At 37.6% G+C, this 105,380-nt stretch overlaps 17 protein-coding genes across 24 annotated transcripts; 9 read left to right on the top strand and 8 right to left on the bottom strand.

The window, feature by feature from the left end:
• Positions 1-10,195: 10,195 nt before the first annotated feature.
• LOC124414622 (protein CTLA-2-alpha-like) lies at positions 10,196-21,007 on the bottom strand. The gene is made up of 3 exons (XM_046895622.1): positions 20,723-21,007; positions 10,683-10,835; positions 10,196-10,553 (listed from the first exon to the last, which is right to left on the bottom strand). The coding sequence occupies exons 1-3, from the start codon at positions 20,819-20,821 to the stop codon at positions 10,524-10,526; spliced, it is 282 nt and encodes a 93-aa protein (XP_046751578.1). The 5' UTR covers positions 20,822-21,007; the 3' UTR covers positions 10,196-10,523.
• On the bottom strand, positions 12,290-15,335 carry LOC124414621 (probable cytochrome P450 6a14). 2 transcript variants are annotated; one of them, XM_046895620.1, is made up of 6 exons: positions 15,098-15,332; positions 14,635-15,004; positions 14,204-14,541; positions 13,837-14,070; positions 13,013-13,264; positions 12,290-12,546 (listed from the first exon to the last, which is right to left on the bottom strand). In XM_046895620.1, exons 1-6 carry the CDS (start codon positions 15,279-15,281, stop codon positions 12,386-12,388), a joined length of 1,539 nt encoding a protein of 512 aa, XP_046751576.1. In that variant the 5' UTR covers positions 15,282-15,332; the 3' UTR covers positions 12,290-12,385. The 2 variants fall into 2 exon arrangements, with proteins under 2 accessions (XP_046751576.1, XP_046751577.1); XM_046895621.1 differs by having other exon boundaries at positions 12,451-12,572; positions 12,956-13,264; positions 15,098-15,335.
• A 3,147-nt stretch (positions 21,008-24,154) lies between the features above and the next one.
• LOC124414790 (ribonuclease H) lies at positions 24,155-26,292 on the top strand. The gene is made up of 7 exons (XM_046895865.1): positions 24,155-24,342; positions 24,477-24,635; positions 24,721-24,938; positions 25,125-25,399; positions 25,482-25,618; positions 25,738-26,008; positions 26,108-26,292. Exons 1-7 carry the CDS (start codon positions 24,242-24,244, stop codon positions 26,195-26,197), a joined length of 1,251 nt encoding a protein of 416 aa, XP_046751821.1. The 5' UTR covers positions 24,155-24,241; the 3' UTR covers positions 26,198-26,292.
• A 627-nt stretch (positions 26,293-26,919) lies between these two features.
• Positions 26,920-28,876, top strand: LOC124414471. The gene is made up of 3 exons (XM_046895418.1): positions 26,920-26,928; positions 27,076-27,273; positions 28,014-28,876. The coding sequence occupies exons 1-3, from the start codon at positions 26,920-26,922 to the stop codon at positions 28,509-28,511; spliced, it is 705 nt and encodes a 234-aa protein (XP_046751374.1). The 3' UTR covers positions 28,512-28,876.
• A 1,832-nt stretch (positions 28,877-30,708) lies between these two features.
• Positions 30,709-35,412, bottom strand: LOC124414697 (cell division cycle protein 27 homolog). Of its 3 annotated transcripts, none has more exons than XM_046895719.1 (13): positions 35,244-35,407; positions 34,856-34,931; positions 34,421-34,517; positions 33,820-34,197; positions 33,421-33,730; positions 33,110-33,298; positions 32,747-32,990; positions 32,464-32,644; positions 32,126-32,351; positions 31,843-31,970; positions 31,342-31,663; positions 31,095-31,239; positions 30,709-31,007 (listed from the first exon to the last, which is right to left on the bottom strand). In XM_046895719.1, the coding sequence occupies exons 1-13, from the start codon at positions 35,265-35,267 to the stop codon at positions 30,889-30,891; spliced, it is 2,439 nt and encodes an 812-aa protein (XP_046751675.1). In that variant the 5' UTR covers positions 35,268-35,407; the 3' UTR covers positions 30,709-30,888. The 3 variants fall into 3 exon arrangements, with proteins under 3 accessions (XP_046751675.1, XP_046751674.1, XP_046751676.1); XM_046895718.1 differs by having other exon boundaries at positions 34,421-34,568; XM_046895720.1 differs by lacking the exon at positions 34,421-34,517 and having other exon boundaries at positions 35,244-35,412.
• A 4,005-nt stretch (positions 35,413-39,417) lies between these two features.
• LOC124415007 (uncharacterized protein C20orf85 homolog) lies at positions 39,418-40,504 on the top strand. Its single transcript, XM_046896232.1, has 3 exons — positions 39,418-39,654; positions 39,946-40,030; positions 40,155-40,504. The coding sequence occupies exons 1-3, from the start codon at positions 39,500-39,502 to the stop codon at positions 40,434-40,436; spliced, it is 522 nt and encodes a 173-aa protein (XP_046752188.1). The 5' UTR covers positions 39,418-39,499; the 3' UTR covers positions 40,437-40,504.
• A 503-nt stretch (positions 40,505-41,007) lies between these two features.
• On the top strand, positions 41,008-42,543 carry LOC124415004 (leukocyte receptor cluster member 1 homolog). Its single transcript, XM_046896229.1, has 3 exons — positions 41,008-41,167; positions 41,351-41,450; positions 41,621-42,543. Exons 1-3 carry the CDS (start codon positions 41,145-41,147, stop codon positions 42,434-42,436), a joined length of 939 nt encoding a protein of 312 aa, XP_046752185.1. The 5' UTR covers positions 41,008-41,144; the 3' UTR covers positions 42,437-42,543.
• Positions 42,544-42,812: 269 nt separating this feature from the next.
• On the bottom strand, positions 42,813-45,644 carry LOC124415003 (U3 small nucleolar RNA-associated protein 4 homolog). Its single transcript, XM_046896228.1, has 4 exons — positions 45,442-45,644; positions 43,553-45,098; positions 43,166-43,468; positions 42,813-43,001 (listed from the first exon to the last, which is right to left on the bottom strand). The coding sequence occupies exons 1-4, from the start codon at positions 45,543-45,545 to the stop codon at positions 42,885-42,887; spliced, it is 2,070 nt and encodes a 689-aa protein (XP_046752184.1). The 5' UTR covers positions 45,546-45,644; the 3' UTR covers positions 42,813-42,884.
• A 292-nt stretch (positions 45,645-45,936) lies between these two features.
• On the top strand, positions 45,937-46,780 carry LOC124415008 (chromosome transmission fidelity protein 8 homolog). Its single transcript, XM_046896233.1, has 2 exons — positions 45,937-46,069; positions 46,264-46,780. Exons 1-2 carry the CDS (start codon positions 46,050-46,052, stop codon positions 46,613-46,615), a joined length of 372 nt encoding a protein of 123 aa, XP_046752189.1. The 5' UTR covers positions 45,937-46,049; the 3' UTR covers positions 46,616-46,780.
• On the bottom strand, positions 46,728-47,401 carry LOC124415009 (small nuclear ribonucleoprotein F). Its single transcript, XM_046896234.1, has 2 exons — positions 47,282-47,401; positions 46,728-47,132 (listed from the first exon to the last, which is right to left on the bottom strand). Exon 2 carries the CDS (start codon positions 47,093-47,095, stop codon positions 46,829-46,831), a length of 267 nt encoding a protein of 88 aa, XP_046752190.1. The 5' UTR covers positions 47,096-47,132; positions 47,282-47,401; the 3' UTR covers positions 46,728-46,828.
• Positions 47,402-47,851: 450 nt separating this feature from the next.
• LOC124415002 (supervillin-like) lies at positions 47,852-65,619 on the top strand. Of its 4 annotated transcripts, none has more exons than XM_046896224.1 (20): positions 47,852-47,948; positions 48,965-49,013; positions 55,571-56,455; positions 56,646-57,198; positions 57,263-57,530; positions 57,605-57,881; positions 58,004-58,093; positions 58,212-58,383; positions 60,202-60,359; positions 60,438-60,682; positions 60,809-61,010; positions 61,106-61,257; positions 61,346-61,807; positions 61,939-62,089; positions 62,686-63,110; positions 63,263-63,386; positions 63,488-63,682; positions 63,781-64,055; positions 64,141-64,296; positions 64,740-65,619. In XM_046896224.1, exons 3-20 carry the CDS (start codon positions 55,729-55,731, stop codon positions 64,824-64,826), a joined length of 4,719 nt encoding a protein of 1,572 aa, XP_046752180.1. In that variant the 5' UTR covers positions 47,852-47,948; positions 48,965-49,013; positions 55,571-55,728; the 3' UTR covers positions 64,827-65,619. The 4 variants fall into 4 exon arrangements, with proteins under 4 accessions (XP_046752180.1, XP_046752183.1, XP_046752181.1 ...); XM_046896225.1 differs by having other exon boundaries at positions 47,938-48,054; XM_046896227.1 differs by lacking the exon at positions 55,571-56,455 and having other exon boundaries at positions 57,099-57,198; positions 58,013-58,093.
• Positions 65,620-66,249: 630 nt separating this feature from the next.
• On the bottom strand, positions 66,250-69,261 carry LOC124415005 (type 1 phosphatidylinositol 4,5-bisphosphate 4-phosphatase). Of its 2 annotated transcripts, XM_046896230.1 has the most exons (6): positions 69,079-69,260; positions 68,746-68,930; positions 68,081-68,290; positions 67,797-67,937; positions 67,158-67,212; positions 66,370-66,757 (listed from the first exon to the last, which is right to left on the bottom strand). In XM_046896230.1, exons 1-6 carry the CDS (start codon positions 69,161-69,163, stop codon positions 66,672-66,674), a joined length of 762 nt encoding a protein of 253 aa, XP_046752186.1. In that variant the 5' UTR covers positions 69,164-69,260; the 3' UTR covers positions 66,370-66,671. The 2 variants fall into 2 exon arrangements, with proteins under 2 accessions (XP_046752187.1, XP_046752186.1); XM_046896231.1 differs by lacking the exon at positions 67,158-67,212 and having other exon boundaries at positions 66,250-66,757; positions 69,079-69,261.
• Positions 69,262-69,766: 505 nt separating this feature from the next.
• Positions 69,767-72,479, top strand: LOC124414728 (eukaryotic translation initiation factor 3 subunit E). The gene is made up of 9 exons (XM_046895766.1): positions 69,767-69,977; positions 70,079-70,195; positions 70,325-70,486; positions 70,798-70,920; positions 71,029-71,261; positions 71,436-71,553; positions 71,619-71,830; positions 71,920-72,183; positions 72,282-72,479. Exons 1-8 carry the CDS (start codon positions 69,888-69,890, stop codon positions 72,176-72,178), a joined length of 1,314 nt encoding a protein of 437 aa, XP_046751722.1. The 5' UTR covers positions 69,767-69,887; the 3' UTR covers positions 72,179-72,183; positions 72,282-72,479.
• Positions 72,480-72,944: 465 nt separating this feature from the next.
• Positions 72,945-78,098, bottom strand: LOC124414715 (probable RNA helicase armi). The gene is made up of 7 exons (XM_046895742.1): positions 77,988-78,098; positions 77,561-77,822; positions 76,088-76,925; positions 75,136-76,009; positions 73,823-75,030; positions 73,517-73,759; positions 72,945-73,432 (listed from the first exon to the last, which is right to left on the bottom strand). The coding sequence occupies exons 3-7, from the start codon at positions 76,910-76,912 to the stop codon at positions 73,091-73,093; spliced, it is 3,492 nt and encodes a 1,163-aa protein (XP_046751698.1). The 5' UTR covers positions 76,913-76,925; positions 77,561-77,822; positions 77,988-78,098; the 3' UTR covers positions 72,945-73,090.
• A 1,580-nt stretch (positions 78,099-79,678) lies between these two features.
• LOC124414788 (15-hydroxyprostaglandin dehydrogenase [NAD(+)]-like) lies at positions 79,679-81,659 on the top strand. The gene is made up of 6 exons (XM_046895861.1): positions 79,679-79,776; positions 79,969-80,095; positions 80,253-80,359; positions 80,508-80,681; positions 80,948-81,105; positions 81,476-81,659. Exons 1-6 carry the CDS (start codon positions 79,684-79,686, stop codon positions 81,609-81,611), a joined length of 795 nt encoding a protein of 264 aa, XP_046751817.1. The 5' UTR covers positions 79,679-79,683; the 3' UTR covers positions 81,612-81,659.
• Positions 81,660-82,887: 1,228 nt separating this feature from the next.
• Positions 82,888-83,714, bottom strand: LOC124414472 (15-hydroxyprostaglandin dehydrogenase [NAD(+)]-like). The gene is given in 3 exon segments (XM_046895419.1): positions 82,888-83,033; positions 83,348-83,474; positions 83,622-83,714. Coding segments are annotated over 3 exon segments (366 nt in total).
• An 830-nt stretch (positions 83,715-84,544) lies between these two features.
• LOC124414473 lies at positions 84,545-88,878 on the top strand. The gene is made up of 13 exons (XM_046895420.1): positions 84,545-84,690; positions 84,922-85,048; positions 85,364-85,470; positions 85,586-85,759; positions 85,844-85,998; positions 86,175-86,319; positions 86,750-86,877; positions 87,105-87,252; positions 87,635-87,761; positions 87,838-87,944; positions 88,047-88,220; positions 88,391-88,545; positions 88,688-88,878. The coding sequence occupies exons 1-13, from the start codon at positions 84,598-84,600 to the stop codon at positions 88,827-88,829; spliced, it is 1,782 nt and encodes a 593-aa protein (XP_046751376.1). The 5' UTR covers positions 84,545-84,597; the 3' UTR covers positions 88,830-88,878.
• The last annotated feature ends 16,502 nt before the right edge of the window (positions 88,879-105,380 follow it).

Consider the following 105,380-nt stretch of genomic DNA (forward strand, 5'->3'; position numbering starts at 1 on the left):
TAACTATAGAATATTACACGAATTCTTATTTAATACATGACACCGATGCCTAATGTATAAATCGTAGTTTATTTTACGACTATTATATACGATGCAGTAACAATTTATCGCCGCTAACCCCCAAAACCTTCTACAAGACGCGGCGACGTCGATTTGTAATTGAAAATCTACTCGCAAGTTATTTATTAGTAATTTCTATTGACAAACACGTCACGTTGTTATATCATATATATGTATATATACATATTACACGCAAGATACATAACCGAAATTGTTTCAATTATTATTACATAGATCAAACCAAAAATGATTAAACGATATCAAATACAAATACTCTGCAAAATATTTTTACTATGAATTTGACTTTTTTTTTCATTTTAAACAAAATTCAAAATCAAAAGAAACGTTTTTTCATTCTTAACAAGAATTGAAATAGAAAAAAAAAAAAAAAAAAAAAAAAAAAACGATTTACATAATTTTGCATACTATAATATATTATCGTTTATCAACAATTATTATTATTATTATTTTTACTCAATTATCAACATCTTCGTATCGTTGAATTACTAACTAAATCGTAATACGTGATAAAATATGATTTTACAACAGTGATCGAGCCGATGACGATAATTCCTTTTCAAATCAACAAGTCTAATAACCTTCGTGTAAAAGTCAATAATTTAATTAATTATACTCAAGTTTATACGCGTTCACTTACAATAAATCACGATGTTGTTACGTATATCTATAAAACTTTACCGTCATTTAAAATCCAGATCACATAAATCACACACCACAGATATACAGGATTCACTTTATCTGCATTATCCTCGGTCTCGTTAAATTTTTCAAAAAAATGTTCTCAAAAATACCCCATGAAACGGTCAAGTATTAAAAATATTCAAAATTCGTTGTGTATCACGAAAAAAAAAAAAAAAAAAAAATCATACAACCTGTTTACATTATACATCTCGAGATAAAAATAATTATTTTTTTTAAAGAGTTTTCAAATACGTACTAATATACCTACTCGCAAATGTATCGGACTGTTCACGAAGTGGCACAAGGTTGGGAAACAAAAAAATAAAAATTACCGCAATTATTGACGGTAATTAAGAGGAAAAATAGCAAGGACTAGTCGTTGATTTAAAAACCGTTTCAAAGCACGTTATCGAATCCTAAACCTCGAGGACACTTTTCTTTCTTTTCTTTTTTTTTCTCTCTCCTCTTCCCTTCTAAAACGTATCTATATCAAGCCTCGTATCCTCTAAACAGAAAAATATTCCATCCCTTATCGTGAGTTTGTAAAAAAAAATTTAAAAAAAAAAAAAAAACAACTCGCTGAAGAAAAAAAAAAAAAAAAAAAACACCAAGACGAAATTATTTTCCTCAAATTTTTCTCCACGACTCAGGTGAAAATCTCGAAATCAAAGTTATCTATACATATATATATATATATATATATATATTATCGCGTGGTTATTAAATCCGTGAAAGAGTAAAATTTTTTATAGTTCTGTAAATATATATATATATATATATATATATATATATATCTATAATACAGTTGAAATGCAACACGCTTATATATAATGCATTATACAGTGTTTTTTACTGGGTAGTTACAGTAAATTATGTCCCGACAACCAACAGCTGAACACTGCAGAGCCCACGTTCAACTGGAGTGCGAGACCGGCGTCGCTCCAACTTTATACAGAACGCCCTGTATGTATGTATATATGTATATATGTATGTATGTATGCATACGTCTATGCCTACGATAGAACCAGGGTTAATACTGATACAATATGCATACACACGTACACACACACACACACACACACAGATATATATATATATACATATATGTATCTACGTATGCATTTACACGTGCATACCTTGCACCTATCGATAGTTATGCAGGCGTTACACGCACACGTTCAAGGATCAGCTGTTTACATGCATGTAACACACCTTGAATTTACCAACGCGAATGATTTGAAGAGGCAGCCTCATCATCTCGCCACTCCCTCCCCCCCCCCCCCCCTGCCCCTCAGCAAACCAATTTCAAATATTATCATGTTTTTTTTTTTTTTTTTTTTTTTGTTAATCAACATTCGTTGGTATGTTTGTCAATTTTTAGTTTTCATTATTTTTCAATATATACATATATGAATATAATATATATATATATACGTTTGTCCAAAGAGTATTGCGAAAAAAAAATGAACATCAATGGCAATTAGAAAGAGAAATCTCGAAGGATTTCCGTACACAGTTGAACTATCCGGCGAATTTCACTGAAACTTGTGAGGTACCGTTGAGATAGGAATGTTTTTTTTTTTTCGTCGTTCGTGTTTAATTGTTGCATTCAAGTTATAGAAAGAACCTGGGTGTAGAATTTAATTATTCGAAACGATAACCAATATCGATATTCAGGAATTGAATGAAAATTCATACGACATACTGTTTATTTTTTTTTTTTTGCTAATAAATATAAATATATCGTATAATAAAGGATAATGGGAATTAATTTTTCGGATATAAAAAATAAGCATATTGCTTTGTATCAACGATTAGACTCCCCCCCCCCCTTCGCCCAACCAAAAAAAAAAAAAAAAAAAAAAAAAAACAACAATAATCGATAAAATAAAATAAAAATCCTGGCATCTGAGAGAATGAAAAATAATCAAAAGTTAGAAGTCAACAATTTGAATTGATAAAATTTTATTACAGGTATATACATATATATGTATGTATGTGTGTATGTATATATATATATAGATATTTATGTATATAGATATACTACGCTGCAGATGATGAGTATGATTTGAATATCGATAAATATGTATGCAGTGATTTATATTATAAGCCGCTGCTGAATGAACCGTATAAAAATGTAACTATCTATTTGAAATAACTCAGTGACTTAGTCATACGGATTCGAAATAGTTCGCTTCATTGCGAATATCGTGCTGAAATAAAAAGATAGAAAGCATATTATATTCGGCATTTTATTTTTCATTCCTTGATTGAAAATTAAGAAAGTAAAAGGAGAAAACAAACAAATATTTACTTTATCCACTTAATCACAGATGATTAAAGTTTTATCCTCGTAAGTTTTTTAACGTAAAGTTTCGCATAAGGTTTAATCATCTCCGATTACGCGGAAAAAGGAAATTTTTTTTTTTTTTTGCCTCTAGGGGACACGTCAGCGATCAAACTCTAAACGATTTCGATTTGCTTGAAACTTGAACTTATAATAAAGCTTCATAAAACAAGTGGTTTTCACTCGGTTTCAATCAGTTACGTTCCACATGTGTCCAGTTATTATTTAAAGTAACGTCAAAAAGTTGTGTTTTTCGAAAAGTTTTTATTTATATATATTAGGTTGGCACAAAAGAACCGACATTTTTTTTTTTTTTGAGTCTCGTGTGACAAAATGTTAGTTTTTGATGTTTTAAGAGGCCACTCCAAAGGACAGCTAAAAAAACAAATTTTAAGCGGTCGCTCCGAATTTTTAAAAATGTCAAAAATCGTCAAAAAATTAAATTAAAAAAATTATATTTTCAATATTTTGTTTGATTTTTAATTCATGTCGTGGTGTATTGTTATCGATTCTTTCTTACTAAATTGAAGAAAAAAAATGTATGATATTTTAAAATGATTATTAAAATGTCGCTCGAAAGGATCTAAAGAAATGCACCAAAAAATTGAAAAAAAATTATGAGCGAACTTTCAAAGTTCCAATTTTGAACTTAAACTTTCGGAAACTTATTTTTTTTTTGTCCATAAAATTATACCGTAACAAGAAGAAAATTTAAAAAAAAAATCGATTTTTGACGATTTCTGACGTTTCAAAAAATGTGGAGTGACCTCTTAAAAATTTTTTTTCAACTGTCCTTTGGAGTGGGCTCTTAAAACATCAAAAACTTACATTTTGTCACACGATACTCGAAAAAAAAATTTATTCGGTATTTTTGCGCCACCCTAATATATATATATATATATATATATACGGTGACACGAACGAACTGCAAGTTGAGTCTTAATAGCCGGTGATAGGTCTGGGTTTTTTTTACTAAAGAACGCAGGCGATGAGGTGAACGAACGTATAGGTACAACACGTATATACATAGAGTATGCATCTATACATATAATACGAATACATACGGTTTAGTTTTATATCGAAATTCTTGTGCCATTACAGACTGAAAGTGGTTGAAATTAATTAATTTATTTCACCCACGCCGCCCCCACGACATCGTATCTTAAGATTATAAAGGGAAAAGTAAAATTATTTGTGTGGCGCCGGACTAATCGCCCGTGCGTCTTGCGAATTTGCACATTACGGAGCACCGTTAGTGTGCAAATATTATTCAACACAACTCGTATACCTCTATTATAAAGAATAATTTAGCATAATGATGTGTACGAAAATACAAAAGTAATCGCTGACTATCTCCGGTCGAATATTCGGCCCCTTAAACCTCTTCAAGTAATTAGTTTTACGATTTCAATTTATCTTTAATCGTCTTTCGTTAAAATTGTTAATATTTTGAATTCTTAACGCGGACGACAAAGAGAAAAAGAGAGAGAGAGAGAGAGAGAGAGAGAGAGAGAGAGAGAGAGAGAGAGAGAGAGAGAGAGAGAGATAGTGAGAGAGAGAAATGAAAGCTAAATAGAGGAAGAGAAGATTTCACATTCTGTTAAAGTTGCCGCGGCGGATTAAGTGGTTAAACCTTTCAGCCAGAATAAAACGAACGAATCAATTAGCTCTTGAAATTGATGCGTGTTTGCGTGTTGTTTTAGTTTTTGTTTTTTTTTTTTTTTTTTTTTTCACCATTCCTATACAAAACGCCACAGAGCTCTATAAGCTGTATCAACATCGATTTTTATTAGATTTTTGCCTGAAGGATTTCGAATTTGAAAATCAAACTTCCAACGAGACAAATTTCATGCATTGGAAAAAATACAGTTTCAAGAGTTGTTTGTTTGTTTGTTTGTTTGTTTGTTTGTTTTTTCTATATAAAAGTTTTGCACGTACTGTTCGGTTTTTTCTTTTTCGTCTTTCTTCAGCTTTCAATAAAACGAATGTTTTATTCAATGTATTTTCATTCCTTGGAGAAGAAGAATTTTCTTTTCCGATGAGTCGGCTTTTGTAGACGTTATAATACACGATTATATTAAAAATCGATGCTCAATTGTCCGTATTTAATATACTCACCCCTTTACTCGAGTTTCTTGATCGATAATTATGATTACGTTGAAATTGCTATAAACAGTGTGGCAATATGATGAACGCGTAGTTAAATTACCAGGTAATAACGAGGTTCACGCTCCTGTTTTTATTGCCAGCCTATACATGCATGTATAAGCCTTCCATATAGCGATGTGATGAACTTTCTTTTTTTTTCTTTTTTAAATAATTTTTTTTTTCTCTTGTATTATCATCGTTTAAACTTATCCACTTTTATTCAAAGTACGTACAAATAATTACGGGATTCAACATTGCGATGCAGAATATAAATTATTAAGAAAGGAAATGAAGAGATTTTAAGAAAAAAAAGTAATAACAAAAAAAGACTTTGATATTGTAATTTCATCACTTTTTTTTAAACTAATCTTTTAATGATAAGAAAATCAATTTTTCTTTCACCAAATCTAGTTGAAGTTGTAGCTTCGCGAAAACTTGGAAATTTTCATCAATTTTTTTTTTTTACTTCTATAGTACATAAATACAACTAAATTTTTATAAAATTAGCGTATCTCCTATAATCTGCGAATTTCATACCATAAGAATTTTTTTCGTAGTTAGATATTTTGCAGAGGCTAAATCACGGTATTTTTCTTTTTTTCTAAATTTGAACACCCTAATTTCCGAACAAACCAAAACAAAAACAAAGAAAAACACATTTCCTCGCACGAAGAATATTTTTCATATTCTACAAATAACACGATGAAAACGAATATACGTATTGGTAACGAAAATATCTCGTTGTGACATCTGGTGGCAAAATAATGCGTTAATCTTATCCGGCCATATTTAGTTTTAAAAGACCTCTTTCGTCGAATTTTTTTCGATATACCGATTCCCTCCGAAATAACAAAAGCTTCACAGCTTGCACTGAGTTTTTCCGTACATTCGTGACTGACCTTAAAAACTTTGCTGACAGGCCAGTTCTCGCCGCCATATTGCCAAGCCAAGCCCCCATTTTCATTCGCAATAAGGCATGCTTATAAGGATGCAGCTTCTTTCTCCAAAAAAAATTTCTCCCTCGCTGGACTTAAAAATCAGATGTGTACCAACGACACCAAAATTCCCTAGATCGGTCGTGATTAATTGTTGTGACGTTGGATCTGCGAGGGGAAAAAAATTGAGCGGGACTTTAAATTACTCACATCACAACTATACACGATGGCATTGAAGAGCAGGTTAGCATTCGGCAGAAAAATAATTCCCTAACAATATAGGGATTTCTTTAATACAGTTGGTACACGTCTCACTGAATGGCTTTAAAACCTCGAAGAAAGAGGCGTGTCGTTAGGAGTTCTAGGCACACCATGTATACTAAGACCACGACGATATAAGGTACTATTAACAGCTGCACAATATTACACAAAGGGCAACACGAGATCCGATCTCCTTGCACTTTGTTCCACTTGTCGTTATAATTCCATGGCCTAAACTCTTAACTAATTTTAAATTTAAATTGCATTATTACCTCGATTGCGCAATATCGTGCAGAAGCGCAGTGCGCAAATATACTTAAATACAATTTAGTACTATTAATGAAATTCGCAGGAGCGAATAGGCTCGCGTATTATACATATATATATATGTATATATATATATACAGGCGTAAACTCTGATCCCAATGCAACTGCGTTATATTATATCCACGGCATAAAGTGAAGTAATTAACTAGTTTTATAAGCTGACTACACGCCATTACCGTATAATTAATTAACGTGTTAAAAAACATATTTGAAACGATGAATTCTTTCTCCGAGTTAAAATTTCATTGGCAAACATACAATGTAATTCAACATTTCAAAATCTTGTGCAAGAAAAAGAATTAGAAATGAATTTTTCTAAACTGAAAAAAAATCACATTTATTGTACTTAGACTAGAATATTCTAATAAAATAATCACAGTTACAAAATTATAGAACTTTAAACTATTCATCGATCTAATAGAGAGAGAGAGAGAGAGAGAAAAATTGTTGGCTATTTGCTATTGCAAAGTTGAAATTGTTTGTTTAAAGAATAAAAAAAAAAAAAGTAGTCATCAAAATTTTCTCCCTGTGAATAATGGTAACAAAAAAAAAATTGAAAATTTCTCTCGATGATGAAACAAAAAATAAAAAGGAAAAAAAAATAAAATTATTCCCAAGTCTTTGATACGTGATGTTTAAATTTTTCGCTATTACGCACCGCGGATAAGTTGCGTTTTGAGGATAATATTAAGAGAATGACGAAGAATGACGAAGAAATTGGCGTGGTGGAAATAAACGTGCATGAAGAAACGCATCAGCAGCGGTAAGGATGCAGGCGATAGATTGAGGCCAAGATATCGTGCATTATAAGTTTCTAGGTGTGCGTAGACACACGTACAGTAGGTACGAGATAGAGAAGCGCCTCATAGGGCGTATATTATACATTTTACGCGATGGTGATTAACTGCGGTTCGTGAACCGTTGGTTAACGATGCAAACAGCCCAGCCCATCCGACCATGCAGAGCGTGTTTCTTCGCGAGTGCACTGCAGCATCTAGTAGCCTCCAATAGATGTAATTACGAAGAAGCGTTTGCAGCCCGCCAGTAGAGTCTTCGGTCTATATATTTTCATCCCGTTCCCCCGGTTTCAGCGCCGGCTTTCAGATATTCTCATAGGAATTCGAACGAGCGAGAAAACGAAGAAGATCTGACTATGGAATGAAAAATAAAAAGCAAAAAATATACACACATAGAACTTTATCGTCAAAAACAAAGGTACTCTCTTATTCTTCATCCGGAGAAGTGATGTTCGATCTTTTAATAGCTTCCTTTAAAGGGTTGCAAGAAAAAATTCGGGACAGCTAGTTTATTACGTTGAGAATAACGTTTTCTGACAAAAATGCTAATAAGCTTGTGTGTAATTTTTTTTTTTTTTTTTTTCTACCGGAAAAGATTTCGCCAAAAGATGTGTTTGATTTTTTAATTAACAAAAGTTGGTCAATTAAGGTATTTTTTACTGGAAGATTCTTGGTGAAAAAATTTGCACAAATTTTTCCAATTACGGAAATACGAAGACACTATAAGGGACAGTAATCTAAATTTGATTTGGAAATAGTCCGCGTGAATTGAGCTTGCGATTGAGTCGAAAATTTCTTGAGAATAAAAATTTATCACGTCACGCGTGAAGAGGGGAAAATAATTAGCGTCTAAAACCGGCTGAAAATCAGGTATGCGTATTAAATGCGTTTTCCTTTCAACGAGGCGTGCTGCGCGCCGATGGACCGTTGAAGCGCAACAAGTTCCTATATATACATAGGTATAAACATACATGTAAACTAATCAAGCTACCCGAGGCGTAGTTATAAATGTTTTCGTGTTAAATAGAATGGCAACCGAGGGCATAAATCACCCCGGAATAGGACAAGGCCTTCTTCTGTGTGTCGTCGCTTACTTACGAACATCATTTATGTTTTCTTTTTCCTTTCCCGATTCTTAAAATTCGTTCATTTCTATTCCTCGTTTTTCCATTGTAGTTCTGGGAGCTGTTTGAAAAAACGCCGAGAGCAAAAAGAAAAATTTCACGATACGTATGTTACAAATTTGTAATGGGAAAAATCTTCAAAAACAAATCTCGCAAACTGTTTAAATACTCGTTCGATTTTTCCCCTTCACAATTAAATTAAAAATATCTCTTTAAACAGACGATTTGTCGGAAATTATTTTATTTTACCGCAGAATGTGACTAAAATAATTTCTTCGAACAACCGCGCATAGTTACAAAATGATCATAAAAGAAAGAGAGTAGAAAAAAGCGTAAAAAGAATGATTCAAGTTAGTTGTTAGGTTATTCTCGAAGTGAATGAAAATTGAAAAACAGATACAGTCTGAATGACTGTATGAAATTTTTTTCAACAAAACAAGCTGCGGTTGATACCGTGATGGAATATTTTATGCATCAACAAAATTCCAGCTCCTCAACATCAACTTACAAGTTTCTCTTGATCTCGAAACTACAGTTTGTTTAATACACCTTACGTATCAACGTTCGGGTACAGAAATAGAGGTTTGGTAGTAAGTATAATAACATTTAAACCTATAATATATACCTACCACCGCCTACATCGGACGTTCCGTGAATGATTTCTTAAACTTCCGCGAAACGTCAGTCGTCACTCCCGGATGCATGCTTAAAATTTTCATTTTTTCCTCTACATCTCGTTAAATTTAGATCTGACTAATTTCTCACCTACATACACTGAACAACGTCATCGCAGACCGTAGAAATTGGCTCTGTGGCAAGGTCCAAATCGTTAATGTATTATTATACCATAATAATTTAATGGTGCTCGTCAACCACTAAAAAGCTCGATGTCAACGTATCGCCTTACCGCAGACAACCGGTTTCACGCGACTAAAATTGCGCCCTACCAAAGGCAACCGATTGCACGTAACTGAACTTGAGCCTTAGAACAGACAACCGTACATACCGTACATGTGACATTGATACGCGCCGTACTGTAGACAACCGAACCTACGTGCAAGTTTGATTGCAGTGACTTGTTAGGCGTTGGCGAATTTTGGTTTCGAAATCGCTGGAAGAATTGAAAAAAAATCGTACAATATACATGAAGGACAATCAATGGTTTTTTTTTTGTTGTTGACAAAAATGAATTTGTAGCTGGACGACAGTTTCAAAAAAATTAATGCAGAAGGTAATAATTAATAAATATTTACTTTTCTTATAAGATTGTATTTTTTGTAAAACGTAATTTTATATCAAACATTTTCGTACGATGAATTATGAATTTCGATTAGTAGCCGATTATTATTCAGATTTTCTACATTACAGTTGAAAGTCACACTGCGAGAGATAATCTTTCAAGAGGCAAGAAAGAAAGAAAAAAAATCATTCAGAATTGTGATTATAAATTTCGCGAAATCCATCGTTGAATACTTAAAACCATTGATGTATTTTATTAAGAATATAATTTTACAAAACGTCGTAAAACGGCTTACAAATGCATAAAAGTATAGAACTTTTTAGACTTATAATATATATATTTTTTCATAAGTATCATATAACATTTGATTGTTGGAATTTCAAGTTTACACAAATTTTGCACCTGTGCGAAATCGGTGAAAAGACGGGATAAAAACCAAGCAGATTTTGTGGTATATTTTGAATAACTTTCTGCGGCATGGTGATGAATATTATAAGTCGAAAAATAAAACGTCAGTGTAAAGGAAAAAAAATTTGATAATTCTGAAATGTGTAAATCTCGAAATCCTCCAAGTTAACATCATCAGTGATGTGTCTTCCTTTCCTCGGGAGTCTGCGAAATGAGATAAAAATATTACTTGATTATCTCTCTCTCTCTCTCTCTCTCTCTCTCTCAACAATTATGTATGTACTTAGACCTGAATAAGAAAATGACAAATTAAAATCACGTAAAAATACCAACCATGTCCGCGAAATGATTGATGCCCATTTTAAAAGTGGTAATTCCCTTCTCGAAATCCGCGTTATGTTTAGCAATTTTTTCCTTACTCTCGAGATAAATTGCCATCCTCTTTTTCTCCTCCTCAACGTTCTCGTACTTCTTGTTGTGTTTTGCCTGCGTAAAATTCTTTACCGTTAATCAGTGTCCGGCTATAGTTTTAACTCTAGTATTTGCAGATAACGGTACTAGTGAAAACGGTAAATTCGACTGAGAGAGAAAAAAGAAAAAAAAAGTCCATCATCTCCGTACATATTTATACACCCGGTGCAGCAATATTTATAATCTCGAAAGATTTTTTCACTATGATACGATGTAAAACACGATATGTCCTAAGATTACTTATGATTCTTGAATTATGCAACGCGTTGGCAGAAATTTGTCTCTTTACCGTTAAAAATCCAAATTCACTTACTATTGGGGTAAAACATTTTTTTTTTTTATTTTTATTTTTTTTGCTAAAAAACTTTTTGCTGTTTTTATTTTAATATAAATGTAAAATTATATTTTTACGGCACGGGCATTGAAAAGTTCACTTTTTGTGGCAGTTTTCGTTCCTGAAAGTGACGCTTTATACGGCAGCGAACAAAGTTGCGGAATAAAGTCTTTATTCCGCAGTTTTGATGCGCAGTTCGAAGTACGCATCCCAAACTGCCGAATAAAGTAGCTTCGTCGAACAGATCGCGACATAACCTCACTCTTCGTTTTGATTTTCAATGCCCATACCGTAAAAAATATTGTATGTGGCATGCCCGTAAACCGTTTTTTGGCTCGGATAATTTCAGTACTCGCTTCCGGCTCGCCTTCAGCTCGTCCTGAAATCTTTATTCTTGCCAAAAAAACAAGTGGTTCACAGGCATGCCACACAAATAGCTATTAAAAACAAACGTCAGAAGTTAGGTTATTTCACCCTCCGGAGAAAATCTCACGAGTACAGAAATTTTTGATGATTATCCCAAGTGATTAAACGTATCAGAGGTGACAAACGCATTCATTCATTCATTCATTCATTTATTCATTGTAACAAAATACGTTGTCAAATGTACGGTCTTATAGACTTGACTAAGACTTAATTTAGATTTTTCTAAAACGCCTAGATTCGCATGAATTGCTTTATAATGAAACAGCCTCTTGGAATTGTACCACCTCCACATCAACTGTATTACATTTTGAAAACCCTGTCAAGCTGTCAAATGATCAAGATAACCGATAAACACCGTCAATATCATTATAAACGATCAAATCCATATAATCAACAAATAATTTAAAGGAATGTTCTGACGACTGGTGTAGGTATCAACTGTTCCTCTAATCACCAGTAACGTCTACACTTGCGATATTCTTTTAGCCATATCAATTAACAACTTGTCCGTAAAAAATGATAATAGATAAGACAATCTCAGGGTATATCTGAGAGTGGAAAATTATTTACCAGGAAAAGATAACTTGGGGATAAATTATTTTAAGGCACAATTTATTAAAATTATCTTTGTTTCGATGCACAATGCAAGAGTATATTTTATAGTAAACAAACAAAAAAGATACATAAGTAAATGATACACGATCTCCGTCGAAGTGACTATATAGCGCCAAACACCTTTGACATTACCTATACACAAGCTATCGTCCAAAATTTCCACTAAACATTATCACAATTATGGAAAAAATTATCGCATTTGTATCCTAAGCGAGACACCGTGTAGGGGGACCTGGAGGAAATTTGCTGTGTCCATGACAATGGGCTTCAAATCCGAGGACGGCGTGAATCGGTATTTGGACAGCAAGCTGACGATGCCAACCTTCGTTTGAAGTAAACCAAACCTCATACCTGTCGCGAAAAGATAGAAAGAATAGCTATTTATGCGGCATGCCCGTAAACCGCCTGTTTTTTTTTTGGCAAGGATAAAGATTTCAGAACGAGCTGAAGACGAGCCGGAAGCGAGCCGGAAGCGAGTACTGAAATTATCTGAGCCAAAAAACGGTTTACGTGCATGTCACATACAATATTTTTTACGGTACGGGCATTGTAAAGCAAAACGAAGAGTGAGGTTATGTCGCGATCTGTTCGACGAAGCTACTTTATTCGCCATTTTGGAATGCGCACTTCGAACTGCGCATCAAAACTGCGGAATAAAGACTTTATTCCGCAACTTTGTTCGCTGCCGTATAAAGCGTGACTTTACGGAACGAAAACTGCCACAAAAAGTGGACATTTCAATGCCCATGCCGTAAAAAGATACGTTTCAACCTAGTTTGAGCGACTCGTAGATACGACGAGAGTAAACTAAACGTACCGATGCAATTCCTGGGACCCTCGCCAAATGGCAAATAAGCGTACGGATGCCTCTTGGCGATATTCTCCTCGTCGAAACGTTCCGGGTCGAATTTTTCCGGTTCCGGAAATATATCGGGGTCCGTATGGAGTCCCAGAACCGGAATCAGTATCCCGGTACCCTTCTCGACGCGGAGTCCAGTTCCCGGAAGCTCAATGTCGTCCTCGCACACTCGGTTGAGCATCGGGATAACCGGGTACTTTCTCAGAGTTTCTATGAATTTCGAAGATCGATTCTCAGTCGCTGGACTAACTCGAGAAAAGTAGCCAAGGTGGACATTTTTATTGACATGTTTTAGTCCATAAAAAAAAAACCTATCAGACGCGTAATATTTTCCGGAATTACAATTCGCCCGTTTGAGGAGTAAAAACCAACCTTAAGGTTTACCTTCGAAAAATTAAGGGTAAAAACGAAATGATTTTACTTCGTTACCGATAGATCTTATTCATGTTCAAGTTAATTATAAGATCGTTATCGAAACGATTTTGGAATTGTTTAAAATTCAGTAAACCGTAATTAAACAAGACGCACTCATATTTTAAAATCTTAGATTGTTAAAATCCATTGTAAAATTAAGAAAGTAGTATTTTTTTTTTCCGCAACGTTTCGTTACGATGATAACGTTGCTACCTTCAACCTCGTAAATCTTAAAATAATCGATTTTCGAAGTAAATTTTCGAGTTGGTTTTTACCCTTTCAACGGGCGGATTAATTAGCATCTCGGTTACTTTTCTTGTAAGGAATTTCAGGCTATCCGAATATTCATTAAGTGATAGACGACGAACCGGAAACTACTTTGTGAAGATAGGGCATCGCCTTGATACTCTCGTAAGTCACACCCCCATATTCTTGTAGGACTTGATTTATCTCTTCGGCCAATCGGTCTTGGATATCCAGATGCAGAGCCATCTCGTATAGGCAAAAGGTAACAGTCGACGACGAGGTATCGAAGCCGCCAATCCAAAAGACGAAAGCTTGCGCGGCTCCTTGAATGAGCGTAATTTTCTGATCGTCAAGCTCTAGGGTGGGATTAAAAAAAGACGTTGAGTAGGGTGAAATGAATTTTCATCGTTCGTCAAAATTCTATAGATCTGAATTCTTTTGGAGAATTTGAAAAAAAAAATGATAAAGAACAGTTCACTTATGAATCACCTTTCGCTGGTACGGTTGACTTATCATTGTCATTTTGAACGTAACCCTTGTTCATCAGCTGTATAACAGAGTCCAAAAAGTCCTTTCGAACAATATTATTGGCAGTCCGATACTCGACTGCTTCTCTGAAGGCGCGAATGAAGAATTTACTGATAGTCTCGTCAATGATAGGAATTTTGAAAAACTGTAACACGGATGGGAGCAAGAATCCCAAAATTCGTTTGACCAGTCGTGGTTCAAATATCTTTCTGCCCATGGTCCGAAATTCGGCGTCCGGATTCTCAAGACTGTTGCAATTGATGCCAAAAGCTACGGAAGCTATAACGTCGGTTGTAAACCTGTGACCGAATGAACCGAAAAAAACTGGTTAATATTCGCCGATACAGTAAAATGCCGCTGATCCAATCTACCCTTAGAATTGATCAACAGACCTTGCCATGAGTTCTTTGACTTCAATAACTTCAGACTTCTTCGCATTTTGCTCAACCGCGTTGGCAAGTAGAACGGAAGTTTCCTTAACAGTGAAGAACATCTGTTTCATCTTGCTTGCAGTGAATGTCGGAGTGAACTTTGTCCTTAAATACTTCCATTTAGCCCCAGGCAGCGCAAAAAGATGTCCTGTCAAAGGATCGATCTTTTCATTGCAATATACACCGCGATCGTGAAAATGCGCGAACTCCTTGGTGAGTACAAAACGTATGAGATCAGGTTTGGCAATGATCAAAGCAGGTGAAGTCAGGTTGTAGACACCAATGACCGGATTCTTTTTATACTCCGCATATACATCGGCGATCATTTGACCTGAAAGGCAAAAGCCAAAGTTGTTCTCAATTTGAAAATTCGACAAAAATCACTCGTCAAATGAGATTGTAGAAAATTCCAAGACCGTCATACCCATCGAACGTTTTCCTTTGGTGACAGGCCCCAAGCTGCCAAAAGGAATGGCCGGTTTGGGATGAGCGACGTTTTTCGAACTCCAGTAATTGAAGGCCACATATTTCACGTATAGATATAAACCGAATACGATACTGATTACTATACAACTAAATTCGAATAAATAGTTGGTAAAAATCGCCATATTTTCGATACTTTTCCAAAGAAATTTATTCACAATAACTAACTGTCCTCAAATGTTTATCCGATGATAACCAATCTCCACGCCCGATAAAAAAAATAAAAAAAAATAAAAAATAAAAATTCACTTCAGAGTAAACTTCAGCTTTAGGCAGCTTAATAATGCCCAAAAAAATCTGCAGCCTAAACTTCTTCAAGAATATACTGTAGGTATAGCATTCGACTGTCCGTTGAGGCACTCAACCGCTATCTGAGTCTTGCCAGCGCTCCAAGACGAACAAACTACGGACTTTTATCTGATGCTACTGTATATGCGTTGTCCATTACCTCCCACTTTTTCTCCTCAAAAGAATACCAAGCATGATTTGTACGTTTGCAATTAAAGCACCGCTATCCCACCACGTTACAACGTATTAAGTAAGTCTATCGCATGGCTATTCTGCACACATAAGGATGACTTAGCGATTTTCGTCAAGGCGACCAGCATGAGTAAGACCAGTGGCCTGCATTTTCACGAAAAAGCCCTACCTCGAAACCAGATCAATCTACGAATCTGAAAGAAATTTCATTGTAGCGGGTATAATTCAACGAAGACAACAATGTCAAAGTGACGTATCTACATCTATAATAGGGTGTCGCAAAAAAAAAAAACCGACTATTTGTTCGTTTTTGAGTATCGTGCAACAAAATGTAAGTTTTCGATGTTTTAAGAGCCCACTCCGAAGGACAGCTAAATAAAAAATTCTCAAGAGGTCACTCCACATTTTTTAAAACGTCAGAAATTGTCAAAAATCGATTTTTTTTTTTTTTTTTAATTTTCTTTCTCGTTACGGTATAATTTTATAGACCAAAAAGAAAAAAAAAATAAGTTTCCGAAAGTTCCAGTTCAAAGTTTGAATTTTGAATGGTCGCTCATGATTGTTTTTCAATTTTTTGGTGGATTTCTTTAGATCTTTTCGAGCGACCTTTTAATATTCATATTAAAATTTCATAAATTTTTTTTCTTTCATTTAGTAAAAAGAAAAAATCGATAAAAATACACCGCGACATGAATTAAAAATCAAACAAAATATTGAAAACATAATTTTTTTAATTTAATTTTTTGACGATTTTTGACATATTACAAAATTTGGAGCGACCTCTTAAAATAATTTTTTTTTAACTGTCCTTTGGAGTCGACTCTTAAAACATCAAAAACTAACATTTTGTCATACGAGACTCGAAAAAAAAAAAAAAATAGTCGGTTTTTTTGCGCTACCCTAACCTACAATCGTCACTGAGTTTTTCCAATTTTCACCGATTCCAGCAACATCTTGAGAGTTAAAGTGTGAATTAATATTGAACCTATCGAAAGTTTCTTTCACTGAAATTTTTACAACATTCGTGCCAAACTACTGAACCATTCTGTACGATCAAATGATTTTTCATCTCAATGCGTAGACGTAATTCCAACATGATCGTCCCATTTATCATCATTCTCATATTACATCAGTTATTCTGAATTTCCAAACGTTGATCTATACGCAGATTCGAGATCAGTGACCCAATTTTTCTGTATAGAAATGAATCCCGCACAGAAACGAAAGATATGGCGTCGATGAATCAGTGACGACAAAAATCACAGCATGCAGGAAAAGAGTCTGCCGTGCTTATTCACAATATCAATGCAATTCACAAATTCCCATTCTCTCACGTCAGTTGCATATCCAATAATTGTCATAATTCGTACAAAAACAAAGTCGCATTTCGTTTTGTACCGCAAACAAGTTAACCAGAAAAATGGAAGGTATTCAATGAACATTATTTTCCATGTACTTAAGTTTTCACCGTGACAAGCTAATTGTTTCGATAAGTTTAGACCTTATCGCATCAGCGTTGTCCGATAGCAGGACCGTATTTACTGCTGATTGTGAGATAATCGACCATCCAACGTAACCATACGACGTATTACTCATTTTGCGCAAACGACAATGGCGTCCGTTTGACTCTCTGAAATCGTTCTTATTATCATTTGCGCTACAGACGAGAAAGGAACAAGTTTCCGTAGAGAAGCTACTGCAGTTTTTTTTTCTTCTTCTTCTTGTTGTCTAACTTCTATCAAGGTAATCAAGTGTCCATTAGACTCAGGGACTATGAATAATACGTAACTCGGAAGTGACTGGTTTCACACGGTGTTATAAAATATCATATAAACTCTTCTCGGCAACGATTTTCTTCAGGCACTATATCACCAAATGGTTTGACCACCACCATAATTGGGTCAAGAACAACATAATCAAAGCGTTGATTGACGATGTGAAGGGAGGGAGTGCAATTGTGTCCTATTTTCACGTTGATTGATTTTTTACTGCTGAGACTTAAGATATAAGTTGTTTTTTCTTATCTTATCGATTCACGAACGGATCCGGGATAAAAGTTTTTTGAAACTTGACGAAATTTGCAAGAAAGTTTCGGTTTTTAAAGTTACCAAAAAAATATTCTAATATAATGTGTATCGTTACACTCAAAGTTTAAATAAATAAATAAGTAATAATAATAATTGTGATGTACAAGTAACTATATCATTATAGTTATCAATATAAAATTTTCTAGATATAGCCATATAAAATCTTTTCGATAATTCCCTAAATTTTTTCAGTTAACGAAAACCTTGGCATCAATTTACTTCGGCTGTGAAATTTCCTGACGTTCAATCAACTGATTTTCACGAAGAAAAATTTCTACGATACCGCTGTTTTTTTTGACTGACTGTATAAAAAAGATTGCAAAAAAAGAGGAATAAATTTTATGAATTTCATGAAAGAAAGAATTAAGTTCGTTTATTATTGTTCAGATTATCAACTGCAAACTCGTATTTTTTTTTTGCCCAATTTTTATAAATCCGCCAATTTATATAAATATATAACAGTTTCGTTCGTTATTACATCTAAATGAATAATTCACCAGAAGTGATTCATTAGCGAATTTATTTTATTTTTATTTTATTTTTTTCTAAATAAGCTTGTAGAATTCATAAAACTTGTAGACATTCGACACAAGTTTTTCGACATTGAGAAACGAGGATACTACACAACAATGTAAGTTCTCCGAAAGTTACGAGACTCGATTAACTTGAACCCCTCGTAGGTGACTTGACTGAAGCATACGACGAAGATTAACAACAAAAAGAAGGAATAACCAAGCTAATTTAAACCGCAAACAGAGATTGTAAATATCATCATGCGGTTCACATTCCAGAGAGAAATTCAATTATTGCTCTATAATCATGTCGACTGAAAGGCTGCATGTGATATGCATTGAACATTGTGCCATGATTCACCGCATATACTGTTAACCATATCACCATAACAATTTGTCATAACAACAAATCTCATTCGATAAAGATTTTTCACGCTCTGTTTGACTGTATATCGCTTATTTACACCTTCCGTACAAACTTTGTACTTTGTATCTGCACCACGCAATCACTACACAACAAAAAGGAAGTAGAAAACAAAGGAACGCTGACGAATGAGTAACTAATAGGTACATGAAATGCATTATCGGTATGATTTTTACGGAAGCTTTTTCTGTTCAAGTTCAATAATTTTTAGAGTTATTTAAGCCAGCCTAAAAGTTGCATATTTTGATCTTTAAGGGGACACGTCAGTGAAACTCTAAACGGTTTCGATTTGCTTGAAACTTGAACTCATAATAAAGCTCTATAAAACAAGTGGTTTTCGCTCGGTTTTAATCAGTTACGTTCCAGATGTGTTCAGTTATTATTTAAAATAACGTCAGAAAGTGTTGTTTTTCGAAAGGCTCCTTGCGTCACAATTCTCATTGTAAAAATCTGAAAAAATTCCACAGCCATTAGAGGAGTGTGTGAAACAAAATTTACCGTAAAAATTGCAATCCGACAAGTTACCACGTAATTGACAATTTTCACAAAAATTCACAAAAATTGTCAATGACCAATTATTAGGACAATTACGTGATAACTTGTCGGATTGCAATTTCCATGGTAACTTTTGTTCTCTACGCTCCTCTAATGGCTGTGGAAGTTTTTCAGATTTTTACCACGAAAATTTTGACTCAAGAAGCTTTTCGAAAAAACACCACTTTTTCACGTTATTTTAAATAATAACTGAACACATGTGAAAACCAGCTGTTTTATAGAAATTTATTACGAGTCCAAATTTCAAGCAAATCGAAATAGTTTAGCGAGTTTCACTGACGTGTCCCCTTAATCGTTTTACATAATTTTCGCGGTTGAACATTTCGACCCGTATTTCAACTCGTACGCTCAACAATTCAAAGTTTTTCATCCATAGGATAATCGGCCAACAACCACCGAATACATGATTATATATCTATGTATAAAATATCAATAAAAATCAAATTAGACCCAAGAGATAAGAATAACGATAAAAGTGTAATTTCCAGGGTATAAGGAGCTGGATATTCCTCAATCCATACGGGTTAAAATATTATCCAGATAACGCCAGGCGTGGTTCGAAGTCTCGAAATTTTACGAATCAAGTTTCGACGTGAATTATAATTAAAGTGATTTTAATGGCAATGCCGATTGCGTGAAAAAAGATACTTTTTAATAATGTCAATGTGTCGTAGAAAAATTAAATTCAAAGATTAGAATAACTGTTTGACATACTTATTAATATCCTTCTTCTTAATTTACACCCATCCAACGGATAATCGTATCGTTATATGTAAAATAATAATAGCCTTGTGCATAATTCGAGATTAACATGAATACAACAGCGATAAATACATTCTCTGAACAGCGATAATTATTTCCAAGCTGAATCCGCCTATATATGAAAAACAAAAGCTCGGACTCGAGAATAATTTATTCCACATCTTATCGACTTCGATGAGATTTCCAAAAAATACTGCACCACAAAGTCAATTTTTTAAAAACAAAATAATTTATTCCACATCTTATCGACTTCGATGAGATTTTCAAAAAATTCCTCTAATCAGTTTCTGTTCATATGTAACGTAGTAATATGTTTACATCAATATCCTAAAAATTTCTCAGACATTCCACCTATCTTTCAATTTTTTGTAATAAAATAAACATAAATAAATACACATTCAACGAGCCTAAATATTTGCTAAAAGTCTTTGTTCCCGTATCGCAGGTGTGATTAAATTAAAAAAAAAAAACACGCGAAAAATATTTTGCTGCACCGAAGCGTTCGTATTACAGACCTTGACGGAAGAATTCAAAGTGAATTTTTTTTACCAGGTAAAATTTTCTTCACCATTACTCTACAGGTAAGTGATCCGGTAACTTCTTTATCGGCGGAAGCAGTTTAACGCGCAATTTCCTAACCTAACCGTATTTAACATTCTTCAGTCAACGTCAATTTAGCTTTCACATAACTCATATTTCTAAGTAATTTTAGATTAGACGTTGATGAATCGCGTCGACTATCTCACCTTAAACGCATTCCATTCGTCGAGATCAAGGCCAGGCATAGATATCGCAGAACTCGCGCCTCCTACTTGAGATTCGGTGACAGACGGTTGTGCACTCATGTTCACGTTTTGGTTCTTCACTCCGGCGGTCTCAAACTCAGCGACAGAAATGAGCTCTCAATGCGCTCTGCGACTCGTTTTATAAAACCGTTAACACAGGGTGCGTAATACGCAGTTTGCACTTTCGTCTGCGCGGTGCACTCGGTGCGCATAGATGGAAAAATATTTTCCTTGTTTCATCAAACAACTTTTATTTTCTTGTCTAGAGTCCAGCGATCCGTTCTATTACGCATTTACATTCAACAATCGCGTATGCGTCATGTATAAGTCATGGGTACAGTTTTCATACGGATCACGTGACTGCTGACCAGTGTCGTGTAACATTTTTGTCCAGAGAATTACCATACTTTTGTCAAACATCACAATCATAAACCATATAGAAACAAGACCGCAAGTGTGACAGAAAAAGTTAGTCCAAATAGTTAGTCACAGTCTTCGAGCCAAACTCACAACCACGCGATATGAAGTCCACGCGCAAAAGTCGCATTGGATTCCCTTGATCAATCTACGTGCAAAAAGCAGGGTGATGATAATTGTATGTAGTCAAATAAAATTCTCTGAATTTTACCGATAAACGAAATTCCCCGACTATTCCGATTTTCCGGTCTTTCGCCACTCTGAAAAACGCATGAACGATTGATCTGTCAAAAATCCTTAGATATCTAAGAATTGTCGCAAATTTCTGTAAAAATCCAATCCGCATCTGCGTCTTTTCGAAACCGACACATTGCGATGCAGATTGTTGTTTACAGATGCGAATCAATTCTGGGAGGGAGGTTGGAGGGCATGCATTATTGTGTGGCGTGACGGTCGGCGGTCCTCTTCGACGCGAAGTCTTCGAGCTCAGCATCTCTCTCCATCTGGCGTACCACGGAACGCGATAGATGGTCCAGAGATGCGTTTTGCCCATTCAGACGATCACAGAGATCAATTGAATGAAATAATGATCGAAAATGACTGCAAAATGATAGCAAAGTTACAAGAAATGGAAAATTGATCCACGTGAAAATTTAAAAGCTTACTGATAAATAGTTTGGAGACTTTTATATTCAGTCTTTCGCGTGTTTCTGGATAGAAATCACTGTGATCATTTGACGCTGTGGATTACAAAAGTTGATAACATCGCGGTGCATTGCGACCTTCCTACCCTCGCCTGTTTACCAACAGAACCACCCAACGGAAAATACAGACTCACACACACATGCATAAGCCACGCGACGGATCCCAAAACGTCCACCTACCTACCCGGTCACCTATATTCGATCTACGCGATACTCCATTTTTTCCAACACACATCATTCTTCATCATTTGCGCCGTGGGCACTGTGACTTACTTTTTCGTTGATTAGCTGTAGGGAGCAAAACGTTTTTGTACCATAGTCTGCCAACTGAATTGCCATGATATTGAAATAAGTAACGATTAAAAATGACAATCGACTTATTTAGACGCGGATTCCAATAAAATTATTGGCGAATGTAGTACAACCGTGTATCGACAACCCCATTATCGTATGCATCATATAAGTGATTCCTGGCGGACTATCGGTACGTCAACCTTTTGTAAGAAGGATTAGAAACATCCTGTATTTTTCTAAGCGAACTAAATATTAGCAGTTGATCAATACTTGCTGGCTGTGAAAAAATTGAAAACGATTCAAGATGTTTAGGCAATTTGATTACGTTACGTTACGCCAGACTTTGGAATTTTATTGATCGACAATCATGTGAATACGATTAATCAATAGATGGAATATATTGAAACCTCAGGTGAATCCACCGCTTAAACGACATTATCGGTAAACTCAAAGTAGATTATTATATCGATCATAGCGAAACACAATTCGCCATCGCGAGTGCCGAGTAAGCGATGGTTACCTGTCGCGATGCTCATTCCGCTTTTAGCAACGTGTAAAATTTCTAACGTTAAGTACGCAATGGTAGAATAAATTGCAAGAAAAAAACTAAATTCGACTGAAAGTCAAGCAGCGTTGCGATCGCGAATGAGCCTATTCATGCAGCTAAAAAATGAAAGATGCGTGTAAAAATTGTCACCGCCACGCCACGTGACAGAGGAGATCCAGGGAAATACCCGTAACCCTAAACACATGCAAACTCACCACGTTGCCGAGCAATGGAGAAGTAACTCGGATGTCTCTGCTTAAATCTGGAAAGAAAGAAAAAAAGAAACTCAAATTAATTCAGCAAACTGGCTTGTAGCTGTTAAATTAATTATTACTATTGACTGCATGTTATGCAAGGACAAAAGTTCGGCTTCTGTACCACCTTGAAGTATCAAACAGTCAATAAAAAAAAGTATCTTTACCTCCTCTAGGGTGCTCCGGACTTTACATGTAGTAGTTCTGGTAGCATCTCAAGCTGAACAGTAGAACACCGCACATTTTACACTGAAAACTTTATGAAGCTATAATTTAAGAATCAGTGCCGTATTAACACTTGATTTCACACTCACTCCGACTTTATATCGTGCAGTCTGATCACTTAAATAGCGAAAACTTGCTAACAATCTAACTACGCATTAATCGAAAACCGGTGAACCGACAATAAAGAGTAACACAGACACAAAGAAAAGAGACACAAGATCACTCGAAGCTAAAGTCACGTGTCACACACCAAGCAATGAAAACCCGGCACACCAAAGTCACCTTCGATATCCGCAGGTTGTTACACTTCAATAACTCACTTTTTTTAGGCCACGCTACCGATCGTGTATTTTATTGACCGATGAGTTTGGTGGGTAAGAATTTTCAACCGTCGGTAAACGTATTAATCTTCCAGCATCGCGAAAACGAATGACGCAGCGCCTCGCACGCAGCGCGTAGTTCTCGGGAACAAGTCTGGACCAATCAGCGCTAGACGAGCTGCGCGCGGTGAATGCGCAGAAGGCGGCTGCTCGAGGCGTCCGGCGGAAAAGTTTGAATTCGCGAACAACCTTCAGCCAAATAGAATATGCGTGGCAATGAATTGAGAGTAAGAGAAAAATTGTGAACCTTGTTTTTTTTTTTTTTTTTTTTCAACATATGAACACATGATTGAAACGAATAGAATAATTTTACCTGCATCGCACCTCTGCGTCGGTACGTTAGTCAAATCGGTTCTGCAGAATGCTACTGTATCAATCTACTCAACCATGAATTAATCGCGACCAGTAAAAAGAAGATTCATCAGTGAAAAGGAGAAACCGGCTTACTCACTTATTGTTAGATATACCGGAAGTATGCCTATAGTGCTGCACTCTGGGTTAAAGTTAAATGAAGACGATTGTTGGACGATTGTAGTTCCTACGTCTATGGATTGCAGCTGATCCTTAGATCGTAGAACGGAGTTCACCCTGTTCACCGGAGAATGAATACTTTTTTTGTTTCCGAGTTGCTGAAATGATACAAGTTCACCGTTTTTCTTATGCCGAACTTGTTCGCCTCGGTCAGCAGATTGATATTCGGGACTATGGAATACTTTTACGCAGTTGCTAAGGGTCGGAATCCCGGCGTGTACAAAACCTGGTGAGGTCCTAATGGTTGTCGTATTTTTATTGAGCCCCAAAGAGAAAAAAAAAAGAACATCAAATAAACAAAAGAAGAACATTGCAATGCTATGCAGAATTCACCCTAATCATATTTATATTGCTTTGTTCAAGGGATGAGTGTAAGGCAGAAGTGAATAAATTTCCACGCCCGGTTTACAAGAAGTTTCCGTCAAAAGCAGAGGCTGAAGATTTTGTCAACAGTCGAGGGCGTCCCTTGCTTAAACCAAAGTCAACACGTGAGGCGAGCGCACTAAACAAATGGCCGAACAAGTAATTGCTATAAATTCTTTGTCTCTTGCTCAGTAAAGTGACAATTTGCTCTTATTCTTGTTTGGTCATTTTGCCACTTTTACAGACTAGAAAACAATCTGCGCTACGATCAGATGGAAAAGCGATTGAAGGACTGGGCCAAGAATACACCGTCTCTCACTCAACTCGATATTCAGACAGAGGCGTCTAGGATCGCCAATGAATTGGGAATTGAAAATTTCAACCAATCGGGAGGCTGGATCAAGTATCATCTCGAGTGTAATCCGGACATTTACAAGTCCTTGCGAATACAGAGCTCTGGCGGTAATTCTGGACTTGCGATAACATTTCAAAAAGCAATTTGGGTCACTGTTTGAATAAAATGCTTGCTGAAAACCAAATTTTGATAATATGAACACTTGGATAATTTTCTTAGCCCCAAAGAATTGAAGAAATTGCATTTTTAGTATAATGAAAATTCCGAGGGTAAAGCTTTGTAAAAATTTGCAGATAAAGAGTCGGACCAGCGGCTGAATTTGGAAAGAAAGTTATCGAGCTTGGAAAGCAGGATATCAGGCTTGTCCACATCAGGGGGCTCTCTTCCCACACGGATAAGAATATTGGAGCACACTTTGCACTCAATGCATCAGGAACTTCACGAAATTAAAAGACACTTGTCGACAGATACTCAAGGCTGTTTTGCACCAACTAATGTTAGAAAACGTAAAAAGCCAAACGACACAGAGAGCGCTCAAGACTCTGACGAGGATTCTAGAAGCAGCGAGGTTACTTGAAAAACACATTAATAACTACAAACTATGTTCCATTTACTTTAAGAAAAAAGCCAATATTGCTTGAACATTTCAGAATTCCGGGACAGAGAAAAAATTTGACATTGACACCGAAGGATACGTCAATGTTTACACAGACGGTGCCTGCAGTGGAAATGGTACAGCAAAAGCAGTTGCAGGAATTGGTGTTTGGTTCGGGGATGAGCATCCCTTGTGAGTTTGCCCACAAATGTAATATCACAAGCTGATAATTGTCCTACTAGAGATATAAATTGCCAGAAAATAGTTCCTCAGATTTTAGCGCTAACTCATGTGTTTTTTCTTCCGTACAGAAACGTGTCGCAACCTGTCGCGGATGGTTGTCGAGCGACGAACAACCTTGCAGAAATACAGGCTGTAACAGTGGCAGCTAAACAAGCAGCTAAAGCTGGAGTAAAAAAGTTGAAGATAAATACCGATTCCCAATTTCTTATATCCTGTATAACGCAGTGGATGCCCAAGTGGAAAAGAAATGGATGGAGGAAGAATAATGGTCAAAATGTTATCAACAAGGAAGAACTTATCGAAATGGAGACTGCACTACAGCCTTTAAAGATTGCATGGGTAAGACTTGATCTCTTTTGTCTATACATATATATGAATTTCCAACATTCAAGTGTTACCAGTCGATTCTCTATAAAAACTCTGATCCATTAATTTCAGAATCATGTAAACGGACACGCAGGCATTCGTGGCAACGAAATGGCAGATGCCTTGGCGAGAGCGGGCGCTGCTTCACAAAGTACGAAGTGAGAATTCTATCAGAGGGAAAAAAACGGTGCAAGGACTTGGGGACAGTGAATTTGCATCATTGATTTGAACTCATTATGGGTACTCATATTATCAATTAAAAAAAGATATCGCATACTTCATGTATATTTTTTTTTTCTTCCTCTATTCCCTACTCATTCTCCGTATCTAGCATTTCGCAACAACAAACATACGAGAACACATGTCATCGATACTCAGCGCATCGGACTTCCTTACCTAATCCTCTGTCTTTCACTTTTATCAGTGCTGCACTCTGGATGTTTTGCATTGAGATTTCATTACTACACTTTAAGGGTATGATTTTCAGCATAAGTTATCAAGCTGTCATACAGCAGTGTACATTTCAAGAGTTTTGCTCAGATCGCCTTAAAATTTTGAGAATATATTCTTGAAATGTTTAAAAATAAGATAAGACAAAAAAAAAACTTCGATTTTTCGAAAGTGTAAACCCTTACCCCCCCCTTAACTCAAGAGAACATCGTCTACAATACTTTGTTCGCAATCACTACTGCGTCTCTTTTTTTTTTTCGATACGAGCCTCCGGATTTAGGAAGCTTAACTCTTTACGAAGAGATTCCTATAGTTATATTTGAAAAAAAAACATTTTTTGCAATGAAAAAATAAACTTGAAGTATAGTTAGTCTCAGGGGTACCCGAGTACCCACTAGAGATCCCCTCCTTCGATCTTTTTTTGTGACAACTACATGCTACTTGTAAACATAAATATAGCGTAATTACTTTTTAATTATGTTTACTCAATAATGTAAATTGATTTGTAATGATTCTGTTCACATCTGAACTCAAAAAGTAATTGAAACTGGAGGTGGGTACCGAGGTATCCCGGGTGCCCATCATCGTAGGAGTCGTTGAATGCACACATATGGGTTAATGCTGTTGTTAATAAATTCACAGTCAACGCAGTATGTCGGAAGGATCCCGTAGGACCACCACCACCCTACGAGTCTGATGATCATAGTGTAATTTGCCAAGCTAACATCGACACAGCCGGCAAAGAGGATGAGCTTGTTGTCAAATGCTCCCGGTGCAATGAAGTTACCGTAAGTTTTGTCGCCATTTACTCTACATTTTGTTAAACTTCAGTTCCTGGATCCTCTAAAGAGCATTTCAACAAAATGAGAAGAAAAAATGACTAATGTTTCAACGCAACTAGGATTACATACTTTTCAAACAAAATTTTTCGATATTAAATTGTGAGTTTGAAAATTGTTCACCTTTGCAGATTGGTCGATCGCAGTTTACTGATTGTAATACTGTAAAACAAGATGTGTGAAAATATGTTTTTAAACTTCTCAATATGGCGGCGCCTCAACTGTCCATCGATTGTTCGAAACAAAACACTTGAGAATTGCAATTTTTTATCGGTCTCGTTCATTGTCAAACACGTTTAAAACCGGAAGTATACAAGCTCGTTCGAAATTTGAAATAAAGCGCGCGAACACAACGGAAACAGTGCTGTCCTCTAGCTGTGAAGAGTTTTCACCAAAGTGCAAAATGCAGTCGGCGAACCAAGAAATATACTGCCGAGTGCTGTGAAGCTTGAATAACAAAAATAATAGAATCAATTGGATTTCGAAAGATTGATTTTACTGTAATGACCTACTAATATTCAGACATCAGGCTGTCCTTGTTAAAGTCATTATCATAGATTCTGAGGGATCGGTAATTAGATATCGGTAAAAAATTTTTATAGGTTAACCGTATTAATAAAGATAAAATACTATATACTTATACATATTCTTACTTAATAACTATTTTTCTATATTCACTTGTATCACAGATACACCTTAAAAATTTCAAACGCTTCGTCTCTACAAGTTATGATAGCAATAAAAAAAGAATTCTTTTTCCCTACATTTCAGAGAAGATGAACATACCAACGTTATGGAGAGCCGTAACACGGACCTGTTACCAAATGGTGGCAAAAGTTCCGATACCACAGTACGCCAGCATCCCGTTGACACGAAGCATGCACTGCATGTTTAATAATGGATCGTTTTCGTTACTGTCTAGAACAGTTCTTGATACGACTCGATCCTCACCCTCGTCTAAGTTACTGAGTGTAAAGGAGTCGCCAATGTTGGTGCCAAGTTGCGGTATGAAGATAAAAAGACTCCTCAAACTTCGTTGCAAACATTGTTACTTCGTATGGAGAGGCGGAACACGTTATGTCATGTGCAAAGCTAAGCCAAGGCATAAACAGGCCCGTCTTATGCCACGCGAAGAAAAATCTTGGATATTATGCCAAGCAACGCAGCATCCTCAACGCGATTGGTAGAAGTTCGTCGAAACGATAGTCATAGATGTCGTCAAAGAATTCTACTTCAAAAGTCAAGATACTAGTTCTGTGCTTGAAAAATTATTGTGCAATCAAGTATAAATGAATTTATGAACAGAAATGTATTTGTTTGATCATAACTCACTGTTGCTTGAGGATTGTGAGTCGTACTCCTTTTTGTTTTCTTTCACATTTTTCCTTTCCATTTTTTCCTATAAAAGGGTCGTCGACGGCTTGTCTCTGCATTTCTGTACATATAGAATAAACGAAGGTTGATTTTATTCAACAGAGTATAGTTTTCTCAAATAACCTTCATCGCCATCCAATACACCATTGCATCGTACAAACTCCTCCGTTATAGTCGATCTGAGTAAAAGAAAAATATTTTCTGCCCACGTTTTTTTTTTTTTTTTTTTTTTTACTTTTATCAATTTACTTGTTCGATAAATAATAAAAAATCCTGATTGTAATTAAAGACTCTACTGTGTATTACTATTTTAAATACAATTGTGAAATAATGAACGTTAAAAACGACAAAGTCAGATTCAAATTTACACAATACTCATGTCAACGCAAGGGCTTATTTACATAATAGACTCGCAACTTATCCAGAAACTGTTTCAAAATATAGAAACAGAAATTGAAGATGGCTCAATTTTCGAATTACTAATCTATTGAAACTACAGTACACGAGCCCCTGATTCGATAGGAGGCTTCAAGACATAAAGTTATGTACAAATTCATGTCGTAGTTAATGGGTATTTTAATATTTATACTAGTAATATATAATTATCTTGCACACGTTACATACTTTTCAAGAAACGTTACGAAATATATGTAAATTTATCTCGTGACATGCATGTTTCTTCGACTCGTTTACAAGTAACGATGCACCGCAACGGTGACTCAGTGTACAGCACTAATCGTGCAAACTTCTCGAATTTAATGATTATTACCATTAAAATCTAATCAATTTTATTTAATATAACAATAATGATGTACTATCGATTCGACTCCAGGGAATACGTATTGTACGACAACTACCGACAGTTTCTGCTGCGTTTAATTACTTTCTATATATATATATAAATATCGTTCATTATTTTTATATTCATCTAATTTTTAAGCGGCTTAGGTATGTAGCTGCCAATCATAATTATTTTTATTATTATTATATTATTCTTCACAGAATAGAGTATTGGAGCTTATTACGCGTATATCAATATATGTATGCATACTGATCGGCCTTTTCATTTTTTGAATTGAATAATATAGACTACATAGAGGTTTACGCTTAGTACACATTATTACATTACTTATAAAATTTTATAAATATAGTAATTATCAGTATTCTAGCGATAGAGATTTGGAACAGCCCGCGGCAACTGGTGGTGGGAAAAGTACACTTTTAGCTTACCCGATAACTAACGAAAATAGTAGAAACAGGTGTTTACCGGTATTATATTGCACTCTCTAATATTTCCTTGACCCTGATTAAATCACTCGGTAATTATTATGTGTTCATACGCATAGAAACAGGTCCAAACACAGAACGTTATATTTACTAGCATGACAAAGCGAGAAGTAAGGAGCAGATTTCGATAGTATTTTTATGTAGGAAAGAAAGTATAGTGACGTAACTTTTTTATCCTTTGATAACACTGCTAACCGAAGGTATCTTCAACTGACAAATAATAATAATTGATAATTTCATAAGACGTTTTACACTGAACTCACACAATATTCTTATAATCCATTCGACAATAATGTACATAGATACATGATCGAAGCCTGATCATATTTTCAATTGTGAAGAGAAGCGTGTACTTCAACCGTGTTTTACTGTGAAAATCAGGATTATATTTTATGTATTTTTTTGGCTGATCGTAGAAACTAACAGAGATTAGAGGTGAAAGCATCTCAGGTATAATAGTTGGATTGTTGTTTTTTGAATTCCGGCAAAAGTGGTTTGTAAGTACAATTTTCTTGAAGCATAATACGGACTTTATCAGCCGCGTTATTACAAACGGGACGAATAACATTATTGGATAGTAGTAAATTGAAAATCCATGTGCTAAAAACTGTCTAAAAATTACTGTACGGAATCATCTTTTATCTTCTACACTCTTAGTTATCCCGATGAGTATAAAAATGAGAATGGTAAATATTGTCAAGGAAAAATAATAAGTCACGTAAGTTATAAACTAATATTTCATTCCATTATTTCAGATTAAATTTTTCCTCGTTTTCTATGTCTTTCTATTCCAAATGGGCACTTGCGCGCTAGCTATTACATTATTAGGTGAGGGCTGTTTATAACAAAGTATACAGGTATTTTGGCCAACAGTAACGGTAGCGGTACACCAGGTCAAAACACTCATAAGCTGTTATCACTGTCGTCGGTCTGAGGGTCAATTGTAACATTCGCTGATTGATCAACTTCCCCGCTGGCCTCTCCCTCTTGTTCCGTCGAACTGTTTTGTGCCTGTCTTTCAGCTGAAAATCGATGAAACGGTCATTTTAAATGACATCCAGCAACTGCAGCGTTTAACCAATGCCGTGAATCACCCTGATTTATCTCACCTAATTGCGTAGTAGGGTCATCGTCACCTTGGCCAGGACTCAGTATGGCCTCTTTTATCTGACTGTTGACACCTTTGGGGTCCAAATCTGTCGCCCAACTAAAGTACATTAGCGCAAGGTGCGTGTTTCCTAATTGTTTATGCACCTGTTGCAAGGGAATAAAATTTTTCGAATGTAGAAAAAAGGGAGTAAGTATCAGCCGTTCCTTTCTAGTAATTCAACACGAGAACTAATGAGTATATTTTACCTTTCCTATTGAATAGTAGACTAGAGATTCTTTGGGTACAATATTCTTCAGTTCTTCAAACTCTTTTAAAGCTTCAGCAGGTCGACCTGTGGAGAAATTTATGCTTGCCCGATGAAATTTACAAAGCGTGTTGTCAGGGTCGTTTTGGATCGCTTCATTCAATGTTTTCAATGCAAGATCAGTCTTTTTCAAAGCATGTTGTACGACCCCTATGTGACACATGATTGCCGAATTTTGTGGATTAATCTGCAACGCCCGTTTAAAATGTAGTTCGGCTAAACTGTATTGCTCCTGTTTAGAAAATATCGTCCCAAGTCCAAACCTGAGAAAAAAAGTTCCCAATCCAATCAAGTGTTTATTAGATAATAATTTGTGCTTCAAAAGAACAAAGGTTTTATATTTACATTGTGAGAATATAAATATACAGGGAAGAGAAAATTCCAGTGGGAGAAATTCCAACTAAACGGTATCCGTATCACTGAGGATTGACAAGGAACTTACCACGCGTTATAATGCCTCGGGTCAAGTCGAATAGCATTTCTAAATGCTGTGATTGCTTTGTCTAATTCTTCTGTCATAACATATTCGTGACCCAGAAGAGTGTACGCGTATGGGAAGTTGGGATCTACCTATAAACGAAAATAAAATACGTGTTAAACTATTGTCTAAACTATTTTACGCAAAGTATTACAAATAAAAAAGAAGGGAATTGAATAGCAAAGAACCGTTCTTCTTTCTCCTTCTGCTCGGAGAAAGCAAAAGACTGGAAGATTGGACGCAATACCTGTATGGCTCTTTGAAAGAACTTAATCGCTGTTTCATGTTCTGTTTGGGCCGAAAATAGATTTCCAGTGGCGCACCAAGCTGTCGGAGAATATCGATCTTCCGACACAAGCTCCTGTGCCAGGGTGGATAATTGAACTTCAGCGTGAAGATGCCATAGTACAGTACTATAAATTTCCATCATCTCGGTTCTCTGCGGCTCCAGTTGTCTAACTTGTGCGAAATAACTACGACAGAAAAGTACCAAAAGCATACATTAGCTTTTTCGAATATTTTTGGAATAAACAGATTCGGTTTTTTTTTCAAATTTCGTTCAAGGTAACAAAAAATTCGTTGTACCTCGCAGCTTTTTTGTAATCTATCATCTCGAAGTGCGCTTTTGCAAGCATGGAGAGGACCCAACCTGTGTTATAATGCTGAGCAGGTAAAACACTGAATAGTTCAATAGCTTGTGAACAATTGAATTGACTCAAATGTTGATACGCTGTGCCCAGGACCCTCAACAGTGTCATAAGTCCCTCTAAAAATAAACGTTTGGACTGATTGATGACGTGATATTTAATTATGAGAGACAATATTTTATACGGCGTTTGCCGAACATATAATCTGATACTTGACTCACCGGCACACTGTTTTTGAACAAGTAAAGCACAGTGCATCATGTTATTTTGGTTTAGTGTATTAGTGGACGATATCACTCTGTCTGAAGTGATCGTCTCACTTTTTTCCTTTTCATTTCTATTTCTCTCATTCAGTTCGTTGAAGTTTGCTTTATTTAAATTAGTCTTTGATAGTCTTGCTTTGGGTTTCCGAGAGGGTGATTTTGGTGGGGCGAATTTATTCCTATTTGGCGATTTATTATTCTCCTAAAAAATATTTGAAAAACGAATTAGTCAAAGTACAAAGTAAAGGTCACAAATTTTCAGACAATTATTTCAGATTCTAAAACCTAATCTAATGCGTTCAATCAATTCATCAGAAATACCTTGACAGAATAACTGTTACTAAAAAGTCTGGAAGATCGCCTGACGTTGGGTCCCTGTAGGGCTTGTGGAGTCGGGACTGGAGCCGTTGGTGTGACTGTAACGATGTTTGCTGTATTACTCGTGTTTCCAGACTGAGAGAACACTGGTTTACCTTGTTGCAAAGGCGTTTCTTTGCGCGACATTAGTTGCTGCAGAATTTAAGAATAATTATCTTGAGATCGATATATCACAAAAAAAGAAATAAACAAAGTATTTGCCAAAAATTATAAAAAATAATCAACTACTTTATGTGGATTCCTGTTTCACTCACTCCAACGTGTGCTTTTAAACTGCTGACTCGCTTGGCCAAGCTTTTCTGATCGTTTGCTTCGGAGAGCGTTGCATGAGGCGGTCCAATTTGTTCCGGTGTATTAGTGTCCAATGGGAGAATTCCGAAGCTGGGTGTCAAAGGGCTCATGGAGTTACTAAACATACTGCGATAACGAGGCATTTTTCCCCTAGGCGATGCCGCAGAACAATTGAATATTTGGGATGGAAACCCTGCTGGACTTTCATCAGCAGTAGCAAACAACTTTACACCAGAATTAATACCATTCCCGATATTATTCTGGGCAGGAGTGCTGCCAAAGAGTACCAAACCTTACGTTAGTCAGCATTTCAGGTGCAGATGTGTAAAAAAATCATTACATCAGACGAAAGTTCAACTCACATGTTATTAGGAATTGGTGTGGCTGGGTTGTTTGCAACCGGAGTAATGAGATCTGGTTCAGTGACATAATTAAGTATTGGAGTAGTGCCGTGGCAAGTGGCAAAACTGTCTAGTTTGTCGAGTTGGAAAGTCTTAGCGGGATCAACTTTTTCACCGACATTGCAAAGTTCCTCAAAAGAGTGCCATAAGAATGGATTCAACTTTAATGCTAATTTATGCGCCTCGCTTCCCTTCGCTGTGCGCATCATTCTATAATAAATCTTGGCTATTATCTGCAACGAGAAGCAAGCCTGGTCCCCAAACTGTGTCACTATCTCGTCTAAATTCTTCAACTGCTTGTAGTATCCACCGAATATTGCCGCTTCTGCTTCCGCATATCTACATGATAGAAAATTTTATCGTTTTACTTTTGAAAAAAAAAACAAAGATAGATTTTTAAAATTTTCCAAGTACAGAGTCACACAACTTTCAGCTGTGGATCGAAAAGTTTGACAATCAAGGTCCCATTATTTCATGGTACAAAGTTTCTGGACAATTCAATACACAATAACTGACAATAATTTGCTACAAACTAAGTACAACCAGGTTTGATATTACTAACTTCTCCAGGTCGTAGCAGCACTTTGCTAAGAGAAATCTGCACTGTGAAGAACTCGGCGCCTTATAAGTGAGCAGAGCGTGAGCCTGTCTAACACGTCCTGAACGGTAATAACACGTTGCTAATAAAAACAATGCATCTTCTGTGTCGACTGAAATGAAAATAAAATTTTCTTGTATTTACCGTCTGACAGACTAACATCGATATTTTATAATGAAGCAACTACTTATAGAAGCTATTCATGTCACTAGAACTATATTGACTGAAAATTTTCATAACAGATATAGTACATTGAATAGATAAAGTAGATTCCTTTTCGTGTAAGATAAAAATTAATTAGCAAGAGGCTATATGATTTTGGCAAAGACTATTTAGGTGACATTGAAAAGTTAACGATTTTGAACAGTGAATATATTTGGATGATTATGTATTACTTACGTTCGGCCCACAGTCTTTCCGCCAAGAATATTGCATCTCGATAAGCATAGTGATTCAAACAGTGCCATATGGCAGCCTAAAAATCGTTATAGATCGTGTAAACAATTGATATTGTCGTACGTTTTGTTGGGTGATAAAGGGAAGGAGTCAGACACAGAAATCTTAAGGCAGACTGACTAATTTCTATGAAGTTATTACTTTGACGATAACGAAGTGTCGCTGGATCATTCTACAGTCGCGATATCCATCGAAGATGACGTTTCATTTTGAAAAAATAAATCTAGCAGGTAATAAAGTCGTGTGTGCGACTGGGATGTCAAAATTACAACCAACGAAATAATCGTTGAGACACGTTAGGCACCGCATATTAATTAAGTGATAATTTTACCTGCACTGGTTCCTGTACAATCATCGTTTACACCTGTACCACGCATATAAATATGAATTTCAATCAATTCGTTTCAGTTTGAAATGTGAAAATTGTGCACTTCCTCGGCAAATTCGTATAAAAATTTTTCAAGACTCCATATTTGCTTTTGCCAGATATCCTGCACTCCTCTGAAGCTGTCTTCATATCGCATTCGCAATGCCTGTCACCTGATTCAATTCTACAAACATTCAAAAACTCACTAGCTCGCGATAAAAACCCCTATCTCGTTGTGTTCGGGGCGCTGACTCTCTCTGTGCCGTTTTTAAGGCCGTTTTCCACTTACTCCTTCATACTGTGGGTGCGTTCCGAAACTAGCTGGCAGCGCAAAAAATTCCCTAGGTCAGATACACAGCTAATCACAAAGTCGGCAGCGCAAAAGAGATAAAAGATTATTGACAGCTCTGGGAGCTTATTTCGGAATGTACCCTGTATATGCTCTAAGGTTGAATTAAACTTTTCGAAAATAAAATATTCTCTATACCAATTGGCTTATTTGATCGCTTGAGAAAGACAAGGATCGCCATTTTTTAATACTATTTACATCTGTATTTAGGTGTATTCTACATCCATGATTCTACTCGCCCAAAAGTGGTCGGAGAATTCAAATTTACGCCTGACGTTGCCTACGGCAATTTAGTAAGCATCTGATCGCGTTACGCGTAGCTTTCGTGCTGTTTTTATACGGCCGTCGGAACGGTCGAGAGTATCTTCCGAACGCCGCGCCGCGTTAGTCACTCGCGAGCAGCCGGAGCGAAATCATGTGCTCTAAGTATTAGTCCGAAATTCAGACCGCGTTGTTTAGGCTGTGTCATGTTGTTCTATCAGTGTATTTCCACCATACTCATCTGTGAATAATACACCAGGAGCAGCGTGTAGCCTGCAAAAAAATCTAGTGACTGAAATAAAGACATCTAGCGAAAGCCGAATGATCGTATTGGTATGTGTTGTGATCGGAATGAAGTTACGCGATTTAACAATCTCTGAGAACAAAGTGAAAACCAAACCAACCACTACATTAAATAAACTAAAAAGGTGATTTTTTAATACAGTATTGTTATTGATCGTAAATTATTTTACCTGCTTGCTGATTTTGTGCCTTCATTCAATACTTGTGCTTATTTCATTCGTTATCCACTATTATTAATTTCTAAACTTCATTTTTTAATACATCAGAAAGCACTAAAATATTAAGCAAAACATTGTTCTCGCACGGACAGTTTGCATTGATATGAAATCTGGTCTAACTATTGTATTGTGTGAGTAATATTCTGCTGTATTCTTATTGCAGTGTAAAAAGTGCGTCGCTTCACCAATAAACCTGAGGTGCTACGAAAATTACTACATGTAAAAGTGTGGATCAGCCCAGAAGAGGTAACAGTACTTATTTTAATTATTGTTTGACAATTCAAGGTGGTACATTTAAAACCGGAATTTCGTTCTCGCGTAACATGCAGTGAATAAATATGAAAGTAGACAACAGTAATAATCAATTTGGAAACTGAAACGCAAGTTTGCTAAATTAATTTGAGTCTTCTTTCTTGTTTTTCACAGATTTGAGCAGAGACGTCCGAGTAATTTCTCCATTGCTCGGCAACATTGGTGAGTTCGCACGTGTTTAGGTTACGGGTATTTCCCTGGTATTCCTCTGTCACGTGGCGTGGCGGTAACAATTGTTACACAATCTTCGATTTCCTAGCTGCATTCATAGGCTCATTCACGATCGCAACGATGTTTGAATTTCAGGCAAATAAATTTTTTTTTTTGCAATTTAATTCACCGCAGCTTACTTAAAGTTTAAAATTTTGCACGTTGCTAAAGTGGAATGAGCATCGCGACAGGTACCCATCACTTACTCGGCATTCGCGAGATCGAATCGTATTTCGCTACGCTATGTAATAATCTACGTTCGAATTTACCAATAACGTCGTTTAAGTAGTGGGTTCACCTGAGGTTTGCACGTATTCAATTATTCAAATTATTGTTTAATAGATGAATTTTGAGGTCTGGCATAACGTAACGTAATCAAATTGCACCTTATATTATATATCATTTTCAATATTTTAACAGCCAACAAGTATTGATCAACTGCAGGCTTAGCTCGCTTAGAAAAATCCTAATTGGTATACAGGATGTTTTTAATCATTTTACAAAAGGTTGATGTACCGATAGTCTGCCAGCATTTACTAAAATAGTACATACAGTATTAGGCTTGGTGGAATCAACCGCGGTACTGTATTCCGAATAGGCAGACTATGATACAAAAACATTTTGCTCCCAACAGGTAACCAACGAAAATGTAAGTCAGTGCCCACGGCGCAAATGATGAAGAATGATGTGTGTTGGAAAAAATGGAGAATCGTTTAGATCGAATATAGGTAATCGGTTAGGCAGGTGGACGTCCTGGGATCCGTCGCGGGGATTATGCATGTGTGTGTGAATCTGTCTGTTCCGTTGGGTGGTTCCGTTGGTAAACAAGTAAGGGTAGGAAGGTCGTGATGTACCGTGATGATACTAACTTTTGTAATCCACAGCATCAAACGATCACAAAAATCTTTCTCCTCAAAGACTCCGTACACGAGTCTCTGGACCATTTGTAACCATTTGCATATCTATGATGTTGATCATCCCACTTCTTGTCACTCTGCAACCATTTTTCAGTCGTTATTCAATTCAATTATTCAGATATTACCGATCATTATTCCATTCAATTGATCTCTGTGATCGTTTGAATGGGCAAAACGCATCTCTGAACCATCTATCGCTTTCCGTGGTACGCTAGATGGGGATAGATGCTGAGCTCGAAGACTTCGCGTCGAAGAGGACCGCCGACCGTCACGCCACACAATAATGCATGCCCTCCAACCTCCCTCCCGGATTCGATTTGTAATCTGAGAACAACAATCCGCATTGCACTGTGTCTGAGTAAAAAAGATTCAGATGTGGATTGGGTTTCTACAGACTTTTTGAGACAAGTTCTAGATATTACAAATTTTTGACAGTTTAATCGGTCGCGCCTTATTGAGAGTTGGACGCACCTTTTTACGTATAAGTTAATAACAGGAATCGGATTCATCTTTTGTGAGTCGATTTTGCAAAAAGTATATAAAAAAAGGTACGCACTCTCGATGTGCTGATCTTTCAGCTCTTCAATAAATTTGATTACGAATACTGAAGTTTTCAAGTTCGACGACGCCTTTTTGCGCGTGGACTTGATACTTTTCAGTTTTGAGAGAGAGCGTAGCATTTGAAATACGCGGTCAACTCAACGCGCAGGGTCAAAAATCTCGGTAGTGTGTAGTGATAGTTGAGAATCTTGGCGTAAGTATTTATGAAATATATCTGATGTATACAGAAATAATCGTTTAACTAATTGTATTATTTTCTGTTTCAGGGTAACGAACCAATTTTTCAACGACTGCACTCAGAACTATAGAAAGTTCAGTCGAAAACTATATTCACAATAATAACTAGATACAGTAAAAGATGTCGATTCAAAAAATTCAGAATGTTTTTTTTCATCAATAGAATTAATTATCAAAGCAACGAATATTGAAGCGAATTCTATTTTGGACTCGACTTATTTTTTGTCAGGGTATTGCGGGACTTGCGTCATTGTACTTACCGTACCTTTATCTGCTTCAGCTAATCAAACCTTTGCCTGTTTCAGCTAATCAAACTTTTTGTCTGTTTCAGCTAATCAAACCTTCGTCTATTTCAGTTAATCAAACCTTCGTCTATTTCAGTTAATCAAACCTTTGTTTCAGCTAATCAAACCTCTTACCTGTTTGAGATAATCTCATTTTTTGGCTTTCAAACATCTTCTTCACCAGCTTCACCCTTTGCAGTCGATATAGTAACATCGTTGAATCGTAAAGTTTGAAAAAGTATTACTTGAAATTGGTTCAATTTCAACTGTCTATTCAGCACAGCATTCCCAGTTTCCCAATTTTTTTCTTGAACTTATTGTATTATAAAAATCCGTTTTTTCAAGTTTAACCGCGCATTCTTTATGTAAACTTGATACTTCGAGGTTCTGAGCACAAGCCATTCAGCGTCGTGTGGCTGACACGCGTCACGCACAGACATTGATCAAACAATTATCAAGTCCGAAAGAACGGCTCCCAGCTACCGTTTGGGTCGACTCATGTTATCTGCAATCAACACGGTGCTCGGATCAAAAGTTGTTACAATAAAACAAGATATTTGCATACCAAATGAGCACGTCTTCCGTGACAAACGATAAAGAACAAAAAATAGAAACTCATTCAAAACAGCCTACTAAAAATGACAAAAAGAACGACGTTCAAATTTTGTACGTTCGCGATACGGGTGATCCGTCTAAAAGACCCATTGTACAAGATGGAATACAGTAAGAAATTCACTCCCAACTTCGCTTTTGAATCTATATTTTAGAAAATTGTTAAAACAATTATCTAACAAATATTTATACCCGCTTCATTTCTAGATTACTTAACTGAATCTACTGTTCATTGCTTTTTCAATTTTTTCAAACAATCATTACATTCACATACATAAAAAGAAAGGCCACTTATATAATAACTTGCATTTTATAATATTGATTGATTTATTAGAATCAAGTAAAAATCACAAAAGAAATGTTTTTCTCACATTATGCACATAATTTTATAACTCTCGACAGAAAGGAAGTGATCCGTCAAGAACGCAAATCACAAATCAGTTGGAATAAGAAATACGACTATTTGAGTGGGGAAAATTTTCAACGGGTGATTATCGAATTATTGTTACTTGCAATGTAATTATGAATAAAATAGTGTGTAAAAACGGTCGTACTGATCAAGACAATACATAATACGTGTATGCTATAAATGTTTTCCTTATACGCCGCAGATACTTGCCGAGGAAGCTGTTAAGGCCGGGCTTCCAGAGGATACATTCGTAAAACGCGAAAAAAATGATGCATCAATAACTAAACGTTTTATGCATAAGTTGGCGGCTTCGCCACCAATTCCAAAGACCAGTACAGGCGTTGTTGGATGGCGATCTTCGCAGCAAGAGTATTGCTTGGAATTTCACGGACCCATGTATATTTCTCCAAAACGAACAATCAGCCCACCACCGGAACCCGATGCCGTTCCAATAACTCATCAACGACGCATATTTCTTGGATGATTACTAAGCGATCACACGATTTTTTTCTACAAATTCCTTAAAATTTTAACATGTACATGTAATTCAACGTCTTTTCTTCACTTCGTGCGAATTCTTAATTCATCTACCTAACTCTGCAAAATTTGTAAATTCTATTTGCAAAATGCTATACAAATATACTTTGATAGATCTTTCGAATTTTCCTGCAAATCTTTCCTATTTTTTCTTAGACGACATTATTTCTTCTTATAAATTTTTTTCACGAATTTCTGTAATTTTATGTCAATTTCTACGTCAACAAAAATTTCTTCAATCCTCTAAGATTCGAACATTCTAATTATTTTCGAGAGTGATCTGAGATGTATTTTTTTTTTTTTCTCTCTTTTTTATGTAGATAGGATAATCATTAAACCCATACGTAAATTCAATGTCGATAATTTAGCTGAATAATTTTTCTCAGTAATGTGATTTAGAAATTGTTGCAGCATTAACTTTCTTTTTTTTAAAATTAATCGATACAAATATCTGTATTCGAATTCCGAACGTAACCGGAAGTCAAAGATTTGAACAAAGAGGCAGACGCAGGCGTTGCGAAACACACTGCTATTTACTTTTGTGAAATGTCAGATTAAATTTTTCCAACCTTTTCAAAAAGAATATCAATACACGCGTTGTCGATTTCGCTCCTGGCAGGCATACAATTGTTATAATTCTTTAAATCTAGTCACTATGAATATCTTACCCAAAAAACGGTGAGTGACAAAATTGATTGAAAAAATTTGTTGTTTTTAGGTTATACGTATGATCGGACACTTCATGAAATAGCTTTCATGTCAAATGATTATTTATGTTAAAAGTCTTCAATCCATCAAAATTAGGTACTTCTTCATAATGTTCGTATTTCCATCATTTTTTATTTTCTTTTCATTCTATAGATGGCACGTTCGCACCAAAGAGAACATTGCAAGGGTACGTCGAGACGAAGCTAAAGCTGCCGAAGAAGAAAAGGCTATAAAAGCCCGGGTCCAAAAAGCCGTAAGAACTCGTTTTGCACTAATATAGTCAATGTTTACGATAAGAAGATTAGGCAAATATTTAACAAATCCTTTGTCTTGCATCTTTTGCATTTCTAAATACCTAAGAACGTGATTTCTTTTTAAGTAAACAATAACTTATCGGCAACTGTTTATATATCATTTTCTCAGGAAACTGAAGCTAGGACTAATTTTCTCAGAGACCAAGCACGGCGGAGGTACGACGGTCGTCAAGTTGCAGATGCAAAGGATGAAGGCACTGGGCAAGCAACAACGTCAGAAGCCCCCTTAGAGCACGTCAATTTTTTCGCTGACATTGAAGGTGGCAAAACTGATTACAGTAAACCAAATGCTGATCATGAAATTGAGAAAAAGGAGGAACAGGAAAAGTACGAAAAACAAATCGGGTATTTGACTTATTTGGGACAAGATACAAATGAAGCTACTGGAAACAAAAGCTGGTACAATGAACTCCCAAAAAGGCTTATCGAAACTGAAAAATACGAGGAGGCAGGGATAAAAAATAAACTCCTAAACGACCCAATAAACGATATCAGGAAATACATGAAGATAATAGGCTCAACACTGCCGTCTACATCGTCACCAAATTTGAAGAAAGAAAAATTAAAAACTACAGAATCTGTGAAAAGAAAACGGGATTCCAGTGACTCGGAGTCTTGTACTAGAGACAATGATCGCAAGAGATACAAAAAACACAAGAGAAAGAAATCAAAAAAACATAAGAGGTTGAAAACTGAAGAGCCTACCCCTACGCCTACTATAGATTTAGAAAAATTGAGAGCAGAGAGATTAAGACGGGAAAATGCTGAAAAATTAAAGACTAAGATGCTGTTAGCTAAATTGAACGGAGACCCAATCGAACCCGCAGTGAAGGAAGTCCCAAAACCTGTTATACAACAGAAATATAATTCGCAATTTAATCCGGAAATAGCTAGGCAAAATGCTGAAAGAACACATAGGCGGTGAAACTGTAGCTAATATTTTCCCATTATATAGGTACATGTTACAAAAATCGCCTGATTTTTGTGTATAATTTCTAAATATTCTACTCTCTCAAGTCGAATATACAATGCAATAAAAATTTATTTGTTATAAACAACAGATACTCTTTCTCTATTTTTGGATCGTATCCAAGATCCTGTAATTTTCTGATACCAATTAAACATCTTCGAATTGATTAATAATATAATAATAAGATGTGAAATTTTGAATTTGTTTTTTACTTGTCATTCGCGTGTTCGTACTTACTCGAAGTTCACGTTCAAATTATATTTTACATTAATAACGTGTAGAACGGATCACTAGGAATTATCAGGATTATATGAGGAATAACGGTAAAGTAAAAGTTGAAAATTTCATTTTACTTTGTCCAATGTATCGTCGCACATGTGGTATCAGTGTCTTAATGAATGCTCTACATGCCAAATCGCTTCTGTTTAAGCGAAGGTGGTAAATTCTCTGTCAATGTGACCGGATTTAGTTCAACCGCTACCATTTCATCATCGACCAACCAACCAAGGTGTACTAAATTCTGAAACAAAGATGTTCAAATCAAAACAGGATATAAATGATTTTTCATTGTAATGCATCAGAAATAATGTCGAATAAACATGATTGTTAAAATAGAGAGGAACATGCAATGATGCATTCACTCTGTCTTGTTTCTAGTTTAATTAGGCATGAGCCTTGACTTACCTTATATTTTTTAACAATTCGAAAAGCTCCTTGAGAAACTGCACTTGTTTCATGATGACTGTTATCCATAGAGTCCCCGTTATCTAATCTAAAAATTTTTGCTCCTGAGTTGGGCAAATTTTTCGCCTTATCCACAACGCAGATCATCGTGTTGTCGTGCATTATTATTAAATTTTCGTTCCTTGGGTCAAATGTTATATGACTGACAGGTATAGCTCGAGAAAGCCATTGTTTTGGTAATCTTTCCTCTAAGTTTGTAGAAAACTGCGTATAGTGTTTGTCTGCAATACTATATTCGACGATCTGAAAAATAAAATAGCGTGAATTAACGCGTTATTTGCATAATCCAACCATTATTTTCAACACCCAAGCATTTTTTTTACTTACCTTGTGATCAGAATACACAATAACTAGATTCAACGTATTTTCTTGAACAGCCATCGCAGTCGGTGGGCATTTGTACCTAGGCAGTGACCACAGCTCAAGTGCACGAATGGCGAGATCTTTTTTGACGTGATAGACAGCAATGTTATTTTGATAATCGGCACAGACTAGGTATTCACCATCCGGTGAGAAACAGATCAAATTAACATTATCGACTAGTTCTTTTCCGACGAATATGGTTCTTTCGTAATTTAAGGAGCCCGTCTGATTCTTCATAAATATTATCTTTATTTCATCATTATCTGTCTTGCTACCATCGACCAATACAAGCCTAGAATTATCAGGGCTGAATAACATTTTGTGCGCTTTGTGCACAGGTAAATTTGACGTTTCGTACCGTGAGAGAACAGGGTCGTTATTCACGACATCAAAGTTGAAAATCCTAATGTAAGAATTCGTTGAGTAAGCTATCATTTTTGAGTCGTTAGTTATGGCATAAGATATTATGCTTTCACTGGCCTTTGTTCTGAGCTGTAGTAAATTCGTCGGCTCTTCTTCGAGCTGATGCATTGTGCCAGGCTGAAAATTCTGCTGCGCCTTTCTGCTGATGGATCCAAGTTTCCACAGTTCTAGGTAGTTGCTGTACCTCAAGAGTATGCACCTTGACATTTCACTTATCAGGACGCAGGGAGACTGTAAAATGGGAGGATACTTTATCATGGTTTTTGGTGGGTACGCGGACTGCACCAAGTGCCCGTCGACGCCGGCTGAATACAGTTTCCCATTTGATTCTACCAGAGCTCTAACGTCGTGTTCATGGAGGCGCCTTTCGATGCCTTTCACCCACCTGCCGCTGGACTTGATAGTGATTTTTGAGTAGGTACAAACGGTCGGATCTACGCCTGCACAGTAAACAGTGTTCATATCACTGCTCATAGCGACCGCGAGGATGTCGGCAGTGTGACTTTGGTGGGACTCTATCAACGTTCCCATGTTCGGATCCCAGAACGAAAGGATTCCTCTGGAATCTCCAGACACAACCACATTGTCATTGGTCACAGCCAGGCACCAGACGATTGTTTCCTTATTTGCCTCTTTCCTAGATGTCGTCATTCTGTGAACGGCGTGACCTGAAACTGCATTCCATATTCTAACTGTATCGATGGATCCAGTGAATATCATTTGCTCCGTAATGTCCCACTTTATGCATAATATTCGACCCTCTTGTTTGTCAAATATTTTATCGTATATCAGGTAATCGTCCGTCACGTTGAACGTGTTTATGTAACCATCTTCTGTCCCAACTGCTATCTGTGTCTTCGATTTATTCACGTCCATACACCATGCTGCTCCACCTGTTACTGCTACCTCGTATTTTGGCGCCAAACTTCCCAGGTCATACTCTATTACCATTCCTACTAGGCCTGTTGAGAACAGCCTCTTTCTCACCCACAATACCGTTTCTACCGAACTCTCCGGGTGTCCAGATATCGTCCTTTCCAAGAACGGTGCCTCTTTCACATTCCATATTTCAATCGAGTTGTCGCTTCTGAAATATGATTTTCTGTGTTTAAAATTTGCGAATGATATTTATCAATTGAGCCTGATTCGTCAGTTTCGTTATCTGTAAATGGCCTTCTCTATCAATAAAATATACACATAGGTTTTTATCAAGGTTCTTATTGATTGCCATTTCAATTTTCTTTGAGATATAATAAATAATAAACAAAATAAAAAAATATTACTTAACCGTATTATCATTCGACTGATTTAACAGATTTTAAAACCGACGGTTTGAAAGAGAGTTTCGAATATATAAATCGTTGAATCCGTGATTTGTTATTCGATCTTTTTGTTCAAGAAATACAAATGTAAATATGCATGGAGCTAACCTGCAAAGAACCAGATGACCATGTTTCGGTTCGTAACACAAACAGATGATGGCTTTGGGCTCGAGATTGTACAGCTTAAAATTGTGTATCTTACAGGTTGACATATTTACATCGGACCGACAGTCAACGGTTATTAAATTAGGAAAAAGTACTCAACAACTTTTGTCGAACATTTCGTAAGCCACCAGCTAGCGTCACCGAGCTACACGTGCTTCGCTGAATTGACGTCCATAAACTCTACACATCTTACATAGAAGCTGCTCCGATCGGATAAGCTGTTATTCAGAAAACAACTGTTTTTAATTACGGAACGAGAATATTTCTTCCTTAGAAATTATGAATAAAAATTAAATTCTCGTGTTGTTTGCTTCAGAGTCAAGTTTTATTTGTTAATTAATAATATCAAACTGCCAGCAATACGTCTGTTTTCGACTATCACAACGCTATCATATTACTTACATACTCTATGGCCAACGAATAGTTTCTTCGATTTATGTGTTTTCCATAGTGTTTTCACACGCTTACTTCTTTCTTTTGGCACTCTTTCGTCTAGTTATTCGACTAGATTTTTATTCGAAATTTGACACAACCGGGAGCAGAGGCGTGCGATGATTATACAGATAAAAAAGTTAGCAGAACATAAGGAAGTACCATTCATTCGCTAGCATATATACCCGGTGACCGTATTCGTTATTACCACATTCGAACTATTAAGAAACACGTGATTTCTGGGAATTCTCAATAATTTAAAATACAATAAACGTGGAAGTGAAGCCAAGTGTTCTCTTTGAAAACACATCACCCTTTTAACTCGTCTTTCAGAGACGGCGCAGATACTAACGAATGGGGCATTATTGAGCTCCAAGGTGACCTGGAGTCACGTACAAATCAGCCTTTGAACGACCAATTCATCGGAGATCTACATTACACAAAAACTGGAACTCCAATATTGATAGTAGGTCATCATATATTGTACGGTAAAGAGGTGTCTCTGGATAAGCCATTTGCAGTGTTGGAAAAATTTCATTACGATGAAAACGGTCAAAAAGTGGAGAAGAGTCTGTCTGACTCGGCAACTCGAACAGAGTACAACGTCAGAGCTATTGTTAAAAAAAAATTAGTGTTTCGGGTCAGACCCAAGCCAATAATTGCTAATGTACCAAAAATGGTATAGTAATCTACGTCACAAGTAAAAGATGTAAAACAAGTGAAAAGCAACAAAAATGGGACACAATTTTCTACAACATTGATAAGTTGACGGCAGATGAAGAAAGTTGCATATGGTATTAATTATAATTAAAAAATGTGTATTTTAATACAGAGGAATTGTACTTTGAAATTGATCTGTTTACAAAAGATAATATTACAACTTAATCCCGTAGTTTAATTAATCCTTCATTTCTCCCTCTTCATCTTCTTCCTCTACCCCTCGAATATACATCACGTTATTACATCTGATCAGAACCTCTCCTAGGCTACCGGTGCAATTACCATCGACGTGTTCCTCTGTGTTGGCGAGCTGTAAATTCATGTAGCCGTCGACTGATACCAAGTAGCCTTTGTACTCGTGACCCCACTTTAGTTTCACCATAACTGGCTTACCAGTTAATCCGTTAAGGAACGGTTTTGGGTTTATAGGCATTGCCGCTGCCATTGTGGTAATTTTATATTAACGCTCTGGTGTGGAGGATCTGTAATCGTATACAAATGATTGAAAATTCGAACAAAAATATTACATTGGTTAGGTTAAGATGGGAACAATTAGGAAAATACGTACGAAAAATATTCAATTGAATAGTCTGAATTAAATGGATGAAACAAACACTGTTGAAAGACTCACGTTTTTATTTTGTATTACGAAATTGGTTTCGATTCACGTTGATCACCGGTGACGCTTTATAACCAACAAAAAACAAACCCTGGACAACCAAACGCAGATGAAACACGCACAGAAGTTTGCAAACCCAGTTACGAAGTCACGTGATCATCTGTCTACCGATATTGCCACTCATGGAAACCAGCCCCAGAATATAATGAAAAATAATTAAAAAAAAAATATATTCAAGTTGGATTGTTCGGAAATTTTATGATTCCTTATTCTGATTCATGATAGTGACGCGTTATATCAACAAAACACAAATGCCGGTCAACCAAACACAGGTGAAAAATGTACCGCAAATTTGGCGACGCTGTAACTCATGGAAATCGACACTTAGGGTACGTTCCGAAATTAGCTCTCAGTGCTGTCAACAATCTTTTATCTCTTTTGTGCCGGCGAGTTTATGGGTCGCTTTGCCTCTGTCCTAGGGAGTTTTTAACGCTGTCAGCTAATTTCGGAATGCACCCTTAGAGTAGGATAAAAAAAAATAACGAAGCTGGATTGTCTGGAAGTTTCCTTTGTCCATGGCATGTTATTGGTTGGCTTGTGGAAAGTGTCGCCTCGCCAGTGTCGCGAATATAACTAAACATAACGTGTATAACGTTGCGAGGTGATTGGGCGAATATTGGTGAGTTGTACCGTATTTATCATACCGAAAGTGACATTTGTGTTTGGTTTATTTTTAATAAATTTTACACTCCGAAATCGGGTTCGATCATAAACTTCGCTCATTGGTTCGTATCACACTTTGTAATTATTCATTCAACTTCCATTGTTACCTTACAAGCTATGTGTATACATACACCCACCGACTTACGCGTATGGTTATGGTTTATCTCTTAATTCAATATCTGGGACGCGAAAATTCCTTACTTGGCTGGCTGCTCCATTTAAGGCGTCTTTCAACATCTCGTACATTTAACATTATACTTGTTTATTCACTCTTTACCTGCCTCGTAACCTTTCTCCATCATCTTGTATTTCGTCTGTCTTTATAATTTCTTTATTTCTTATCATTTACAACGATTCTCAACTGTGCAAAAAAGATTTTTCACTTTGCAGGTATATTCTACCACCATACTAAACAACATTAATCAATTGTAACCTAGCTAGTCGCACTCTACAAGACAAAATATCAGACTCAATTCTTGCACAGGCTGCAGCGACAAATTGTTGGATTTTACGGCCAAATTCTTTTCAATCTCTCACTGTTGGCTTCGTTAACAAATCTATCCAAAAATCTGAGCTATCAGAAATTGGCTCGTTCAGTTAATGTAAACAAAACAATCAAAATTTATAAAAATAAAAGATTGAGAGTATCCACCATTCATCGAGATCTTTCTCCCAATTTGTAGTAAAAATCAAAATCGTGCAGATAGCTTGTCAATTAAGTAGTTTACGAAAAATTTGATCAGTTGAAATCAATTTTGCCTTAAAAATAAGTACTCGAATCGATGTATGAATATTATTATAAATAAATGAAATACAGCAAATTGGTGACATTGATTCTAAGATTAAGAATGAAAATGATACATAATCGTTGCTAGTTGAGCTAGACTGTGAATAAACTCTTTTTCAAAAGCATAGAATCATGTCTCTTTTGTTTAAAACAAGACAGTTTTTCTCATACCAATTTCTTTGCAGAGCGTTGTCTGACCGAAGCTACAACACAGTCGTCATCGTCTCAAGCTAGGTAAGTGGATGAAATTATAAGAAATATTCTACCAAGAAACCAAGATAATCCTAGCGGCGTATCCACAATTTTATCTTGTGAATTACTGCTACTGTTGAAACCAATCGTTAATGTATCAATGCGCTGTATAGGAACGGAAAATTGTCCTAAGTGATTAGAGTTTCAGCAGTTAGTTCGGTCAACGACATTACAATTCTTAAGCTTCTTCCTACCTGTTCAGTTATTTATATTTATTTATTTATTTTACTTTTTTCCGATGTAGTATCATTTCTTTAAAGTTCGATATCAATGCATATCTGTAACTATAGTAATGGATTCACTTTGAACCCTGACCGCCAACGTTGATAATATTTTTCTACAACGGCTGAGCTAAGAATGAGAAAGTATTTACTCATTCCTGAAATAAAATTATCCGACGTATAGAATTGTGCGTCAATCTGTTATCTGATATCTGGTACATAGACTTTGTTCAATTACAATTGTTTGCACTTTAGGCATAGATACAGAAATACAGATTGAGCTTGGGCATGATACTTTAGGCTGATTTGATCAGGCGATTAAACCATGGACTCTTATCGATTTTAAGTAAATATGAAAAACATCCCATGATATTCTGCGATTCCTTTTTCATTGATAATTGTAATTGAGTGTGGCATCTTAATCAGAGCTTAGAGAGACTTTGGGGTTTCTCATTAGCAGAGAGTTGCGATTAATTTGGATGTTATCACTGAAGAGAAATTCGCGAGTCTTCAAAAATCAATTGCGACATGTTTCTTAATTGCAGCAGCAGAAATATCTCATAAAAATAATTTAGTCTTAAGCTCGAGTCTTGTAGACTCCACAAACTATGGTAATAATATACGGGCGGTTACGTTGCTGGTAACAAATACTCAGAATTTTATTTTTATGCGTTTCCTATCACGATCATTCAGCTGTTGAAGTGATTTAATTTGGATATTTGTGTACATTAATGGTACCTAGTCGACGTCGAGCAATTTTATACCATTTTATACCAAAGTCTAAATGTTTCTCAAGGTTTTAATATCTTTCTTCTTGTGATATTGTTATTACAACAATAAGAAATATTGTGTAGCTATTACGTGATGTAAGTTGAGGTATTTATCAAGCTTTTTGTTTGTCTTGAACTACTTATTAATCGAGGGGTTGTATTGTCTGTCTATGTTTCTGCGACATATGTCTCTTAAATGAACTGTTTTATCCTTTATCCCTTTTATCTAACAATTAAGCTGTGTAAAAATTTAAAAATAATCATAACAACGCGCAAAGATGTCTTCATCTTTATTCAATGATTTTCTGGCAACGTACTGAATAGTTTCCATTCACAATAGTAAAAAATTAGTTTATCCAATCAATCACACGGATTTGGTGTAACAAAATCACTCTGTTCGTAGCCCAAGCAATAATAATTAGAACAGAATCAATATCAAAAGATTAATTCGTTCAAGCTGGCTTACTTCACTGCTGCATTAATATAATCCCTCGATCGCTTACTCATCGCAAGCTTAGCAGTCATTTATTCATTTTATCTAACAGCTTCACTTAATACGGGTCACATAGTTTTTTTTTTTAAGAGGATACATTGTGTTATGCACATGTATGCATATTACGGAAAAGTATTTCACAAAAGCATTAAATACTAATTTACTCAATAAACATCTGTTTTAAATACGAAACAATTTCGTAAAGACTGTCAATCCTGGATGATACATGATATTTTCCTAACTTTGAGTTCACAGCCAATATAGATGTTACGCTAACTAATAAATCAGGTTCGCATCATGCGATAGACAAAAATATCGCTTTCTGTTAAGAATTCTTCGATAGTAGCTGTTATCTTCGCTAATTCGCAGAATGAGATGTTGAGTCAACTTATCCTAATTCTAATTGTAAAAAGAAATGAGAATGAAAATATGACGCATTCTTTATTTTCCAACTGTTATATTTTATTGTGCAAGTATATCGTTATCTTCTTCCTGTATATTTTGCTTTTACTATCTTCAGCATTCTTATTGTTTTTCTCAATTAACATAACTTACGGACATTATAAATGATTCAACCTCTTTTCAGTGATACACAACTTACTCTTACTTCTGTAATAAACAATCAGAAATGTATTCTATTTAACGAAGTTCTATTTATTTTTAGTTGACTTTGATTTTTTTTTTTTTTATTATTTTTTTTTTTTCGTTATAGCATTTCGACAAAAGTATTAGTTAAGCTCAGCACATTTGTGTAAAGATGATTTGAAAAACTGAAACAGATCCTTTGATCGGTACGAAATACACATTCAAGTGCATACTTGACTTTTATTGGAATCTATTCGTATTTGCATTTTTTCTGTGGTCACCTTGCGACACATTTAAGAAATTTATCCAACCAGTGATTATAGGGTTTGTGTAAATCATATTATACACAAAATGTCTTACCATACAACAATCTCCTCACACAAATGTCTTTCTCACTATTAAAAATACACGAATTAGTAAATCACAAATGTTGCATCGCCCTAAAGGCTGCACAAGGTGAGTACGTTCACTTCGTCTCAAAATACGTGCGACAAAATTGTTTTTCTGAATGTTTTTAACTTTCTGATGAAGAAAAATGGCAGTCAGTAAATTCAATCATCTTTCCTACTTTTCTACGGTTGAATACGATATTTGAAAAGAGTATAAACTAGGAAACTTGAACGACGCATGATTTACGCATTAGAATATTCCTCGACTCGAAAAGTGGATAAACTGTGGCATAGGAATTCGTGGTTCTATCGTTATGAAAAATAGATATTTGTTTGGGGAGACTGAAAGTGATCATAATGCATGTGAGATACGTAAAACATGCGTTATATGTGAAAAGACCTATAGCAGCGTTAAAAAGAAATTATTTCGATGTTTACAGTAGTGGTGTGCCTGAACGACAAAGAGAAGTTTTATGAGGAATAGAAGCTGAGATTTTGTTTACAAGAGAGATTATGGAGCGCGCAGAGCGATGGAGTTCCACTGCCAGTCCGCCTTCAATCTTAAGACTGCATTCCGTCTTACCGCAGGCATTATCTTCTTGCATACCTTCGGTGTCTACCCATGCTCTGCTCGGGAACTTCGAACGTACAGCAGTTTACGTCCATGTGCCGCAAGTGTCGCTTAACAAATGTTCGATCTTGAAAAAACAGAACGATTATTACTCGGAAGCTAATTCCATGCATCGTCAAGCCCAACCGACAGCGTCAATTTTGAAACACAAAACTTCCGACCACAATCAGACTGATCATAATCAATCTCACACATCCCACCCAGTGCCTGTCACTTTCTCACCGTCGGTCATAGATTTTTCATCCAAGAGGCACGGTATTTTGAAGAAACGAAGCAGCTTAGATGAGAGCCAGATAATACGACGCCGAAGTTGCTCCCCTGATGTATCGATAGCCAAAACAAATTGCTCCGATTTCAAGCCGATATTGAAACATCAAAGAAGGTCGTCTCTCGACGAAATAGTCAGGCGAGCACAGAGTCCAGATCCGCATCCTACTTCTATATTGAAACACAACGTATTAAGAGAAGGCGAACGCGAGTGTAATAATTTTGCTGGCTCCAACGAACCACAAGGAATCTTGAAGAGAAAATCTTGGGGCAATATCAGTGAGATACATGCCGGACCCCATTTTAACGTTGCAAATTTTGTGCCAAAAACGACTGTCGGAGGGTCGGATATGGTTGAGATATCCGAAGTCAGACCTATATTGAAAAAAAAACATAGCCGAGAGGATTCGCTCTCGTGCGAATCCGTTTCACTTGAACCGCGACCGATACTTAAGAAGAAGTCGAGTCTTGAATGTGAAGAATCAGACGAGAGACCAAAGAAAACGATACTCAAATCGCTGCAAAAACAATCACTGGATCGTTCGGGCTGCGATTCCGTCACGGCTGTACTTTCCCCAAAAAAGTTGTCAATGCTGAGAAATTGTCTGACACGATCTTTGTCCAGAGATTCGTGGAACTGTGATAACACGCGACCAATTTTGAAACAATATAATTTATTTAGATGTGACGAGGATTTGATAGCTTGCAAACGGGATGCAAACTGTGTTCATTCAAAGGATCTGTTATTTAGAAAGAGAGCACAGTCTGTCGAACATATTTATACATCGGATGGCGAGAGCGAGCTGCTGAGCATACTCAGCAAACGAAGATCGCTGGAATCAGTTTATTTCAACGACACACGACAGGAGAGATTTGGCTGCAAATTCATATCTAAACGAATCTCCGACTTTCCTCAAAACTTCGTCTCGCCTCAATGTAGAGAGTCCTTGCATGGCGTACCTACAACTATTTTGAAAATACCTGATAGGTATGTAACTTATGCTAACTATACTTATGTATAGTATATTGGAATACCATGGATAGTCAGTCGCTGTTATGTAATTTCATTACAAAAATAATGTCTCTTCGTATCTTAGTTTGGCTGCTAAATTAAGAAAACTTCTCGCTGTGAAAGAATTGTTGAAACATTCGAAACATTAACACCTTTTGAAAATAAATCTGTCGAAATTCCTACTAAAATTAAAATGAGACTAAAAATAGCATTGTAATAATTTTATTCCTCATTACTGTCCGATTCGAAGATGAATTGAAAGTTGGAATTATTTCAGGTCTTGAATGTCGTTAGGTGAGAAAATGCTGGATGCGTCAGGGATAGTCGTTTGCACGTTGTTCGTGGATTAAACAACGAATTACCAAAATGGATGAAATTATGATGCGAAGAAAAGAAATTTTGCCAGGATATAACTGCCTGATCAAACGATCCATTGAAATGCCAGTTAGAAACACGTTCCATTTCCAGAGGGAAATTGTCCGCATTGGATTGGATATTGCTACCTGCATATCCATATTTGTAACGCAGTTTATATGTTTTTTTAAATTATTTATTCTACAATATATTAAGTGACATACCATATTATATCATTACGACATTTATATAATCTGTAATCTTTCATTTCATAAATAAAAAATGATACTACATACATTTACTGTGAAAATTATCTGAGGTTCGAATTTGTCTTCCAAATTTCTCAATTCGCTAGTTTTTAATTACTGTCAAAACGGTTGCGAAATCGCAAATAAATAATTTTATACCTGCTAATTTGAATCAACGTTGATTATAAAAGTCGTAAGAAAAAATTCATTCTAGTGATCGAATAAGAAAACGACTTACCGTCCGCTGAATAATTTTTTCTCTCATGTAAATGTTAATGAACAATATTAATTCCCAATTCCTATTTGCTGTATATTAATTTCATCTGCTTTTTTAGACATCGATGTTATCATTTTGATCCTTTTTTTCTTCAAACTGACAGCCTAATATCTGTAAACCTGTCGACGTTGGCTACTATCTGTGTTCCTACTGTTTTTTCCTTTTTCTATATTGCTTGGTGGCTATTGGACAACGCTTTAATCTTTTGCTGCATAGCTAATTGTTTTCCTTGAATCATATCAACACTTGGGGAAACCTTGGACCGTAACTTTTGCCTAACATATTTAAGTAACAACGCTCCTGTACTAATAATGAGACCAGACAACAACTATAGCTTTCTGAAGCAAGTTTAGTACGTAAACAGAGGCTTATCCTGTGAAAATATATCCTTGAGTGTGACTCGTTCATTCGTATATGTACAGCATACAAAGTGACCAACGGTTTTCACTGATGTAGTACATTCATCACAAATCTTCTGCAGATGTCAGTTGGAATCTACTGTTACTAAATATGTGTTTGTTAAAGTTTTGTTGCATGTAGGTTGCCGACTTTGTGGTCAAAGAGTCGAACCACATTTAATCGCGTTGACAATCAGAGTCGATGGTATTCAGTGTCTCACTTGGAGCTGCTTGCAATTTATTCTCTTGTCAAATTTGCATAATATTAGCGCTGTGTAAGTTGGAATGTGAGGGCTGTATAGCTACACTCCAGCTTCTACCATCCATGTAAAATTCAATAATAGTGAAAGCCAGGCTGAAATTTTTTAGTCATCGTAATGTCGATCGAAGGTAATGACTATAACAATGTGTTTTGTGTTGCATTCTGAAGATGCGTTACACTGACCTGATCTTTCTGACGGCCAGACGAATAACGCAGCACTAGAATACTTTGCGACAACTCTGCAGTGTCATGGGATTTTATTCTACAAACCTTTTCAAACGCTCTCTCAAAGTAGCATGCCCGTCCCTTTTTCTCATTCTGTACACACTGCCGTATGTTCTTTAGATGTTATATAACTATAGTATATGTATAAAAAAACACCAGCCAACTCTCTAAGAAACGGGTGATTCAATTTTCCGATTCTCAAGTTTATTTTGGTATACCTCAGTGTTTTGACTTTTTCGTTCAACGCACGCAGCATAAAATAATGTTCAGTTTTGCTTCTTGATTTCCCGTTATTGGCGTGATTTGATATTGGCTTTAATTGAGTTCTTTGTATACATATGATTTTGTATGTGATAAAATAAGATGTCGACTCAGCTAAATTAAGCTTAGCGAATTTTGTATTTCAGTGTGTTGGCCAGAAAAGTCGTCAAAGCATGCAGTAGAAATTCGACGATCTCGACTTCTTTATTTAAATGAAACCAGGACTCGAGTTTATAGCGCATAGATCTTGACCCCTTGAAAATGTTTAGATAAGTCGAGATACAATTTCATTTCGCTAGTCACAATGTCCGGGAAACGAGAGAATATTAGTAAGACATCGACGAGAGTTCCTAAGGGAAGAAAAAATTCTGGGGATATTTCAGCAAGCTCGACGTTAGGTAGGACACAGTCTTCAACATCAACCGCCAACGTCAGGAAGATCGATAAAGTGTCAGGTCTGAAACATGAGGAAGTGGGACATTCAAGGAAGTCTGACATCAAAGAGCAGGCCTCAATGCTCCGGGCCAATAGCGAGCTTCGAACGTCTTCGCGTCTTAAGGCAGTCGAGGAAAATCCTCGTTCACCTTTGAAAAAAAAGTCCACTCGTTCTACATCTCAAAGAACTTTGCGAACTCTGGATCATTCCAAGATAGCCGATAAACAGGGATCGCCAAAACGAGTCAACGCACAGCCTGTGATCAGCAAGGGATCTCCTGATCAGAAAACCACCAACACGAGTAATGACCGCACCATCTCTGCAGCTAGAATTGAATCTAAAAATGTTCACAGCGATGAATCAGACCCATCAAAATTAACTCTGGCCGAACGAGTCAAGTTATTCAATGAAAAAATTGCGACGGAGAAGGCAATCAACGAAAAAAATATGCTCTACAACAGCGGTAGGTCAGCAAGAAAGAATTGGATTACATCTCGTGCCAGAACTCAACCTGTAACTTCAGAAGAATTGGAAGCTGCCTTACCAAAATCCCTCGCTCATTACAACTATCGTCATTCAATGTTCGAACGACGAGGTAAGTCGTGTCAAAACAAACATGATTCACTGATCCACGATGCATTATTCTGTAGTCTCTTTTCTCATTCCATTAACGGATTTCATAATTCGACGAACCATATCGAATAACCGTTTCACTGGTAGTGACTGATGTGTTTAATAAAAACACTCATTCCTCACATTTTGTTATTGTTATTTATTCTTTGCAGAAGAACCGATTCAGGAAATATCCGGTTTTAATACAGTGACTGATGACGACGAACGGCAACAAATAGAATCCATTGAAAAAAGTGATTCCGCAGTGTTGCAAACAGTATTAAAAGATCGTAAAATTATCGTGTCATCTAAGCATGCCGATAGTGTGACTGGCCCTTTGCAGAAGAGTAATTCTCTCCGGAAGCCAGTCGAAGCACTGACTGATATTGTAGAGTTTGATAGTGATGGCAACAATACTTCAAGCTCTATTGTCAGAACATCGTTGACAGAAGATACTAACAAATCAAAAGAGAGCATCGTGACAATTAGAAACAAATCGACGAGATTGGTAAATCAAATTGAACCAAGCTTTAGGAGGAACAACGAACGATTGAATAAACAAGTGGTTCATAAATATTTGAGGAAAAAAACACAGACAGTGACAACCGACACTTCGCGTATTTCAGAACAGAAGACTAAATCAAAAGTGGATAAAAAATTCAGCGGTGGATTGCGCAAGAGAGACGATTCTCGGTCACGAGATAAGTCATTGTCCGAACGGAAAAAGTGAGTATCCGTTCCGATGTGATATCGTTTCGTGAGGCCAGCTTATGACTATCAATTCTTGCAGGAAAAATGTCATGTCCAACACAATTAACAGGGTTGAACAGCAGCCTTTGACGAAAGACACAACGGAGGACTTAGATTCTAGAATTATACCGACTGACGCAAGCGTCACCATGACAAGATTAGTCCAGGAAGTGCATTCCATGGAAATTCGTAGCATAAGCATAGCGAATCGGTTAGCAGCCCTCGAGCAGAATGGAAGTACAAAATGGAAACATAAATTTCCTTGCGATACCAACCTTTACCCACCTGCCACGCCATGTAATGAAAAAGTGTGTATCGAAAGAATCGAACTGAAATTCTTCTTATAGAAAAAGTGTTAATCAGTGTATCGCGTTTTGCTCAGGATTCGACGGATGGTAACGTTCTACACAGATCGGATTCAGCGGTGAAGCAGGGAAAGTTGGCTGACCGCCTGGAAAAATTAGAAACTGCGTCGGAAAAATGGAGGAGAAGAGTAGCCGCAACAGATGCCGTTCAATATTCCATATATGGAAAGATGAAAGTTGATCACTCAGAGGGTTTTTGTTCCACCGTATCTTCACCTCTCATTCAGGCAATTGAAAACGAATCGAGCAGAGGAAAAAAATTACCTAGAGCGGAACGTTTTAGAGTGGAGAAAGGTAATTACTCAACGTTCAAGTTATCAATGTACTTTCTACTTGTAAAATATCTATCAAGAGTAGTGTAAAATTCTTTCTCCTAGGAATGAAAAATAACTTATTACAACAAATTTTTTGTTGAGAATCTGCAGGAAAAACTACCGAAAACGTCACTAGCACCGAATCTGTTACTACGTTCAAGAGAACTTTGTCTACTCGAAGAATTGTCGACGGTGAGTTTTCATCGCCATTAACTTTGCATTGTGCGTATATGTTTTTCAACGTGTTGTTTGTTTTGTGCTAACAGACTTTTGCACCTTGCCAATTGTCCTGAAATGTTTCTATTTTCAGTTGAAAAAATTGGACCATCTCAGCAACATTCTGATCTTACTGTTTCCGTCCCACAAACCGATGACCTGAATTTTAGCACATTTTTCAGTGGTGTTTCGGCGACACGATGTGACGAGGAATATATCGACTTAAATGAAAGTGACTTCGACGTCATCAAGTCGCATTCTGAACTGTAAGTCTTTATTTTACTCGATATAGTAACTATCATTGTTTTCTTCACAGTAGCTTTAAACTATTATATGCTATCACTACACTTCTTTGTCTGTAAGTAAACCATGTCGCTGGCTTTTTTATACTGTTCTTTAACCAATATTTACAACGAATTACCTTCGAATGTCAAAGCAACATTTGCAATTAATAGTTATTTTCTAAGATATTGAATTTTATGGGACGAAGACTTATTCGCGTTGTTTTATTCTCTCCGTGTTTTTGGCAGGTAAACAGTCTAGAGATGGTGATGGTTCTCAATATTGTAGGTGGATATGAAGTGAGCCAACAGTCGTCAATATATGTAATCAGAACTAGTATTTTTGTCAGTATTCCTGTTGTCTGTTTAGTGTTCGAGTGTTTCAGCAGGTGTGTGTTGTACGATGTAAAGCCTGTGCCTGCGATATGAGTCCGACTAACTATTTCTGGATTAAGGCATAATTTTATGTTCATCAACGTAGCATGTGTAATATTTCTTAGCATTCATATTATGTTTTATCTTGCGTTTGAAAAGCATGGTAAACCATGAATAAACCATTTGAATCCCTACTAAGCATATTTGAATAACAGTAGCTGAAAACAATAATTTAAGAAAACATTTTATGATTATAAGCAAAAATTTGACACGTACTTATCCCTGTAGTGGGTAAAACTATTGGTCGTCAACAATTACATTGTTGTGCTTTACAGCTGTACTACAATGTAAGACATGTTGACTTCTAGTCAGCTGAAAAGTAGGTCTGTAAATGTTACAACCTGATCAAAAACACCAAAGTTTAAGCATTCTGAATATTATAATTGTAAAACTTTTTCTCAAATTGTTGAAATCTTAGCTTGTGATATTCAAATTTGTTCAGAATCGTTGCTAGTACACATTAGGGATTTATAATTCGTGCTTATCATCATTGGAAAAAATATAACATTACCAGAGATTGTTTAAACAGTATTCTCGCTCTGCCCAACTTTCCATTCAGACGGTACAGCCAATTCACTTTAACATGTCGTCTTTATTCAAGATATACATATACCTGAAAAATATCTGCATTACTTGCCTGGTCCAATTGTTCTCAAACGCAAAACTACATTGTCGAGGCCTGGTTTCTCCTGGTAAAGCAAGTTCGCTCCTAACTATGGCTAAACAGTGACTCGCAATGTATTAATTGGCTCTAATTATGGAAGACTAGTGTCAAGACTGTAACAATTGTCTGCTGCAGGTTCTGTGCAACTTGAGCCATTTGCTTCATTTGCCTGTATTTTATGAATTTTTTTCGAATATCTGACTTGTTCCACGATTTATGTCACGCCTGTTCACTGATTCTTATTCACCAATTTTCTGTTTCTATTTATTCCTAAGAAAGAACATTTCTATACGTGTGTTATTATTCATGTGTGTTGTACCAACGCAAAAAAAAAGAACTAAATCCTAATCAAAAATCTGGCGACTACTTGTAAAAGAATGTACCCAAACATAGGTGACGTTTATTGCTTGATAAGATAACTGTTATTTGAAAGTGTATACGTTGTAGAGCTTGAGTCATCCTGCATTCACGAGTAATAACATACTTTTGTTTTGTCATCATAATATACAAGGCTTTTACATACAAAACAGGAATCAAATATTTTCAGTAACAGTTTTCCTACAAGATAGTGTAGCAAAATTTATCCCCGAATCTTTTCTTAACTCCTTAAAATACTGTTAAAATTGGTAATTTAAGTGGTAGGAAGATTACGAAGACTTGGTGCCTGCAATTTTCAATTATTTATTTTACTTATTGTCCTCCAGTTTAGTACAGAGAAGAACAGTTCCGACTAGAGGCCGAAGACTAAAGTCTAAAAACCCGCTGCGAGTACTTGCAGCACGCACCGATCTCAGAACGGAGTACACCGAAGTAAAAACAGGCGTTGCCGAGAGAATTATGAAAGATTTGAGCATTGAAAAGTGTGAGTACGTTTTGTCCGTAGTTTTTTATTCAACTATTGAACGTTGCGTAAATTACATATTAGCTGTTATTCACACAGTGGCAAAATCTTCATCGTTAGCGGTTGAAGCATTGGCTGGCCTCGCCTCAACCGAAGACTTCAATGCTATATTATTAAGAAATGCAGCTGAGTGTGCACAAAACTCTGGATCAACGCTATGCGCTTATAAAAAATTGATGTTGATTCTTGTGAAAGGAAGACGACATGTGCAGGTCAGACTCGTCGAACCTATTGCATCCAGTATCAACAGCGGTGACAACTATATATTAGTTACTCCAACAGAGGTACGTCGAATAAATCTCTCGATACTTGACTAGTGTTTTCCTCCTTTTTTTTTTTCATATGATAAGGTAATTTGGAAGTATCAGAAATATTATAGCCCGTATAACGTGTTGTTTATTTTATTGTAGGTGTACAACTATGTAGGAAAGTATAGCAATGTCATTGAGCGAACTCGGAGTGCAGATATAGCGTTGACCATTCAGCAGAACAAGGAGTTCGGTTGTACAGCGAGTCAAGTGATCACAGTTAGCGAAGAAAAGTCTACTTGTTCAAGAAATGACACGTCCAAGTTTTGGAACCTCCTTGGTATTGATGATCAGGTAATCGATGGTGAGTTGTGAATAATTACAGAACTTTATTCTTTAGAAAATACACCAGAAATACTATAATTCTAGATTAAATTCTTCTAACATCCGATTTTTCAGTAACGAAAGCTGGTCATCCGGACGAAGACGAACTGTATGAAAATGTCGTAATAAAGACAAATATGGTATATGAACTAATCGATAAAGAATTGATTCCATTTACAAGCTTTTGGGGTGTAATACCAAAGATCGAAATGTTGGAGCCTAACAAGGTGAACGATTCTTTTGTACTAATTGACGATCACTTACTCACGGCGTATGAAGATCTCCCTGATATTGATTTTTGTGTTCTGCCTCTAGATTTTTATATTCGATTTTGGTAGCGAGATGTACATTTGGAACGGCAAGTTGGCTACTTTACCAAATCGTAAACTTGCTTTTGACATGGCTAATGAACTGTGGAAAAAGGGTTACGACTATTCCGAGTGTACAGTATGCCCGTTAACTGCGGCCTCTGTAATAGGAGCACGTCAAACATCCGGGTCTGTTGAAAATAAGGCATCTATGCGACCCGATTGGTGTCTCTTACTCAAAGTGACACAGCACATGGAGCCGGTATTATTCAAAGAAAAATTTCTGGATTGGCCTGACTTTAAAAAAGTAATACAGACGAAAAATAACGACAGTAAAGAGTTGGCTGACAGCAGCGTCACTGTCCAGCCATTCAACGTCAGTCTTATAATCGAGCCGAATACAATGCCGGTTGATTTGATGCTGGAAGGAAGTCACCTTGGCCGCGGAAAAGAGTGGTTCGACAAAGAGGTATATTTTAAACTCTTATAATACGTGATTTTCATTGTGTAAAACTGTGAATCTGCTTGAAAAAATTGATAGCCTTGTGTAAAACTATCATTCCGTAGAGAAGATTGATGCGATTTTTTTTTTTAATCCAGCTAAGGAAAATCCACCTCATCACCACGCTGAGCACAACTGTATGGCACATAGACGAGTATTCGCATACTCTGTTGAATAATAATTCTGTGGGACAATTTCATTCTGGAGATAGTTACATTGTGCGCTGGTCGTACAGGATTACCACTACTGGTGAGTAGGTTGCATGGTATTTTGGATAATGAGGAATTAAGAAAGCTGATGTCCGAATTAGAAATGAACCCTGCAACACTCGCAGAGAAAGAAAACTAGTAGAAAACAGGAAAAAATATTCATTTTATGAACAGGTAAAGTTCTTGGATAATTAATCTTCTTTGCCATGATCGAAAGTTTCTTTATTTATCTCTTTAATTTTAATTCTTTATAATGACTTTTTTTAGTCGAAATCTGATTTCTCGTTCGCAATTCACTACTTTTATCATTAAACTGACAAAAAATATGCCAATTTTAATCTGGAACAAAAAAATTTGGGATTTTGGCAACAAGGATGATCTGTCGAAGAGTACTGTCTCCAAATTTAAAGTTGATGGGTTGACCCATTTTTTAAATGGCTTACAATATTATTAGTAACAATGCATTTAATTCTAATAAACGAAATGTGCAAAATAATCTGGATCTACATACTTTTGAATAAAATATATCTCAATGGTATCGAACGATTGGTTGTTGAGATATGAATTCCCAAAATTCACTCACATTTTTAGCAGCCTGCTTGTAAATATCCTCTGATGACATTTAAATATGTTTAGGGAACAAACTGAGTGGCCAGCCGTCCAAGTATTCGGCAATAGGAAGAGATCGTTGTGCTTACTTTATATGGCAAGGACAAACAGCATCTCCGAACGAACAGGGAACTGCAGCACTGCTTACTGTCGAACTGGATCATGAAAAAGGACCTCAAATCCAAGTCATTCAAGGTTTCGAACCATCTGCCTTCCTCAATCTATTTTCTGGAGGAATGATCGTACATGTTGGAAACAGAATGGACAAAGAAAGGGAGGAAAGACACAGATTATACATCTGTCGAGGTACACTTGAGTCTGAAGTATCGCTGATTGAAGTGCCCTGCTCTATGGAAAGCTTAAGAAGTCGGTGTTCCTTCGTTTTAATTGATCGTGATACTGGGAAATTATACGTGTGGCATGGAGGCGCCTCGCTCCCTCACATCAGAGAAGTATGTAGCAAATTTACGTATTTTCATTGATGCGGCTTATATCAAAAGCATCAACTAGCCTGCCATCAAGTAATTTTTTTGGCCAGAAATTCTACACAGTAACTCAAAACCTATATATACCTATATATATATATAAATATATATACTTCCAGAATGCATTACATGCTGCTAACAAGCTCAAAATCAATTGCCCTGAAGAAGCAGGGCTGACTTCGTACAGCAGCATAGCCATAATCGAAGTTATCGAGGGCCACGAACCTGAGGAAGTTCTGAATGGTACTGATCGATTTTCAACTGACCGTGACTTTTGAAATATCCCTGCTGACATTCGGCAAAAAGATGGGTGAGACTAATTCTTTCTTAATTTTGTACCACAGCTCTTGATAAAAGTGAGATGAAAGAATATTTGTCTCTGGAAAACAACGATTTAATGGACCACACACCGAGGCTTTTTCACTTGTCAAGCATATCAGGGGAGTTTAGGCCCACCGAACTGCTCTGTGCCCATCGCGCCGATATCACAACTCCGTATCCATTTCTGCAAGTTGAATTGTACCAAGTAAATCAACCGGGTAAGTTGCGCATCCGTATGTCCAATAAAAGTCGGATAATCACACCTTTTCAATAGTATCGTTTTTGTAATTTTGGTACCACGAATTTATTTTTCCAGCATTATTTTTGCTCGATAATGGGAATGAAATTTGGCTCTGGCAAGGCTGGTGGCCAGACAGCGGAGCCGATGATCAAACCGGGAGCGGAGCTGTACGATGGCAATCTGAGCGAAGGGCTGCGATGAGAACGGCTATCCAGTATTGGCAAACGAATCACCCCGATTCGACTCAACTACCCATTTCGCTGGTCTGGGCTGGCCTGGAACCCTTGGAGTTCAGGAATCTGTTTCCAATGTGGGAAACCCGCCACGACGTAGCAGAGTTGAATATGCAGGTACGATTAAATTTCTAGAATAACCAGCTGTGTCTTATAACTTGGAGGAAAAAAAAAGCAGCCAGGAAACATCGTTTGTTAATAGGATGATCACAAGCCAGGAGAAATACTGAGCATACACAATGAACTGGACAAATTAACACAAAGCACGTATCCACCTGCCGAATTATTGCAAAGGCCACTGCCTCAAGGAGTGGATCCAACCCGTCTGGAATTATATTTATCACCGGAAGATTTTGAGGTAGGACTTTTCAAACAATCGAAACATTATTTCTATTTCGAATTTTGTATCACTCTGAAGAGTATTGAAATCTTGACCTCATTGATGCAGTAGAATAAAGGACATTGGAACTCTTGGTCAAAGAAGTACTATGAGCCCGCAGAACAATATAAATTTATTAAGACCGTCATTTTATTTGTATTGCTCGGTTCATATTCTTTCTTTCTCTACACAAAGAAAAAATCATAAAGCAAAGGCATTACGTTTCAAGCGAGTCATGAAATGTATAGGTATCTGGAAGTGGCTTTAACATCAACAAGCAACTGCAATCGGTTTTTATCAACCGGGAATCCGTAGTGAATGCATTATTTCCGGAAGATCTGAGTTCATAATATCAACAGATATGCACACTGGATTAAAATGTTGCATTGTATATTATGAAAATATGTTGTGCTTGTTTACAGAAATTGTTCAGCATGACGAACGATGTATTCCAAGGACTTCCAGCGTGGAAACAGATTAAGCTTAAAAAAGAAATCGGACTATTTTAACGGTTGTTTTTTTGCTTTTCTTTTGCTTTTGTATGTTGTTATTACATAAATGTATATACAATACACATGACAGGTGAATTTCACGTTATTTGAGTAATTGTAAAATCATATTTCAGTTACTCTTGCTATCATTTCGATTTCCGGATGATGAACATGATTGTTGAGCCAAAATTAAGTCATGAAAGTCTTAACAGTGGTAACGATGATTTTGCGTCAGCATCTAATTGTGTTTAAATTGGTCTGTCGAATACTTTGAACATATTTTATTCTTAATTTCAACTGAGTCTGAAATTCTCCAGTGTTATTTTACGCCAAATACTATTATCTCATAGAGATCATTTTCTCACCAATGATGCGAAACGCATTCATTCAAGAGTTCTTGTCAAGAAATGATGGTGCGAAATCCACCTGAACAAGTGTATGTATATGCATGTTGTGACGAAAACAGGGAAAAGAGATCATTTATGGTTCACTCTTTTTGACGGATTGACGTCACCAGCATTGCAACTCTTCATTTTACTCATAGAAATTGAATTGAAAGTAATTTTACGGTCTTGAATCCGAAGGACAGGGTATAACTTATTACGTTAAAGTTGAATAATATAAAATAATCTTAACCCGAGGACTCTCTTTCAGACTGATATAATCATCAAATAATAAATTTTTCACGGCTTGGATCAATTGATGGATCCTTAAAAACCGAAGTATATGGTGTATATATCACATGTATTATAGAATTCAGTGTAATAGATTGGGAACCGCATATAATAAGATTGAATACGTGAAATTTTTATTCTATTAATAACTATTTAATTATAAATTATTGTATTTGGTTTTTTTTTTTGGTCATTTTTTTTCAAATACCGCTTGTGATCAGTATTTTAAAACACTTTTTTATACACGCTGTTATATATGCATTTGTAGTAATAGTTTTATAGAAATATTTTTCTGAATATATTTTAATTATCGGGTTAATCATCCGAGCGCGTTTCTAATATCCATATGGTACTGCAATATTTCCGAAAGTATGTATGTACATCTGCAATTTCACAACTGCTTTGATCCGGTGAACTGAAATAAGTATGAGCATTCATCAAGTTGTTGTAAAGAGAATTTAATTTTATGCGACGGATTCTAAAGCTGAACTGCCATTCGTAAATACGGAAAATGCTATCGATCCATTTAATATACGAATAAATAACTTCAACTTCTAATTAGTTCTACAATGTTTTGGTAGATATTTAATGAAGAATGCAAAGACTTGATTGTTAAAATTTATACCGAATTTATTTTTATTTAAGAAATAAACATAATAATTAATAATAGATTCGTGATTATATAAAAAAAAAAAAAAAAAATACATGCGTGTATCAGTTGCAAATTACATCATTGTAAAAAGTATATTATGTATATATTTATGTATATGGCGAATTAATAAATCATGGAAAAGTAAACAACGTAACAGATCTTGGTGTGTTCACACAGTTTAATATAGAATTATGTATGTGTGTTTATTTTACAAAATGCTTGTTTACTTTTCGCTATTTCACATGCTCATTTTCTCCAATTGTATTTATTTATTGATTTTATTTCATTTTTCTCCTACACATAAAATTAATTTTATCTTGAAGATAATATTGTTTATGCATAACATGTGTAAGTTGAAATAATTAATCATTTACTTAGATTCAAGAACAATAGATATTTATAGTTTATACTGTATACATTAGGTATATACCGAGAGCATGTCGAAATATTATGATCTATATTTTATCTAAATTGATTACAGACATTAATATTATAAGAATATCGAATCCAAAGACCCTTCTGAGGAATATTTTCGTACTACATAGGGCCTTCTATCAGGCTAATCTTCATTGTACAATAGTAGATGCTTCTTCCAAAACAGAGAAGCGCCACCAGGAATGCACCTAGAATCAACACTCATGTATGAAATACTTTAAATCACAAGTATATACTGTATTTATACACTTGAATGAAAGTTCCATATTTTAAATTGGCCAATATATGGAGAGAAATCTTTAAAGGGATCTAATTAACTATTCTATGAAACTCCTCCAAATACTTGGAATGTGAATACGTGATGTGTGCATAACTGATTGTTTAGAATTTCTAAAAGCTATATTTAGATCCAGAGAAACACGATGGCTACAGAGAATCAGTTGTTCGTACTGATACCCTGCTTTTGGGAGAATTTGTGTGCAATTCCCATTGGCTGATCTACAACAATTTCTTTTACTTTGTTTACCGTGGAAATAATATTTAGATAATCAATGAATAATTTGTATACTGCAATAATTTGATACTCACCAAAATAAGCGACATATATACCACCATTTGTTCTCACAAGTGTATAAGTGCCGAGCTGTAACAAGAGAAGATATAAAATTTAAACAATTTCAAAACACCTGCAGAATACGATAAAATTGCTCAAGTTAAAGCATCTGCCAATTGATAATAGATGAATTATTATGTGTGGAGTAACGAGTCGGTAGAATTATACTTGAATTACATAGTTGTATAAGCCTTGTTATTCAACATTAATTGAACATCGTATTGGTAGTCTTAGTTCTTCATTATATCCTTGGAATTTTTCAATACCTACCTAAATTGTGTGTACGCTGTATGTACATCAGAGATGGAATATTATATAAGTAAATGTAATTCAACTATAAACAGTAATTTCCATAAGTCGTTAAGATTAGATAGAATATACAATAAGTTATGTAAAAAGTAGAAAAGTATGGCGGTTTATCGATGTGATTGTATACTTGGAAAGAATGCGTCACACTTGCAGTACATAAAGAACAGCTTCACTGAGAATGAAAACTTGGTATCAAGTAAAATTCTGTGATGAAAATCACGTAGAATGAACGTTTAAAGTTGATTATTTTACGAAACATTATTTTACCGATATCTACGGATACATGTATGACTTTGTGTACTTACTGTAACAGCAATTCCCACGACTAGAGCCATAACTCCGATTAAAATAAATACAATTCCACGACCTCGTGCAAAGTCCGGTCCTACGGATGATACTTTGCGACAATGCGGGCATCGAGCAAGAGCGTTATTTAGAGTGTTAAACTGTAATACACAACAATTTTTAGTTAGCTGACAATAATTTATGGTAAGCACTGAACACATTCAGACTCAAAAGCCAGATTATATTTAGTTTCAACAAGTTACATTGGATGCATATCTGTCTTATGACGCGTCCAGTTACCTACCAGAAATGTGTCATGGCAATGCCCACATCCAACTCTGCACATTCCAGGCATAGAGAGAACAGGTGGAGTTACCGGTGAAGGCGCTAAATTTATTATGCGCTTACAATTTGGTCTCGGACAAGCAATTCGCTGTGAAGAACTCTTGCAGATAAGCAAGCAGTTGCAAGGACAACGGACATACTTCTTTCCTGGCGGAGCATTTCTTATCGGCTGAAAAGAAAGACATTAATCGTGACTATCATATTAGTCTCATATCCCAAAGTAAAGCATCGAATACTAAGAATACTCAAAATTTTAGATACTTGAAATAAGTTCAAACAAATTGTACATTCGCTAAGTCTATTCCAATTGTTCGTTGGTAAAATCAGACTTATGCGTTATCGTCTAGAGTATGAAATAACTAAGAATACAGGAATGATGTTTTTAATATCATTTGATACTTCTATCTATAGACATGACTGACTGTTTACTTTATGAGGATTTCAAACTCTTAATCCAACAATATCAAATACTTTTCTTCAATATGCAATATTCTTTGTGTCGAGCCACTACTAATTGCCTGTTGAAACAACATCTTTTCTGTACGTCGAAAGGTGCTGGATAGTATTGGCAAGTCGCTTTTAGTAAAAAGAGAAGTAGTAGTAATAAACGGTGGTAAAACTAACTGTAGCTTCGTTACACTGGCAGCATTTAACAACATGCTGATCCCGCTTGCCGGATATGTCTATCATAGCTTGGCAAACTCTGCATGTGACCATAGGGATGCCACCCTGCTGAGTGGACTGGTAGGGCGGCGGTAATTCATCTGGACCGATCGGAGATACTGTATTGACTGTGGATTCAGCAGCAGCTATGAGATACAGAGAATGAAAAGAGGAGTGAGAATAGAAGAGCAGAAATTTCTAGTCCGGTCTTACTGACTTTGTTGGTCTGAGTTGAGAGGTTCAACTTGACTGTAAAATACCGCGATTTCATAGTGTAACACCTCAAATACGAACCTGTTATGTCCGTCGAAACACTGGTGTAGGAAATATTGTCGTTTTTTAACAAGGGCTGGCGTTCGCCCTGCTTTCCATCGCCCATTATGGAACGTTTTTATATTCTATTCTTCGAGAGTCACCAAGCTCGATCCACTGACAGAACTCCGATGACAAATATTACCCCTGCCTGCCTCTTCCCCTATTGACAACTTGCCATGAACGTCAACGCGGCTACTCGGCCGGCAACTGGACAAATTGGTAAAAAACTATCCAGTAATTGTAGTAGAAACAAGCGCAAAGTTACTTGTCCGGTAACAGTAGAAATGAACGCAAAATTATTTGGCCGATAACTGTAGTAATAAGCGCAGAGTTATTTGTACTGTATTATCGCGTTTTTTTTTTTTTTTTTTTTTTCGCGCAATACGATGAAACGTATTTTGAAATGATTCCTTTAGCGTTCTGAAATTAGCTCGCAGCGGTAAAAACTCATTAGGAGAGAGGCGGAGCTACGCACGAACATGGCAGCGCAAAAGAGATAAAAGATTTTTGACACACTATAAACTAATTTCGGACCGCACTCGAAATCTTTCACGTAAGTGAATCCTCATGAACGCTTTATTCAATGTGAACGCTGGCAGCTCGGCCGATGATTTTTAATCGTTTACGTGAGTCGTCTTTCTCATATTGAAATCCGTTAGTTTGTGGCCGTTTCCTTTTCTGAGGCATGCACAAGAGGTGCATAATCCTCAGTATTCCTGGTTTGCTTTTCTGTGGCGTGAAAGTGCCGTTTAATATTCGCTACTGTTATTTTGGCGATCAAAAATAATATGGCGAAGTTCGATCTGACGGCCCGAATAGGGCAATATCTTGACCGGCATCTGGTATTCCCGTTACTGGAATTTCTATCTGCAAAGGAGGTGAGCGATTGTGTGCCAGCTTGATTGACTGTCATCAGGTTGTTGAGCATGGCGGTTTTTAGGTTATCAATGAATAACGCGACGTCGAATCGCCATTACAGATTTACGACGAGAATGAGCTTCTTCAGGCGAAATTGGACATCCTTAGCAAAACCAATATGATCGATTATGCCATCGATATCAGGAAACAGCTTTATCCGAATTTTGAAGTACCGGAGGTAGGCGATTATGTCGACCATTGGTTCAGATTTCGTTAATGATTATTAACAATCGAACCATCGATAAGGAAACATGCTTTCAATCGCTCATGGTTTGGTGACAATTTTTAAGACGCAGTATTTTTACAGGAACTTAACGAACGCCGTAATCGGGTATTGCAAGAGCTTGGTGATCTTGAAGATAACGCATCAGTCATCTTGAAATTGATGAGCGACGATGACACTATGGAAACAATGGAAAAAATGAGGGACTCGAAGTCCCTTAACCACTTTCTCCTCAAAGAATCAGATGTAATTCTATATTTACATATTGTCTTAAGTACAAGGATCTGTTTATCAATTTTTCACGTGTATGCATTTGCAACATACACTTTTTAAGTTGTCAAAAGCATGAAATTTTTTTTTATTGAATGGAAATAATGAATTGATGAAGCATTTATATTCTTACGCAGCTTCGTTTATTCTTATTTTTGATAGCTTAGAAGGAAGAACAATATTGCTGGGGTTATCCTCAATTATTTCTTTTTGGATTTGTTCAAATTTATCACCGTCTTGTGTTCTAACACTACAATGATGCGATAAACATTACTTTACGATTACAGTTCAGAGTGGAGATGATGGAGAGCTTGGTAAAGCTGGCAAAGTATCGTTATGAGTGCGGTACCTACTCTGTTTCAACGTCATACTTGTACTTCTACATGCTTGTGATGCCACCAACTGATAGAGTAAATATTCTTCAAATTTCAGAGAGCCATTTGCACTAATGTTGCATTATAATTTATGGTGTCATGTGACTGTTACTTTTTTAAATGCGACTATTATCTATCCAACAGAATTATTTGGATGTCCTGTGGGGTAAATTGGCGTCAGAAATCTTGGTACAGAATTGGGAAACTGCACTGGAAGACGTGAATAAACTCAGAGAGTACATAGACAGTAACGCAATTGGGAATACTCTTCAGGTGCTTCAACAACGCACCTGGCTCATTCACTGGAGTCTGTTTGTTTTCTTCAATCATGTTAAGGGCAGGGACCTTATCATCGAAATGTTCTTGTACAGACCACAGTGAGTACAAGAACCACCGATATTGTCTAAGAATAGAATTTACATTATTTTGTTTATCGATTCGTTGAAGAAGATTTTTTACACTATTCTGTTTCATCTTGTTGTATGATTTTCCTGTTCATGCGTTGATTTCTGTGGTGAATGGGATATAAAGCAGAGCCTTTTGGGTTACAGCTACTTGAACGCAATCCAGACCATGTGTCCCCATATTCTCCGCTATTTGGCAACAGCGGTAATCATAAACCGATCAAGGCGGTCTACCCTGAAAGATCTAGTGAAAGTTATCCAACAGGTAAATTCAGTTTTTAAATCTTGATTTGTAGTGTTTGATAAATCTGTTGTAACTTTCAAAATTAGGAATCCTACACGTATCGGGATCCAATCACTGAATTTCTGGAGCATCTGTATGTGAACTTTGATTTTGACGGAGCTCGTCAGAAACTGCAAGAATGTCAAACGGTCGTCTTCAATGACTTCTTCTTAATCGCTCTGCTGAATGAGTTCGTCGAAAACGCTAGATTAATGATATTCGAAACATTCTGCAGAATCCACCAATGCATCAGTATCGAGTAAGTATTGGCCTACGTTGTAGGACATTCTGCTTTTGTAATCTTTCGTAGAGATGATTGAATGTTGGTTCATTTCTCTACTCTTTCAGCATGTTGGCTGAAAAACTCAACATGAAGGCTGATGTTGCTGAGTGTTGGATAGTCAATCTAATTCGTAATGCAAGATTGGATGCTAAGATTGACAGTAAGCTGGGGCATGTTGTTATGGGCGGACAGCCAGCTTCTCCGTACCAACAGCTGGTTGAAAAAATCGAGACTCTGAGCGTGCGAAGCGAGGCTCTGGAGAATCTTATTGAGCGGAAATTGAAGGCGAAAAATCAGGATTCAGTTAGCATAGTGTGGAACTAACGAAGGTATGTGTATCTGTTCTTCCAGAGGAATTTGAACGTGGAAAAGTAGGTCTGTGATAGAATATGTAATTTTACAATGCTAAATGCTCTATTCATTTCAGGTTCAACAATGTATAAAGATTTTCACCATTTTAATCATTTCGTAAACAGAATGACGATATTCAGAGGAAAAACGAAGAATTTTGTTACAAATTTCCACCGGATGTGTACCGTTTTTCTACAGTCTTTTAAGATCACCGTGACAACTCAATTTCTCTGTAAACAGTACATACGTGAAATGAATAAACTGATATATCTAAGTCTAACGAAAAGATTCAATTCTCCAATTAGCTCCTCGGTGTTCGTACGATTTATATCAATAGGTAACTGAAAAAAAATATGATAAAACATATTTCGCATAAACTTGGAAACAAATATAATATTTCAAAATTTATTATTTCATGTGTCAAAAATACAAAATATTCTTACGTAAAAAATTATCTCGCGAAAAAAGAAAAAAAGAAAACGTTTTAACGAATGATTTTTGAATTTTACTAAATATAGTGAAGGTATTTTTCTTGTCTGCAGTATGAAATTTATATTCGAATTTTTTTATTCTTACAAATACTTGTTTGGAGAATTTAAAAAATGATGAAAAGTCTCTAATCTTCGTGAAGCGGAACAATCTTAAAACTATTAACCAATCTCTGAATATTTAATCTCTATTTTCAATTATTTGGAAGTAAAGTTCTTTACAAAACAAAAAAAAAATTGGAAAATATAGCGTTCACTTTAAAAAGTTAAAAATTGTATATTTTAATAGCACTATTCTAACTAACATATCTAGACAACTTTTAGGAACATTTTCTTCATCTCGTATATAATAAATCATAGATGTACAGTTACAGTTAAGAAAAAAAATTGATCTGCACTACTCATTGATAATCGTTGACAAACCCAAGTCACAGCCAGTGTAAGAATTCTTTTCAATGCAATACGTAATCACTGTTCTCCAGTAAGGATCTTGTGATAATAAATGTGGGTTTCCCAGAATAATCAGTAGTGCTCGAGCCCTGGTAATAGCGACATTCAAACGGTGTGGAGAAGCGATGAAACCAAGACATCGTTTAACATCTTCTTGGACTAGATCGCTTATCGATCTGACTGCCGATAGAATAATAACATTTCGTTCTTGTCCTTGAAACTCTTCCACACTGCCAACTTTTGGCAATGTTGTATTCATCTCCGAAAGCAAATCCCGAATATGACGAGCCTGAAGAAAGCATAAAATTAAAATGGAACCAAATTTCTTCACGATGTATATTGATTCCGGAATTAAAACGTTTCAGAATCTTACTTGTTTCGTGTAAGGTGCTATAATCCCAATATCGTCAGGATCAAGCCCATGGCTGTAAAGTTTTAGTATATAAAAGTAAGCCTGAGCAGCTTCTTCCGGATTATACCAGCTCGGGCTGTCTTGATCCTGATAATTCTCGCCGAGAACGCCATGGAAAACTATCGCAGGAGGAAATTCGTCGCGTTCAGGCAAATCACTAGCGACTGAGGTGAGCAAGTCGCCCTCTTTTCCTTGCGTTGTAATCTAGAGATTGGATAAATGATCATTAATTATTTTCATTCATTCAAAAGAGCTGAAGATTATTACCTGCGCTTCGAGCTCAGAATCGTAGAACAACGAATTCGGAAGTTCGAGAATTTCTGGCAAGCTGCGATAGTTCATAATGAGTTTAGTAACTAGTCGTGGATCATAGCCCCTCTTGAATCCCTCCAAGTCTCTTTGGTAAGGGAACCGCTGAAGCAACCGAGATAGAAAAGATAACCCGAGTCCAAAATGCGATGCGTATTTACTTTGGACGACAGGTCCAAGCTGCATTGGGTCTCCAGCCAAAACTACGTGCCCGGTATCGGCATGAATGAAATTTAATGGCACTAATATTTCTGGCTCTGTAGCTTGTCCAGCTTCGTCGACAAAGACGTGGGTGAAGTGACCTCGAGGAAAGCCCATGTTGTGCAGTATACCCAACGAGATGCAAGTACCAACTGTGATTCTGTGCCGTCCCAAAACACTTGCACTGCAGCTCGGTCTTATGCCATTGGCATAGTGTTCAGGAGTATTTCGAGTACCCTCTCGAGCCAAGTCACCCACAGCGCAATACGGGATTAGTTTTTGCGGAATTGAACCATCTGTGGTGCAATGAAACCCTATCAATCTGACCAAATCACCCGGTTTCAAAACTCCGCTGTCTAAAAGTCTTTCCGATATCAGATTGGCCGAACTATTCGAAGGTGTTGCAACCAACAGTCTGCTTTCAGGTATGGTTTTGAATATCTGCAATATCGTCTCGCAAAGAGTTATTGTTTTTCCTGTTCCTGGTGGCCCAAATATGACGTAAGGCAACGGGTGGGCTGGACTCTGCAAAATGTTACGCACAGCCTCTTTCTGGTAATAATTCAACGCCCTATTGAACCAGACCAATTTGCGTTTCTTTATTTGCGAAACACACGAATCAGCTTCTCCAGTCTTAGAAGAGGCCTGCACATTTGGCTTCAGGTCTGGAGTAACACCATTTTGTCGCACAAACGTACTGTTTCTGGATTCTTCATCGTCACTTGTTTCCAAAAGTTCCAATTGCGGTGGTTTGGGTACAATTCTTGTTGGAAATAAAAACTCTTTTCCTAAATGATTTATCGACAAGTTGACGGCTGTATGACAACGACTTGACGATGTTTGGGAGCACTTGAATGTTACTTCACATCGTTCGCCGTTATATTTTTCGTGAAAAGATGGATTGAACTTCAATAAAACCTCCGAGTTCTTTACCTCGTGAATGCATCCTTCGTACTTTGTTTCACCTGTGAAAAATAAGGATAAAAGCATCAGTTTCAATGACGAGAGAAGGAACTTCTCCTTTCAGATGTTGATAAAGGTAAAATTTGTGAAAACTGCTCATTACTCACCTTTGCTGGAGTCCCAATTGAAGGAAACTATGGCTCTGTCTCCAACTAACAGCGAGGGTCGTTTTTCTGCTAGCCCTGGCACTGCAAGGGCAAGAAATTCTCCACAAAATCTCAAGACTGTACTGCTAATGTCGTATCGTTGTAAAGCTATGGAATCGGCTATGCTTTCCAAGTACAACAGATTGTGAAATCGATCTTTGTAATTTTGAAATGTCAATTCTTCATATAAGCAAGGCACAGTTTCTTCTATTGCCACAACGCCGCTCCGAAAAGGTATTTTATCATTTTCTAAGCGCAATACCACATCCCATAAACGTTGGGGAGTTTTGAATATCCCCGGCCTCACAGTAATAAACTTTGGTGCTTGACAGGTTCTCACTCCAGCAACACAGGTCGATGGATCGAACTCATTTTGCTTGTAAATTTTGTTTCCCGTGGCACTTTCGCCGCTTTGCACATTATGATTCACAGAGTTTTTCAAACTAACATTGAAGCGGAAGGTACGACGTACTTTCAGGTGTTTGAAAATGAACAGAAACATTTCTTCCGAATATCCGACAAATTTTGCCTGGCATCTGAATATATATGTTAGCGATTCCGAGGGCTGCAATACTGACGCAGTATCTATTTTTGGTTGTAATAAAGTCAATTGCGACATAGATTTTTTTGACAGAAAACATCCTTTGAGCAACGTCTGTGGGTGAGATCCATTATTTTTTATCTCTACCGAAATATCCCTCTTTTCAAGCAATTGCAAATCGAACGTCAAATCGGTCGTGACAACTATCCCATATTTTTCTTCTCCAAAAGTTTCTTGCTTTCCGTTTACAGTTTCTCGTTGAGCCTGTTTATCAAGCAGTTTGCTTTGCGATGCCTAGAAATTAAATAATTGAACTTGCACAACTTTTCAGAAATATGTCAGTGGTCTAGTACACTTAAGAATTCATTTTACCTGTTGCATTAGCGGAACTACCGACAGTGACCTCCACGTGTACATTCCTTGATCACTTTCGATGCTATCCGCGACGACTTTATCGCCTATGCACGGAATATATCCAGGCTCACAGTTCGATTTGTTGAAAACTATGTTACGTTCTATAGTACCAGAACCAGATTTGACGTCATAGGCGGATACGACACCAGTGGCGAGTTGTGACCTTAGAGGAAAGATTTTGTCAACCTGAAGAACTTCTCCGCTAAAATCTACGACGTTATCGTCAACCGCCACTATGGTTTGAAGCTTGACCCAATCTCCGACGATAGGCAAAAATTCAGCAGTGATTTCGTCAAGGCTGAAGGAAATTTGGCCAGGCTCAACGAAAACCATCCTCTGCTGTCTGCGCATGACCTTTCCAACAATAACTCGTTTCAGCATTTGGGATTTTACTGTATCTTCGGTTAAAGTTGCCACTTCATTATCCCACTCGTCATCAATGATTGATAAAATTTTTTTTATCTTCATCTCCTCATTCTTTGTCCTCTGGAACGCCAGGTAATAGACTTTGACTCCGACTCGGATTTCTCCGATAGAAGCATTTACGTTCTGGCATTCATATTTATCGTCTATTATGAAGTATTCGGACCTAATTTCCGTTACGATACCAGTTTTGTGAAAACATCCTTCTATTTCTTCTTCAGTTATCTCTTGATTATCGCAGTTGTTTAGATTCACATTCTGATCGCCCTCCAACTGTTGTATCAGATCAGCTAAATCTGGCTCCGGAGGCTCAGAGAAACCAAGCATTTGCTTAAATACACCGTATAACAAGGATACCATTTTTACTTAATATCTGAAATTCAGATTAATTTGATTTAATTGAAATTTCAAATGAAAAAAGATCATGGATGAGGTTTTTCATAATCAAGATTTTGCAGCTAAATTCGACACAATGTTGAAGTTAGTAACGTTATTGTAACGAGAGATTGGGAAAAAATATACTGTTTTCAATTTTTTAATAACATTGAAATAACTATGATTTCAAAATATGAATATCTTTTGTTTTATTACGGTTTATTAAATTTCGGATAATTCTAAAGTCACGAAATAATGGTTTTTTCCACATGAAAGTTAGTAACGTTCCAATAACGTTTCAATAATGTTACTAACTTCAACATAATAATTCAACTCGGTTTTTAAATAAAATCCTAGTGAAACTAGTAGAGATTAATAATTTATATTGATCAATCGACTTTACACTTGACATATCGGAAATAATTTTGAAAAATTATTTTAGACACCCATTTCGATGGAGAAAAAACTTTATATCTGTATCAACTTTAACTGCTTGATTGAAATTATTTTTGGGTAGTTATATCACTTTCAGACTAAAATGAAGGTTACGAGTTGAAACCTATTGACCTTACGAGATGCGAACAGTAACTTTTGTGAAAATTTCTTTAAAATCTGGTGATACTCAAATGATACCTTTCTGTCGGTCGATGATATCTCCACTCGGTGGCCTTCAGGTAATCCAATTCCTTACGCAACGATTTTACTCGCTTAAGGTGCAAGTCCTTGACAAGATTTTTCTGTTGTTTCTGAACGTCAATGTTGGATTTAATTTGACTGAATATCTTGCTCTGCGTCAGTTCTAAATCTTGGGATTCATTTTGATCTGTCGAGGCTAATCCTCCCGATGACAAGCCAGGAGGGTTCATTATTCTATGTGATTAGATTTCTAGCTCTTCTATGGAAGAATAAAAAATGAATTTCTTAATATCGTGGTAAACTATTCTGTAAACAAGCAAGAACCTAATTAATTAAAATTAATTTTTCGTTTACGATAGATTGAAGAAAATTGGCGGCGAATTGAAAGTATATTCATGTAATTAATGAATTTGTGACGGTATACCTTCTTCAAAGTGGATACCTTCATCGTATATCCCATAAATTTTTGCTTTTTTTGCGCTATTTAATGCCCGGCTGGGTGAAGTTGGATCAGCTAGGTTAGAATTGAAGCGCAGGCGTCGAAGCAATTCAAAGCATGCCGAAGACACGATCAGAAATTTATGAGTGCTGACTCAGCTGACTTAAGATAATATATTATCTTAAGCTGACTGACTACTAGTGACGCGTAATTCTTCGACGATTCTTGAAGAATCGATCTTTGTGGCGTTGGATTAATCGGTTATTATTTGATTTTTCAAGGTTTCGATTATCACCGAATCGGTTCTTTTTTTATACGAATCGATTAATTATGACTTAATGAGTTGTTAAGAACAACTTCCTATAAAAATGTAATGTTAAATCTAGATTGTATTTTGTATCGAGATGAAATATTTTAATAAATAACTACTGTATCTAATAATTCATTAAACAAAGTCATTTGCTATTCCTGTTATCTGATTACGTGGAAAATGTGATAGAAAACTTCAAAATCTGCTTATTTACTGCCAAAAATAGTACACAGAATTGATGTATTATTATTCTTCTTGTTTATTAACAGTGTGCTGCTAACAAGCCCACAGATGGCGCCTCATAATTGTTAAAGACACACTTTGTATTTTGAACAATGCCCAAATCACAAAAGCAAGGATATCGATGAGTACAAAAAGAAAATCAATAGGCGCAACGTCAAAATATTTGGCGTACTCAAGTTATAGGCCTTTGAATACCTGAATCTCGGGGGGAAAAAAAATTTCACAGTATTTTTTAGGCCCTAGAATGAGATCTAGATCTAGAATGAGCGATCGGTACATAACTTGGTGAACTCTGATCAAAGGACAGTGCCCGAATCCTTATGACTTGGTGCCTTGGCGCGTTTCATGATGCATGTAGTAATATTTGAAAAATCTCATCGAGTAGTTATAAAAAAGTGTCAATGGGCACAAAGTCGAAATCCTTGGTGTTTGCAATCGAGTTACATAAATCATGCGTTTTCGTGGATGCGTGGACCAGGAGACCCCTAATTATAGGCAATTCAGAGTACGAGTTCACTCGGTGCAGCTCCGAGTTTCAGCAGTTTTCATCAGCTGTGTGGCTATCACTTAACTTTTCAAATTTCCATTCGCACATTTCTTACCACCCAAGCATTCTGATTGGTTTGCAAAGTTTAGTCAACCAATCAAAATGCTTGGATGGTAGGAAATGTGAAATGTGAAAAGTTACATGATAGCCCCCCAGGGTAGACCTCATGCTGCACATCCACGAAAACGCGCGGTATGAACAAAAAGTATTTGTCAAGTACGGCAAAAAAATATTTGTTACGTTGGCCAGTGTTATTAATCCATCCTCAGCCTCAGAATGGAATATTTCGATGTTATCATAAGTTTTTATCGAATGACGCAACCAGGGTCGAAGAGTATCAGTAGTATGTTCTGATTGAGAATAGCGAATGTTGACCTGATAAAAGTGTTTTGGAATCGGGTCAAGGGTATTACACGTGAACCCAGATTATAGTTTTTTAAGTTTTGCGATTGGAGATATCTGCGAATTGCAATTGAAACTATGGCTGATAATGAGAATATTTTGCGGTGACGGACAGTTCACGAACAGAACTTGCCGTGGTAGCAGAGATCTTTTGGAGTAGAATAATCATTCGGTTGAAAATGGATTTTGCAGACAAGAACGCACTGATCACTGGTGGCGCAGGTGGAATCGGGTTTCAATCTGCTAAAGAACTTTTGCGTAATGGAGTTAAAGTACGTATCGCCATTCTTGTAACAATTTATTGTACCCTGTCTCTCTATCCGTTATTAATTTCAATACATTGTACCTGAAATCTGAAAACCGTCGTGATTATATTATCGTCCCATTTTGTTTAAGTTTTCAATTCAATGACGATTTCGATAAATGTTTTATCTCCTACGATGTGTGTGTTGCCTCACGTATAGCACGTCGCCATTCTGGATCTGGTGTCATCTCCAGGTGAGAAATTGGCAGATAAATTAAACTCAGAATTTGGAAAAGGACGGGCAATCTTCGTTAGCTGTGACGTTACGAAAGCCAATGAACTCGAAGGTGAGCCCATGCAAGTAGTTTATCGGGAATCACGCAGAATTAAAGTGCCTGATGAATAATTTGTAAAGTGTTTCTATTGAAATATCGAGGGAATTTTCTCAACTTGCTTAATATAGACGCTTCGATAATACCTAACATTTTCAAATTTTCATTCCAGCCGCATTCGCGAAGACCGTAAATGAGTTCGGTGGCCTCGATATCGTGCTCAACAACGCTGGTATACTCAACGAATCAAAATGGGAATTAACGATCGAAATAAATCTAGTGAGTATTGAATTCTGTGACGTTTTTCGTAACGTCACTTTTGTAAACCATTCTTGTACCAAACGGACCCATCAGTCGCAGTTTGCAGTAACTTAACTGTTGGCTTATGATCATCGAAGCATGATTGTTCACTTTTTGATTTTCTCAGATCGCAGTAATGCGGGGTACTATGCTGGCTCTGCAATACATGGGAAAGGACAAGGGAGGAAAGGGTGGTGTAATCGTCAACACCTCTTCAACCTACGGCGTCGATCCTGTCGCCTGGTCACCAGCTTACGCCGCGGCCAAAGCCGGTGTTGTAGGCCTGAGTCGATCTTACGGAGTAAGATTCAGCCATAAATAAAACGGAAAATAAGACGACAGGTGAAACTTGCAGATTGATTTTTCCTCTAGAATATCCACGATTTTGAAAAAACTCGTGCTACGAAAAAGCTAAATTTAAAATAGTATATCGTACAGAGAATACTTTAACCATGATGTGATTCCAAGGACGCAATTTCCAAGTTTCAACTTGTCTTTGAGTAAGGATAGTGCTAACCATGTGAAGCTATCTGTCTTAACCCAAACCATCGTTTACTGTCCTTGCAGCTATCATATCACTACGATAAGACGGGCGTCAGGGTCATCACAATGTGTCCGTCATTCACGGAGACCAAGTTGTTGTGTGAAGCTGACGATCACCGTCTGTTGCTGTTCGAGGAAGCGCAGGCTGCTTTGAATGAAATCAATAACGGCCTAATGCAGAAGTTAGTGCGCATAATAGTGATATTAGCAAAAACAATATAAACAAAATGTATGATTCTTGTCATAATGTTACATCAGTGTTTCAAAGGGGTCGACCATAGACTGTGTTACCATTTTTAGCCTTTTTTGCAACCCCCCTCCCCTAAAATGACGTTACCTTTTCGACCAAAAATTTGATTTTCAAATTTGAATTGAATTCAAATAACAAAAACAATACAAAAAGACTAGAAAAATTTATTCTTACCATCTTTCAAAGGTAACATTACTTCGGTGGACCCCCCCCCCCCCCCCCCCCCAAACTGGTAACTTTGTTTATAGATAATGGAGATTTACATGTTGAGCTTCCATAACCCTTCGTATTTTGTTCCCCAGGCCAGAGGACGTTGCAAAGGCGTTCGTTCACGTTATTCAAAACGGAAAGAGTGGCAGTATCTGGCTCGCCGAGGGTGGAGACCCGGTTCGTGAATTTAAACCGACAAGCATCTTCGACAGAGCAGCACTGGTTTAATATTTTCACGTAGAAATGCGTGGAAATCTGTTTTTTCCCTTCATTACCATCACCTGTTCGTGTTTTACTGTTTTACTGATTTTACCACGAACTATCGATAATTGTTAGACTTGTGAAACACGTATCTATATTATTTAGAAAAAAGTGTGTAATCGTTAAATATGATTTCGAGTTGTTTCGTACCTACCTTTATGAATTAATGAATACATGTTTTTTTACTAACGATAAGAGCTATTCGTTTTTTTGGAAGTCGAAGGTTACGATGACGTTGCCTTATATATATCTTCTCGTTTTTATAAAGTCATCATGCGCCGACGGTTTTGGTTCGCTTTCGTCAGCCATCCAAAGATGACCAGAGAGAAATATTAAGCTGGGCACACAATTGAATATATTTGCACGTAAATGCACGCAAATATGCTCAAGTGTGTACCGAGCTTTAGACCTTTTACGCATGAGAAATATGAATAGCTTTTCATCATGCCCAAATAGAGTCTGATTTTTTCCTTTGAAATATTAAATTTCAACAATCATAGCTTTAGTTCTCATATAAGAATATTGAAAATCAAAAAAATTGTGACTTTTTTGTGAAACTTCGTTACAGGAGCTGCAATATTCAAAATTTTTTTTTTAAGTGGACGAAGCTCGTCGGATTTTCACCTCATAACTGTTTGAATATATTTTACATTATATTCATATTATATTTTAGAAAGTAAAGCTGAAACAAGGACATAAATGAAACCACACGGCGCGAAATGTGTGAGAAATATTTCAGAAATGTCGCAACATTTTAGATTCACTACACAATTTCAGGAATATTTCAGGTACGATATAACATTTCCGATGTGATAAATATATTTCTGAAATGTTTCAAGTGAAATATAACATCACCGAAATTTTCGAAATGTTTCGGAAATATGTCAATCTTGAGGTCAAATTTTCGAAAATTTTACAAACTGCAAAGTAATTTATTGAAAACGCCTGAATATCTGCAGATACATGTTAGCAAAAATTTAAGTCAAACGACAACGTGCAAGAGTACAAGATAGATGTACAAGAAAAGGTAACACAGGTTTTCACTGCATGCGTCAAACGAAAATACGAATCAAGACTGCTTCCTCGACGAGGCCACAAGGGTGAATCGATCAGGGATGAAAACCTCCTGGGCCGGTTCTCCGGCTTCCGAAATCCAGACACTGCCACTGTTTCCTCTTGATATTATGTTGATGTGGTTAAAAAAATTGCACTTTCCAATTGAATAGCGCTGTTCAATTGCAAATTACTGTCGGTCACATCCGACGTTAAATGGAATACTTACTAGATTGATGTTAATCGTAAGCTCATATTGGGTTTCATTCGCTATACCAGCGTTGTTGATCACAATATCGAGTCCACCCAGTTCCTCGGTGACTTTGACGAACGCAGCTGGTTCCCAAAATTGAACAGATTTGATATTAATTGAAAACTGGTACCGAATTCGTGGTTCACATTCATTAGTTCGTGTACTTTAACAAGAGCCATCAGCTTCTTGAATTAAAATTTCTATTTTCAAGATGGTCTATCTTTTTGTAGCACTAACTCCTCCCCCCCCCCCATTCGTGACCACGTGCTATAAACCATCACCTGGATCTTACAAAAGTCGTCGTCTCTGACTTACACAATTTCTGAATTACATGTAACCGTCAATTTCATTCTGTTAGTAGGGAAGAGAAATTTTCCAATACACGCAGTTCTATCACCTTTGAATTCGATGTCCTTCGTCACGTCGCAGACGATGAAGATAGCTCGACCATCACCAAATTTGGCGTTCAATTTATTCGCCGATTCTAGACCTCGAGACGTTGCCAAATCCAGAATGGCGACATGCTACACACGAAGAAACGTGAAAAATGAAACAATCGTCACTGACCACCACCTTTCACATCTGCTTGATCCATGCATCGACAGATTTCTAATTCTTTACATCACGTTTGGTCAATTTAATTTTTTATACTCTTGATTTTCACTACTCACCGCAGCTCCATTTCGTAGTAGTTCCGTCGCGTAGGCGAAGCCTATTCCTCTAGCTCATCCTGTGATGAGCGCAATTTTGTCTTCTACCTGCATGACTTCTGACAAAAATTGAGATTCGCTTGGCGTTATATATCTTCAGCAAGGGTGCAAAAAAGTATTATCCAGTAAAAAAAACAGAATAATTACCCCAAGAGTCGAGATATTATGTAAGCAAGTCGTAATGCCGGAATACTTGAGTCTGCTTACAAAATTTATTGCTCTTCACATATCTAAATTTATAATTCAAAGTTACATAAGTAAATTATTGATTACTCATCGCTTGCAACCACTGACGTGTCGTGCTTCCAAATGCGTTTTAATCGGGAAATTTAATTTTGGAGTGGTGAGTGAACGTAATAATTTATTCTTGCAGTTTTATATTGTAAATTTAGGTATGTATGGAATTCAAACTGTAGCGCGTTAGGTAAGTATTATCAATAAAGTAGAGTTGTCAATTATCAACCACATGCGAGCGCCTCTCTGTGTACTTTTAGCCAGCACGCATGATTTCCGAATTCAGTACGTTCTTAGCGTGGTGACATTAAGCTTGTGCAAAGGTAAAATAATAAAACCTTAGTTTATTATTAATTATTCTCTAATTTATAAACACAACTCACTTGTGTAAATATAAACCCAAAATCAAGTATTGGATGCATTTTTTACTGCAAATTAAAAGTGAATTTATTACACTAAGAGTAAAAACTCAGAAACTCGTTCTCACGAATTTACAAGTCACTGGAGCGATGTTTGAATATTGATTACTAAACATTTATACAAGGCATGTGAGGAACAATAAATTTCATAAACAGATTCAAGTATTCCGGCATGACGTCTTATTTGCATACTATTAGCGCCATTCTTGTGTTTTCTGAACATCATATTCATTTACAACAGGATTTGACGTTTTACGGCGAAAACATCCGACTTATCAGAAAATATGCAAGTGAAAAACAAAATTGCGCTAGTCACAGGAGGAGCTAGAGGGATAGGATTTGCCTACGCAACAGAATTGCTGCGAAACGGAGCTGCGGTAAGTGTTGAAAATACAAAAAAGCCCAGCAATCTTCCAATTTCAGTCGCCTGATAATTAATATTGCTCGTTATCGGTCCGCACCAAATCGATAAAAATGTAACAATCAGCTTGTATAAACATATAAATGATATCGATAATTTGTAATCTGTCGATGAATAGATCCAGCAGATATGAAGAGTTGGTTGTGACTGTTGTTTAATGTTTTACGCTTCCTCGATCCACCTACAGCATGTGGCTATCTTGGATTTAGAAACGTCTTCAGGTCTAGAATCGGCGGACAAATTGAACGCCGAATTTGGTGATGGCCGAGCTATCTTCATCGTCTGCGACGTGACAAAGGACAGCGAATTCAAAGGTGATAGAACTGCGTGTATTGGAAAATAACTCTTGCCTACTAACAGAATGAAATTGACGGTTACTTGTAATTCAGAAATTGTGTAAGTCAGAGACGTCGACTTTTGTAAGATCCAGGTGATGCTTTATAGCACGTGGACACGAAGGGGGGGGGGGGGGGGAGTTAGTGCTACAAAAAGATAGACCATCTTGAAAACAGAAATTTTAATTCAAGAAGCTGATGTCTCTTGTCAAAATACACGAACTAATGAATGTGAACCACGAATTCGGTACCAGTTTTCAATTAATATCAAATCTGTGAAATTTTCGGAACAAGCTGCGTTCGACAAGGTCATAAAGGAACTAGGTGGACTGGACATTGTGATCAACAACGCTGGTATAGTGAACGAATGGCGATATGACCTGGCGATTAATATCAATCTAGTATGTATTTCAAACTCTCTGCAGTATTTTGCCACTTAATGTTACATGTGACCGATCGTAATTCGCATACCCGGCTCTACGTGAAAAACGAATGATTCCATCATATTCTGTTCAGACAGCCGTGGTGAGAGGGACCATGCTGGGTCTGCAGTACATGGGAAAGGACAAGGGTGGCAAAGGTGGTGTTATAGTCAACGCTGCTTCTATCTATGGTCTTGAACCATCACCCTGGTCGCCAGTCTACGGGGCAACTAAACACGGTGTTGTTGGCCTGAGTAGATCTTTCGGGGTAAGATTCATCACCGCGATACCACATGAACTCCAACTTCGTCATGCGCTGCAGGTGAAGACTACTTGTTGACGCTTGTTGCAGTTACCATATTATTACGACAAGACGGGTGTTAAAGTGTTGGCGATGTGCCCGTCGTTCACAGACACGAAATTCTTAACGGAATCTGGTTCCTACCTCGGTCCCTTCGTGGACGTGGAAGTGGCTATGCATGACGTGAAGAACCAAGCGATTCAAAAGTAGGCGAAGCTTCACTCTGTCTGAATGAGTATATCAGAACCATTACTGATCATGACTTTAAAACAAGATTTCTATCGGTGTGATGTTGAAGTATATTTTCCGAAGATTTAGATACAGTACTTCTCTTCTCAAATATGAATGCATCTGTTGATTTTCGACATCTTTCGCTTCTCAGACCCGAGGACGTCGCGAAGGCCTTAGTGGACATAATCCCGAGAGCAAACAGTGGCAGTATCTGGATTTCGGAGGATGAACAACCCGTCTGCGAAGTTTTCATCCCTGACCGTTTCGCTTTGATGGCTTCGTCAAGGGAGCAGCATTAATTTATGTATTCACTAAACACCTGTGATTAAAACGTGTGTTTATTCCGACCTTCGCCTGTTCTTGTTTCATTTCCATTCTCGCTGCCATCTGTCCGCAAATACTTATAGTTTCTCAAAAACTCAATTCACAGGTGATTGTAGAAAAAAATTTTAATGGGTACTTTGAAGAATCCAGCTGTAGTGGTTTCGCTTTTTCATTTTTTCGATGTTTCAAAAAATTTTATTCACTTGGCCGTTCAATCGAACACGAGATTTTTATTATCTCCGAGTTTCGTTGAGGCTTCTGCAAGGGCATCGAATGACATTGATTAAACAAACAAAAAAACAAATAAAAATAAAAAAAAAATGCGTTACATAACACTTGATCCATTTGCGCTCCTTGTGAAAAATATAAGTCATCTTGTGATTAGATACACTCGTGTTTTAGCTAGTGCTCTTATTGTTAATAGTAAGGGAATATCAAAGTGGCAAATATCTGATTTGGGTGCTCTTGGCCTGTCAACCTTTATTCTGTATTGTTGAGAGGATACTGAATGTGCCGCCTGATTTTTACAGGTATGTATGGCAGTGTGTTTACTGCGTACGTACTCGTAACATATGTAAAACCCTATTTTCCCCTTCACAGTCTTGCATAATTCGCCAAACGCTCACAGGTCGAAGGGTATCGTAAATTTCGTGTCGATAACGCTGTTTACGTTAGGTCAGGACCTTTGTGGTTGGAGCAACAATTTTGCTGTCATATATAAACGGCTGATGGTTGCAATACTGTGTAGTTTTCGTTAACTCTTTGTGACGGTTAGAAAGAATTCACGAAAGAAGATATACATTCAATTGGAAATGGATTTCACTAACAAAGTTGTACTGCTCACCGGTGGTGCGATCGGAATTGGTTTTGAATACGCTAAAGAACTTCTGCGTAACGGAGTTAAGGTGAGTCTTTATACGGCTTAAGAGTTATTGACGAGTTATCACTGTTAATCTACCGAATATCTACTTCAACCGCTGTGTTTGGTGTCTCAGGTGAATATTTACTTTAGAAAGCATGTGTTTTAAGTATTTGAGGTCAAGGAATCGGATTATGACCATGCAAAATTATATTTTCAATTCTCAAGGCCTCGAAGTTGAAGAATTTTTTATCACATCTCAAAATGGCGTCACAGAACAAACTATCATTTTCTTTCATCGGGATGAATTCTTTTTTCGAAAAACATTGATTGATAATATTTTTGATTTCAAATACGCTAACGTATCAAATTGACGCACGTAAATATAAACAATTCTGTAACTAACAAAACAATCGGACGTACAACAGCATTTGGCCATCTTGGATTTGCCAACATCGTCTGGAGCAGAAACGGCGACTAAATTGAACACCGAATTTCCCAATGCACGGGTGATTTTCATCGTTTGCGATGTTACAAATGACAACGAATTCGAAGGTGAGTGATACCTATCAATAATTCGTGACAATAAACCGCTGTATCCGTTACATCTATCTATAAAATTTTCCCCAAGCCGCGTTCGCCAAGACCGTCAAGGAGTTCGGTGGACTTGACATCGTGATCAACAACGCTGGTATATTGAATGAAAAAAAGTGGAAACTGATGATCGACATCAATGTGGTGAGTGGCTAAAACTTCAATGCTGTACGAAAAGCAATGATCGACAATCGATCAATGCTGCTGATCGAGTATTAATGATTTCTCTCGTTATTCATTGCTCAGACTGCCGTGGTGAAAGGGACGATGTTGGGCTTCCAGTACATGGGTAAGGACAAGGGTGGCAAGGGTGGCATCATCGTAAATACCGCTTCCATATTTGGACTCGATCCAGTCGAATGGTTCCCAATTTATGACGCGACCAAGTTCGCGGTTATTGGCCTGAGTCGATCGTTCGGGGTAAGATTTGCGAAAAACATTTGAAAATATTACGAGTACTTTCACCATCTGGACACGTCTTACACTGACGGCCTGATTTCACTCACCCTCAAACCTTGACCGCGTGAAATTGTCTTTCACTCAAAAGAATCTCAGATTTTTCGTCAATGTAATGACCCTTACCATTCCAGTTGCCCTACCACTACGAGAAAACGGGTGTTGCAGTGCTGGCGATGTGTCCTGGAGTCACGGATACAGCTTTGGCGGCGGGTGCTGGTAACGGTTTGGGGTCTTATGTAGACCCAAAATTGGCCATAGATGGATACAAGAAATTTCCGTTGCACAAGTTAGTAGAGCTCTGTTTTGTCGATTGAGAGTTAAGTGGGATGGATGGTCAGTAATGGGCATTTGATGTGTGATCAGAGTCGTTTTTTCTCGGTGGAAGATCGTGTCGCTGGATAATTTTAAAAAGACTTTTTGTTTCCCAGGCCGGAAGTCGTCGGAAAAGCTCTGGTGGAGATCATCCAGAGAGGGAAGAGCGGCAGTGTATGGATATCGGAGGGTGGAGAACCGGTTACCGAAGTTTTCATTCCCGATCGATTCGAACTGATAGCCTCTTCCAGAAAGTAACGCTCATACTGATACTTGTCGACAAAACTTGATGGGAAGATGCGGCTTGAGTTTTGCTTGAATTCGCACCTGGACAAGTGATCGAAAATATGGTGATTGATGCATACTTCAATTTGAAAGTGCGGTTGAATTTAGTCGTGCAATTTACTCGAATAATCATGCAACACTAGAATACTGTTGGAAATGTTCTTGAATTTACTACATATTTACGACGAAAGAATGCAGCTGTATGAAATATTTCCTGTTTTGGAGTGAATGAAATTTCCAATAAAGTTTGGTAATTTTGCTTGAAGTTACGGAATTGTGTACTGTATGTATTGTGATTGTACATTTATGATACATTTAGTGTACAGTATTTGGAATATACTGAATATGCTGCTCAATTTATGTTATAAATGTTGGAAGAAAATTGATTACAGTCTGTTGAAAATAAAAATCTAGTATAGCAGGAAGAATTAATTATAGATCTGTACTAATTTAACTCTGCGGTTTCGATTATTAGATAGACCAGATGACACTGTGGAATTCGAAAACTTTGCACGTGGACTTTGAATTCTATAGACAGAGTTCGTAATTCCCAAACGTAAGTTCTGTCACAACCCGAAGAATTATTACCTTGACTTGATCGTATGTCATTTGAAAGTTATTTTGGAGCCAAGAATCCGAAGGGGTTAGACTTACTTTTTCTTTGTGTAGAAGATTTTCTGTGTTGGACAAGACTTTTATGGCCCTGATTTGACTGAATAGACGCTCAGAAACTCTGAAAATAGAGAAATAGCGTAAGACCAAGAGCGGAGAGAAGGCGATGAAAATCTGCAGTTTTTCGGCTGTAACTTTGCAGGTGTTGCTCGCAGCGTATCGGGACTGCGATTAATCGATTCCTCCCGCAAAATCACGTCGGAATAGTACCCTCAAGAATTAATTGCAGCACTTTTCAAAGTCGTCGAAATTTTCGCCAAAAATGCAAAGGGGTTAGCCTTGGATTTTTTTTGGCCGAAAAATCTTTTGTCTGGGAATCGATCCGTATGACGCTTTTTAGACTAATTCGACGCCCAGGAACTCAGAAAACACATGAAAAATAGCCTAGGACCAGCAGCGGAGAAATGGCGATGAAAATCTGCAGTTTTTCGGCTGTAACTTTGCAGGTGTTGCTCGCAGCGTATCGGGACTGCGATTAATCGATTCCTCTCGCAAAATCACGTCGGAATAGTACCCTAAAGAATTGATTGCAGCACTTTTCAAAGTCGTCGAAATTTTCGCCAAAAATGCAAAGGGGTTAGCCTTGGATTTTTTTTGGCCGAAAAATCTTTTGTCTGGGAATCGATCCGTATGACGCTTTTTAGACTAATTCGACGCCCAGGAACTCAAAAAACACACGAAAAATAGCCTAGGACCAGCAGCGAAGAGATGACGATGAAAATCTGCAGTTTTTCGGCTGTAACTTTGCAGGTGTTGCTCGCAGCGTATCGGGACTGCGATTAATCGATTCCTCTCGCAAAATCACGTCGGAATAGTACCCTAAAGAATTAATCGCAGCACTTTTCAAAGTCGTCGAAATTTTCGCCAAAAATGCAAAGGGGTTAGCCTTGGATTTTTTTTGGCCGAAAAATCTTTTGTCTGGGAATCGATCCGTATGACGCTTTTTAGACTAATTCGACGCCCAGGAACTCAGAAAATACATGAAAAATAGCCTAGGACCAGCAGCGGAGAAATGACGATGAAAATCTGCAGTTTTTCGGCTGTAACTTTGCAGGTGTTGCTCGCAGCGTATTAGGACTGCGATTAATCGATTCCTCTCGCAAAATCACGTCGGAGTAGTACCCTCAAGAATTAATTGCAGCACTTTTCAAAGTCGTCGAAATTTTCGCCAAAAATGCAAAGGGGTTAGCCTTGGATTTTTTTTGGCCGAAAAATCTTTTGTCTGGGAATCGATCCGTATGACGCTTTTTAGACTAATTCGACGCCCAGGAACTCAGAAAATACATGAAAAATAGCCTAGGACCAGCAGCGGAGAAATGACGATGAAAATCTGCAGTTTTTCGGCTGTAACTTTGCAGGTGTTGCTCGCAGCGTATTAGGACTGCGATTAATCGATTCCTCTCGCAAAATCACGTCGGAGTAGTACCCTCAAGAATTAATTGCAGCACTTTTCAAAGTCGTCGAAATTTTCGCCAAAAATGCAAAGGGGTTAGCCTTGGATTTTTTTTGGCCGAAAAATCTTTTGTCTGGGAATCGATCCGTATGACGCTTTTTAGACTAATTCGACGCCCAGGAACTCAGGAAACACATGAAAAATAGCCTAGGACCAGCAGCGGAGAAATGGCGATGAAAATCTGCAGTTTTTCGGCTGTAACTTTGCAGGTGTTGCTCGCAGCGTATCGGGACTGCGATTAATCGATTCCTCTCGCAAAATCACGTCGAAATAGTACCCTAAAGAAATAATTGCAGCACTTTTCAAAGTCGTCGAAATTTTCGCCAAAAATGCAAAGGGGTTAGCCTTGGATTTTTTTTGGACGAAAAATCTTTTGTCTGGGAATCGATCCGTATGACGCTTTCTAGACTAATTCGACGCCCAGGAACTCAGAAAACACATGAAAAATAGCCTAGGACCAGCAGCGGAAAAATGGCGATGAAAATCTGCAGTTTTTCGGCTGTAACTTTGCAGGTGTTGCTCGCAGCGTATCGGGACTGCGATTAATCGATTCCTCTCGCAAAATCACGTCGGAATAGTACCCTAAAGAATTAATTGCAGCACTTTTCAAAGTCGTCGAAATTTTCGCCAAAAATGCAAAGGGGTTAGCCTTGGATTTTTTTTGTCCGAAAAATCTTTTGTCTGGGAATCGATCCGTATGACGCTTTTCAGACTAATTCGACGCCCAGGAACTCAGAAAACACATGAAAAATAGCCTAGGACCGGCAGCGGAGAAATGACGATGAAAATCTGCAGTTTTTCGGCTGTAACTTTGCAGGTGTTGCTCGCAGCGTATCGGTACTGCGAATAATCGATTCCTCTCGCAAAATCACGTCGGAATAGTACCCTAAAGAATTAATTGCAGCACTTTTCAAAGTCGTCGAAATTTTCGCCAAAAATGCAAAGGGGTTAGCCTTGGATTTTTTTTGGCCGAAAAATCTTTTGTCTGGGAATCGATCCGTATGACGCTTTTTAGACTAATTCCACGCCCAGGAACTCAGAAAACACATGAAAAATAGCCTAGGACCGGCAGCGGAGAAATGACGATGAAAATCTGCAGTTTTTCGGCTGTAACTTTGCAGGTGTTGCTCGCAGCGTATCGGTACTGCGATTAATCGATTCCTCTCGCAAAATCACGTCGGAATAGTACCCTAAAGAATTAATTGCAGCACTTTTCAAAGTCGTCGAAATTTTCGCCAAAAATGCAAAGGGGTTAGCCTTGGATTTTTTTTGGCCGAAAAATCTTTTGTCTGGGAATCGATCCGTATGACGCTTTTCAGACTAATTCGACGCCCAGGAACTCAGAAAACACATGAAAAATAGCCTAGGACCGGCAGCGGAGAAATGACGATGAAAATCTGCAGTTTTACGGCTGTAACTTTGCAGGTGTTGCTCGCAGCGTATCGGGACTGCGATTAATCGATTCCTCTCGCAAAATTACGTCGGAATAGTACCCTAAAGAATCAATTGCAGCACTTTTCAAAGTCGTCGAAATTTTCGCTAAAAATGCAAAGGGGTTAGCCTTGGATTTTTTTTGGCCGAAAAATCTTTTGTCTGGGAATCGATCCGTATGACGCTTTTTAGACTAATTCGACGCCCAGGAACTCAGAAAACACATGAAAAATAGCCTAGGACCAGCAGCGGAGAAATGACGATGAAAATCTGCAGTTTTTCGGCTGTAACTTTGCAGGTGTTGCTCGCAGCGTATCGGGACTGCGATTAATCGATTCCTCTCGCAAAATCACGTCGGAATAGTACCCTAAAGAATTAATTGCAGCACTTTTCAAAGTCGTCGAAATTTTCGCCAAAAATGCAAAGGGGTTAGCCTTGGATTTTTTTTGTCCGAAAAATCTTTTGTCTGGAAATCGATCCGTATGACGCTTTTCAGACTAATTCGACGCCCAGGAACTCAGAAAACACATGAAAAATAGCCTAGGACCGGCAGCGGAGAAATGACGATGAAAATCTGCAGTTTTACGGCTGTAACTTTGCAGGTGTTGCTCGCAGCGTATCGGGACTGCGATTAATCGATTCCTCTCGCAAAATTACGTCGGAATAGTACCCTAAAGAATCAATTGCAGCACTTTTTAAAGTCGTCGAAATTTTCGCTAAAAATGCAAAGGGGTTAGCCTTGGATTTTTTTTGGCCGAAAAATCTTTTGTCTGGGAATCGATCCGTATGACGCTTTTTAGACTAATTCGACGCCCAGGAACTCAGAAAACACATGAAAAATAGCCTAGGACCAGCAGCGGAGAAATGACGATGAAAATCTGCAGTTTTTCGGCTGTAACTTTGCAGGTGTTGCTCGCAGCGTATCGGGACTGCGAATAATCGATTCCTCTCGCAAAATCACGTCGGAATAGTACCCTAAAGAATTAATTGCAGCACTTTTCAAAGTCGTCGAAATTTTCGCCAAAAATGGCCTTGGATTTTTTTTGGCCGAAAAATATTTTGTCTGGGAATCGATCCGTATGACGCTTTTCAGACTAATTCCACGCCCAGGAACTCAGAAAACACATGAAAAATAGCCTAGGACCAGCAGCGGAGAAATGACGATGAAAATCTGCAGTTTTTCGGCTGTAACTTTGCAGGTGTTGCTCGCAGCGTATCGGGACTGCGATTAATCGATTCCTCTCGCAAAATCACGTCGGAATAGTACCCTAAAGAATTAATTGCAGCACTTTTCAAAGTCGTCGAAATTTTCGCCAGAAATGCAAAGGGGTTAGCCTTGGATTTTTTTTGGCCGAAAAATCTTTTGTCTGGGAATCGATCCGTATGACGCTTTTTAGACTAATTCCACGCCTAGGAACTCAGAAAACACATGAAAAATAGCCTAGGACCAGCAGCGGAGAAATGACGATGAAAATCTGCAGTTTTTCGGCTGTAACTTTGCAGGTGTTGCTCGCAGCGTATCGGGACTGCGATTAATCGATTCCTCTCGCAAAATCACGTCGGAATAGTACCCTAAAGAATTAATTGCAGCACTTTTCAAAGTCGTAGAAATTTTCGCCAAAAATGCAAAGGGGTTAGCCTTGGATTTTTTTTGTCCGAAAAATCTTTTGTCTGGGAATCGATCCGTATGACGCTTTTCAGACTAATTCGACGCCCAGAAACTCAGAAAACACATGAAAAATAGCCTAGGACCGGCAGCGGAGAAATGACGATGAAAATCTGCAGTTTTACGGCTGTAACTTTGCAGGTGTTGCTCGCAGCGTATCGGGACTGCGATTAATCGATTCCTCTCGCAAAATCACGTCGGAATAGTACCCTAAAGAATTAATTGCAGCACTTTTCAAAGTCGTAGAAATTTTCGCCAAAAATGCAAAGGGGTTAGCCTTGGATTTTTTTTGTCCGAAAAATCTTTTGTCTGGGAATCGATCCGTATGACGCTTTTCAGACTAATTCGACGCCCAGAAACTCAGAAAACACATGAAAAATAGCCTAGGACCGGCAGCGGAGAAATGACGATGAAAATCTGCAGTTTTACGGCTGTAACTTTGCAGGTGTTGCTCGCAGCGTATCGGGACTGCGATTAATCGATTCCTCTCGCAAAATTACGTCGGAATAGTACCCTAAAGAATTAATTGCAGCACTTTTCAAAGTCGTCGAAATTTTCGCCAAAAATGCAAAGGGGTTAGCCTTGGATTTTTTTTGGCCGAAAAATCTTTTGTCTGGGAATCGGTCCGTATGACGCTTTTTAGACTAATTCCACGCCCAGGAACTCAGAAAACACATGAAAAATAGCCTAGGACCAGCAGCGGAGAAATGACGATGAAAATCTGCAGTTTTTCGGCTGTAACTTTGCAGGTGTTGCTCGCAGCGTATCGGGACTGCGATTAATCGATTCCTCTCGCAAAATCACGTCGGAAAAGTACCCTAAAGAATTAATTGCAGCACTTTTCAAAGTTGTCGAAATTTTAGCCAAAAATGCAAAGGGGTTAGCCTTGGATTTTTTTTGGCCGAAAAATCTTTTGTCTGGGAATCGATCCGTATGACGCTTTTTAGACTAATTCGACGCCCAGGAACTCAGAAAACACATGAAAAATAGCCTAGGACCAGCAGCGGAGAAATGACGATGAAAATCTGCAGTTTTCCGGCTGTAACTTTGCAGGTGTTGCTCGCAGCGTATCGGGACTGCGATTAATCGATTCCTCTCGCAAAATCACGTCGGAATAGTACCCTAAAGAATTAATTGCAGCACTTTTCAAAGTCGTCGAAATTTTCGCCAAAAATGCAAAGGGGTTAGCCTTGGATTTTTTTTGGCCGAAAAATCTTTTGTCTGGGAATCGATCCGTATGACGCTTTTCAGACTAATTCGACGCCCAGGAACTCAGAAAACACATGAAAAATAGCCTAGGACCGGCAGCGGAGAAATGACGATGAAAATCTGCAGTTTTTCGGCTGTAACTTTGCAGGTGTTGCTCGCAGCGTATCGGTACTGCGATTAATCGATTCCTCTCGCAAAATCACGTCGGAATAGTACCCTAAAGAATTAATTGCAGCACTTTTCAAAGTCGTCGAAATTTTCGCCAAAAATGCAAAGGGGTTAGCCTTGGATTTTTTTTGGCCGAAAAATCTTTTGTCTGGGAATCGATCCGTATGACGCTTTTTAGACTAATTCCACGCCCAGGAACTCAGAAAACACATGAAAAATAGCCTAGGACCGGCAGCGGAGAAATGACGATGAAAATCTGCAGTTTTTCGGCTGTAACTTTGCAGGTGTTGCTCGCAGCGTATCGGTACTGCGATTAATCGATTCCTCTCGCAAAATCACGTCGGAATAGTACCCTAAAGAATTAATTGCAGCACTTTTCAAAGTCGTCGAAATTTTCGCCAAAAATGCAAAGGGGTTAGCCTTGGATTTTTTTTGTCCGAAAAATCTTTTGTCTGGGAATCGATCCGTATGACGCTTTTCAGACTAATTCGACGCCCAGGAACTCAGAAAACACATGAAAAATAGCCTAGGACCGGCAGCGGAGAAATGACGATGAAAATCTGCAGTTTTTCGGCTGTAACTTTGCAGGTGTTGCTCGCAGCGTATCGGTACTGCGATTAATCGATTCCTCTCGCAAAATCACGTCGGAATAGTACCCTAAAGAATTAATTGCAGCACTTTTCAAAGTCGTCGAAATTTTCGCCAAAAATGCAAAGGGGTTAGCCTTGGATTTTTTTTGGCCGAAAAATCTTTTGTCTGGGAATCGATCCGTATGACGCTTTTCAGACTAATTCGACGCCCAGGAACTCAGAAAACACATGAAAAATAGCCTAGGACCGGCAGCGGAGAAATGACGATGAAAATCTGCAGTTTTACGGCTGTAACTTTGCAGGTGTTGCTCGCAGCGTATCGGGACTGCGATTAATCGATTCCTCTCGCAAAATTACGTCGGAATAGTACCCTAAAGAATCAATTGCAGCACTTTTCAAAGTCGTCGAAATTTTCGCTAAAAATGCAAAGGGGTTAGCCTTGGATTTTTTTTGGCCGAAAAATCTTTTGTCTGGGAATCGATCCGTATGACGCTTTTTAGACTAATTCGACGCCCAGGAACTCAGAAAACACATGAAAAATAGCCTAGGACCAGCAGCGGAGAAATGACGATGAAAATCTGCAGTTTTTCGGCTGTAACTTTGCAGGTGTTGCTCGCAGCGTATCGGGACTGCGATTAATCGATTCCTCTCGCAAAATCACGTCGGAATAGTACCCTAAAGAATTAATTGCAGCACTTTTCAAAGTCGTCGAAATTTTCGCCAAAAATGCAAAGGGGTTAGCCTTGGATTTTTTTTGTCCGAAAAATCTTTTGTCTGGGAATCGATCCGTATGACGCTTTTCAGACTAATTCGACGCCCAGGAACTCAGAAAACACATGAAAAATAGCCTAGGACCGGCAGCGGAGAAATGACGATGAAAATCTGCAGTTTTACGGCTGTAACTTTGCAGGTGTTGCTCGCAGCGTATCGGGACTGCGATTAATCGATTCCTCTCGCAAAATTACGTCGGAATAGTACCCTAAAGAATCAATTGCAGCACTTTTCAAAGTCGTCGAAATTTTCGCTAAAAATGCAAAGGGGTTAGCCTTGGATTTTTTTTGGCCGAAAAATCTTTTGTCTGGGAATCGATCCGTATGACGCTTTTTAGACTAATTCGACGCCCAGGAACTCAGAAAACACATGAAAAATAGCCTAGGACCAGCAGCGGAGAAATGACGATGAAAATCTGCAGTTTTTCGGCTGTAACTTTGCAGGTGTTGGTCGCAGCGTATCGGGACTGCGAATAATCGATTCCTCTCGCAAAATCACGTCGGAATAGTACCCTAAAGAATTAATTGCAGCACTTTTCAAAGTCGTCGAAATTTTCGCCAAAAATGGCCTTGGATTTTTCTTGGCCGAAAAATCTTTTGTCTGGGAATCGATCCGTATGACGCTTTTTAGACTAATTCGACGCCCAGGAACTCAGAAAACACATGAAAAATAGCCTAGGACCAGCAGCGGAGAAATGACGATGAAAATCTGCAGTTTTACGGCTGTAACTTTGCAGGTGTTGCTCGCAGCGTATCGGGACTGCGATTAATCGATTCCTCTCGCGAAATCACGTCGGAATAGTACCCTAAAGAATTAATTGCAGCACTTTTCAAAGTCGTCGAAATTTTCGCCAAAAATGCAAAGGGGTTAGCCTTGGATTTTTTTTGGCCGAAAAATCTTTTGTCTGGGAATCGGTCCGTATGACGCTTTTTAGACTAATTCCACGCCCAGGAACTCAGAAAACACATGAAAAATAGCCTAGGACCAGCAGCGGAGAAATGACGATGAAAATCTGCAGTTTTTCGGCTGTAACTTTGCAGGTGTTGCTCGCAGCGTATCGGGACTGCGATTAATCGATTCCTCTCGCAAAATCACGTCGGAATAGTACCCTAAAGAATTAATTGCAGCACTTTTCAAAGTCGTCGAAATTTTCGCCAAAAATGCAAAGGGGTTAGCCTTGGATTTTTTATGGCCGAAAAATCTTTTGTCTAGAAATCGATCCGTATGACGCTTTTTAGACTAATTCCACGCCCAGGAACTCAGAAAACACATGAAAAATAGCCTAGGACCAGCAGCGGAGAAATGACGATGAAAATCTGCAGTTTTTCGGCTGTAACTTTGCAGGTGTTGCTCGCAGCGTATCGGGACTGCGATTAATCGATTCCTCTCGCAAAATCACGTCGGAATAGTACCCTAAAGAATTAATTGCAGCACTTTTCAAAGTCGTCGAAATTTTCGCCAGAAATGCAAAGGGGTTAGCCTTGGATTTTTTTTGGCCGAAAGATCTTTTGTCTGGGAATCGATCCGTATGACGCTTTTTAGACTAATTCCACGCCCAGGAACTCAGAAAACACATGAAAAATAGCCTAGGACCAGCAGCGGAGAAATGACGATGAAAATCTGCAGTTTTTCGGCTGTAACTTTGCAGGTGTTGCTCGCAGCGTATCGGGACTGCGATTAATCGATTCCTCTCGCAAAATCACGTCGGAATAGTACCCTAAAGAAATAATTGCAGCACTTTTCAAAGTCGTCGAAATTTTCGCCAAAAATGCAAAGGGGTTAGCCTTGGATTTTTTTTGGCCGAAAAATCTTTTGTCTGGGAATCGATCCGTATGACGCTTTTTAGACTAATTCGACGCCCAGGAACTCAGAAAACACATGAAAAATAGCCTAGGACCAGCAGCGGAGAAATGACGATGAAAATCTGCAGTTTTACGGCTGTAACTTTGCAGGTGTTGCTCGCAGCGTATCGGGACTGCGATTAATCGATTCCTCTCGCAAAATCACGTCGGAATAGTACCCTAAAGAATTAATTGCAGCACTTTTCAAAGTCGTCGAAATTTTCGCCAAAAATGCAAAGGGGTTAGCCTTGGATTTTTTTTGTCCGAAAAATCTTTTGTCTGGGAATCGATCCGTATGACGCTTTTCAGACTAATTCGACGCCCAGAAACTCAGAAAACACATGAAAAATAGCCTAGGACCGGCAGCGGAGAAATGACGATGAAAATCTGCAGTTTTACGGCTGTAACTTTGCAGGTGTTGCTCGCAGCGTATCGGGACTGCGATTAATCGATTCCTCTCGCAAAATTACGTCGGAATAGTACCCTAAAGAATTAATTGCAGCACTTTTCAAAGTCGTCGAAATTTTCGCCAAAAATGCAAAGGGGTTAGCCTTGGATTTTTTTTGGCCGAAAAATCTTTTGTCTGGGAATCGGTCCGTATGACGCTTTTTAGACTAATTCCACGCCCAGGAACTCAGAAAACACATGAAAAATAGCCTAGGACCAGCAGCGGAGCAATGACGATGAAAATCTGCAGTTTTTCGGCTGTAACTTTGCAGGTGTTGCTCGCAGCGTATCGGGACTGCGATTAATCGATTCCTCTCGCAAAATCACGTCGAAATAGTACCCTAAAGAATTAATTGCAGCACTTTTCAAAGTCGTCGAAATTTTCGCCAAAAATGCAAAGGGGTTAGCCTTGGATTTTTTTTGGCCGAAAAATCTTTTGTCTGGAAATCGATCCGTATGACGCTTTTTAGACTAATTCCACGCCCAGGAACTCAGAAAACACATGAAAAATAGCCTAGGACCAGCAGCGGAGAAATGACGATGAAAATCTGCAGTTTTTCGGCTGTAACTTTGCAGGTGTTGCTCGCAGCGTATCGGGACTGCGATTAATCGATTCCTCTCGCAAAATCACGTCGGAATAGTACCCTAAAGAATTAATTGCAGCACTTTTCAAAGTCGTCGAAATTTTCGCCAAAAATGCAAAGGGGTTAGCCTTGGATTTTTTTTGGCCGAAAAATCTTTTGTCTGGGAATCGATCCGTATGACGCTTTCTAGACTAATTCGACGCCCAGGAACTCAGAAAACACATGAAAAATAGCCTAGGACCAGCAGCGGAGAAATGACGATGAAAATCTGCAGTTTTTCGGCTGTAACTTTGCAGGTGTTGCTCGCAGCGTATCGGGACTGCGATTAATCGATTCCTCTCGCAAAATCACGTCGGAATAGTACCCTAAAGAATTAATTGCAGCACTTTTCAAAGTCGTCGAAATTTTCGCCAAAAATGCAAAGGGGTTAGCCTTGGATTTTTTTTGGCCGAAAAATCTTTTGTCTGGGAATCGATCCGTATGACGCTTTTCAGACTAATTCGACGCCCAGGAACTCAGAAAACACATGAAAAATAGCCTAGGACCAGCAGCGGAGAAATGACGATGAAAATCTGCAGTTTTTCGGCTGTAACTTTGCAGGTGTTGCTCGCAGCGTATCGGGACTGCGATTAATCGATTCCTCTCGCAAAATCACGTCGGAATAGTACCCTAAAGAATTAATTGCAGCACTTTTCAAAGTCGTCGAAATTTTCGCCAAAAATGCAAAGGGGTTAGCCTTGGATTTTTTTTGGCCGAAAAATCTTTTGTCTGGGAATCGATCCGTATGACGCTTTTTAGACTAATTCCACGCCCAGGAACTCAGAAAACACATGAAAAATAGCCTAGGACCAGCAGCGGAGAAATGACGATGAAAATCTGCAGTTTTTCGGCTGTAACTTTGCAGGTGTTGCTCGCAGCGTATCGGGACTGCGATTAATCGATTCCTCTCGCAAAATCACGTCGGAATAGTACCCTAAAGAATTGATTGCAGCACTTTTCAAAGTCGTCGAAATTTTCGCCAAAAATGCAAAGGGGTTAGCCTTGGATTTTTTTTGGCCGAAAAATCTTTTGTCTGGGAATCGATCCGTATGACGCTTTTTAGACTAATTCGACGCCCAGGAACTCAGAAAACTTATGAAAAATAGCCTAGGACCAGCAGCGGAGAAATGACGATGAAAATCTGCAGTTTTTCGGCTGTAACTTTGCAGGTGTTGCTCGCAGCGTATCGGGACTGCGATTAATCGATTCCTCTCGCAAAATCACGTCGGAATAGTACCCTAAAGAATTAATTGCAGCACGTTTCAAAGTCGTCGAAATTTTCGCCAGAAATGCAAAGGGGTTAGCCTTGGATTTTTTTTGGCCGAAAAATCTTTTGTCTGGGAATCGATCCGTATGACGCTTTTTAGACTAATTCCACGCCCAGGAACTTAGAAAACACATGAAAAATAGCCTAGGACCAGCAGCGGAGAAATGACGATGAAAATCTGCAGTTTTTCGGCTGTAACTTTGCAGGTGTTGCTCGCAGCGTATCGGGACTGCGATTAATCGATTCCTCTCGCAAAATCACGTCGGAATAGTACCCTAAAGAATTAATTGCAGCACTTTTCAAAGTCGTCGAAATTTTCGCCAAAAATGCAAAGGGGTTAGCCTTGGATTTTTTTTGGCCGAAAAATCTTTTGTCTGGGAATCGATCCGTATGACGCTTTCTAGACGAATTCGACGCCCAGGAACTCAGAAAACACATGAAAAATAGCCTAGGACCAGCAGCGGAGAAATGACGATGAAAATCTGCAGTTTTTCGGCTGTAACTTTGCAGGTGTTGCTCGCAGCGTATCGGAACTGCGATTAATCGATTGCTCTCGCAAAATCACGTCGGAATAGTACCCTAAAGAATTAATTGCAGCACTTTTCAAAGTCGTCGAAATTTTCGCCAAAAATGCAAAGGGGTTAGCCTTGGATTTTTTTTGGCCGAAAAATCTTTTGTCTGGGAATCGATCCGTATGACGCTTTTTAGACTAATTCGACGCCCAGGAACTCAGAAAACACATGAAAAATAGCCTAGGACCAGCAGCGGAGAAATGACGATGAAAATCTGCAGTTTTTCGGCTGTAACTTTGCAGGTGTTGCTCGCAGCGTATCGGGACTGCGATTAATCGATTCCTCTCGCAAAATCACGTCGGAATAGTACCCTAAAGAATTAATTGCAGCACTTTTCAAAGTCGTCGAAATTTTCGCCAAAAATGCAAAGGGGTTAGCCTTGGATTTTTTTTGGCCGAAAAATCTTTTGTCTGGGAATCGATCCGTATGACGCTTTTTAGACTAATTCCACGCCCAGGAACTCAGAAAACACATGAAAAATAGCCTAGGACCAGCAGCGGAGAAATGACGATGAAAATCTGCAGTTTTTCGGCTGTAACTTTGCAGGTGTTGCTCGCAGCGTATCGGGACTGCGATTAATCGATTCCTCTCGCAAAATCACGTCGGAATAGTACCCTAAAGAATTAATTGCAGCACTTTTCAAAGTCGTCGAAATTTTCGCCAAAAATGCAAAGGGGTTAGCCTTGGATTTTTTTTGGCCGAAAAATCTTTTGTCTGGGAATCGATCCGTATGACGCTTTTTAGACTAATTCGACGCCCAGGAACTCAGAAAACACATGAAAAATAGCCTAGGACCAGCAGCGGAGAAATGACGATGAAAATCTGCAGTTTTTCGGCTGTAACTTTGCAGGTGTTGCTCGCGGCGTATCGGGACTGCGATTAATCGATTCCTCTCGCAAAATCACGTCGGAATAGTACCCTAAAGAATTAATTGCAGCACTTTTCAAAGTCGTCGAAATTTTCGCCAAAAATGCAAAGGGGTTAGCCTTGGATTTTTTTTGGCCGAAAAATCTATTGTCTGGGAATCGATCCGTATGACGCTTTTTAGACTAATTCGACGCCCAGGAACTCAGAAAACTTATGAAAAATAGCCTAGGACCAGCAGCGGAGAAATGACGATGAAAATCTGCAGTTTTTCGGCTGTAACTTTGCAGGTGTTGCTCGCAGCGTATCGGGACTGCGATTAATCGATTCCTCTCGCAAAATCACGTCGGAATAGTACCCTAAAGAATTAATTGCAGCACTTTTCAAAGTCGTCGAAATTTTCGCCAAAAATGCAAAGGGGTTAGCCTTGGATTTTTTTTGGCCGAAAAATCTTTTGTCTGGGAATCGATCCGTATGACGCTTTCTAGACTAATTCGACGCCCAGGAACTCAGAAAACACATGAAAAATAGCCTAGGACCAGCAGCGGAGAAATGACGATGAAAATCTGCAGTTTTTCGGCTGTAACTTTGCAGGTGTTGCTCGCAGCGTATCGGGACTGCGATTAATCGATTCCTCTCGCAAAATCACGTCGGAATAGTACCCTAAAGAATTAATTGCAGCACTTTTCAAAGTCGTCGAAATTTTCGCCAAAAATGCAAAGGGGTTAGCCTTGGATTTTTTTTGGCCGAAAAATCTTTTGTCTGGGAATCGATCCGTATGACGCTTTTCAGACTAATTCGACGCCCAGGAACTCAGAAAACACATGAAAAATAGCCTAGGACCAGCAGCGGAGAAATGACGATGAAAATCTGCAGTTTTTCGGCTGTAACTTTGCAGGTGTTGCTCGCAGCGTATCGGGACTGCGATTAATCGATTCCTCTCGCAAAATCACGTCGGAATAGTACCCTAAAGAATTAATTGCAGCACTTTTCAAAGTCGTCGAAATTTTCGCCAAAAATGCAAAGGGGTTAGCCTTGGATTTTTTTTGGCCGAAAAATCTTTTGTCTGGGAATCGATCCGTATGACGCTTTTTAGACTAATTCCACGCCCAGGAACTCAGAAAACACATGAAAAATAGCCTAGGACCAGCAGCGGAGAAATGACGATGAAAATCTGCAGTTTTTCGGCTGTAACTTTGCAGGTGTTGCTCGCAGCGTATCGGGACTGCGATTAATCGATTCCTCTCGCAAAATCACGTCGGAATAGTACCCTAAAGAATTGATTGCAGCACTTTTCAAAGTCGTCGAAATTTTCGCCAAAAATGCAAAGGGGTTAGCCTTGGATTTTTTTTGGCCGAAAAATCTTTTGTCTGGGAATCGATCCGTATGACGCTTTTTAGACTAATTCGACGCCCAGGAACTCAGAAAACTTATGAAAAATAGCCTAGGACCAGCAGCGGAGAAATGACGATGAAAATCTGCAGTTTTTCGGCTGTAACTTTGCAGGTGTTGCTCGCAGCGTATCGGGACTGCGATTAATCGATTCCTCTCGCAAAATCACGTCGGAATAGTACCCTAAAGAATTAATTGCAGCACGTTTCAAAGTCGTCGAAATTTTCGCCAGAAATGCAAAGGGGTTAGCCTTGGATTTTTTTTGGCCGAAAAATCTTTTGTCTGGGAATCGATCCGTATGACGCTTTTTAGACTAATTCCACGCCCAGGAACTCAGAAAACACATGAAAAATAGCCTAGGACCAGCAGCGGAGAAATGACGATGAAAATCTGCAGTTTTTCGGCTGTAACTTTGCAGGTGTTGCTCGCAGCGTATCGGGACTGCGATTAATCGATTCCTCTCGCAAAATCACGTCGGAATAGTACCCTAAAGAATTAATTGCAGCACTTTTCAAAGTCGTCGAAATTTTCGCCAAAAATGCAAAGGGGTTAGCCTTGGATTTTTTTTGGCCGAAAAATCTTTTGTCTGGGAATCGATCCGTATGACGCTTTTTAGACTAATTCGACGCCCAGGAACTCAGAAAACACATGAAAAATAGCCTAGGACCAGCAGCGGAGAAATGACGATGAAAATCTGCAGTTTTTCGGCTGTAACTTTGCAGGTGTTGCTCGCAGCGTATCGGGACTGCGATTAATCGATTCCTCTCGCAAAATCACGTCGGAATAGTACCCTAAAGAATTGATTGCAGCACTTTTCAAAGTCGTCGAAATTTTCGCCAAAAATGCAAAGGGGTTAGCCTTGGATTTTTTTTGGCCGAAAAATCTTTTGTCTGGGAATCGATCCGTATGACGCTTTTTAGACTAATTCGACGCCCAGGAACTCAGAAAACTTATGAAAAATAGCCTAGGACCAGCAGCGGAGAAATGACGATGAAAATCTGCAGTTTTTCGGCTGTAACTTTGCAGGTGTTGCTCGCAGCGTATCGGGACTGCGATTAATCGATTCCTCTCGCAAAATCACGTCGGAATAGTACCCTAAAGAATTAATTGCAGCACGTTTCAAAGTCGTCGAAATTTTCGCCAGAAATGCAAAGGGGTTAGCCTTGGATTTTTTTTGGCCGAAAAATCTTTTGTCTGGGAATCGATCCGTATGACGCTTTTTAGACTAATTCCACGCCCAGGAACTCAGAAAACACATGAAAAATAGCCTAGGACCAGCAGCGGAGAAATGACGATGAAAATCTGCAGTTTTTCGGCTGTAACTTTGCAGGTGTTGCTCGCAGCGTATCGGGACTGCGATTAATCGATTCCTCTCGCAAAATCACGTCGGAATAGTACCCTAAAGAATTAATTGCAGCACTTTTCAAAGTCGTCGAAATTTTCGCCAAAAATGCAAAGGGGTTAGCCTTGGATTTTTTTTGGCCGAAAAATCTTTTGTCTGGGAATCGATCCGTATGACGCTTTTTAGACTAATTCGACGCCCAGGAACTCAGAAAAC

Source organism: Diprion similis, chromosome 14, assembly GCF_021155765.1.
Source record: "Diprion similis isolate iyDipSimi1 chromosome 14, iyDipSimi1.1, whole genome shotgun sequence".
NCBI lineage: Eukaryota > Metazoa > Arthropoda > Insecta > Hymenoptera > Diprionidae > Diprion > Diprion similis.

Coding starts and splice junctions, on each gene's coding strand:
- LOC124414621 (XM_046895620.1), bottom strand. CDS start 15,281: ATGGCGATTTTTACCAACTATTTATTCGAATTTAGTTGTATAGTAATC. Junction 15,005..15,097: donor CAAAGGAAAACGTTCGATGG/GTATGACGGTCT, acceptor TTTGCCTTTCAG/GTCAAATGATCGCCGATGTA. Junction 14,071..14,203: donor GTCAACCGTACCAGCGAAAG/GTGATTCATAAG, acceptor ATCCCACCCTAG/AGCTTGACGATCAGAAAATT.
- LOC124414622 (XM_046895622.1), bottom strand. CDS start 20,821: ATGAGTGCACAACCGTCTGTCACCGAATCTCAAGTAGGAGGCGCGAGT. Junction 10,836..20,722: donor ACGAATGGAATGCGTTTAAG/GTGAGATAGTCG, acceptor AATTTTACGCAG/GCAAAACACAACAAGAAGTA. Junction 10,554..10,682: donor TCAATCATTTCGCGGACATG/GTTGGTATTTTT, acceptor CTCATTTCGCAG/ACTCCCGAGGAAAGGAAGAC.
- LOC124414790 (XM_046895865.1), top strand. CDS start 24,242: ATGCCGAACTTGTTCGCCTCGGTCAGCAGATTGATATTCGGGACTATG. Junction 24,343..24,476: donor CCCGGCGTGTACAAAACCTG/GTGAGGTCCTAA, acceptor GCTTTGTTCAAG/GGATGAGTGTAAGGCAGAAG. Junction 25,400..25,481: donor AGGATTCTAGAAGCAGCGAG/GTTACTTGAAAA, acceptor TGAACATTTCAG/AATTCCGGGACAGAGAAAAA.
- LOC124414471 (XM_046895418.1), top strand. Junction 27,274..28,013: donor CCCGGTGCAATGAAGTTACC/GTAAGTTTTGTC, acceptor CTTGTATCACAG/ATACACCTTAAAAATTTCAA.
- LOC124414697 (XM_046895718.1), bottom strand. CDS start 35,267: ATGATTGTACAGGAACCAGTGCAG. Junction 34,932..35,243: donor TTGTACAGGAACCAGTGCAG/GTAAAATTATCA, acceptor AACGATTTTTAG/GCTGCCATATGGCACTGTTT. Junction 31,971..32,125: donor TCTTTCAAAGAGCCATACAG/GTATTGCGTCCA, acceptor TTTCGTTTATAG/GTAGATCCCAACTTCCCATA.
- LOC124415007 (XM_046896232.1), top strand. CDS start 39,500: ATGAGCACGTCTTCCGTGACAAACGATAAAGAACAAAAAATAGAAACT. Junction 39,655..39,945: donor ATTGTACAAGATGGAATACA/GTAAGAAATTCA, acceptor AACTCTCGACAG/AAAGGAAGTGATCCGTCAAG. Junction 40,031..40,154: donor GTGGGGAAAATTTTCAACGG/GTGATTATCGAA, acceptor TATACGCCGCAG/ATACTTGCCGAGGAAGCTGT.
- LOC124415004 (XM_046896229.1), top strand. CDS start 41,145: ATGAATATCTTACCCAAAAAACG. Junction 41,168..41,350: donor AATATCTTACCCAAAAAACG/GTGAGTGACAAA, acceptor TTCATTCTATAG/ATGGCACGTTCGCACCAAAG. Junction 41,451..41,620: donor AAGCCCGGGTCCAAAAAGCC/GTAAGAACTCGT, acceptor TCATTTTCTCAG/GAAACTGAAGCTAGGACTAA.
- LOC124415003 (XM_046896228.1), bottom strand. CDS start 45,545: ATGTCAACCTGTAAGATACACAATTTTAAGCTGTACAATCTCGAGCCC. Junction 45,099..45,441: donor GGTCATCTGGTTCTTTGCAG/GTTAGCTCCATG, acceptor ATCATATTTCAG/AAGCGACAACTCGATTGAAA. Junction 43,469..43,552: donor TTGTGTATTCTGATCACAAG/GTAAGTAAAAAA, acceptor TTTATTTTTCAG/ATCGTCGAATATAGTATTGC.
- LOC124415008 (XM_046896233.1), top strand. CDS start 46,050: ATGATTATACAGATAAAAAA. Junction 46,070..46,263: donor ATGATTATACAGATAAAAAA/GTTAGCAGAACA, acceptor CTCGTCTTTCAG/AGACGGCGCAGATACTAACG.
- LOC124415009 (XM_046896234.1), bottom strand. CDS start 47,095: ATGGCAGCGGCAATGCCTATAAACCCAAAACCGTTCCTTAACGGATTA.
- LOC124415002 (XM_046896224.1), top strand. CDS start 55,729: ATGTCCGGGAAACGAGAGAATATTAGTAAGACATCGACGAGAGTTCCT. Junction 56,456..56,645: donor TTCAATGTTCGAACGACGAG/GTAAGTCGTGTC, acceptor TATTCTTTGCAG/AAGAACCGATTCAGGAAATA. Junction 60,683..60,808: donor TATTAGTTACTCCAACAGAG/GTACGTCGAATA, acceptor ATTTTATTGTAG/GTGTACAACTATGTAGGAAA.
- LOC124415005 (XM_046896230.1), bottom strand. CDS start 69,163: ATGGGCGATGGAAAGCAGGGCGAACGCCAGCCCTTGTTAAAAAACGAC. Junction 67,938..68,080: donor ATTGCCATGACACATTTCTG/GTAGGTAACTGG, acceptor TGTGTATTACAG/TTTAACACTCTAAATAACGC. Junction 67,213..67,796: donor TCGTGGGAATTGCTGTTACA/GTAAGTACACAA, acceptor CTCTTGTTACAG/CTCGGCACTTATACACTTGT.
- LOC124414728 (XM_046895766.1), top strand. CDS start 69,888: ATGGCGAAGTTCGATCTGACGGCCCGAATAGGGCAATATCTTGACCGG. Junction 69,978..70,078: donor AATTTCTATCTGCAAAGGAG/GTGAGCGATTGT, acceptor TCGCCATTACAG/ATTTACGACGAGAATGAGCT. Junction 71,554..71,618: donor TAGTGAAAGTTATCCAACAG/GTAAATTCAGTT, acceptor TTTCAAAATTAG/GAATCCTACACGTATCGGGA.
- LOC124414715 (XM_046895742.1), bottom strand. CDS start 76,912: ATGGTATCCTTGTTATACGGTGTATTTAAGCAAATGCTTGGTTTCTCT. Junction 73,760..73,822: donor ATTCTGAGCTCGAAGCGCAG/GTAATAATCTTC, acceptor TCCAATCTCTAG/ATTACAACGCAAGGAAAAGA. Junction 73,433..73,516: donor TAGCACCTTACACGAAACAA/GTAAGATTCTGA, acceptor TGCTTTCTTCAG/GCTCGTCATATTCGGGATTT.
- LOC124414788 (XM_046895861.1), top strand. CDS start 79,684: ATGGATTTTGCAGACAAGAACGCACTGATCACTGGTGGCGCAGGTGGA. Junction 80,096..80,252: donor GAAAGCCAATGAACTCGAAG/GTGAGCCCATGC, acceptor TTTTCATTCCAG/CCGCATTCGCGAAGACCGTA. Junction 80,360..80,507: donor TAACGATCGAAATAAATCTA/GTGAGTATTGAA, acceptor TGATTTTCTCAG/ATCGCAGTAATGCGGGGTAC.
- LOC124414473 (XM_046895420.1), top strand. CDS start 84,598: ATGCAAGTGAAAAACAAAATTGCGCTAGTCACAGGAGGAGCTAGAGGG. Junction 85,471..85,585: donor TGGCGATTAATATCAATCTA/GTATGTATTTCA, acceptor TATTCTGTTCAG/ACAGCCGTGGTGAGAGGGAC. Junction 85,999..86,174: donor AAGAACCAAGCGATTCAAAA/GTAGGCGAAGCT, acceptor TTCGCTTCTCAG/ACCCGAGGACGTCGCGAAGG.